Below are 144,179 nucleotides of genomic sequence, written 5' to 3'. Positions count from 1 at the left end.
ATACTTTATTGGCCAAAGCAAACAACATGGTCAGGCCTGATGTCAGTGAGTAGGGAAGTATCACCCTGTCACATGGAGAGACAATAAATCACTGGAGACAATAATAAAGTCCACCTCAGCTCTAAATTCTTATAGATACCTGTATTTTGTTTGTTCCTTATGTATCATCTTTATGAACTAGCTGGATTTTGTGGGACAAAATTATTAAATAGTTTTTTTTCCCCCTTAATGTCTTTTAAATATACCTGAATGTCATCTCCTTCCCCGACTATGGACATTATCTGAAGGAAGTCCGAAAGCTTTTCTTAAAACTTTAAGGTATTAGCACACAGGCTTGTCTTCATGAATTAAAAAGCTCAATTTGATCAAAGTAAGAACTTTAATCTCTCATTCAGCGTAAAGCTCCTTCTCTCTTCCGTGGCTTTTAACCAGACCCAGGTTTGGACACGTTTAATGAGAGGGTCTGCCTTTCACTACTCGTTTTGCCTCACCCCCTAGTCATTTAGCTTCACTGATGCCACATTGGTATAGGCCCTTTGTCTGACGGATGCAGAATTGCTGGCCATTTCTTTCAGGGGATGTTTATGTGAGTTGTTTGAAGACTCCTTTCTGGAGCTACCTGCTGTGCTGTTCCCTGATATGGGCAGGCATCTTCCTGCTGACCCTGCAACTGCTCCCATAGTGCCTGCTTCTGGCTTTCCATTCCAGGACCACCCTTTCTCCTAGAGCCATCTTGTCAGGCAGACAGACCTCTAGACCTCTAGAGTGGCTTTAAGGCCACTCATGCTGGCCTTCTACTGCAGTGTCCACTCTGCTTCATGGCAATACTCACATTTTTGCTCGACCAAATTCTGAAAGTGCTGACTATTCCCACTAATTCTGAAAGTGCTAGAATGAGAGCCTTCACCCTTCACTCTGTTATCAGGGACAGCTCTAGTTAGCCCTTGAATTTAGACTTTTCCAGGTGCAAGTCAGCCTCTGGGTCCTCTAAACATCTGAAGACACATGGCAAGCTCTCTGAGATGTTCTCCTACTGCTCCTTATCTCACCTAAGGCCGGGATGGAATGGGGAGTCTGCAATGCATAGTGTTCCAATAACTGTTTCCAAAAGTGATTCTTAACCTCCAACGGTCCTCATCTCATCAATAGGCTGGAGGTGGGAGATAGGCTTACAGTCACAAAGTGACTTTTACAACCTCTTTGCAGGTCCTAAAAGCTAGGTCAACACCTCCTTTTGTTTACTGTTTTGGGGCAAAAGCCAAAACCAAGACAAAAGGATATCGTATATATTTAGAATATATATTTTCCACCTGTCACATATTTTATACCTAACCTGATTAGCATCAGGCCTGAGTGAGAGATGGGAAAAGATGATATCTAGTTATTTTTATAAAATTTTGCCTCTTTCTTACATCTAAGATAGCTGCATGAAAGAAAGTCACTATTTTTTAGTTTATTTGTTTATTTTGGAAGAGAGAGAGAGGGAGAGAGAATACCAAGCAGGCTCAAGTCAGCACAGAGCCTGATGAGGGGCTCGATCTCACAAACCATGAGGTCACGACCTGAACTGAAATCAAGAGCTGGATGCCTAACCAACTGAGCCACCCAGGCACCCCACCATTATTATTATTGTTTTAAAAAGCACAGACTTGTGAAACCTCCAGCAAGGTGGAAAGTTCAGAATTATAATTAATGAAAATGATTATGATGTCAGAGGAAAGCTTACCTGTCCCATCCATCCCCGGAGACTATGATGAAAAGGGAAAAATCAGTACACTTAGAAAGATCTGGGAGTTTGGAACTCACAACCATTCCCCTGTTTAATTCAACTTAGTTTCATCTGTTATGACTCTTACAACTGAAAGAAAGCAGTGCAGAGACCTGACAGTAATGTTTCAAATCTTGGATACTAGCAAATGAAAAGCAGATTGAACACGTTAGGCTTGTGATTCATCCCACAATTGAAAGCCACTGCCCTTTAATTTAATCTTTTGAATGCAACTATAGTAGGTTTGCATCCTTGTATTCAGATAATAAGCCAACCCACCATGAATGCTGAAGGCTGTGTCTGGGACTGCTTGCCGGCACCAGATAACACTGAATGCTATGACATTATGCCTCCAACAGTGTTAATTATAAGGGCCTTAGAATAGAAACACAGAACAGAAAATCAAAGATGTTCTTACTTCACCACTAGTAAATAAATGGCAGACCGCATATGGCAGAGGCTCCCTTTGTTGGAGGTAAAACCACTGAGATATTGACCAGCTATTAAGGCCAGAATACTGTAATGAACTGTGTAGTTGATAATAGGAATTTTTTTCTGGACATTTTATTATGAAAATTTTCAGACACACCAAAAAGTTGATAAAATTGTAACCTCTCACATATTTACCACCTAGATTCTATAATTAACATTTTGTTATATTGGCCTTATTAGATAGATATCTACTGATGTATTCATTTTTCTGTCTGTCTATGCACCAATCCATCTCATTTTTTAAATCACTTCAAAATAAGTTGCAGACATCAGTACGCTTCACCTCTAAACACTTCAGCATGCCTATTATTATCTAGAATTGAATATTTGTTTATGGGTTATTTTGGTGGTAAAATTTACATATGGCAAAATACACAAATCTTAAGTGTCCCATTTGATAAGTTTTAACAAATGCATACACCGGGAACATCGAGTTTTAATCTCCAATTAAAATGGCTATATTTGGGGACTCCTGGGGGCTCCTGGGTGGCTCAGTTGGCTCAGTGTCTGACTCGATTTCAGTTCAGGTCATGATCTCATGTTTTGTGGGATCCATCCCCATCTCTCTCCCTCTCTCTCTGCCCCTCCCCCATTTGCACTCTTTGTCTCTCTCTCTCTCAAAATAAATAAATAAACATTTTTTAAAAATAGAATGGCTATATTTTTCTCTCTGGGCTGCATATTTCATCTTATCAAATTATTGAAGTTCAGGGTTTTTTTTTTTCAAAACCTTGAATTTCAAAGACCAAGAAGAATAAACCTCAGGCTACCACGACCTACTCATTATTCTCTCCATTTGTTAAACAAATATACTGGCAATAGCAGACTAGAAATTACAGTAAGAACAATGCCATTCCCAATGGCATCCAAAATACAAAAATGTCTACCTCAGAATAAGTTTATAAGAGAAGTGTGTGACATAAATACAGGACACTATAAATCTACTGAAAGATAGGAGCGCCTGGGTGGCTCAGTAGGTTAACCATATAACTTCGGCTCAGGTCATGACCTTACAGTTCATGGGTTCGAGCCCCCTCGCACCCCGTCGGGCTCTGTGCTGACAACTCAGAGCCTGGAGCCTGCTTCAGATTCTGTGTCTCTCCCTCTCTGCCCCACTCACACTCTCTCTCAAAAGTAAATAAACATTAAAAAAAATTAAATCTACTGAAAGATAAAAGGTTTGAATAATACAAAAAAAAATGCTATATTCCTGAGTGAAGGCATTAAACATTGTAACAATGTCAGTCCTCCCCAACTTAGTTCATAGGCTTAAGATCATTGAAATTGAGGGGCACCTGGGTGGCGCAGTCGGTTAAGCGTCCGACTTCAGCCAGGTCACTATCTTGCGGTCTGTGAGTTTGAGCCCCGCGTCGGGCTCTGGGCTGATGGCTCAGAGCCTGGAGCCTGTTTCTGATTCTGTGTCTCCCTCTCTCTCTGCCCCTCCCCCGTTCATGCTCTGTCTCTCTCTGTCCCAAAAATAAATAAACGTTGAAAAAAAAATTTTTTAAAAAAAAAGATCATTGAAATTGAGCTATCAGTGGACATTTCCATGTATAATATAATAAAATTATCATGAATTTTTATGACAGTAAAGTTTAAAATAGAAGAGTAAGAGGGAATCTAATTCTATTAAATAAATACATGTGCTATAATTACAGCAGAAGATGATGGTGCTTGGAATAAAAAGGTAATAATGGAAGTGGTGAGAAGTGGTCAGATTCTGGACATTTTATAGGTAGAGAAAACAGAGTTTGATGATGAATACACAGCATGAGAAAAAGAAATAACTCGGTGAAAGGGTTAAAATGTACAAACTTCCAGTTAGAAAGGGAGGAAGAAAGAGAGAAAGAAAGAGAGAGAAAGAGTAAAAGAGGAAGGAAGGAACTCAAGGGTGATGCCTGGTTTTTTATGTGTGTTATTCTTAGAAATGGGGAAGACATCTCAGTAAATATTAGAAGGGAGAAGGAGGGAATCGGAAGTTTGACTTTAAGTTTTCAGTGTTAAGCTTTAGATGCTCATTATACTTCCAAGAGGAAACATGAAGTAGGCAATTGGATATTTGGGTCTGAAGTTTGGAGGAGTGAAGAAGTCCATGTTTCAGGCTGGAGTTATAAATACAAGATAAGATCACCTATGGAGTAACCGTAAAGGAAGAAGAGAAGGGTCTGAGTACTAACAGCTTGGAAGACAAAGATGGGTATTGCCAGATTCCCCTTCAGGGAAAGACTTGCAACCCTACTCCTGGGAGAGCAGTCAGCAGGAAGCCTCAGCTGTTAGCTCCTTCAGGAGCTTCCTCAGCTGAGAGAGCCACCTCGTACTAGGTCCCAGCCTTTCTAAATTCATGAAAGCACAACCATTTTTGTCCAATTGCAGGACAACTCTGACCAGTAATATTTGTTCCAGGCATCCCACTGGGTAGATAGACCACAGCCTTTTGGGTCTGCATTGACCCATTTCTGCTTTCCCTTTCTTCCTTTCAGAGGTATTGAACCCTATAATATATCTCACACACTAATCTCAGTATCTGCTTTCAGAGAACTTAACCTATAACAGAAAAACAAGGAGAGACCAGATAACAGAGGCCTTTGAAGCTGGAGAATAACCAAGAGAAAAAGGGGTGAATTAGAGGCCAAAAGTTCAAATGGTTACTCCGTGTACCCTACATCAGAGATCTCTGGGTGTCCTTCAATATCTGTTCTTCTTTCTCTGTTTTACAACTCCCAGATTTCAGATGGCCAACCTGGCTGTCCAAAATAAAGACAAAATTTTGCAATTTCCCTTAAAGCTAGGTGTGATGATGTAATTAAGTTCTGGCCAAGATATGTCAGTGGCTGCTTCAGGGAAACTTTCTTATTAAAACAAAAACAAAAACAAAACAAACAGCTGGGCAAAATCTTTGCCCTTCTCTGTCCCTTCCTTCCTGTTGCTTGGAACCTGTCTGGGATGACTACAACTCAATCTGCACAGGGACAACAAGGGCCATACTTAGGAATGGTGAAACAGAGGTGGCAGTTGGTCTAATCAGATGATGGTAGAATCTCTACGCCAGCACTGGAATGCCTTCATCCAGACCTTTATAAGAGCAAAAATAATGATTTTTAAAATTTTTTAATTTTTTGGTCTCTGTCACTCTTGGGCTAATCTAATCCTAATATGTCTACCCTAATCCTTCTGTATCCCTTCATCCACCAGGTTGATCACTCCTTCTTTCTGGCCCTGCTTCTCTTTGTTCATACCCCTATCACAGCACTTTCCATAATGTTATTGTTACAATTTAGGTATTTTAGTAGGTGACCTGGTTTTATTGAAATCTATGAATGGATTGCAATTTGTCGATTTGGATCTTTATTCTCTTTTGTATTATTGTAATTTAAAATTTTCTTATCCTTCCAGTTAGATTCCCATAGACTTTGAACACACGGACTTTTTCTTTTTTTTTTTTCTTTTTTTTTTTTAATGCTTATTTATTTTTGAGACAGAGAGAGACAGAGCATGAACGGGGGAGGGTCAGAGAGAGGGAGACACAGAATCTGAAACAGGCTCCAGGCTCCGAGCTGTCAGCACAGAGCCCGACGTGGGGCTCGAACTCACGGGCCGCGAGATCATGACCTGAGCCGAAGTCAGCCGCTCAACCGACTGAGCCACCCAGGCACCCCCCACACGGACTTTTTCTTACCCATCTTTATAAAATTTCCGTTTGGCTCTTCTTTATATTTTCTATTTCTTTGCTCATAATTTCCATCTTTCTATTTACCCTTTTTCAGGAGTGTTTACCCTTACTTCTTAGAGCATTTTTATAATAGTTGCTTCAAATACTTTATCATATAATTTTAATTACATGTCATTTTGGTGCTGGCACCTAATGATTATCTTTTCCCACCTGGATTGAGACTTTACTGGTTCTTTTGATGCTGAGTAATTTTGGATTGTGTCTTGGACATTTTGGATATTATAGGGTCTTATTGAAATCTTATTGAAATCTTAGGGAGGACGGTGATATTTTCATTTTAGCAGCAAATTGACCTAGTTGGGTTCAGGCTATAAGTTTTGACTGCACTTCTGGGTGTGAGGCTAACTTCATATCAGACAAGGGAATACTGGAAGGGTAAAAATCAGAAAGTCACTGCCAGTTCAATGATACTTCAAATTCTCGACTTCTCTAATCCTTTTTCTACTACGTGCTTTTTCAGAGTACTAAAATAGCTGTTTCATGCATTTTTGTTTTATTATTATTCCAGAGAGCGAGTGAGAGAGAGAGCATGTGTGCACACCTGTTTGTAGAGTGGGAGGGAGAGGGGCAGGGAGTGGAACAGAGAGCGAGAATCTTAGGCAGGCTCCACACTCAGGGCAGAGCCCAACATGGGACTTGATCCCACAACCTTGGGATCATGACCTGAACAAATTTCAAGAGTTGGACACTTAGCCAACTGAGCCACCCAAGTATTCTGTTCCATGCATTCTATCTAGATCTTAGAGTTATATTCAGTGGGTGAAACAAAGTGAATTGTTATCTTACCTAGAACAGAACCTTACTAAGTCATTTTTGAAATTTATGTCCTCAATTTCTACAGAGGTTAAATAGAAGCTATCATAAGAATGGTTCTCATTTAAAAAAAACAAAGGGGGGTGGGTGCCTGGGTGGCTCAGTCAGTTAAGCATCTGACTTCGGCTGGGGTCATAATCTCACGGTTCAGAAGTTTGAGCCCTGTGTCAGGTTCTGTGCTGACAGCTCAGAGCCTGGAACCTCCCTCAGATTCTGTGTCTCCCTCTCTTTCTGCCCCTCCCCTGCTCGCGCTCTGTCTCTCTCTCTGTCTCTCTGTCTCTGTCTCTCTCTCAAAAATAAATTAAACAAAATAGAATGGTTTTAAACATTAAAAAAAATAGAATGGTTCTGACGAAGCTGCTTGGTGGCTCAGTCAGTTGGGCATCCGACTTTGGCTGGGGTCATGATCTCCAAGTTTGTGGGTTCAAGCCCTACATTGGCTTGCTGCTGTCAGGATGGAGGCTGCTTCAGATTCTCTGTCTCCCTCTCTCTTTGTTCCTCCCCAGTGGCACTCTCTCTCTCAAAAATAAATAAACATTAAAAAAAAAAAAAGATGGTTCTGAGAATTGTTCTGAGTTTCCAGTAAAGTCCTTAAGATACATCCTGATCCTTTACAGGGTTTAAAGCATTCTGTGCAATAAATAAATACTAAAAGAATTAATTAAGTGTTCTGTACAAAGTGGTTGGGAAATGTGGAAAAAGCATAAACCTTGGGATTAAGCAGCCCTAGATTTGAATCTATATCTCATAGAATGCAAAATGGGTTAATTTCATGCTCACGGAGATGATTAAACCATATGGTATATGTAAATATCCCACCATACATAAAATAAAAAATAAACATTAATTCCACTTCCTTTTAGAATTTAGTATCAGAAAAAGAGTGCTTGAAGAAATAATATGCTTCTTTTGGTCATGGTAAGAATTATGTAACTTGCATTTTCTTTTATTCTTTGGCTGACAGGGGACTCAGAGCTAAGTGTAATAAGCAATCAGTATGTTCATTTGTGGAATTAGTATATCCACCTTGGTAGAATGGCATGGTAACATGGCATTTTACTTTCCATTTTTTATTGAAATAGCCAAATTGTATAATGTGACTTTTATGGTAAAATATTTTAAGCTTTTTGGATGTAGATAGAACATAGCCAGAAAAAGCTAGTGTATACTGTTCCTTGCCTTTTAATTTACATGGTATTACTGTATGTTTTATATTCCTTAATTGAAAGTTTGCAGTTGTTTCCTTATAAAATAAATTGCTTTGAATTAAAATAGTTATTTTAGAGGCATGAGCACTTCATCACAGAAAAATCACATCTTATAACTGAAATTCATGTTTTACAATTTAAGCTATCATTTTTTTTGAGCTATCATTTTATTTTATTTTATTTTTTATTTTTTATAAAAAAAATTTTTTTTAACATTTATTTATTTTTGAGACAGAGAGAGACAGAGCATGAGCAGGGGAGGGTCAGAGAGAGAGGGAGACACAGAATCCGAAACAGGCTCCAGGCTCTGAGCTGTCAGCTCAGAGCACAATGCAGGGCTTGAACTCACGGACAGCGAGATCATGACCTGAGCCGAAGTCGGACGCCCAACCGACTGAGCCACCCAGGCGCCCTTTTTATTTAAAAAAAAAAAATTTTTTTTTACATTTATTTATTTTTGAGAGACAGAGAGACAGACCACAAGTGGGGGAGGGGCAGAGAGAGAGGGAGACACAGAATGTGAAGCAGGCTCCAGGCTCTGAGCCATCAGCACAGAGTCCGACGTGGGGCTTGAACCCACGAACTATGAGATCATGACCCTAGCTGAAGGTGGATGCTCAACCGACTGAGTCACCCAGGCACCCCTGAGCTATCATTTTAGATCTCAAAACTGGCTTTGTTCCTATATATGATCCCCCCCCCCCTTTTTTTGAGAGAGGGAGAGAGATCAGGAGGGAAGGAAGAGGGAAAGAGAGAATACCAAGCAGGCTCCATGCTCAGCACAGAGCCCAACACAGGGCTCAATCTCACAACCCTGGGATGAACATCTGAGCCAAAATCAAGAGCAGGACACTCAGGTGACTGAGCTACCCAAGCACCCCTGTATGTGACCCATTTTTAAAACATTTTATATAAGATACTGATAACACGTGAAGAATATTTTTCTAACAAAATAAGATGTTGTGATAAGATGCAGTTGTATAATCTTCCTTCAGTTGTGATTAGCATATTCATCACAGTTAACAGTATGTTAACTTTGCTAAACACTGTAGGAATTGGTTTGTAGTCTAAAGACATTCATAGTAAGCACATGTTGCATTAAATGATTCTTATTTAAAATAGGTTTGGTTAGATTTTGAAACAGTAAAGTGTCTCATGATTCTAATGAAAGCTTTCTCTTTTTGTGTTCAGATTTTTCTTAGAAGGAGCCATTTTTACACAGAATGCTTTCTGATATCAGGCCCGGTATCTCAAGCTTGATTTATGCCAGTATGTTTTTAAAAGTGTTGTATGATTATGTCGTGAGGCCAGATGTTTAAACAGTTTTGTTTTGTTTTGAATTCGCAGGCTCACCTTTCACAAGACAACACAATTTCCTAATTGTTGATTGAAAGCTATTTCTGAAGGCTTAGAGTTTCCCTAGTAATTCGGTTCATGGCAGTGCAGCAGTAAGCTTATGCACCCACGTTACTGAATTTGAGGCAAAACTTTGCTTATTAAAATGAGTTAGCCACTTAAACAAAACAAACAAACAAAACAAAACAGAAACAGACTCATAAATACAGAGAACAAACTGGTGGTTGCCGGAGGCATGGGGGATGGGTGAAAGAGGTGAACAGGATTAAGAGGCATAAAGGAAATAAGTGGATGGTTAGATGGATGGATGGTTGGATGGATGGATGGATGGATGGATGGATGGAAGGGTGGGTGGATAAATTAGCCAGCTTCAACCTACTCAGATCTCTTTTGAACTTTAATGTGCTTGTAATTTGCCACCTCAAGTGAAATAGGATCAAAACCTTCCCTGTGTCACAGGAAATTCTTGAAATTCGAATCTTCTTGAAATTAGAATCCTATGACAGCTCATTGACTTTTTGCAGAAGATGTCAGGGACATACTTGTTTTCTTTTTACATATTCTTACTCTTGTTTGACTGAAAAATACAAATACTTGTCAACTTAAAGCAAAATTGATGACTGTAGATGGGAATTGGAAAAGCTAGATTAAGAGCTTCTCAAATTAATATCACAATTTTAAGATGGAGAACCATGCAAAAGAAGCTGGGAAAGTTCACATAGTAGGGGATTTATTGGGTAAATAAACCTGTGAGTATTTTACATTGTTCAACAGAAGAATGGATTGAAGAATATTCACAACTAGTAGAAAGAAGGTGGTATAGAACCTACATCCCAATCCAGCCTCACCCCAGGTTTGCAGTTCCCCAAGCCCAACACATTGCCTACCAGAAGAGCCTTTTCCCAAGCTACTCCTCTCCCCTTATTTTCTTCAAGTTTCGGCTTAAACATTACTTCCTGACCTCTGGAACTAGGATGGACCTTGTTTGCTTTACGCACTTCAAGTTGGCTGCTAAAACAATAGTGGGAGGTAGGAAGGTTGGGTAGTTATTAACTTTATTTAGAAAGGAGAGAGATGAGGACACTGAGGCCCAGAGCAATTTGATGATTTACCTGTGATCACACATCTACTAGAGTGAGTGACACAACTTGATGAAACCTCTTCGGTGCTACTACAGCAATGGCTCTTCTCATTAGTAGTACTTCCTAAATTAGATCCTCAAAACTTCTAAAAACAAACAAATCTAGGGACATTATCATAGTTTGAATCACCACTTTACATTTGGGCTAGGAGCAAAGTAATGATATCATAACTGTATAACTGAAATAAAAGCCTTCCCAAAAGTAGGGATAGCAGGAAAGGATTTAAGAGTGAGTAACAGCTTAACATGTATTTAAAGGGATGACGCTTAATAAATAAATAAATAAATAAATAAATAAATAAATAAATGTAAACAGAAATAAAAAAATAAAGGCATGACATTTAATAGCACAGGAAACTGAGTTATGAATGTTGGAATGCAATTCTGGAGTTAGAACAAGGGAAAAATGCACTCCACACGGCACTGGTCAAAACGTAAGCAGGGAAGTATATCTTGCTTTTTGTTTTGCAACTTAAGGGGAAAGCAGAGAACTTTGGTGGGGCCAAGACATTTTACAAAGCTAACTAAATATTACTAGAAATGCCTGAAATTTAGAAATACGCAGAAGGGTAACAGGTGTTCTGGTGGTGCAGTGCTAGGCTTGACTTGTTATTTACAGGTCTATTTTATAACTCCGCAGGGCAGAGATTTATTTGTGGATATAATCAGCTCTTATTATTCCCAGTAGTGATATTCTATAAAGTCACCATGAACACTGACTGTATATATAGTTGATTCATTAACATTGAACTCTCGGCCAGTAGCACCATAACGCACATCTGAACAAAACTCACACACACGTAAGGCATATCACAGCTTTCTTGTGCTAGGAACACTAGACAGCACTTCAGCACTATGCCTGAGGGTCATTTTAAACAGAGGAATCAAAAAAATAAATAAATGGAGGAATCACCAACCAAAAAGCACAAACATGAACAAAAAAATACATGGCACTAAATAAACCACAAAAAGTACACTTGTTTACAATGTGAGAGCTGAAACAAGAAGGCAGAGTGTCACTTTGCTTGACCTCAGCTGGGAATGTGCACGTCAGACAACTCAAATTTTTTTCTGCTCTGTGCATGTCCTTGAATGACCATGAAAACAGGGTGAATATTGATTTAAAAAATCCAAATAAATTTTCATGAGTAGGCGAATTTGCAGATACAGAATCTACAAATAACAAGGAATGACTTTTTGTCTAGTAGAAAGGCAAATGATTTCTATCCAATGAAACAGAACCCCATAGGCTATGATATGTGGTCCTGCTAGAGGGTTAGACAATTTTATACTTAAGAAAGACATCAGTTAGATTGCCTATATAAATCTAGTTTATCAATTGCTCTTATCGGTTTTAATATCCTACTGGTTCCCTCACTAATTACCAAGTTAAATACAATTTTTGACCTGTGTTCGTTTTCTTATTTATCTGAGAGTCATGTTTGTTTGTTTTTTTTTTTTACCATTTGAAAATTGTACTATATCCATTTTCGGAAACTGAGACATAGAGAAAATATGCCCATAACTGCTAAATGAGGAGATTGAATGACAAAAGTTCTAAGGTCCTTTCTTTCAGGTCTAGATTCTGCAGTTTTAAAGGAATAAACAGCTTTGAGAAGAAACAGGTGAGGGATAATTCAGAAATATGTAAACTATATTCATTGCAGTAATATTTGTTAGATATTTTCACCTTAATTAACATTTTCTAACCCTTATCTTTATGAGTACACTATCAGAAAAGAAAAAAATTCTTTTGAAGTCAAAAATGGAAATCTAAATAAATCCACATCTAACTACAGAGGTAGCAGAGGGTAAGTTAAATCATTGTCTGGTCAAAGGTAACACTTTCTCAGGCTTAATAGTAGAGGTTGTGTTTAGTAGCATGAGAAATAATTGCCTGTTTGTCATAGGTTTTCTGCCAGTTGTGATTTGATTTGATTTGATTTGACTTGATTTGATTTGATTTGATTTATTTTTTGAAAGAGAGACAGAGACAAAACATGCGAGCAGGGGAGGGGGTGAGGGGGAGAGAGAGAGAGAGAGAGAGAGAGAGAGAGAATATCTCAAGCAGGCTCCACGCTTAGCACAGAGCCAGATACAAGGCTCAATCCCATGACCCTGGAATCATGACCTGAGCTGAAATCAAGAAGTGAGCACTCAGGGCGCCTGGGTGGTGCAGTCGGTTGAGCGTCCGACTTCAGCCAGGTCACGATCTCGCGGTCCGGGAGTTCGAGCCCCGCGTCAGGCTCTGGGCTGATGGCTCAGAGCCTGGAGCCTGTTTCCGATTCTGTGTCTCCCTCTCTCTCTGCCCCTCCCCCGTTCATGCTCTGTCTCTCTTTGTCCCAAAAATAAATAAACGTTGAAAAAAAATTAAAAAAAAGAAAAAAAGAAGTGAGCACTCAACCCTGAACCACCCAGGCGCCCTGCCATTTGTGATTTTAATAATAGTTTCATCATATACATCTACCATATAGTCCCCCACTGAATTAATGAAGGAAAGTGAACTTACGCTGATTGTTTCTTTCTTTTAGCTTTAATTGCCAGGCAGTTTAGAGTGAAATTTGAAGGTCAACTATAACAACTATATAGTTTCTCGAGACCTGTGCCTTTGTAAGCCTTTTTATATCCCTAATTTTATTGCTAATTTATACCACTTATAAATTGACTCACATAAATGTACTTACAATATAGTATATATTAATTCATCACAAAGTTACTACTATTTGTTTATAATTTTCCCTGACCTTTAGCTCTTATTTCTATTTTATTCTTTCATTTACATGTCTTTTGTTGTCAGCCATACAATTCTGGAATTAGAAGGGAAAACATCTTCATCTCCTTTGTGGAAGGGGGCAGAATGTGCACAGGAAAATAGAGAAATAAAGGAAATAAATATATAAAGAAAAATGTTAAATTGGCTTTTGGATAGAAAGAGAACAAGCCATTGTTTTCCTGCAGGCAGAACTATGTCTATGGTTCTTACATATGGGGGCATAATGGTTTTATTATCATAAACCGGGGTGGCCCCAGTAGATAACTGGCTCACTAGCCAATTATAGCTAGAAAAAGAGGTTCAGACCAATGACTTCTTGTACTTGACATGGTAAAGAATAGAAATCATAAAAATGCTCACCAGTTTTTAGGGGGAGGAAGATAAGATGCTTTGTTTCTCAGGACAACTTCATATGCTGAGGCCAGAAAAGTCAAACCTCCAATACGCTTTCTACCTGTCTGATGTTATCCACGCTATCTCCCTTGCCTCAAGAACAAGGGTCATAAAAAGCCTCAGAATAAGGCCAAAATTACTCAGAAATATAAAACAGTTAGAGAAATTAATGTCTTTGTAGAAAGAAGAACTGCAGCCTAAATGCCTCAGGCTCTTGGTGGAAGTGAGGATTATGAAGAGATGAAGTATGAGGAGAATTCTGTCTTTTATTTTATTTTATTTATTTTATTATTTTTTTAAGTGGGCTTCATGCCCACCGCAGAGCTCAACGTGGGGCTCAAACTCACAACCCTGAGATTAAGACCTAAGTTGAGATCAAGAGGCAGACGCTTAACCAACTGAGCCATCCAGGCAACCGTTAAAAGTAAATATTTTTGCCTTTCAAAATATACAATATACTTATTTTTAGAACATTTTGAAAAGCTTAGAAAAGTTCTCGGAAGAAAATGATTATTTGCCACACTACCAGTCAAGAGATAACCTATCGTAACATCTGACTCTCTGTCCTAGTCTTCTGATCTTTGCTCATGTATGCACATGTTCTCTGTCTGAGGATCTGTGGCATTACAGAAAGATCACTTAAAGAGAGAACCATAATTTTACTGTAAATGATAAGTAAATGTTTGATTGAAACTTGATCTTTTGAAGAAGGAACTTATGAAAGTAAGTTCACTTTATCTAATGTTGAACAAAACTCAGGTTGTGGTGGAAATGATGCATGAAGTCTGAGAATGAATTGAGTCTTGACTTTGTTTTGGAGCAATTGATGGGACAAAATATACATGATCCTTGCAGCATAATTTTAAAAGATGGTTCATCAATTTATTAATTAAAGCATTCTTTTAAAAATGCCTCTTGTGTTATGGTTCTCCTCTCGTTTCTTTAATTAACAAGTACAATCTTAAACTTTGTCAGATCTTTCTTATCAGAGGACGTTAGAGGGAGGGAGGTAATAATCTTTATTTCTCAGGACTTATTTTACAGCAACGGACCTCATAGGATCCTGTCATGTTTACCAGGATTTACAACTTCAGTTTGCAATCGGTTGGCATTGTATTTCCATTACTTCAGCAGATGTTTAGCATATCTGAAAATCAGGCAGAGATGACTACCCAAACCGAGGATGCCAGGGGCAAGGAAAAGCCGTCATGTTAACCATGTGGGATTTTGAGCAGTCATTTCATTAGTGAATATCTTCATGTAACATTAAATTTTGCTTCTTCACACAGTATCTTATCTGTGTGGATGCGGATAATAAACACAAACCCTTCTGTAGTTGAAGATCGAGTGGGTGGGGATATGCATGCTATGAGACAAGAGCTGTGCAGGAGACAGACTCTTTCTCAGGCTCCTCCTAGAGGAAGCTAAGTCCGTGGGAATGACTGGTTTATAATGGAGAGAAGGAAAAATAAAGAACAAGAGTGAAAGAGAGACAGCATATGAAAAAGTGCTCAGAGCTATGTACGTGAAAATCAGTACTGTGGTTATAATAGGGAGTCAGAATAGCTGAGTTCAGCAACCAGATGTATCCAATACCTTTAAGCAAGTACTTCCATTGGGGGCACTTACTATTCTTTTGTGAAATGACAGGTTGGGCTGCATAATCCTTAGGATTTCTTCTGTTGCTCAATTCTGCAATTCTATGACCCAAGAATATGCAATATTTCTAAGGGATGCTGGAGCACATCAGAACATTTGAGAACTGTATTAATCCTGATATTTCCTATTTAAGAAGAGATTGTAGCTGAGTTTTTTTTTTTTTTTTTCCTCTCTCTCTAATATGTACTCATACACTGGGCACTTAACTGTTTCTTCTGCTTTTAATTGAACTAATCAATTAACTCAGAGGATGCCTTTATGTGGATTAGGAAAATCCTCCTCCCTCACCATGGCAAAAATAACGGGAATTTTTTTGCAGCATAGACACTCCTTCCATTGGATAGCCAAAGCCAAATTATTCCTGTCCTGGGCTCTAGACCTGAAAAGTGGTAGCCCTATGGTCAATAATCTCACTTGATTTTCTCCCAAATAATTTTTTCAACATCTGTGGGAAGTGAACATAAAAATATTAAGATATCTGAATAGTTATGGGAGACAAACACAAGTATTAGGCAGGAAATTGGGTCAGCTGGGCACTTGGATATGTGTGTTGAAAGAAGAGGATTCCAGGGTGCCTGGGTGGCTCACTCAGTTAAGCGTCTGACTTCAGCTCAGGTCATGATCTCATGGTTCATGGGTTCGAGACCCATGTTGAGCTCTGTGCTGATTTTTTCAATCCTCAGTATTTTAAGTTATGCTGAAACCTTAACACCTTACAAACGACAGAGAAGTTTTTATCAATTAAGGTGCTCTTTTCTGCCCTGTGTCCTCCTGCCTTATATCAGCTAAGCTGAGCAGAGGAATTGCCGGTACCTGGTAAGGCAGACCCCCAGCACAGATGCACTCTTGAACCGAAACTGTATCTCACAGGTTACATTTACTCGTCCATACGATAGAAGAAAGTATACAACATAACAGGCTGAGATTTCTTTTCTTGCATCTGACTCAGGGTTAACCATGGGTAATTAGGGGAAAAAATATTACACTATTTTCAAAATAGAGAAATCAAAGGGACTGGAATTGCCTTTACAACGTACAACACTGCTGCTCAGCATGAATCTCAGACTGTTGGAATAAAGAAATTAAATCCATCAAATAATTCATGTTTAAAAGTTGCTTCAAGAAGAAATTGGGTGAAGGGCACAATGGATCTCTCTGTATTATCTTTGCAACTTCCTGTAAAGCTGTAATTATTCCAAAATAAATTTTTTTTAAGTTCCTTCAGTATGGGAAATGGACTTTTAACCTTGGAAAGAATTACTGTTAATTCTTGAATTTAGCAGAAGAATAAGGAAAGGGATGTCTGTAGTCAGACCTTTGTCACTTTTCACAAGTATTTGGTGTCCGTCATTGGAGGGTCCCTTCTTCCAAATCCGTGGCAGCAATTAAAAAAAGGGATAGAGGGGCACCTGGGTGGCTCAGTCTGTTGGGCGTCCAACTTCAGCTCAGGTCATGATCTCACAGTCCGTGGGTTCGAGCCCTGTGTCGAGCTCTGTGCTGACAGCTCAGAGCCTGGACCCTGCTTCAGCTTCTGTGTCTCCCTCTGTCTCTGCCCCTCCCCTGCTCGTGCTCTGTCTCTCTCTGTCTCAAAAATAAATAATTTAAAAAATTATTTTAAAAAAGGGATAGAATGTTCCATCAAAAACCCTTGCCAACTTTCCTCCCTTTTCCAACTCAAGACTTGAAGTCAGAAGCAGTAATCAAAGAGTAGCAACTACATATTTTGTTAATTTATGTTTTTCCTAATGATAGAAATAATACATGTTCATTACAAAAAGATGATAAATATTAAGAGTCATAAATTAATTAAAATCTCCCACAATTTAAAAATTAAAAATACTGTTGATACTTTTATATATTTCTTTACCTTTTTTCCTTTCCTACGTAAATAGTTTTTCATAAAATTTGGATCATACTTCATTTTTATTTGGAGAGTTTATCTTTACATTTAGCGTGCTATGAACTTCTCCCAAGTCAAAAATAAGATTATACTGGCTGCATATTATTCTGTTATGCGGCCACATCATAATCTAGCTCATCATTTCATTATTATGTGGAATATCTAAGTTATTTGTAAGTTTTCACTAATATAGCTAATGGCACATAAAAATTTTTCATTCCTGGGGCACCTGCATGGCACAGTCAGTTAAGCGTCTGACTTTTGATCTCAGCTCAGGTCATGATATCACAGGTTGTGAGTTCGAGCCCCATATCGGGCTCTGCACTGATGGCATGGAGCCTGTTTGGGATTCTGTCTCTCTTTCTGCCCCTCCCCAGCTTGTGCTCTCTCTCTCTCTCTCTCTCAAAATAAAAAAATAAACTTAAAAAAATTTTTTTTAATTTTCATTCATTAATCTTTCTGTGCATCTTTGATTATGTATTTTACATAAATTCTCGGAATGGGCATCATTGAGTCAAAGAGGTTTAGTGTTCTTAAACATATTGCCAGATTGCCCTGCAGAAAGGGTATACTAACAAACATCCACCTGAATTTGAAATTCTGCTAGCAATGGTCTCTCCATTTGACTTCCTCACAGTCTATTTCATCTATCCAACCGACAGCTCTTTCATGTGAGACTAATACAAGCTCACCCAAAGGCCAGTATAGTGACTAGGAAAGAACTTCCAGTTAATAGGCTGCCATTCCTCAGCCTCAGCATAGTGCAAGTGAAAAAGAAGCCATCACTTATAGAACCTTCTTGCAATCATATTACATTAGTATCTTTTTGCATTTTACAAGCCCATGTTAGTCTAAATTGTTAATGGACACTAAAGAATCTCAAATGACTCAGACTGAGGTGGAAAAAGAGGGAAAAATGATTTCCTAGTGTTAAGGATCTTAGAATCCTTGACATGAACAAAGGACTTTATTCATCAGTGCTTCTCAAACTTTAATGTACTTATAAAATACCAGGATCTTTTTTTAAACTGAGGTACAATGGACATACATTACATTAGTTTCAGGTGTACAACATAATGATTCAATATTTGTATATAAGTCTAGTTACCATCCATCACCATACATAGTTACATAATTGCTTTTCTTGTGATGAGAACTTTTAATATCTATTCTTTTAGCAACTTTCAAATATGCAACATGGTATTATTGACTACAATTGCCATGCTATACATTATACCTGCATGACTTATTTATTTTGTAACTGGAAGCTTGTAACTTTTAATCCGTTTCTCCAACCACCTACCCCTTTCTCTGCCAATTTGTTCTATCTATGAGGTTGGTTTATTTGTTTGTTTGTTTCTCTTTTAAGATTCTACATATAGGTGAGACTATGAAGTATCTGTCTGTCTCTGTCTGATTCATTTCACTTAGCATAGGGTCCTCAGGGTCCACTCATATTGTTGCAAATGGCAAAATCTCTTTCCTTGTTATGGCTGAATAACATTCCACTGTGTATATATACCACATCTTCTTTAACCATTCATCTACTGATAGACACTTAGGTTGTTTCCACATCTTGGCTATTGTAAATAATGCTGCAATAAACACAGAGGTGCATATATCTTCTCAAGTTATTGTTTTCATTTTCTTTCAACAAATACCCAGAAGTAGAATTGCTGGTAGTTTTATTTTTAATTTTTTGAGGAACCTCCATACTGTTTTCCATTGTGGCTGCATCAATTTACATTCCCACCAACAGTACACAAGTGGTTCCTTTTTTCCACATCCTCATCAACACTTACTATTTCTTGTCTTTTTGATAGTCATTCTAACAGATGTGAGATGATTTCTCATTGTGGTTTTGATTTACATTTCCCTGATGATTAGTGATGTTGAATACATTTTTTGAAAGTTTATTTATTTATTTTGAGAGTGAGAGTGAGAGGGAGCATGCACAGGGTGGGGGTAGAGAGAGAGAGGGAGAAAGAGAATCCCAAGCAGGCTCCACACTCAGCACGGAGCTCCATGAGGGGCTCAATCTCACAACCGTGAGATCATGACCTGATCTGCGATCAAAAGTCTGATGCTTCACCAACTCAGGCGCCCCAAGTACATTTTCATTTACCTGTTAGCCATCTATATATCTTCTCTGGAAAAACGTGTATTCATATCTGTTGCCCATTTTTCAATCAAGTAGTTTGGATGGTTTTTTGTATTAGGTTTTTGATTACTTTATGTATTTTGTATATTAACCCCTTATCAGATATATGATTTGTAAATATTTTCTCCTATCAGTAAGTTGCCTTTTCATTTTATTTATGGTTTCTTAATATCTTTTTGCTTATTTTCATAATATTTATTTAAGTAGTCTCTAATTGCCCCACCCAATGTGGGGCTTGACTCCAAGATCAAGAGTCCCATGCTCTTCTGACTGAGCCAATAAGGTGTCTCACTAGGTATCTCTTTAAAATGTAGATTCTACTCTGTAAGTTGCGGGTCAGGGTCTGTGATTCTGAATGTATAACAAACTCCACAGACCACTTTGAGTAACAATATTACTAATGTGCACATTAATTCTTTTCCCCTCCTGCAGAAGCAATGGCAAATTTATTTCAGGAAATTGTCCTCAAAAAATATGATAAATTTCTTCTGTTTTAGAAGGCAAAATAGCCAATCTCCCACCATATGCTGGGATGACACTGTTTCTTTTCAATATTTTATTTCTGAAAGACATAGTACAGGATGGACAGCTTTAGAGAGAAGTGAGCTTGACTTCTATTTGATTTCCAGGGGCTTTGTTGCTTTGAGTGACGAGAGATATTGCTCCCTGACTCAGTGAATATACTATCCACTAATAAAACTCCTTCAAGAAACTGAAGGAAAAAAAAAATCTCTTCTTCTGCTCTTTCTTTTCTCAGTTAAACTCCTTTAACTCATCATTTTTTGGCAATTCTTACACTTTCAGTACAAGCTTTCTGTCTCTTTTTATTCATTAGCCTCTGTTTACTCTGTTCCAACTTGATTACTTTTTTGCTACTTACAAGTGAGATTGGGTTAGGTAGAAAGAATCTTCTTTTTACTTATAATAACTCAATGCATGAGAAAGGGGAAGTGAATCAATTATTTTATATAGATTAAAAAAAATAATAAAAAAGCTCAGAAAGGTAGGTTACTTGTCCAAAGTCACACAGCCCATAAATGAGAGGCATTGTCTGAACTTAGAGTTTTCCAACCTCATAGCTCACGTTCTTTCAAGCATACCAGGCTTACTCTCAAATCAGAGAGATAAAACAATTCCACAGGTTATTATAATTTAACCCAAAGTGGGCAGTATGATGTAAGTACCCAAGAGTGGTATAAACAAGGTGCTGCAAAGATCAGAATCAAGGAAAGATTTTTTTTCAATTGGGAGGATCAGGCATGGCTTTGTGCATGGGTCTCTGTACGAGGTGAGGCGTTCTAGTTGGTGAGAAAGCACGAGAAAAATGGGAAATCCCAGGACCTATTCTCAGAAGTAGGAAGAGCCAAGTTTCAATGGAAAATACCATAGAGACAAAGCTGGAAAGGACAGGTTAGGGCCAGATAATGGAAGGTTACACATACCAGGTGAGGCAGGAGCATATAATTCAGTAAACAACCTGAAATTGTTGTAGATTCTTATCCAAGAAGTTACTTAAGCAGAGCTGAACTTTAGGAAAATAAATTTGACAATAGGATAGTAGATGGATTAGGGCAGTAAAAGTCAGAAAACTCTGTTTGGTTCCACAAAGGATACAAAGGTGGTTCAGACTTGGTTTATATAAGACTCTATATAAGACTCTTCTCACACAATCACTTTTTATACAATCAAACAAACAACTTCAAAAGGCACAGAATTTAATAACTGCCATTAGAATTTACAAAATGCTATGGTATCTGTAGGATGAGGAAGAAAAAGATGTGGAAAGTTATTATGTTTTCAGTTGGTCCAGGGTAGATTTTTAGGCAATCATTGTCAATGAGGAAAACAAAACAAAACAAATATGTCTGATTTCTTGGCAAACATTTCAATTGGGGACATTTAAAACGTCCTTGAAATGTATATTTCAGCTGATATGTGGACCTAACGAATTAGCACACCATTCCCAAACCAAGCAGTTTCTTCCAACTACTAATACTTAGAGTCATTTTAAAAAATTGTATATTGTTTAGATGTGCAGAAAGGCAAAGTTAAAGAGTTTGGTTTTTAACATAAAAGAGAAAAGAACAAATCTACAGTAAGTTTTATTTTTAGAGCTACTGCTTTATCAACTAAACCAAGATGAAACAGTTACTCATTAGATGACAAAGTTCTTTTTTTTTTTCTCCTTAAATTCATTTCTGAGTTAATACAAATCTGACTCATTGTCACCAAAGAAGAGGAACCTTCTTGCAGAGATTTGTGCAGCTGCCCCACTGGTCAGTCTCTACAGAAAATATACTTACCTTTGAGCAAGGCTAATCATGTAAATGCTAGTTAATTGAATTCTGGGTTTGATTGTAACGAAATCAGATTTTTAAAAAAAATTTGTTTAATGTTTATTTATTTCTGAGACAGAGCGAGACAGAACATAAGCGGGGGAGGGGCAGAGAGAGAGGGAGACACAGAATCAGAAGCAGACTCTGGGCTCCGAGCTGTCAGCACAGAGCCCGACACGGGGCTCGAACTCACAAACCATGAGATCATGACCTGAGCCCAAGTCGGTCGCTCAACCGACTGAGCCACCCAGGCGCCCCCGAAATCAGATTTTTTTTTTTAAATTAGTAAGTTGGGGGGCGCCTGGGTGGCTCAGTCGGTTGGGTGGCCGACTTCGGCTCAGGTCATAATCTCGTGGTCTGTGCATTCGAGCCCCGCGTCGGGCTCTGTGCTGACCTGCTCAGAGCCTGGAGCCTGTTTCGGATTCTGTGTTTCCCTCTCTCTCTGACCCTCCCCCGTTCATGCTCTGTCTCTCTCTGTCTCAAAAATAAATAAACGTTAAAAATTTTTTTTTTTTAAATTAGTAAGTTGGACTAGAATTTTCTTTGAAAAAAATGAGATTTAAAAAATGAGGCAATCAATCTTGTTACTTGAGGAGATGCCAATTCCAAAACACTGACTCATCTGCAGTGAGAAAGTCCATGAAATTCTCAAAAGTAATATGGAGCAGTACAAACATCAGTAATAAGCAGTAATGCCACTTTGCAGGAAAGGTAGGATCAATGTCCTTCTTATTCAAAGCTTTTAAGCTAGGAAATCTATCTGACGGTTGGGATAAGAGCTCAAGTTTATTTCAGTTGAAGCAAAACAGGAAGAGCAGTAAGTAGCTAATCCTGATAAGGGAGGGCCAAAAAGGAGTAGCAAAGAAGTTGATGTTCCCAAATTGAAAGAATTTGTGAAGTCTCTGGGACTTGGGTAAGTGTTGGGGCAAGTTGGATGAGGGTGGAGTGGTTAAATTCTCCACCTGCCAGGTTTTATTTATGAGCTACAACTGAAGGGAGAGAAAAACTTGAGGAATTCATTAGCCAGAAGTTTTGCTCTGATTTATTCAGAAGGAAATGGAATATTCAAAATGAAACCTAAGTGAAAGCAGTTGTGTTACTGCTTGGAGGGGAGGCTCCTAAAAGCAGGGACAGGAACACACCCAAGAATTAAGCCAGAAAGTTTTGGCCCCTATGTCAACGCCTGCCATTTATTAGATGTTTGATTGGATACAGGAGGGTCTCAGAGGCTAGGGTATTGCAGAAGGAGGGGCATGTTTAGAAGCTACATTTCCATAACATCTGCATAAACCTTTTGTTTTAGATTGTAAAGTTACCAGAGTAGCTTTAAGGGCTGTTGGAGATGGGGATAAGGGAGGGGTAAGAAGCATGGCCACCCTCTGGTGCTGCCTCAGGACCTTGGGGAAGATTCTACTCTCTGAGCCTCCTTTGCAAGAGGAGAATAACATTTCCTCATAAACTGGTTATGATAGTAAATAAGGTAAACAATGTGAAGTGCCAGCTCCTGAATACTCAGTAAATGTATATAAACCTAAAAGATATCAAAGAGGAAATACTGCATTATGTCTGTTCCAACGACAAATGTTTCTATTGGGAAAAGTCTTACCTCTGCCTTGTTCCTAGAGCACTTTAGACATTTATTTTCAATATTTTGTTCCAGTTGTTGCTATTCCCCACCCCCCACCCCCCCATAGGTAAAGAGGAGAAAAGCAATTTTGTTTAAACCATCAGTACCCTGCTAATATTCTGTCTCAAATCAAAGGGCTGGGCTTTCCCACAGAGCACTTAGAAACAGGTAATGATATCACACCCATTAGTGCACTCAGCACATGCTATGAGAACAGAAGCTGGCTTTTGCCCAGTAGCTTTCTCCCATGCTTGGTCCCTGAGGAGAGAGAATTGCTCCAGAAGCCCTTATTAGCAGCAGTCATTAGGATGACAAAATGTTAGAGCAGCCCCCTTGCCCTTCCCCACATTAAGAACTAAAATGAGGGGTGCCTGGGTGGCTCAGTCAGTTGAGCGTCCGACCAGCTCAGGTCATGATCTCACACTCTGTGAGTTTGAGCCCCACGTCGGACTCTGTGCTGACAGCTAAGAGCCTGGAACCCACTTTAGATTCTGTGTCTCTCCCCTCTCTCTGCCCCTCCCCTTCTCATGTTCTGTCTCTCTCTGTCTCAAAAATAAATAAAAACATTTGAAAAAATTTTTAAAGAACTAAAATGACATCAGAAAGAAAAGTAAGCTGTAAAGGTAGTTTAGTGTTCATATGTTACCTCAGAGTGAAGGGGAAGTGTAAAAACTATTCCAAGCCTTAGAACTTGTGCCTTACTTCCACCCCCCCCCCCCCCACTTGACCATCTCACCTGCCAGGAGAAGAGTGCAGCTTCTAGAAGCATTGATGTTGACTGAAGCATGTTGTTAGCCTGATTCTATTCATTCCCAAATAGCTATGGAGATATCTTTTCGTCTGATAACTCATTACTTACAAATGAATGAATGAATGATGCTCCCAGTGCCCTCCCCTTAGCACTCTCCTTCCTTCCTTCCTTCCTTCCTTCCTTCCTTCCTTCATTGCAAAACAATAATGGATTCCTACTATGCGCAGGTGCTGTGCTAAGACTGTGGATATAGTGATAAGATCTGAGTCCTCTAAGAATGAGATTTTTGGCATAAAATAGTCATGCAATTGCAAACCTCTAGATCATACAAAATAATATGTTATGTTCTAGACACAGTAATTATGGGCATAATTATACAAGAAGGAAGCTATGTAAATGTGACTTGAATACATCACACACTTGACCTGAACTGAATTTGCTATCATTAACAGTTTCACTTGATTTCCTTAGAATTTATAAGCGCTGGTGGAAACATGGTTTGGATATCCTGGTCTACTTAGAGAAGACGGGTAAGGAAGTTTGAACTCATAACTCCACTCCTTTTTTCTCTTAAATATTCCTTGGAGCAAGCAAGCAAGTTCAAAGTCATTCCCTTACTCTTAGAGATTTGTTCTAAAGTACAGGTTCATTAATGTTTGTTGTTACTGATACTAGGAATGATGTTTCTACCACTAACTAAAAATGTTTAGAGCAATAATTGATTTATGGAATTTCTTTTCAACTTTTTTTTAACCTCCTAAAGTCCAGGCAAAGTGACTTAGTATCAAACCAAAGCAATTGTTTCCAACAGAATATTATTAATGTTGTTAAATTATTCTTTCTCAGCTTCCAGTGTTAAAGGGAACTGACATATTGTTGACAGCTATCAGAACTCTTCATGCTTTAGCAGAAAGTCACTTGAAAAATTACCATATCATTAAACTCCTATCTCAAAAATGTTTCAAAAATCTCCCCGAGAACTTCTAAGACAGAGTATGGTTACTATATATTCATTCTTTGCCTTCCAGTGTTCAGACATTGGTTAAAGGCGGAATGGGTTTGGGGAAGGAAATGTCCTGAGGCAAATGCATGCAGCATCAGGAAGAGAGATTAACCCCCTCTCTACTTTGGTTTCTCTCCCCTTTCCAAGGGAGGGGCACCCAATAGAATCTTTTGGAAAGTTGTTGGTCTCTATGAGTAAAGGAGCCCCATTCCGTAGCCAGATACCTGTCCACTCCTGGCTTTGCTGACCTTCCCAGGCAGGAGGGTCCTCTAAGAGCCTGGGAAGAGTGTCTGAGACAGAGTGCATAGCATTGCATAGTGGTACCCCAGGCACAGAAGGGCAAGGACAGTCTCCTTCTATTTTTGGTTCTTGAAAGATACTGAAGGAAGGATGGAAGACTCAGTCTGGGGAATAGCAATGAGAAAGATAAAAAGGCAAAGAACCTACTCTCCGAAGAGCACAAGGACTGGATGGAGTGAAAAATAGAGTAGAGTAGTAAAAGATGGGCCTGGAGAGGTAGGTTGGAGCCAGATTAAGTAAGGCCTTGCATGCCAGGGCAAGGAAGGTATATTCCATTCAGTGAATAATTGGAACCATTGTACAGTCTTTGAGCCAAAAAGGGATCTAATCAGTGTTGTGTTTCAGGAACATTAATTTGACAGAAATGCATGGAATGGATCAGGACAGGAAAAGGCAGGAGATAGCATGCATATGTGACGCTGAAGAAGATACAAAACAAACCACTATCAGGAGATACCACTCCACACTTATTTGAATGGCAACATTTAAAAGGAATATAAACTGACAATATCAAGTGCTGGCAAGGACTCAAGAGCATCTGGAACTCCCATACATGGCTGGTGAGAATGAAAAATGAATGATCCACTCTGGAAAATGATTTTGCAGTCTAAGGTTAAGCATATACTAAGCATATAACCCAACAATCCCACTCACAGTTACCTAGAGAAATGAAAACATGTTAATATAAAAGCCTGCACATTAATGTTTATAGACACTATTCATAATTGCCCCAAACTGGAAAACATCCTGAATATCCTTGAGTAGGTGAATGGATAAACAAAGTGTTGTACCTTCATACCATGGAATACTATTCAGCAACGAGGAAGAACAACGCATTATAGTGAAATAAGTCAGTCTCAAAGTTTTCATACTGTATGATTCCATTTACATTATATAATGTATCTATATATTATATAATGTATGTGTGTGTGTGTGTGTGTGTGTGTGTGTGTGTGTGTATATATATATATATATATTTTTTTTTTTAAGTAGGTTTCACACGGAGCCCAATGCAGGGCTTGAATTCATGACCCTGAGGTCAAGACCTGACCTGAGATCAAGAGTAGGATGTTTAACTGACTGAGCCACTCAGGCACCCCTACATAATACTCCTGAAAAGACAAAACTGTAGGCATGGAGGACAGATCAAAGATTGCTGGGAGTTTGGGAGGGAGGTGAGCCACAAATAATAGTAATAACAACAACAACAATAATGGAAGTTTTTTGAGGGTGATGGAACTATTTTGCATACTGATTGTAGAGGTGGTTACATGAATCTGTACTTGTGTTTAAAATCATGGAGGGGCGCCTGGGTGGCTCAGTCAGTTAAGCGTCTGACTTCGGCCCAGGTCATGATCTCACAATTCGTGAGCTCGAGCCCCGCGTCGGGCTCTGTGCTGACAGTGTGGAGCCTGTAGCCGCTTCAGATTCTGTGTCTCCCTCTTTCTCTGCCTCTCCCCAGCTCATGGTTGCACTCTGTCTCTGCCAAAAATAGATAAACTTTAAAAAAATAAAATAAAATAAAATAAAATAAAATCATAGAACTGTATACCAAAAGAAAGAGGCCAATTTTATAGTGTGATAATTTTAAAAATTAAAATTAAAACAAGAAAGCAATGCTAAACAAATTAACAAGAAAAGCAAGGTATTTTCCCTTGTTTGAAATATCTATCAGGCAGAGTATATTAGCATAAATAAAGTCAATGCTAAATAGGAAGAAGGAATGGAAAAACAAGATTCTTAGACTGTGAGACTCATAGATTAATCCAGGGTTAGCAAATATGCTTGTTTGTGGCAGACTATATTTCCAAAAATGGCTGCAACAATATGTGTCAGCCTACGTGATTTTCTAGAACCTTGCTACTCCTCCATCAAGAGGTCTGTGTCCCTATCACTTCAATTTGAGATTGTGTACATCAAGAGAGTATTGAGAAAGCTGCAGTGTGTGCTTCCTGAAGCTAAGTCATAGAAATGCTATGCTCTTTCTCCTGTTCCCTTAGAACACTTGCTCTTAGAACCCAGCCAGTGTATTGTGAGGACTTCCCAGTATGCCATGGAAAAGCTTATGTGAGAAGAACGGAGGTCTTTGTCCACAGCACAGGCTCATCTTCCAACCAGTAGCCAGTACCAACTTGCCAGCCTTATGAGAGCCATCTTGAAAATAAAATCAAACTAGGTAAACGGTCTAGAGCAGAGAAGAGTGTGTCAGCCAAGTCCTAAGTTGGCTATTCATGAGCAAAGTAAATGATTGTTGTTGTTCTAATCCACTAAATTTTGGGGTGGATTTTTACATGGTAATAGATAGCTAATAGAATGTTATTAATCAACATCAACAGATGAGAATGCCTTCCTGGCATTCCTGGGATGGGATGAGGCTTAGAGGAAAAGAATGCATGACTGATCAGTGAGGTTATATACATGTTCATCTTACATTTGAATAAGAGAGTGAAGGCGGGTTGTGATCTGCTCAAGGTCACACAGATATTTTGTACCAGAGCCAAAACTCTGAATCAAGTCTTCTGACATGCAGTTTAGTGTTCTTTTCACACTGCCTGTCCCTTCCCAATAACAGATTCCAGAGATCTGAACCACAGGATCTGCTTCTCCTTGCCCCTCTCATGCGTGTGACAGACATCATTAATTAAGTACAGCGCTCTCCTAAGGTCACCGATGAGCATGCAGAGTGTGGACTCCAACTACCATTAAAGAATCCAAGCAGAAAGATGCAAGAACTGGGGCACCTGGGTGGCTCAGTCGGTTGAAGGTCCGACTTCAGCTCAGGTCATGATCTCGCGGTTTCTGAGTTGGAGCCTCACATCAGGCTCTCTGTTGTCAGCACAGAGCCCACTTTTGGGTTCTCTGTCCCCCTCTCGCTACCCCTCCCCCCCCTCTCAAAAGTAAATAAACTTAGCAAGAGCTATAACTGATTTATATCGGGAGTGTCAGAAGAATACAGCAAACTCAATCTCAAAATATAAACTGTAAAAAGATCTGAGATGGAAATGCACATGAGAGAAAGGGAAGTATTTAGACATAACCATTTGGGATCAAGGATGTGTGAAATAACACATAAACTTCTTATAGAATAGACTACAGAATAACTTCTCATATCCTTGAGGAAATCTATTGTGGATCCTGTTAGACAATTTTCATTTAATATTTTAAAACCCATTTGGTTGTTGTTGGAAGAAAACCTGTTACTTTAGTTCTATAAAGGATAGTGCATGAATAAAATTTGGCCTCATCTTGAATACCAAAGGATTGAAATGCATACAACCCATACAACAAAGCAGTACTGGAATATTTTACACTTTGATGGCTCTGTTCTTCATAATGCACTTGTCATTGAGAACAAACTAGGTTCAGAAAAAAAACAGATGATTTCTAAGGTATCATTTAAAAGTGTAGGTTGTAAAGCCAGGACACTGTGAATTTTAGGGTGGTTCGCTGAGAGCCAGATTCAGATTCATTCAACATAGGACCAAGAGCAGAGCTTCTCTGAACTTGATAACAGAAGAGCAAAACGCCCTGCAGAAGTAACTGAAATTCAACTCCCAGAAAAATAATGATCACTGTCTCCCTTTCTACGATTCTGAATAGGGCAGGGGGCTGGGGTTAGGTATGAAGATTATTTGAGTAAACCAAAGTGATCAAGTTCCTTCATTCATTTGTTCCCTGAGTACCAACTACATGTAAGGTATTCTATTAAACACTACTCAGAATACAAGGATGTTGGGTGCCTGGGTGGCTCAGTCGGTTAAGCATCAGACTTCGGCTCAGGTCATGATCTCACAGCTTGTGGGTTTGAGCCCCGTGTGGGGCTCTGTGCTGACAGCTCAGAGCCTGGAGCCTGCTTTGGATTCTGGGTCTCCCTTTCTCTCTGCCCCTCCCCTGCTTGTACTGTCTTTCTCTCAGGAAATGAATAAACATAAAAAAAAAATTTTTTTTTTTTTGAAAGAATACAAGGATGAAACGGGTTTTATCTTCAAAGGTTCTCTAGCCGGGACCCCATCATCCTCTTTTAATAGAGTAAAATTTGAGAACATGAGCCTAATACGTTAGAAATCTAAATATCACCCAGTGGCACCTAAACACAAGAGTACTGGGTTTAAGCATTACAAGCAGGATATATCACTGCGATTGTCTAAACAAATCAGCAGTCTTCAAAAGTATTAACATGACCTTCCCTCTTTTCTGTTCGTTCGTTCTTTCTTTTCTTTTTTTCTTCTTTCCCTTCTCTCTCTCTCTCCTCCTCCCCAACTCTCTCTTGCTTTCGACATGGATTACATTATCATTTGTAATATTACCAATTGCTAGGCCACTTAGATGCTTTAGTGTACTCTTAGGAAATTATTCCTGGTAATGAAATTCTTTTCATCAGTTCCACTTTCAGATTTGCAATACAGGCTTGTCCTTTAACAATTAAGTGTTCTTTTCAAAAAAATATGCAGCAGATGTGGCAAAACAGAAATGTAATATTCTTGGAAGTGGGCTAGTTTGGGTAACAATTCAACTTTCCTTTTTCGTACTTGGACTTTATTCTTCTAGTAATTTCTCTGTCCATATCAAATTTTCAAAAAGGTCAAAGTCATCATTTTGTGTAATTAATTCTCAAATCTTCAAACAAAGGTCAGTTAAATTCTTGTTATATCTTTTCAGGTTTTTGTAGTTAGGACTTATTGTACTTGTTGATTGTTGTAGTTGTAGTTGTTGATTTATGTTTCCCCTAATCTTTTCTGGAATAGAGTATCTCAATACTTTCCATCAGGTTTTCCTAAACACCAGCAACTTGTTTTTCAATGAATAAACTTAACTCAATGTCCTCTCAAGGTCTAGAATGTCTCTTAAGTTCCAGTGCACAAGAACAAGACAGAAAATATCTGAGGAAAGTGGACTTGGAAGTCAATCCAATCTGGGTTCCATGTAGGCTCTGCCCCTTCTCCTGGGACTCTAGGTAAATTCCTTAATCTCACTGAGCCTTAGTTTCCTTATCTGTAAAATGGGGATAAAGTGCACATTGCAAAGTCACTATGAGAACTAAGCACAATACAAGAAAGCAGAGAGACTGGTGTATAACAGAGCTCCTTAAATAATTTCCCTTTATTTTCTTCTAAAAATGACCACAATAAAGGTCAGGATTTAATCATTAAAGCAAACTGTGAGAGATGCAAACCATTCAGGTCTCCATCATTTTTTCTGACATTTTGATATGTAGAATATTTGACATTTCTCCTCTTCTAAGTGGAAAAAGCACCCCACGTAAGGGAAAATGAAAATCGGGGTGGGGGTGGGGAACACCAATAATTTCATAATCCCAGCACTTATGACAGTTTCCATTTTTGTCATGGTCTGGGTTTTATACCAAACGGCCACATTTTCTCCAGAGTTGCACTCGGCCTGTGCTTAGCATGGCATCATGTCTTTTAAGGTACTAAAAGATTTATTCCAGGTGATAGTGGGAAGCTGCCCTGGAGGAAGGAATGGAAGGCTGCGGAGGTGTTAAAGTTCTTTTACATTGTTCAAGCCTTTCTCCAGCACAGAAACTCCACAAAGAACTCCTCTGCAGTGTTCGTTACCCAGGGCGGTTTCTTTAAATTGTTTGACGTCAGAGAAGGAATGCTATAGCAACAGTCTGTCAAACTGGAATTAACTCAGAAGAAAGATGGGGGTGGGGAAAGGAAAACTGCTCCCGGGCGGTACTGACTTCAGAGGAAGCAAATTGGATAGTTGCATTCATTTTATGACATTTTAAACCTAAAACACCCGGAGAAATGTGGGGGGGGGGGGGGAGTCGGTTGAGATGCTTTGTGTGATGTTTTAACTCACGCCGAGATGAGCGACTTGCCAGGGTTATCTGAAAGGCCTACTTTCATCAGTGACGATGGTAACAATAACTTCCAAGTATTGATCATTTATTTGGAGGCAGGCTCTGTGCAAACGGTGCCTCATTTAGTATGTCAGCACCTTTATGAGGCAGGTATCACTATCCCTATTTTGCCAATGACCAAGCTGACTACCTGAGATGTACACGATCAACCGCCCAGCGACGGTAGAGCTGGGCTTGCAATGCAATTTTGTAGGACTCTGGACTCCAGTTGACTTTCTTACACGGAGAATTCCAGACTGTTAAACCTAACGGGGACTTGGGGTCTTCTAAGTCAGCGTCCCCCCGCCCCCCATCCTGCCAGGAGCAAAGTGAGGCTTCTATGGTGCCAGGAAGGAAACCGGCCACACCACTCGGGCGCAACTCAGAAGTGTGCTCCGGCGTCCAGGCGCCACAACGACAAGAAAACGAAACTGCCTGGGAATTAATGTTTTTCTTCTTCTTCTAGCAGGAAACGAGAGAGAAAATAGGAAGCAGAAGCTGCGCGCGGCACCCGCCGCCTTCGCCCCCCGTCCCCCGCCCGGGCGGCGCGCGCTCCTGGGTGTGCGCGTGGCCGCGGCGCGTCCCCAGCGGGCCCGCGCGCCTCGTGCCTCGCGCCTCGCGCCTCGAGCCACGTCTCCGCCCCGGCCCCGGCGCGCCGCGGAGTTGGCTGCTGGGCGGTGCGGACCTGGGTGTGGCCGGCGGATCTCGGCGGCGCTGGTCTCGGCGGTGCGCTGCGCTCTGCACGCCGGCTCCGCGCACGGGGGGCTGCTGAGCGCCCCGCGGACCCAGCAGCGGCCGGTCGACGCGGAGCCCAACTCCTTTCAGGTAGGCGGCGATCGCGCGAGCTGCAGTTCGTGGGTGCGCCCCACGCGGGGGCCCCGGGCTTCCCGCAGGGGGCGTGAGGCGCCGCGGGGCCCCCGTCCCAGCGGAACGCCGCCGGCCGGTGGCGCGGGGCTGGCCGGCTCGGGCGTCCCGGGCTGCCGGAGCCTGCCCGGGAGGGACGGGGCGGGCGCGCCTTGGTCGCGCTCTGCTGCCGCGCGGGGGCCAGCCCCTCGGCCGCCGCCTCGGGCACTTCCTGGGGGGCTCGTACCGCTCGCTCTGGGAAGCGAGGGAGCGGCCCATTAGTCCCTGGCCTCCAGACCCCCAGACCCCCCAGCTCCCTCCCCACGCCCTGAGGCCCCTCAGGGGGACTCAGAGCGCGAGCTCGTGGTTGCCCCGAAAATAGCGGTTATTCGGGACTGCCCAGAAGGGTTATTGGGTGGAGAGCTCTGGGAAAGCTCATAAAAGTTTTCCGCTTAGTGCTAAAAATGAGACTAGTGGTTTCGTGTTAAATTTATTTTGGAAATGATATGTCCATTATTGGGGAGGGGGTAGTGGATAGGAATTCTTGTAAATTCTGAACATGGTAAAATGTTTTTCTTTTCTCTCCACATTCTTTTTCTGCTTCAAAACATAAATGATTGCCTTCTACTTTGATATTTATTGCTATACGGTAAGGCAAGACTGAATTTCCAAAAGTTTAAAAACAGACTTGAATTTGTTTATAGAAGCGATGCTTTGTTATCTTGCCTCTCTCTCTCCCCCTTTTCTCCCACTCCTTCCCTTTCTCTTTTAGTAGAGGATGTGGATACATCTTTCTCTCTTTCGGCCACGGACTGAATAGCTCGGCGGCGTTTGGATAAAGCACCCTACTGGGAAGTTTTCTTAAGACATTCGAGATTTAATTGTTGGTCAGAACGCTTTATTATCATTCCTTCTTAGTGTTGCAAACTGAGATTGTGACCTTAGAGTACATTTTCCTAGAACACCGAGCACACACTGCTTATTTAAGATGAAAGGGAAGTCATTTCTAGACGTGGAGGAAAAGGACGGTTTGGATACATAAAATTGTATGCTTTGAGTGTCTTTTCCATTGTACATTTTAAGACTCTTTAGTGTGGGGCTTTTTGTTTATTACTGATCCTAGGCTCTGAAGGTTTATTGTGTATTTCAGTATTTGGCTAAAGATCATTTTAAGATTTTCCATGTTGCATTTTGGTTTGCAGATGAATTTGAAACTGAAATGGAAACTTTTAAAATACCGTTTTATTGAACGTGGTTAACCCTCTTGTGCATACACATTTATAAAATTATAAAATTGGTTAATGTGGCTTGCAATACATTCAGGTTCATCTCTTTGTGAGCCATAGGCATTATTTTGGTGGTTATTCTGAGTCATCGGTCTTTGTTAATCTGTAGAATTACTTTTATTATTTTTTCCAGCTTTACTGAGATATAATTGACATCTAACATGGTATAAGTTTAAGATATTCAGCGTGTTGACTTGATACTCATGTATTGCAAAATGGTGACCATAGTAAGGTTAGTTAACACATCCATCACCTTCCATAATTACCTATGTGTGTATGTGTGTGTGTTTAGCAACTTTCAAGTATAGAATACAGTGTTAACCATAGTAATCATGCGGTACCATGCATCCCCAGAACTTTCTTATAACTGGAAGTTTGTACCATTTGATCAACATCTCCCCAGAATTGTTTCTTTAAAGTCATTGGCGCTTTAGTATGTCAGCACATATTTTTACACTTTAAAAATAGATTCTGGGACATTTTGAAAATTGAGAATTGGAACAAAGTATCGGACATTTTTCTGCCCTTAGCAAGTACTGCCTGAGATGGTGTGATTTCTGATTTTTTTTCAGGCATGTTACTAAAGTGCACTGTGTCACTAGTTTCTTTACCTTGCTGACTGGTTTTGCCTGTATTTATTATAGGAACTATTTATTTGACATTTCTTCTGGTCCAGGGGGTGATGCTGTACATTTTTCTTTTTATGTCTTACATGAACTTGGCAAAGGGGACATTATTCAGTTCTAAAGGTAAGGAAACTGTGCCCCTGAGATGTTAAGTAACCGCTGATGGTCGATGTAGCTGTTAAGTAACTCATCTGGGATACAAGGCCAGACCTCTCTGAATCTGAAGTCCACGTTCTTTCCTCTGTGCCACATTGACTTAGTGCCAGGACATGAGGAATGACCCTCAATTACTCGTTAGCATATTTGTAAATTTTCCAAGACATGCCAGAGATACAGATTTGTTTTTCTAGCATTATCATTACTATCCGTCTGTGTTGTTATACAGATTCTCATGTCAACCATTCTCTTCTCACTTCTTTATTCCTGGTTAAATGTCTGGCTCAGGGTTCAAGACCTCCCTCTTGCGAGGGCAGATTTTCTCCTGTCGACATTAATAGGTGGTGAAAGCTTGATGATTCTTCCAAAATAATAACCCCCTATTAATGTGGGGTTTCTAGAGCTGTAGATACAACTATTTTGGAAGGTTATAAACAGTATGGCAATCTGTTTTGGACTATGGGAACCCTCTGAGATTCCTCAAATTAAGCCAGATGATATTTTGATAGATGTTTACCCCTGCAGTTATCCTGTCTCTACTACAATTTCAATTCAGTTTCTGCAGAATCATTTATATCATTATACAAACATTCTGTTATGTCTCTCATCTTAAAATTATTTTCTTGATCCAGTATTCTGCCCCACTTCTCTGGCTCCACTTTGAGAAGGCATAATTTTTTTTTTTTTTGAGAAAGCATAATTTTTTGATAGAACAAAAATAAATACAGGCAAGGATAACCAGAACGTAATTAGTCATCTACAGGGGGTGGGTAGGAACTGAGTAGAAGGCAGTGGAGGGAACAGCACTGTGGCAATTATATCTTTTTGTATAGTTTTGAGTTTTGGAAACTTGTTTATGTTTTATATGTTCAAAAATAAAATTAACAAGGTTGAAAGCAAAAACCTCCAAAATTGAATATAAACAGCAACAAATGAACCAGCTATATTTCAGTGAATAACATGAACTCTGTGAAGAAAAGAAAAATCCAAGTAAGTCTTTAACACAACACTTGGACTGTCTACCCTTAATCTAAAGATAGAAAGGACTGCAAAACAACAACAACAAAACCAACTTGAACCTGGTATAGCAAACTGGTTTTTTATGGTGGTAGGAAAAAAAGCAGTTCTTGAACTATTTTGTATGTGCTGTAGGAGTGAGCAAATGAGTAAATTCATTGATATTTTTTGAGGTAGGGTTTACACTGTGGGAGAAGGGAAATAAAGATATGGAGTGGAAGAAGACAGTGAAACACTCTCTGGTGTTGGGTTGGAATTAGAGTTATCATATATTTCCTAGCTCTGCCTGATGAACAGGTGTAGACAGAATGGCACCCTAGTAGCAGTGAGCACAAGTAGTGCCCATATCTAAGTGGCTGGTTCCAGGGCTGGGGCAGGGAAAGTAGAAGACGAGCCTAGAACACACAAAGTAAGGAGTTGTTCTCCAAAATGGTGGTGGCATATCAAAAGGACATAGGAAATAGCTTGAACGGCTAAATCTGGGAAAATTTGAGCCTCGAAATGAATAATGATAGTAATGGATTGTAACCTATGGAATAAAATAAGAACCCACAAGTTCGTAATAAATAAGGGAAAGGGGAAAGCACTCTCAAGTAGACTGCCAATAAAAATGTATAAGGAGCAAGAGAATTCATAAAGTGACTAGCTTGTAACCACCATGGTCACGTTGATTCAGGCAAATGTTACTAATGGAGAAAGTTTGATGGGGAAAGGATATTAATACAGTTTCTAGTGGTCTCTCTAGAGGTTAATGACCAAGGGGAAAAGCAGTAACTTCACAGTACAGAAGTCTGGCAGACACCATCTCAGTGAAGCGATCAGTGTTAATATCACCAGTAGTGGGATAAACAGATTCTTCCTGGTGTGCTTGGACTGGGGACATCAGTATTTTTCTAAAGTGCATAATCAAAATCTATGTAGAGGAAACAATTGAGGAACCTTAATTGAGGGCCATTCTACAGAGTAACTAGCTTGTGCTTTTCCAGTATGTTAATATCATAAAAAGACAAAGGCAAAGGAACTGTTGCAGATTAAAGGAAGTTTAAGAGACCTGACAGTAAAATCCAGTGCATAATCCTGGATTGGATCTTGGATTGGAAAATCCAGTTGATCTAAGACTATTATCAGGACATTGGCAAAATTTGAATATGTACCAAATATTAAATAATAGTATTGCATCACTGTTAAGTTTCCTGAATATGATAATTGTGCTGTGGTTATGTAAGACAGTGTCCTTGTTCTTAGAAGATACACAGTGAATTATTTAGGACTAAATGGCCAAAGTATCTTCAATTTACTCTCAAACGGATGAGCAGTAAGAATTATTATATATGAAGAAGGAACTTGATAAAGCAAACATGGCAAATATTAACAATTACTGAATCAAGGTGAAGAGTCTAAGAGTATTCACTATATTACTTTTTTCTTTTTCTTTTTTTTTAATTTTATTTTTTCTTTGTTAAAATTTACCTCCAAATTAGCATATAGTGCAACAATGATTTCAGGACTAGATTCCTCAGTGCCCCTTTACCCATTTAGCCCGTCCCCCCCCCCCACAACCCCTCCAGTAACTCTCAGTTTGTTCTCCATATTTATGAGTCTCTTCTGTTTTGTCCCCCTCCCTGTTTTTAAATTATTTTTGTTTCCCTTCCCTTAATGTTCGTCTGTTTTTTCTCTTTACTTTTTTCAACTTTATGTTTTAAATTTAAAAAAATGGAATGTTAAAAATAAAACTTCAAAAAATAATAAAGTTACTTTGTGTCCCAAAACAACAAAAACATTTTTGAAGGAGTCCATGTAAGCTGTATCTGCTCCTCAACTCCCCTCTTGTTCTGAATTCGTTCCAGAGAGACTTTATCCTTCCTGTGCTGAGAAGAGGCCATTCTTCTCAAGGTCACCAGCAATGTCAGTCCTTCCACATTAGATCTCTCGGCTGCATTTAACTCAGGTGATAGATAACTTCTTCCTATTGAAGCATTTTTCCCTTGGCTTCTGGGACACTGATTTTCATCCTGCTTCACTGGCTATGTAATCTCCTCAGTAACTGGTGTCATCATCTACCCAGCCACTTAGGCTAACAATCCTAAGAGTTCTCTTTAATTCTCCTGTTTCACTCATCCTACATCTATTCCTCCATTGGCAACTATGATGGGTTGTGACTTAAATATTATTTCAAATTTGGCTGTATTTTATTTCTACTGCCACTACCCTTGCCTCAAACCACCATCTTCCCTCTCCTGGACTACAGCAGTAGCCCCTAACTGGTCTTTCTGCTTCCAGTCTCAGTCAGCAGAACCAATTGCTGTTAGATAAAGTCTGAAGTTTTACTGTGGTCTGGAGGCCTACATGATTACATCCCCACCGGCCTAATCTCTTCTGCTTTGTGTACTCCCCTCTAGCCTATCATCTCTGCTGTTGATTCTGCATGCCAGGTTAGTTTCTGCCTCAGGACCTTTGCATTTACTGTATATTCTTCCTGGAATGCTGTTCTCCCATTTAAGGCATGGCTCATTTGATCATTTTATTCAGACTTTACAGATTAATTTATTTAAAAATAGCCTTCCTTGTCACTAACTTCTTGCAGTTTCTTTTCTCTTGCAAAGTACTTATCTGTACTTGAAATTGTTGTTTATTTATGTGCTTTATTATCTGTTTCCTAGACAGATATAGAATAAAGCTCCATGACAACAGGGCCTTTTGTTTGTTTTGTTGACTGCTAAATCCCTAGAGCCTGGAATGTGTCTGGCATGTGGTTAGAACTCAGGTATTTGTTGAATGAATGAATAAATGCATAGATTAATATTTGCCAACTTTTTTTAAATTTAATACTATTTCAAATGGAGAAGACTGTCTCAGAGAATCCTGTAATGTTAGTGCTGTTTGAAGTTTCTTGGTGATACTGCTTAGCTTCTCTGGAAGTTATCAAGTTGTCAATTTTGTTTCTCAGCTTCACCTTCCTTTTGTCTGCCCTCTGGTGGAGGTAACACAGATAACCAGCAGAGGAGAACAATAGGTTACTAGGAAGAAACAAAAAGTGAAGAACCTTGACTACAAACTGGATAATTAACTTCTAAATTACAAAGATGTAAAAAATTTTAATTTTTGATAAATCAATTCACCTATTAATATTGGAAAGATTGACAAGAAACGGCAATATTTAGATTTCAAGAGATATCTAGGATGAAGAAAAAAACCTATTTATCTCCAAAATGTTTTGATTACTTAACATAATTCCTGTTTAAATATACTTCGTTCTATTAAAATATTTTTAATATTTTTCCACTTTTAGTAATATTAATATTAATTTCAGTTCATCTTTTGACTTTTCTGTATGTCAGTAACATATACCAATGGAGAAGCCAGTATTCAAACCCCAACACTAGAGGGACTAGAAGCAGTCTAGACTAGAGGCAGCACTCTTAATATTTATGCTTCACCACAGCCTTCCTATTGTGCTGTGATGAACAATATATGTTCCTCAATACCATTTTTCCAGTATGCATTGTGGAGAGCCTTCTAGAATTGCTGAAAATTATATCTTATTTAATTTGTTTTGAAGTAGCAATCACATTAAATGATTTTAACACCCGTGTGCTACTGACTTGCTAAAATAATGTAAATTTAAAGTTTCTCTTAATGTCCATCTTTAATATTTAAGGCAATACACAGCTTAAATTACTGCCCCCTTCCCCATTTTGGCTTTGCAGGGTTGTTTCCTGGGCTGTATAGTTTTTACCAAGAAAACTTAATATATTAACTTAATATATTAAGGGCAAACACCCACTGAAATGCTTATCTTACAGTTGGAACCCCAGAAGGGAGCATTTGTTCAGGGGTGTCATTAGTACTGGCATCTTTGCAAGTATTTAGAGCTCTGATGTTCTCATCTTAAACAGCTACATAATATTTCATTGTATGGTTATGCCACATCTGCTTTGCTGTTTTATGTTTGTAATTTTTTTTTGCAATTTTTTGTTATATAAACAATTGGATAGTGACTGTCCTTAAACATTCATTCTTACTGTGTTTTTAGAAGTCTTACTGTTTCTTCTTCATCATCTAGTTTTTTAGCTATGGAGAAATTGATAGAATCTGTACCACATAGAATGAGAACACTACTTTGGAATAGACAAAGATGAAGACAGTGGTTCCTGTGCTCAAAGAGCTATTTGTCTCTTGGCTTGTGTATAAGAATTTCTGATACTTTTGTTATGGTAACATTTAGCAATGGCTTGACTCATTTTTTCCCCTTCAATTTTTATGAGTTCCCCACCTACACACCATTACCCTGGAATTGCTTAACGAATGAAAATTGGGCTTTAACTATTTGGTTATGTGAAATTAAAAATCCAGTAATGCAGTTTAAGCAGAATGAGACTTTGTTGTCTAACTAGCATAGATTATACATTGTATGTAGGATAGTTAACAAGGCTTATAGTGACCAGGTTTTTATAAGGAAGTAATTTAAACATTTTTTATTTGCTAGACTTCTGTAAATTAAATTATGTGCTTAATGGAAAAATGGTAGACATTGAAATTGAAATTCGTCAACAAGGGATCTTCATTATGTGCATTACTTATGAATTGGGTCTCTGGGGAAGCTGTTGTGGGGGAAGGAATAAAATTTTTGAGAAAATGTGGTAATGGAGTGCCTGACTGGCTCAGTTGGAAGAGCATGTGATTCTTGATGTTGGGGTTGTGAGTTCGAGCCCCTCATTGGATGTAGAGATTACTTAAATAAGTAAATATTAAAAAAAAAAAAATGTGGTCTTGTGTCCATGATATGAAAAGCAAAAACAGTTGATATTTAAAATTTTTAAACCTTAGATATTAATTTTTATGGTTATATGTTAACCTTTATGGGAACTAAAATTTATCAACAAGGGATTTCATTATTTCATTAATTAATGTGCCACTAGGGAAGCTTTTGGGGAAAAAATACTCAAAAACAGAGAAATACTCCTCTGTGACTTAGGATATAAAGAAGGGGAGACATGTTCATACGTAAATTTCACCCATGGTTTTGTGCTAACTTTCAGTGAGGAAACAATCCTTGTAAAGTTTTTAGAGATGATGGTGAGACATGTTGTGAAGGGATGATGAAACATCAGGAGTAATGCGTGTTTCCTTAATGCTGCTGAAGAGTGAGCTATATTGGTATATGTGATAGTGAGTGTTGCAGGATGAAAACATTAGTAGGAGAATCAGAGCAATAGAATAAAACTAAATGTGTCTAAATGTAAAAAAAAAAAAAAAAAGGGAAACACTGTTCAAGCCGCTTGGGAGAGATAAGATGTATTGATGGATTTTGAGAACATTAGTGGTCCTGGAGGGAGTTGAGGATGGAGTGGAATCACGAATAGCTAGTGTGGGTTATTAGCTGTTAGTATAAACCCAGGAAAGCAATCATATAATGTTTTTGTAAATAAAGTGTGATCCTGAAGTAGCATTCGTGGATATCTGTTCCTCTCAGACCAATACCACATAGGTGTATTTGCTTTTTAATTATTAAAAAAAAGTTTTACTTTGTGCCTAGGCATTATGGCTTTGTGTTAGAAAGAATGAAAACTGTACTGAAAGAAAGACATTGAGTGTTGTACTCTATTTCCACTTATTGGTAACTTTAAGATAATTTTACTTTTTAATTTTTTATCAAAAAAATTTTTTTTAATTAAGTTTATTTTATTTATTTATTTATTTATTTTTTAATTTTTTTTTTTTTCCAACGTTTATTTATTTTTGGGACAGAGAGAGACAGAGCATGAACGGGGGAGGGGCAGAGAGAGAGGGAGACACAGAATCAGAAACAGGCTCCAGGCTCTGAGCCATCAGCCCAGAGCCCGACGCGGGGCTGGAACTCACGGACCGCGAGATCGTGACCTGGCTGAAGTCGGACGCTTAACCGACTGCGCCACCCAGGCGCCCCTTAAGTTTATTTATTTTTGACAGACGAGTGTGAGCATGCACTGGGGAGGGGCGGAGAGAGAGGGAGACACAGAATCCAAAGCAGGCTCCAGGCTCCAAGCTGTCAGCACAGAGCCTGATGCAAGGCTCGAACTTATGAACCATGAGATCATGACCTGGGCTGAAGTCGAACGCTTAACCGACTGAGCCACCCAGGTGCCCCAGTTTAAAATTTTTTTTTAATGTTTACTTATATTTAAGAGAGAGAGGGGGGGACAGAGTGCAAATGGGGGAGGGGCAGAGAGAGGGAGACACAGAATCCGAAGCAGGCTCCAGGCTGAGCTGTCAGCACAGAGCCTAATGTGGGGCTTGAACCTGTGAAATGCAAGATGGTAACCTGAACTGAAGTTGGACACTCAACCCACTGAGCCACCCAGGTGCCCCTAATTTTGCTTTTTTAAAAAACATATTTTACTTTTACTGAAGCTGTGAACACATAGAATTATAGCTATCTTTCCATGAATATGTTAGTTGCACATCACATTTTGTCCTGTGAAGCCAAATTAGCAAATAAGCTAGATCATGATGCCTGTTGGGCACTTACATTTGTTGGATGAAATGCTGATCGCCGCAGTTGTCATATTTATTTTAAATCAATTTGATTTGCAAAGTCAGTCAAAGTTTTTTATTATTTTTAGAGGGAGAGAGAAAGAGCCTGCACGGGCCACTGTGCAGGGGAGGGGCAGAGGGGGAGAGAGAATCTCAAGCAGGTTCCATGCTTAGCACTGAGCCCAACATGGGGCTCTATCCCATGGCCCGGGGATCATGACCTGAGCTGAAATCAAGAGTCAGATGCTCAACAGACTGAGCCACCCAGGTGCCCCCACAGTTGTCATATTTTCATCCTTTAGTGGTAGGATTCATTTAAACATTTTTTAGATATAACCAAGAGTAATACATAACCAATTCTGGTAAATATAAGGGGTTTCTGGTCTAAGACTGTGTGATGTAGTGATACGGAGATGAACCATACATGGTCCTATAAAAAAAATCCAAGGGGTAATAATACTTGAGTGAAGTCATAAGAGAAAAGATAGTCTGAAAAAGTTATGATTTACATAATTTATTTTCCTAATGTTTGGTTCAGAATCTTAAAAATACTAAAACCAGAGGCGTCTCAACTTAGAAATGGTAGGACTTAGAGAAGTCCTTTTAGACTAAGTAAAAGGAAATTCCCTGCCATTTTACATAGCTGCCAGTGAATCTATAGAACTTGTTGCTTTAAGAGGTAGTACAGCTAAAAATATAAGCATACTAAAAACGGTTTCAGTTTAAGGGAACTTAGTGTGGTGAGTTCAGCCATATTCTCAGGAAACATTCAATTTTGGTGACATAACATCCTAAATATGTGCTGTTTCCACCCTTACATCCTAATATAATGATTATTACTTACCTTTCTCATGAGAAGATGAACTTTTCTGATTGTGGTGGGTCAGTGCCTGTACCTAATGTAAGTCGGTGTTAAATACATGTTTCTTGAGTAGAAGAATGAATCACATGAGTTGGATTGACAGTAGGTCGGGACAGTGTTCATTTCTTACATGTTTTAGAATTATAGCTAAAAATAATAGGAATAATGCAGGAAGAAAAACCTTTTGAAAGGTTTTCCCCAAATGTTGACTGGAAAAAAGCTAAACTTATTCACTTAAAGCTTCCATTTTCTTTCTGTATATGAATGTAAGATACACTAAAAGAATGGGAAAATATCCACTCTATATTTAAAACATACACTCTACATTAGGTTTTCATGTAATAGCTGATATTATTATAAGCTTTGTTACTACCTTTGTCTCAAAGACTCCTTCCCTTTTCCTTGATTTAAAGGATACTTTGTATAATTTGTAATTTAAAAATTAAACCCAAGGAATTTATGATTAAACACTCAGCTTTTATAAATGGCAAATAGTCTAAAACACTACAGGTGTCACACGTATTTAATTTATAACACAAATGTAAAAATGTATGGGAATGAAACAAAGTCTGTTTTTAATTCCATGAATTCCTATCCATTTTTTTTCCTTTCATTCATGACATTTTATTGGGTCATGGAATTTACTACTTCAGTTTAGATTTCTACCAAGATGACAAATCCTGTTCAATGACAGACCCCCTGATTCTTATCCAAAGTGTTCACCTCAGTGCATCTGTTTATGATACTTGGATGAAGAATTTGTTTTCTTGTTGATTGATTTATGACTAGGTGTGGCCTGATCTTGTTGTGACTTAAGAAAATTTAATCACAAGTTCTTTTTTTTTTTTTTTTTTTTAATTTTTTTTTTTCAACGTTTATTTATTTTTGGGACAGAGAGAGACAGAACATGAACGGGGGAGGGGCAGAGAGAGAGGGAGACACAGAATCGGAAACAGGCTCCAGGCTCTGAGCCGTCAGCCCAGAGCCTGACGCGGGGCTCGAACCCATGTACCGCGAGATCATGACCTGGCTGAAGTCGGACGCTTAACCGACTGCGCCACCCAGGCGCCCCAATCATAAGTTCTTAAAACAAACAAACAAAAAGCCATAAAAGCTTCGTTTGGCATTTGAGCATCTAAGGCCCTTTTTAAATTAATTCCAGAGGTACATGAAACACAGGGGGTCTTTTTCACATACTTTGTTACTTCAACGAAGATTAAAAACTTTTCGGGGCACCTACCCGCTTGGTCAGTTAAGCGTCCGACTTCGGCTCAGGTCGTGATCTCACGGTCCGTGGGTTCAAGCCCCGCGTCGGGCTCTGTGCTGACAGCTCAGAGCCTGGAGCCTGTTTCAGATTCTGTGTCTCCCTCTCTCTGTGACCCTCCCCCACTCATGCTCTGTCTCTCTCTGTCTCAAAAATAAATAAACGTTAAAAAAAATTTTAAAAAAATAAATAAAAAAAATAAAAACTTTTCAAGTATCTCTTTTTTCAGGTGTTATGGGTATTTCCTGATAGAAGATAGCTGGTTCCTAAGCCATCCTTCCAACTCTTGAGTTTATTTCATTCTTCTATTTCTTAAAGAGTAAAGCAAGACCAACTACAGGTGGATTGTTTTAAAGAAGGCAGTGGCTGCCAAAATAAAAAAAAATCAGGTTATTGCTAGATACATTATTTCCCTTGAGGAAAGGGAAGCTAACACCTGAAATACATCAAGGAATCGTTAACGATTTCTTTGTAAAGGCATGGTTAAGTTGTATTTGAAAAATAGGAAATTTATATGGGACCTTGTCTCTCTTTTTTCTCTCTTCCCATTCTTAAGCCATTCCTCAGGAAAAAAAAATCAAAAAATTTTCACCATTCAGATATGGGAAATAAGTCTGCTCTATTTAAAAACTGATAAGAGGGGCGCCTGGGTGGCGCAGTCGGTTAAGCGTCCGACTTCAGCCAGGTCACGATCTCGCGGTCTGGGAGTTCGAGCCCCTCGTCAGGCTCTGGGCTGATGGCTCGGAGCCTGGAGCCTGTTTCCGATTCTGTGTCTCCCTCTCTCTCTGCCCCTCCCCCGTTCATGCTCTGTCTCTCTCTGTCCCAAAAATAAATAAACGTTGAAAAAAAATTAAAAAAGAAAACTGATAAGAATGGGAATGATTTTTTTCTATAATTATGTATTCCAACAAATATATTTTTTTAAAGCATTTAGATGTTTTGTTTGACCAGGAAGATAGTATAAATGCCATTTAGCATTTTTAGGAACTTCTTAATGCATGAACAAACACATTCTTGAACTTTCACCCAATCAAATGGTTTTAGATTGATTTCCTAGGTAAACAAGAGTTTAAACTTGTGGCTCTCAAACTCTAGGAGGCACCAGAAACACCTGGAGTGCTTGTTGAGCACTGAACACCAAGCTCCACCCTCAGAGTGGGAAAGGGCCTAAAAATTTGTGTTTCTAGCAAGTTCCCCAGTGCTGCTGATGCTTCTGGTCCCCACACTTTGAGAACCACGGCTTGGGCTATTTAGTTAATTAGTGGTTATTAACCACGTTTCTTTCCTCACGCACCTGAAAGGTATATATAACATTAACAGCTTCAGTCTAAGAATCAAGGCATTAGGGTGGGGGTAGGCAGCATGCTGGGGTGTGCCAGGAATTGATGTCTTCACAAGGTGGGTGTAGTTTGAGAAAGGCCTTCATGTGAATGGATGTTTTCTCTCTTACCCTGTTTCCCACCTTGAAGCTTTTTTCTCTCCTCCGCACTCATTAGAGTGTCTTGGTGTATATAGTAGGGGATAGGGATAATGTTTTCTCCTGGCAGACAGAAGAATATAGTCTCTAGACTATAGAGACTATATAGAGAATAGAGTTTCCAGGGAGGGATCTTCAGTGCTTCTCAAGGAGTTACGGAGAGAACAAAGTGGTTATGTTGCAGCATAACTGAGATGCTGAGCCCATGACAGAAATTCTTTCTGGTAATAATTGTATTTTTCTCTTTTGTTTCAAGTATTTTGTATTATATCTGTTGATCCAGATAAAGATATGGGCCTGAGTAGTGTTTCTGGTTAGAGTGTCTTTGTATATTTCCCTTGCTGGGCAAATTAGCCCTTACTTAAATATCCAAGGGCATTTTGTGAATGTGTATATTTAATTCCCAAAACAATCCCATGGGGTATCTCCACTGTACCGAAGAGGAAATCAAGACTCAGAGCTGTTAAGCAATTTCTGGGATCACACAGTAAGTATAATGTGAGTGAGTCAGCAAGCTCTATTAGGTTGTATGAACTTGGGTAAGCGCCGTAACCTCTATAACATGTAGTTTCCTCATCTGTAGGATGGGGATGATATTAACCCCTACCTACTGAGGTCAATTTGAAGTGCTCAAATGAGTTACTATGAAGAGTTTTGAACAGTGCATGGCACATAGTGCTCAATAAATGCCATCTCTTGGTTGGCTAACTCCTACTAACTCCTCAGTTCTGGGGTTGTCCTAACTTTGTGCCAGGTAATCTTCCCCTTATATACTATAGGTCAGTAGTCTCTTATCCATAATTTGGAGATCCAAAATGCTTTGAAAACTGCAGTGTTTCTTTGTTTTGTTTTTTCATAAATTGTTTAGTGGCAAAATTTTATGTGATTTGGACTCATTTTGTGCCACAACATGGCCTGAACATGAAACTTGCTAGTCTGTTTTTCCCCCCTAGTTGTGAGTGTGCTTATTTTTTTTTTAATTTTTAAAAATGTTTTATTTATTTTTTGAGAGCGAGAGACAGAGCATGGGCGGGATGGGGCAGAGAGAGAGGGAGAGGGAGACACAGAATCTGAAGCAGGCTCCTGGCTCTGAGCTGTCAGTGCAGAGCCAGACATGGGGCTCAAACTCAAAAACCGTGAGATCATGACCTGAGCTGAAGTTGTACACTTAACCATCAGAGCCACCCAGGTGCCCCATGAATGTGTTTGTTTTGTTGCAGAAATACTCCTTGATTATATGAGGTGCTGCCTCAGAGTCCCATTGGTATGTTATGCAGTATATGGACACACCTTTTTAAAATCTGAAAACTTCCAAATCTGAAACACCTGGTGCTTCAGCTTAGGGTAATGGGTTACGGACCCATGTAAGCATGCGCATAAATGTCTTTTTCCTGCTTAACTGTGAACTGGGGAACTGTCCTACTCATGTGTACTCATTGTACATGATAGGCATTCAGTAAACGTTTGGTGAAAGAATGAGCTGTGGCACAACATACCGTTAGGTGAAGGGAAACAGACTGAAGAGTGGCATCTTATTTTCTGGAACATAGACAAAACAGACCACCTTCAGTTCTCAAGAGGTGGAATTCTTTACTTTGGGGGCACTTAATTGCGATGAGAAATTTGCTAGCAAAACAAAACAAAACAAAACCTTGATGCCCGTGCTACAGTTTCAGCAGCTCTAACGTTAGCTTTCACTTCAGTTTTTCTGTTGTATCCATCCATTTGCCCCATGCAGCTCCAGGTTTTTGGCTAACTTCTTGTAAAAGCCACATGGGAACATCTGTATTTGGAATACTTGGGGTGGATAGGCAAGTATGTTTTGTTGTTGTTTTTTGAGAGAGCGAGGGGCAGAGAGAGGGAGAGACAGAATCCCAAACGGGCTCCGCACTGTCAAGGCAGAGGTTGAAGCAGGGCTTGAACTCATGAACCACAAGATCATGACCTGAGCCAAATCAAGAGTGGTCTGCTTACCCAACTAAGCCACCCAGGTGCCCTGCAAGTGTGTTTTTAAATTCCATGTTAAGAATGATCATAAAAGCTTTGAATACCTTACCTAATTGATTATGGGTTTAGGGTTGGGTTTTGTTGTTGTAGTTGTTTTTTAGCTTTACAAAGTATAGGAATTATAAAGACTACAAAGAGAAAAGTAGAACATTAGAGAATTATAATAGCAGCCTTGAATTTTTCTGACGAATAGACATGGTAAGCAAAAGTAGTTTTATGCTTAAATTTAAGTACAATTTAAAATATTCTTTCATGCCTTATGAGCTTTCACGTTTAGTATGAAAAATATTAGTAGCTAAAAAATATTCATATTTCCTTGTCTCATAGAGATGAAGATGGTTGTTCACCAGTGTAGCAGTATAATTGTACAGGCTACATAATGCCTTGCTTTAGTAAAACTTCTGTGGACATTTTAAGAAGTGGAGAGGGAAGGTTGTTTGAATTATACAACTGTATTTTTTTTTTTCGATTCATTTAATAAATTGGCTTGGATACAGTGACTCATTAGTATTTTTTGAGTATGTGTAACTGGCACAGCTGAACTTTTAAAAAGATAACCAATATGCTGCTTTCTTAACATACAATGCTTTCACTATAGAATAATTTCAATTGTGTTAAATGAATCCGTTGTTCATGTTGAAAAGAACTTGGTCAAGAAGTTATGGTAACTGAAAGACACTGTGCTTATATTAAACTAATTTCGATTGAATTATTAGTTTAAAATTGCTTTAGTCTGCATTTTCAGTACTACTTCAGAGATTGTAATGAATAGCTCCAGTGTGACCTAGCGTAAAAAAATCCCCATTGGTGAAATTGAGAATTACATTCTACCCTTCTGATGTTTTTTGTTTGTGTGTTTTGTTCTTGGTGTGTGTGTGTGTGTGTGTGTGTGTGTGTGGTGTTGTTTGTTTTGTAAAGGAATGTAGTTGGCTCATAGATTATCTCATATTCCTCTATCTTTCCTTCCTCCCAGGAGGGAAATTTCTTGACCAGTTGGCTAAAGATAGACCCTGGGAAACCAAAGTATTGAAGATGGTGAATGGGGGTGGAAGGAGTCCACAAAAAGACAGAAAAAGAATAGTGAGTGAAGTATAAGGAGGATCTAGGAAGTTGGGGTGATGAAAGCCGTAGTAGTAAAGTGCATAAAAAGGGAGTGTCATCAGTCATATTCAGCAGAGAAGTCTAATGAGATGCCCTTTGAAAAGAGGCAGTGTGGTAGGGTAGTTGAGATCCTGGGTTTCATACTTGGATTCAGTTCCCAACTGTGCCTCTAATCTTAATAAGCAAGTTATTTAACCTGTCTGAGCCTCAGTTTATCTTTGGCTTAAAAAAAAAAAAAAAAATTAGGTAAGCTCTATGCCCCATATGGGGCTCAAACTCATGACCCTGATGAAGAGTCGCACACTTTTATGACTGAGCCAGCCACGTGCCCCTCTTTTTGTCTTTATGTCCTTCCACTTATACTATGGTTGCCATTGGACTTGGGGTATGGTAAAAGATAAACTGAGGCATATTAAATATTTTAAGACTGTTTTAAAGCAAAAATCGATTTAGTTTGGGCAGTGGTAGGGCAAGATTTTTATAGAGCTGGAAGCAAAACAAAACTATTTGAATAGTTGATTAGCTTCTGTGGTTTCCCTCTTTGGAAGGCCTAGTTGGCTGCGATTGGTTGTCCTTAGGTTTTGACTTCGTAACCTTGAGAAAATTACAGGCTTAGTTTTGGATTGCTTACATAGTATTCTACTGTATTAGAACCACCTCAGTCTAATAGCCTCCTTGTTTAATTAGTGCAAGAGTTCGATTAACTATAAAATATTTATTGTGGATCCATGTGTGACTTACTTTTATATATTTAAATTTGGTTGCTTATTGATAAACATAAATACCTGTAAAGCAAATACCCAAATCAGGAATTCAAAAATTAACAATCACTTGTAACTGCTGTACTTGGGTGCTTCTCCCTTGTACTGTTTTATCATTACCTTGAAAAACTTTTATTACATATGTATGCATTCCTAAACAATGTATTTCTTAGTTTTAGTTGTTTTTGAGTTTTATAAAAAGTATAATGCTGGCATGTGTCTTCTGGAACTTGCTTCCCCCTACCCACATGATATTGTTCAGATTAATCTATATTGTATACAACTGTAGTTCATTTGTTTTCATTGCAATAGAATTCAACATGAAAACACTATAATTATCCATTCTCCTGTTGGTTGGCATTCGTGTTTTAGTTTATTGCTATTACAGGTAGTACTGTATGAACCCAACTCTTGAGCAACATGAGCACATGTACTTGAGTTTCTTTTAGGGCTTCTATACCCAGAAATGGAATTAAATCTTTTTTTCTTTTTCCTTTAAGTAAACTCCATACCCAGTGTGGGGCTCGAACTCACCACTCCAGATCAGGAGTGGCATATTCTACCAACTGAGCTAGCCAGGTGCCCTCAGAAATGGAATGGTCAGATTGAAAGATAGACATCACCTTTGCTAGATATTGGCCAAATTGCTTCCCTAGAGTTTTCCCACCTGAATGGAGTTAGCATTTTCCCCCAACCTTGCCAATTCTGGGTTGAGATAAAATTTTATCAATCTGATAGATATGAAATAGTTTTTTATATGCATTGCCCTGATTACTGAGGTTGAATATCTTTTCATTTGTATATTGGCTTCCACAGTTTTTCCTATTGTGATTTGCTGATTCGTATCTTTGTACATTTTTCAATTGGATCATTGATCTTTTTTTCTTAGTTTGGAGAATTGCCTTTAAACTCTAGACGCTAATCCTTTATCTTAATTTTAGCTTCTAATTATCTTTTCCCTATCTGTGGCTTGGTTCCCCCTCCTCCGTAGAAGAGAAACTCTTCTCATCATGAATACACTGTCCTTACACAACAGAAGATGCTAACCCTTCTAGCTGACCTTTTCTCCTCTTCTTAGCCTTCTTATATGCATGGATCATTGTAAGAATTATTGTGTAAAGTTGTGTTGTGGGTAGTGGTGGTGTGCCACAGACCGTTGGGCTATTCAGTAAGCCTTGAGGTTGATTCTGCTTTCATATGTTAGAAGCTTTAAAAAACAGCATAGAGGCGCCTGGGTGGCTTAGTCGGTTACGCATCAGACTTTGGCTCACATCGTGATCTGACAGTTCAGTTCGTGAGTCTGAGCCCCACATCGGGCTCTGGCTCCGTGGTGACACTGCGGAGTCCGTCTGTCTCTCTCTCTCCACCTCTCCCCTACTCTATCTCCAAAAAGAAAATGTAGCATAATTGTTGTCTCTGCCTTCAGCTTTGGGGCTGTTCACTACATCTGAGTCCTCAGAAGTCCTACTCGGTTTTCTGTTAGGCACATGACCAGCGTAGATGAAAACCTTACTTTCTGTCTATAATCACTTCCATTTTTTGGTCATTAATTCATGTAAGGTCTGATCAGTGAAAGAGTATGTTTTGGTTTACTTCTCAGGTTGGATTCTTGATTATTTTAAACTTTAAGGAAGATTTGGAGTTAGTTTATGTGGCAGTTGGCCTGGCCATCCCAATGGAGAATTTCTTTAGTTGTGTGTGACTGTTTTATTTTACTGGTTTTCTTTCCTCTGCCATTACTTTTCATATCCCCTTCCCCCAACCCTCAGGTTGAATTCACAATTAAAAAAAAATATTTTGCCATTTCCTTGATTTCTTATTAACTGTGGCTGTAAAGTAACTGCAGGAGAGCCAGCAAGTGGTTGGATGACTCTGTTGTTATAGTCAAATATGTGCCCTTGAAGACTTACTTGGCTTTAGATCTATAGTTTGAGGGAGCTACTTACTAAATTGTACCTGATGCAACAGTATTGTTCTCAAGAATTCAGAACTTTTACAGCCGTAATCAATACACAGACCGACCACTTAGGTTGTCCTTTAGCCTTTCAAAACATAATGTAGTAGGATTTGGGGGTGTCTTATTGATTCATTTTTAACCCCAGTCAGCCTCTAGGCTTGTATGGAAGTAGTTTATAATCTAGTTTATGTTAGATCTTCTCTTTATTGGTATTCTCAGGAATCCAGCAATTGTCCTGTGAGAAGAAAAGATCAACAGAAAGCTTGTGTAATCAAAATAATCCTTTCTCCTTAGTGACAGAACTAATAAGTTGGCTTTAAAGAGTGAAAAATTATGGGGCACCTGGGTGGCTCAGTGGTTAGGCGTCCCACTTCGGCTCAGGTGGTGGGTTCAAGCCTGCATCGGGCTCAGTGCTGACAGCTCAGAGCCTGGAGCCTGCTTCCGATTCGGTCTCTCCCTTTCTCTCTGCCCCTCCCCCGCTCGCACTGTCTCTGTCTCTGTCTCTCAAAAATAAATAAAAATGTTAAAAAAATAAAAAGTGAAAAATTAGTTCCTCCTTTTAGCAGCAGATGTGGAAGAGGGGGGAAGGCAGCTTGAACATTTCTTTTTAGGCATCCAGAAAAAATTTATGGTCTTCTCTGTAGGGGAGGAAGAATAATTTTCCCTTTACCCTTCTGAGTTCTTGACCGAGACCCCCTGCGGTAAAAGATAAATGAGAAAAACAAGTTTGTGAACACGTATTTCTCTGGTAAAGAGGGAGATTCCCAGGGAAAAACTCCCTTAGATAGCCCAAGGCACCAGCTTAAATACCATCTTCAGCTAACGACCAAAGAAAGTGTACCAAGAGTACCGGTGGGAGTGGATGGGGAGGGGCCGAATCCTGGAGGTTATCAGGAAAAGCAAGGGTAAACAAGGGTAAGATTTGTTGTGCAGATTTAAGCTGGTGTGTTCTCCGTTGGTTAAGATTTTCTGGTGATAGAGTCCTCTTTTTCTTCCTAGTAGGAGAGGGAGACACCCTTACAAATGGAAATTTTCTTTATAAATGTACATTTCCATTTCAGAGGGGTGACTTCTCTTTTGTTTTCAGTTTCTCCTTAGTTTGCTGTTTCTGAGAATAATCCTATGCCACATCCTTAGGCCATATTTGGGGTGGCATATTCTGCTAGCTTTCATTTGGTACAAACATCACAAGGACTCTGATTTTGCCTCTTAGAAACCTTTCCAACACAGTCCCTTGCCTTATAAATGCCCCTGCCTTTTCCATGATGACTGCTTAATCTTACCTGAAGTTGGCTGGGCATGAGTGGTGAGGCTGGAGAATTTATATTTCCTGTGAAGAAATGGGGTTATGTATAGGCAGCTCTCTTTGAGAGTTCTTAATGAAGGACAGGAAGAGGAGTATGAGTGATAGTGAAATGTCAATCAAGGTGTTTGGTCTTTCTCTCCTCCCTCCCCCCCCCCCTTTTTTTTTTTAAGGGAGAGACTTGGGCATGTTTAACCCTGATAGAAAGGATGCAATTGAAAGTGGAAGGTTACCCACAGGTGGTGGTTTGCTAGGTAAAAGTGAGGAATTACAACCTTACAATAAGCTAAGCTGTTAACACCTAAATATACTGACTAATCTTAGCTTTTATTAAGTTCATTCTGATATAATATGAAGTCTGCAGTGTTACCTGGAAGTATTCCTGCCAGACACATTGAACTTGAGTATCATCTAGCATGTAGCTCTAACTTCCAGTCGATTGGCAGGATAGAAGATAGAGAAACAAGTTCAACAATAACATAAGGAAGTAAACAGAATGTGAGTCACTGTATAGGACAGTGGCTCATTCTCTCCAGTAAGTCAGTATTCTAGGGGAAAAAAAGAAAGCAGGTGGTGGATACTTTTAGATGGGAGAGACTTGAGACGTAGCCAAATGTACTACATAGTCCTTAGTTGGATCCTGTTTTGAATAAATCAGAGGTAAGATAGTGGTGGAATAATCGGGGAGATTTGAAAATGGACTAGGTATTAGCTCCTAATTAATTACTATTAATTTTGGTAGATTGATTAGTTATTATGGTTAAGTAGAAAAATGTCCTAATATTTTTGGAGATATATGCTGACGTATTTCAGAGTGAAACGTCTTGATGTTTGTAATAACTTCAGCAAAAATAAGGTAAAGTAAATACAACAACATTAGCAACTTGTAAATCACGTGGTGGGTATTATGGGTGTCCATTATAACTAATATCTTTACCTTTTTCTGTGTTTGAAAATCATCCTACAAGACTAAAAAAAGGAGGAAAAATGAGAGCATGAATATTCTAGAAGAGATCATCAGAAGTGTAACATTACTGAAAAGATGATAGATAGGATTTAAATCATAGGTGGAAGAATTGGACCAAATGACCGAAAAGTCACTTGCTCTGTCTTTTTTTTTTTTTTTTTTATAAAATTTTTTTTTTTTCAACGTTTATTTATTTTTGGGACAGAGAGAGACAGAGCATGAATGGGGGAGGGGCAGAGAGAGAGGGAGACACAGAATCGGAAACAGGCTCCAGGCTCTGAGCCATCAGCCCAGAGCCCGACGCGGGGCTCGAACTCCCGGACCGCGAGATCGTGACCTGGCTGAAGTCGGACGCTTAACCGACTGCGTCACCCAGGCGCCCCTCACTTGCTCTGTCTTAAGAGAGGGGAAAGAGAATGTGATGAGTCAGTTATGTTTGTGTGGTTTTATATATTTAGTAGTAGAAAATGGAAAGAGTTCATGTCTGATGGCTTCTGCTTTCTCTGTGATGTAGAAGGCAGTCATCTGCAAGAGGGGGTATGAAAGGTCAAAAGCTTAAAGAGTTCAAAGGAACTGAAATAGTTGATAGTAAGAGTGGAAGTGATAAAAAGCTGCATAGGCTGTTGGGTGGTTTTGAGGGCCCATTTGAGATGGGTAAAATGAATTTGTAGTGTCACTAATATGCCGTTTGACTTTTTCGATCAATGTTTGGTCACTTCAGTACTGGCTGAAAGAAAGTAGGTAGTTGGGTTTATGAAGGTTGTGATTTTTGTCTGTTGAGTATGACAGAATAAAAGGGTGGGGAAACAAGGGTGCTGGCAAGATTGTTGATCAAGTGCTGGATCTGGAACCTAATCCGTATAAGGAGGAAAATGCAGTTTGCAAGTAGCAGATGAATAAGCTCTGGGGGTCTAATGCACAGCCTAGTGACTACAGTCAACTGCACTGTGTCATATACTTCAAAGTTGCTAAGAGTCTCGATCTCACATGTTGTCTTTACAAAGAAAAGATGGTAATTGTGTGATAGGGTAGTTAACTCCTTGGTAATCATATTGCAATGTAGAAATCACATTCTTTAAAACTTCTACAGTAACTACATTATATTATATGTCAATATATCTCAAGAGGTACCACAAACTCACTGTGTTTCACACTGGACTCCTTATCTCTCTTATGAACTTCTCCTTCGAGGAGTCAAGGACTTGAAAGTGTCTGGGATTTTAAGTACTTGCAGGACGGTCAGTTAGCCTATTCCTGTTTCATGGATGCTAGCTGACCACAGAGACTCCTTGGTCAGAGACCAAGGACCACCTTACTCACAGCACAGCAAGTAGCATATCCTGGTGTTGGTTTGTGTTAATTTCCCCATGTCTTCAGTTTCTATGAGGTTAACACAGGTGGGGCTAGATGGATGCCACACATACAGTGGGGTTTGTGTCACAGCCCAGAAACACTGAGCTTGCAGAATTGACTGATTTTACAGTTAGGTGGAAGCAAGCCTGCTGTGTCTTGGGGTTGAGGAGACATTGTGTCATCCCTCAAGGTTGCTCGCCCCGAATACATCCCTGAGAAATGGCCCAATTGAAAGTGACTAGGGCCTTACATTTTGGCTCACCCAGGAGAAATGTGTAGGGATGTCCAGGGACCATGGCCTCTCCCAAAAGTAACCCATCCACAGAGTGGTGGTGATGAGGGAACTGCTTTTTGTCATTCCTGTTCATGGTACCTCCATCCTTTTGGACACCCAGGCTAGAAAATCTCATTCATTTGGTACATACCATAGTCTGTTCTGAGTAGCCCTTGCCACATGCTACTAGCCTTGTTACCTGAAACTGGATTTGCCTCTTGATGAATGTTGAGCCAAAACACACAACCAAAGAACAGGAAAAGGAAGGGTTTTACTTGTCATAAGTAAAGGAGAATACCTTTGTTTGTTTCTTCCCCAAAGCAGTGTCTCCCTGACTGACAAAATTGAGGACATTTTAAGCTGAGGGTGAGTACATATTCATGAAGGGGTTTAGGCAGTGGGAAATACAGCATGGAGTTGGGGCAAATGTCATCTTAAGGTAACTAGGTCCAGGTCAAAGTCACAAGGAATGGTAGTGCTGACCTCTGCCTCTGTCATTTCTCTGGCTCCAGTTGGACTGATATCTGAATGCTCAAAGGGGTGTAGATCTTGCAAAGTTAACTCTAGAATGTGGGTCGGGTCACCTGGCCTGATAGTGGCTGTTCTCACATTCTTTCCTGAGATGTGTGGGGGCCTCAAATGACTTTAAAAAAAATTTTTTTTTTCAACGTTTATTTATTTTTGGGACAGAGAGAGACAGAGCATGAACGGGGGAGGGGCAGAGAGAGAGGGAGACACAGAATCGGAAACAGGCTCCAGGCTCTGAGCCATCAGCCCAGAGCCCGACGCGGGGCTCGAACTCACGGACCGCGAGATCGTGACCTGGCTGAAGTCAGACGCTTAACCGACTGCGCCACCCAGGCGCCCCTCAAATGACTTTTTAAGAAAGCTATGTCTGTTGGTCTTTTTCTGGGGCCCCCTAACTCTTTGTGTTTACAGTTGGAGATAAGCTCTTCTGTAAAGGGTCATTTGTGTGTGGGTGGCTTTGGGTGGAAAGGCAGTAGTGAGTGGGTAAAAAGTGGCTTTGAATACCCTGTAACTAATGAGATCTGTTAGAGCTCCTTGGTACTCCTTTTGAGTACATTAGCAACTCAGTAAGCAAGATTTACACCAATTTTACTTGCTTAGGAGTTTCTGGAACTCAGGAAATGAAGAAGCATCAGAACCAGAGTTTTTAGGATTTGGGGGCCAGCGATATCTTTGGTATGATCCAGCATGGGCAGTTAAGGTTGTGAATTTAAAGAACTTGTGAATGCTACTTACCTTCAGTTAGGCAGAATGATATTCCAGATTGGCTGTAATCCAGTCAGTCTGGTAGTCTCTGAGGAACATACTAAATTATTAAACAGTAGGACTTTGTCATGAAATGGTTAAGACTTACAAAGAAAGTTACCCAAATTTGCTGAAAATTTAGATAATGGAGAAGTATATTACAAAAGTAAATTGGAAATGGAATATTAGAAGGATGTCAGCTCTTCTCAAATGTATTTACAGTTTAATGCCATTCCAGTCAATCCCAATAGATTACTTTGTTAGTTTGACAAAATAAACTTAAAATTAACCCTGAAAAATAAACAGATATACTACAGTTGAAGTGAATGAAGGGTAGACACCAGAAACAAATTTTCTCTTATGGGAATCAGAGTCTCTCTTATGGGAGTTTGGGGTTGGGATAGTCTTTTGGGGCTCTAATTTTGACCTGAGGAAACACAAACTGGGTCTTGCGCTTGGAGAAGCAGAAAAAAGTTATTTTGTAGAAAGAAGAAAAACAAAAATATGAAGAGAAAAACAGGACAGGTAGAGAAAGAATACTATCAGTTTTCAGCTTCTAGTTTTGTGCTGAGGTAGTAATATTCTTGCCTTGTGGTTCTGTGATTCATCCTAAATACTTAGCTTAATAAATAAAGGAAAATTTTTCTATTTCAAGTTAATTTACTGGAGGAGTGTCTTGCGTGCTAGGGATGTAGAGAAAAAAATAAAGCGAACAAGGTTCCTGCCTCAAAGGAGCTTTCATTCTACCACGAGGAAATGGACGACAAATAAGCAAATACATGCTGGGTGGCAGCGTTAAGTGATGTTATAGGATAAGGCACGTACATATGTGCTGTCAGTAAAGATCCCTCTGAGGGGGTAACGTTTGAACAAAAATCCAAGAGCAAGCAATGAAAATACCAGGAATAAGAGCATTTCAGACCCAGGAAAGAGCAAATATAAAGACACTGAGGCTGGGGCCCCTGGGTGGCTCAGTTGGTTAAGTGTCCGACGTTGGCTCAGATCCTGGTCTCATGGTTCATGAGTTGGAGCCCCACATCAGGCTCTTTCCTTACAGTGCAGAGCCTGCTTTGGATAGTCTGTCTCCCTCTCTCTCTGCCCTCCACCCCCCTACCTCAAAAACAAACTTAAACAAAAAGCAAAAAACACTGAGGCCAGATCCTAGTTAGTGTGTTCAAAGGACGTCAAGAAATCTTCAGAGTGGCTGGAGCAGAGTGAGGGGATGGTGTGATTGATAAGGTCAGAGAGATGTGTGTGAGAGGTTGTGTAGAGCTTTGTAGGTTAAGGTAGAGAGTTAGGTTTTCCTCAGAATGGGAATGGAAAACCATTGTAAGGCTTAAAGCAGAAGAGAGACTTGTGGGTTGTTTTTTTTTTTTTTAAGTTTATTTTGATTTTTTTAAAAAGTTTGTTTTGAGAGAGAATGGGGGAGGGGCAGAGAGAAGAGGATCCCAGGCAGGCTCTGCACTCTCAGAGCCTGATGTGGGGCTTGAACTCACAAACCATGAGATTATAACCTGAGCCGAAGTCGGATGCTTAACCTGCTGAGCCACCCAGGCACCCCGGGAGACTTGTGTTTTAAAGGATCACTTGGGGGGCACCTGGGTGGCTCAGTCAGTTAAGCGTCTGACTTCGGCTCAGGTCATGATCTCATGGTTCGTGAGTTCGAGCCTCTCATCTGGCTCTGTGGTGACAGCTCGGAACCTGGAGCGTGCTTTGGATTCTGTGTCTCCTATCTCTGCCCCTCCCCCACTTGTGCTCTGTCTCTGTCTCTCAAAAATAAATAAATGTAAAAAAAAAAAAAAAAGATCACTTGATTGCTGTATTTAGAATAGATTGGGAAGTGGTCATCCACAGTAGAAAGGAGACCAAGTTAGATGGTGGTGGCTTAGACTGAGGTAGTCAAGGTGGAGGTAATCAGAGTTGGTCAGATCCTAAATATTCTTTTCTGAAGGAAGAACTGGCATGCTTTGCTGATGGATTACATATAGGGTGTGAAAGAAACAGAAGTTAAGGATGGCTCCCAGGTTTTTGGCTGAAACAGTTGGAAGGACTGAACTTTCATTTACGGAGACAGGGAAGACCTGGGGGTAGAGTGGGGTTCAGCTTTGAAGTATGAACTTTGAGGTGCTGATTAGACATGTATGTGGGGATAACTATTGGTGCCCTCTGACATATTGTAAAGTACTTCTTACTGGTCTGTATTCTAGTACTAATGATCTGTAATTTAGTCTTTTTATTTTTATTTTTATAATTACCTTTTTTTTTTTTTTAAGTTATTTATTTTGGGAGAGAGTGTGCATGCTCTAGCAGGGGAGGGGCAGAGAGAAAGGGAGAGAGAATCCCAAGAGGCTCTGTGCTAACAGTTCTATCCCAGGAACCCCTGAGATCATGACCTGAGCTGAAATCAAGAGTCTGAGCTTAACCAACTGAGCCACCCAGGCACCCCTGAAAGTAGATTAATATGTAAATGGACAACTAAATCAGTCTCTGTCACTGTTTTTGTTTTGTTTTGACAGTTGCTTTCACTTCTTAATTTCTGAGGTAAACAAGTTAAAGGATGAGTGAACTGGAACAGTTGAGGCAGGAAGCTGAACAACTTCGGAATCAGATCCAGGTAAGAACAGTTTCTCGTTTTGAAATTTTAACACTTTTATTCAGTACCAGCAATGAATAAAATTTGTTCATTATTTCATCAGTCTACATATATTCAATCTATAAGGCTTGAAATGGTCAATTTGTTTTTATCCTACCTCTGAAGTATTCTGTAAAAATTATTCTTGAAAAATATCTCTGTGGACCTATGGCCTCTGTGTCCCTAAGAAGTTAATATTATATATGGAATTCCTGCTGAAAGGCAAACATCATTCTCTTCTTAGTTACATACCTGGAATTGTAGTTTAATTTTTTATGCAATACGATGAGGCAGGTATTATCACATTGCAATTGTAATACACTAGAAAAATAGGAAACTCTAAAACATTACAGAAAAACATTAAAAATTATTAGTGGCATAATAAAGACGTGTGTCTGTCATCTTTCACTCTTGGAAATCAACTCAAAACAGCAAAGATCTTAATAAAGTTCCATCTTAAAACAAAATTAAAAGACACTTAGGATTTCACACCAAGAGTCAAACGGAGTGATCCATCTGTGAGAAGCCTCCAGAGAAAGGGTTTCTGCAAAGTGGGGAGCACTCCTCAGCAACAACACCAGTAATCCTCTTGGGAACAGTGGAAACAGATGTTTCCTGGACAGAGGAGTATCAAGGAGCAGAGATAAACGATGGTGTGTCTATATTCCTTCATGTTTAGGAAGCCTCTTAGTGAGCAGGGTGGAGGAAAGAGACTGAGCTGTAGCCTGGCGCTGCCTACTTTTTGCAGGGAAAGCAAAGGCTGAAACAGATACAAATGAAGAACTTCAGCCCGAAGTGAGGAGAATCCCTAATAACTTGGAACACTGCTGACTGCTCCCCTCCACCCTGCTGCCCCTGCTCTGAACCTTTTGCGATGGCTGTTTCAGAAGAAGTCTTCTGGTTTGAAAGTGAAGAGTAAGAAGAAAGGAACAGGCACAGGATCTATAGAAGGATATTAACAAGAGAAGAGAGGAAAGGAGCAGGAAAAACAGGGGTGGCTGAAGAACATGCGCAAAGAAAACATTGTTTCTGATTGGATTGAAATTATAACCAAATGTTACTGCCAGGAATTCAAGGAAGTGAATTTGGATGTGAATAAGAACTCTGAGTTTGATAGTGTAGATGTTTGAATAAAGCTGTCCAAACAAAGAAGGGATGTATTTTGCCTGTGATGATGAACGAAGGCTTCATAGAATAATCTGTAAATTAGATGATGTTGCCAACACCAGAATGAATTCTCAGTGATCTCTTCTTGGTATCACTTGCTCCACATGCTGAACAGGACTGACTCCTTGGCTAAGCACATAGTCACATGACCAACTATGTCATTTAAAAAATTCTATTCTCTGTATATGAACTTGGCTTTTTAAAAATTTTTTTAGGGGCGCCTGGGTGGCGCAGTCGGTTGAGCGTCCGACTTCAGCCAGGTCACGATCTCGCGGTCCGTGAGTTCGAGCCCCGCATCAGGCTCTGGGCTGATGGCTCGGAGCCTGGAGCCTGTTTCCGATTCTGTGTCTCCCTCTCTCTCTGCCCCTCCCCATTCATGCTCTGTCTCTCTCTGTCCCAAAAATAAATAAACGTTGGAAAAAAAAAAAAAAATTTTTAAATTTTTATTAAATGTAAGGGAGATCATATGGTATTTGTTTTTTGTCTGACTTGTTTCACTTAGCATAATGCCGACAGGGTCTACTCATGTTGTTGGAAATGGCAAGATCTCTCTCGCTCTCGCTCGCGCTCGCTCGCGCTCGCTCTCGCTCTCTGTTTTAAGTAAGCTTCAGTCCCAGTGCAGAGCCCAACACAGGGCTTGAACTCCTGACCCTGAGACCAAGAGTCGGATGCTTCACTGATTGAGCGCCCCAGGCGCCCAAGATTTTTTTTTTTTATGGCGGAATACTATTCCTGTGCATATGTACATTTTCTTTATTTACTCTTTTATTGATGGACACTTAGGGTGTTTCCATGTCCTAGCTATGTAAATAGTGCTGCAACGAATATGGGTGTGCATATATCTTTTTGAGTTAGTATTTTTGTTCTGATAAATACCAGAAGTTGAATTGCTGGATCATATGGTAATTTTATTTTTAATTTTGTTGAGGAACCTCCCTATTGTTTTCCATAGTGGCTGCACCAATTCACATTCCCATCAGCTGTGCACAAGGGTTCCCTTTTTTCCATATCCTTGCCAACGCTTGTTATTTCTTGTCTTTTTGATACTTGCCATTCTAACAGGTGTGAGGCAATATTTCATGGGGGTTTTGATTTGCATTTCCATGATGATTAGTTATGTTGAGCACCTTTTTGTGTGTCTTTTGGCCATCTTGTAGGTCTTCTCTGGAAAAATGTCTATCCAGGTCAGCTGCCTTTTTTTTTTTTTTTAATCATTTATTGTCAAGTTGGCTAACATCCGTGTATAGTATACAGTGTGCTCTTGGCTTCCGGGAGTAGATTCCCATGATTCATCGCTTACATACAATACCCAGTGCTCGTACCAACAAGTGCCCTCCTCAATGTCCATAACCCATTTTCCCCTCTTCTCTGTTCATCCCCCATTACCTTCAGTTTGTTCTCTGTGTTTAAGAGTCTCTTATAGTTTGCCTCCCTCGCTGTTTGAAGCTATTTTTTCCCCTTCCCATTCCCCATGGTCTTCTGTTAAGTTTCTCAAATTCCACATATGAGTGAAAACATATAATATTTGTATTTCTCTTATTTTACTTAGCATAATACCCTCCAGTTCCATCCACGTTGTAGTGAATCTCTGCCCATTTTTTGATCAGATTGTGTTTTTTTGGTGTTGAGTTACATCAATTCTTTATATAGTTTGGACATTAACCCCTTATGGGACAGATCATTTGCAAATATCTTCTCTTATTTAGTAGGTTGCCTTACTGTTTTGTTGATGGTTTCTTTTACTGTGCAAAAGCTTTTTATTTTAGTGTAGTTACAATAGTTTATTTTGCTTTTGTTTCCCTTGCCTGAGGAGACCTATTCAAAAATATGTTGCTAAGGTTTTTTGTTGTTAGAGAGAGAGAGAGAGAGAGAGACAGACAGACAGACAGACAGACAGACACAGAGCACGAGGCGGGGAGGGGAAGAGACAGGGAGACACAGAATCTGAAGCAGGCCCTAGGCTCTGAGCTTTCAGCACACAGCCAAACATGGGGCTCAGACTCACCACAAGACCATGACCTGAGCCAAAGTTGAGTGCTTAACCAACTGAACCACCCAGGCACCCCTGGTTATTCTTTTTTTTTTTTTTTTAAGGTGTTTTATGTTTTATGGTTTCAGGTCTCATGTTTAGGTCTTTACTCCATTTTGAGTTTATTTTTGTTTGTGGTGTAAAGTGGTCCAGTTTCATTCTTTTGCATGTAAATGTCCAGTTTTCCTAACTCCATTTATTTAAGGACTGTCATCACCCCCCCCCCCCCCCCATTGCATCCTTTGTCATAGACTAATTGGCCATATAAACATACATATATTTCAGGGCTCTGTCCTGTTCTGTTGATCTGTGTGTCTATTGTTGTGTCAGTACCATACTGTTTTGATTACTGTGACTTAGTAGTATGGTTTGAAATCTGGAATTGTGATACCTCCAGCTTTGTTCTTTCTCAGATTGGCTATTCAGCTTTGGCTATTCAGGGTCTTTTGTGGTTCCATACGGATTTTAGGATAATTTGTTCTGGTTCTGTGAAAAATGCTATTAGTGTTTGCCTGGGGATTGCATTGAATCTGTAGATCGCTTTGGGTAGTATGGGCATTTTAACAGTATTCTTTCAATCCATGGGCATGGTATATTTTTCCATTTTTTTAAATTGGATTGTTTTGCTTTTGAGTTGTCCAAGTTCTTTGTTTTGGATCTTAACCCCTTATCAGATACAGGATTTACAAATATTCTCTCCCTTCCAGTAGGTTGCTTTTTCATTTTATTGATGGTTTCCTTTGCTGTGCAGAAGCTTTTTGGTTTGATATAGACCCACTTGTTTATTTTTGCTTTTGTTGTCATTGCTTTGGGTGTCCAATCCAAAAAATCATCACCAAGACAGATGTCAAGGAGCTTACCACCTATGTTTTCTTCTAGGGATTTTATGGTTTCAGGTATTCAAGTGTTTAACCCGTCTTGAATTTATTTTTGTGTATGGTGTAAGATAGTGGTACAGTTTCATTCTTCTGCTTGTGGCTCTCCAGTTTTTCCAACACTATTGAAGAGACCATCTTTCCCCTGTTGTCATAAATTGACCACATATGCATGGGTATATTCCTGGTTTCTCTGTTCTTTTGATTCATATGTTCATTTTTATGCCAATACCATACTGTTTGGTTACTGTGGCTTTGTAACGTAATTTGAAATCAGAGAGCATGATGCCTCCAGTTTTGTTCTTTTGTCTCAAATTTTCTTTGAAACCACAAAAGACCCTAAATAGCCATACAGATTTTAGGATTATTTGTATTTTTGTGGAAAATGTATTTTGTGGAATTTTGATAGGGATTACATTGCATCTATAGCTTGTTTTGAGTAGTATGGGCATTTTAACAATATTCCTTCAATCCACTAGAATAGAATGGCTTTCCATTGATTTGTGTCTTTAGTTTATTTCATTTTTTCTATTTTCAATACACAGGTCTTTCACCTCCTTGGTTAAATTTATCCCTAGGTATTTTATTCCTTTTGATGCAGTTGTAAGTGGGATTGTTCCCTTGATATCTTTCTGACAGTTAATTATATGTGTATAGGAACACAATAGATTCTTGTATGTTTTGTATGTCTTGCAGCTTTACTGAATTTATTTCTAATGGTTTATTAGTAAAGTCTTTAGGGTTTCCTATATATAATATCATATCATCTGCAGATAGTGACAGCTTTATTTCTTCCTTTCCAATTTGGATGCTTTTATTTCCTTTTTCTTGCCTAATTGCTCCGGCAAGGACTTCCAGTAACATTAAAGTGGGAAGTGTGGGCATCCTTGTCTTGTTCCTGATGTTAGAGGAAAAGCTTTCAGCTTTTCATTGTTGAGTATGATGTTATCAGCTTGTCCTTTATGACCTTTATTATGTTGAGGTACATTTCTTTTATACCCACCTTTGTTGAGGGTTTTTATCATAAATGGATGCTGCATTTTGTCAAATGCCTTTTCTTCATCTACTGAGATGATCATACAGTTTTTATCTTTCATTTTGTTAATGTACTATGTCACATTGATTTGTGGATGTTGAGCCATCCTTGCATCCCTGATATAAGTCCGACTTGATTATGGTGTGTGATTGCTTTAATGTATTGTTGAATTTGGTTTGCTAATATTTTATTGAGGTTTTACATCTGTGTTCATCAGAGGTAGTGACCTGTAATTTTCTTGTGGTGTCCTCGTCTGGAATGATTGGCCAGGCACACGGTCACATGTTGATCTCACTTAATCCTCATAGCAACCTGTGAGGTAGATGGTGTTGCTTTGTTTTACAGCTGAGGAAACTGATCCTCAGTGAGATTAAATAATTTGCCAAGGTAACATAACTGCTCGTCCAGATTTTTTGAAGTCCAGATTCAGGATTCAGTTCAGGTATATTTTGGTGCCAGAGCCTGTGCCCCAACACCACTGCTGCACTGCCTCCCAGCTCTGCAGTCTGTACCAACATCCTGCTCTACATCCTGTGTCGTAGCCATATATTTCTGGTGGCCAGTTTCTGAACGTGCATTGCTCTTTCCCAGTTTATCGCTCTTTTACAAGTTGTTTCCTTTGCCTAGAATTATGCTATCTTTGCTCCAGTTTTGCTCCTATGGCTCCAGTTCATTGAGTCCCCATCATCTGAAAAGACTCACCAGAGTCCTCCAGTTGGATTTATTCTCCCATTTATTGGAAGGCCTCATGGTGTGGTAGAAAGTGCGTGGGTTCACATTTTAATTATTCTGTGGCCTTGAGCAAGTTTAACTTCTTTGATGCTTGGTAGCTTTGCTGTAAAGCAAAGGTTGGTGGAGACGATTAAATGGAATGACCTGGAAAGAACTTACTAATAAATGGGAAGGCCTTACTCCTGTAGCACTTTGGACTTGTGTTATAGGGCTGATCACAGCTGGCCTTGTTTTATATAGCTCCTTGTGCACATTTGCCTCTGCTACTTGTACTTGGTTGGAGAATTCTGTGCCTTAATCCCCTTTATATCTCACCAGCCTCCCAAACACAATTGCATGGGTGCAGGTGCTCACTGAATCATCTCCTGTGATTTCAAGTAACCACATGTATGTAAAGTGACAAAATCATGACATGTTATATTTAAAGACCTTCCCTCTTGCTTTCCCCCTCACTTCTAGAAATATTAGCTAACAGTATATTTAAGTATGGTATAAACACATGACACAATAGAAATGTATGCAATTTTATGCAATATGATTTATTTTAAATTAAAAAACGATTAAAAAACAGAAAAACAGATTTTTCCTTTGTTACTTGGAGTGGGAAATATATCTCTTTTCTCTTGTACAAAGATGTCTTGTATTATGGTAGACAATATGAATTTCAGCCTTTATTTGGAATAATTTTATATTCAGTTTTATAATGGATAAGTGTTCATAAGAGTAAGTTCTCTGAATGTGAATAGAGTCTTTGCGTGATTGGCAAGTAACTGTTATTTGTAGTATGCTTATATTCCAACATTTTGATTTCTACTGATTTGCACTATTTAGTAATTTTAATGTGCAGTTTAATTGTGCTGTTAATATTACAAGCCCTGTAGGAGGGCCAGGATTTTTGTTTTGTCTGCTGCTGTAACTGTGGTGCCCAGAATAGTACCTGACACAATGTTCAATGGATTTTTTTTTTTTTACTGAATGACTGAATTAAGAAAGACAACCTAAGCAAGGATTTTCATAAAGCTTAAAATCAGAGAACCCTGTTTTTAGAATATAGTCTTGGACTCTACCATTTTTGGAACATGGCTCAGGCCATCACTATCCTTTCTGGAAATTCTTTTCATTGTCGGAAAATGGACTAAATTATTCCTTGCCAAATGAAGTTTCTCAGCCCACAATTTGACTACGAATGAGAGAATCAAATCGTGTTTGTGTAACTGCTTAAGAACATCCTTACATAGAGATATTCTAAGTATTATAAATAGGTTGAAAGGGCAACTAAAAGGATCCTGTGTTCCATCTGGTCTTTGCTGCAAGCAGAGGCAGGCATTTTCCCCTTGGCTGACTAGAACAAGTTGTCCATTTGGGGCATTTATTCAGCAAGTACCATGTGCTGCCTCTTTGCACAGGAGTCGACTAAGCTCAGTAGGGAAAAGCAGTTGAAAGAGGATACTACCCTAATTTTTGAGAGGAAAAAACAGTTTCAAGTCTAGTAGGAAGAATTGTGCTTCTTATTTTCCCATGTATATGAATCCTCTAAATTTGTTGGGAAACTCCTTTGAAAACATTTTGTTGCTTAGTAAATGTTATTTTGTCATATTGATTCCTGTTTCACCATCTTCTTTTTGATAATTTCCTTCAGATTTAAGGTCATTTTGAAATGCTATCATATAATGCTTAAGCATAAACATCTGCTTACATAGAAGGGCCTTGCTATTAATATAAAAATATAGATGTGACTCAGTATCAGCTGTTCCTTATTAACATAAATTATTTTCTTGATGTATCCTATCTTCATATTGGAGCTAAAATATTTTATTCCTAATTACAAGTATGCTGTATATAGATACTAAGCATTTTAAAGATGTGTTGTAGACATTAAAAAATACTTCTGAAATGACCTGGGTTATGCTATAAATATCCTTCCCATCACCTCAACTTCTAAATGCCAGAACAAACCAAAAGGGAACCCTGAACCTTTTTGCTGAAGCTTAGTAATAAATATAACTCAGGATACTATGGGCTTATTAAACCAACCTAGTTCATTTTTACTCATGGGGATACAATTTAAAATCTTTTAATCATAAACCAAAAGTATATTTGCGCAATGGAATAGAATTGAGAGTCCTTAAATGAACCCATTTATCTAGGGCCGATTGATTTTCAACGAGGATAACAAGGCCATTTGAGAGAAAGAATAGTCTTTCCAACAGATGGTGCTGGAACAACTGGGTATCCACATGCAGTAGAATGAATTTGGACTCCTACCTCAAACCATTTACAAAAATTAACTGAAAATGGTACCTAAATATAAACGCTAAAAGTATAAAATTCTTAGAACTAAGTATAGCTGTTAATCTTTGTGACCTTGGATTAGGCAATAGTTTAAATTTTAATGTTTTTGTTATTTATTTTGAGACAGCGAGCGTGCATGAGTGGAGGAGGGGCAGAGAGGGAGACACAGAATCTGAAGCAGGCTCCAGGCTTTGAGCTGTCAGCACAGAGCCTGATGCAGGGCTTGAACTCACAAACCGTGAGGTCATGACCTGAGCCAAAGTCAGACGTTTAACCAACTGAGCCACCCAGGTGCCCCTGGCAGCAGTTGAATATGACACTGAAAGCCTAAGCAACGGAAGAAATCGATAAATCAGACTTCATCAAAATGAAAAACTTGTATGTAAGGACAGTAATGAAGAAAATGAAAAGACAGTCTACAGAATGTGAGAATAATTTATAGTATAGAATACTATATTCTGTAGAATAGTTGCAAATCCTATATCTGATAAAGGTCTAGTACCCAGAATGTATATAAAGAACTCCTACAACTCAACAATAACATAATTGAAAAATGGGCAAAGGGGGGACGCCTGGGTGGCTCAGTCAGTTAAACGTCTGACTTCAGCTCAGGTCATGATCTCGCGGTTTGTGGGTTTGAGCCCCGTGTTGGGCTCTGTGCTGACAGCTCGGAGCCTAGAGCCTGCTTCATATTCTGTGTCTCCCTCTCTCTCTGCCCCTCCCCTGCTCACGCTCTGACTCTGTCTTTCAATAATAAATAAACATTAAAAAAATTAAAAAAAAAATGGGCAAAGGATTTGAATAGACATTTCTCCAAAGATCTACAAATGGCCAATGAGCATATGTGCAGATGCTCACCATTACTAATCATTAGGGAAATGCAAATAAAAACTATAGTAAGATACTACTACTTCACAACCATGAAAATGTCTATAATAATAAAGAGAACAGTATTGGTGAGGATGTGAAGAAATTGGAAAGCTCCTAATACATTCCTGGTTGGAATGTAAAATGGTACAGCTGCTGTGATAAAAACAATTTGACATTTGATTAAAAAATTAGAGTTAGCATATCACCTGCCATTCCTAGGTATATACCCAGAAGAATTGAAAACGTGTACACACAACTTGTATGTGAATGTCCACAGTATCGTTATTCATTAAAAACCAAAAAACGGAAACGTAAATGTCCATCAGTTAATGGATAAACAGTGGGATAAATCCATACAGTGGAATATTACTCAGCCATAAAAAGAAATGAAGTACTGATGCACCACAATATGGAGGTACTCTGAAAACCTACATTAAGTGAAAGAAGCCAGACAAAAGGTCATATTCTAGGATTCCATTTATACGAAATGTCCAGAATAGGCAGTCCATAGAGATAGAAAGTAAACTAGTGATTATCAAGGGATGAGGGAATTGGGAAGCACAGGGTTTTTTTGTTTGTTTTAATGATAAATGTTCTGGAATTGATGGTGGCAGTTGCACAACATTGTGAATGTACTGACCACTGAATTTTAAGTAAAGATTATGTGGTACAGTAAAAGGTATATTTGTAAGTCTACATTTTCAATGAAAAATAGCATTTTAAATCCTATTCAGAGATTTCTATGTTTAAATGTATTATAATCATCTTTCAGGATGCCAGGAAAGCATGTAATGATGCAACACTTATTCAGGTAAAGTTATTTTTTTTCTTCGTTTTAGTAATTCACATGAAATAGCTTAACACTGATACAAATGACATGTAGATGGTATTTATGAGTATTTAATTGAAAAAAATGAGATCTCTATTTAAAAACACTTTGTAATTTGTCAGATGCTGTATATATGCTATTTAAAGCTTACTCGTTAAAATAGAAGACTGTGGAAAAATAAATAGTATAAAAACATGTAGATTCATATGTATTTTTTAGGTTAGCTTCTGACTCGTTTTGATATGCCCTGATTAACTTTTTTTTTTTTACATAAACTCTTAGGAAGGTTTCATTAGCTTAACTAATACTGATAATTTTTATTAAGGAAATGTATGCTAAAGCTTGCTTTCCATAGACCGTTAAAATTATACATGTTTCATTTGATCATTTGATTTTTACTTGTTGCTTTTTTTTTTTTTACTAAAGTTGGGAGGTATGTCTATTCTTTTTAAAAGTTGATAGTCTGTAGTAGATATTCTCACTGGAAGGTGTGCCAATAGGATAATTTCAAATCATACTTTTTCTTCAATTTACTGATCCTATATCTATAATGACTCTGGAATTATTTAAACTACCTTCAGTTGCTATCAGTTTGTTTTATGTCTTATGCCTATTGTTTCTACCTTATTTTCTGAGCTATATCTAAGGTAGAGAATAACATTCTTGGTGCTTTCTAAAGATCACATCAAATATGGATTCCGTGGGTCGAATACAGATGCGAACGAGACGTACGCTGAGGGGTCACCTAGCTAAAATCTATGCGATGCATTGGGGATACGATTCAAGGTTTGTACCTGGCATCATCCAACTATTGGAATTATTTTCATTAAGATTCCTCATTTGCATTTTCTTTGTTTTAAAACAAGTAATGTTATGAGGTGTTTATAGAAAATGCTTCAAATATGAACATTTGGCTTTTACTAAAAATCATTCATTGCCACTTTAAATGTTTTGAAGCCTTTAATAGGGAAAATAAGTTTCCCTCTGAAAAATCTCCTTTATCAGATGATCCATGTAAAATGGTTAGGATTTCTTTTCTTTGCAGTGTATTATTATTACTGTTTTTCTTAATGTGCCAAAGGCAGCTTCATTGTATATTGATCTTAATTTCAGTTAATAGGCAATATTTGAATATTATTGCTATGTACAAGTTACTGTATATTGCTATAATTACTACCTAAAAATCACAAAAGATGGAATTACATAATATAAGTACACTCATACATCTTCTGTTTCCCTACCCCAGTATGCAAGTGCATGTGTATGTGTGCACACATACATGGCTGCTGTCTGGTTTGCATTGGATGGTTGGTCATAGGCTTACAGAGTAACTACAATTGCAGATCGGCCTGCTGCCATAGTGGTTGACTTGTTTCTTTGATTAATCTCGTTGGGAAAATCCCAACTAAAAAATTATTTCCTTAAGTTTACTTATTTTGAGAGCGCGTGCGTGAGCAGAGGAGGGGCAGAGGGAGAGGGAGAGAGTGAATCCCAAGCAGGCTCCATGCTGTTAGTGTGAGCCTGATGCAGGGCTGGATCTCACAAACCATGGGATCATGACCTGAGCTGAAATCAAGAGTTAGGCGCTTAGCTAACTGAGCCACCCAGGTGCCCCAAGAAATTATTTTTTAATAGAAGCTGCACATTTATGCTTTCCCAGGAGAAACTAAAAAGGTTGTGCCTACTTCAGGTGTCTTCCTGTTTCTTGGCATATCTCAGTGTAAATGGGATACTTGGGTACAGTATTATATTTATTATTATTTTTTTAATGTTTTTATTTTTGAGACAGAGACAGAACATGAGCAGGGGAGGGGCAGAGAGAGAGGGAGACACAGAATCCGAAGCAGGCTCCAGGATCTGAGCTGCCAGCACAGAGCCCGATGTGGGGCTCGAACCCACGGACTGTGAGATCATGACCCAAGCTGAAGTCAGACACCCAACTGACTGAGCCACCCAGGCGCCCCTGGGTACAGTATTATAGAAATGTGCCTCCTATGGGGTGACTGGATGACTCAGTTGGTTAAACAGTCGCCTCTCAATTCCAGCCCAGGTCGTGATCTCAGAGTCGTGAGATCAAGCCGCACATCAGGCTCTGGGCTCTGTGCTGAGTGTGGAGCCTGCTTAAGATTCTCTGTGTTGTGTCTCTGTCACTCTGTCACTCTCTCTACAAAAAAAAAAAAAAAAAAAAAGTGCCTCCTAGGAGGGGGAAAAATAAATAATGGACAGGTGGCATAAAGTTAGGCCGAATGTTTTACTGTTTATCTTAAAGAAGTTTAAGATAAAAAAAAAAGTCTGCCCATTGCTGCAGCGAACTTTTCACTCAAAATATAATCACTTGAAATAATTACTTGAATAAATTACTTTCCTCAGAATTTCTCAAGACTATTACTCTTCATAGAAAAACATCAAGGAACCTGTCTTTATCAGTTCATCACTTAATAGTTCTTCTCACCACCATGCTGATGATGCCAATTGATTTTTTTTTTTTTTAAGTTTATTTAGAGAGAAAAATGAGAATGAATCCCAAGCAGGTTCCCTGCTGTCAGTGCAGAGCCTGATGCAGGGCTCAATGTCACAAACCATGAGATCATGACCAGAGCTGAAATCAAGAGTTGGATGCTTAACCTTCTGAGCCACCCAGGTGCTCCAGATGCCAATTGATTTTTACAGAATCTATTTCTGGTTCTGTCTTGCATCCTAAAGTTAGATCTTCCCTTTCATAAAGGATTTGCTGCAGTTGCTACATAAAGTCCTGCTAATGTTATATACCTGTGGGGAAGGAGGGATCTGGGTGGGTTGGTGACAGGGATAGGAAGGTGACTTTTTGTCACTGGATTTTTTTTTTTTTTTGTATCTTTTAAATTTTATACCATAGTGAAAAATTTCCAAAGGAAAACAAGAAGTTCAATAACTAATAGTTACTTAGAGTTCTTATTTAGCCAGCAAACAAAGCCTTCTGCAGTTGAAGCCCAGTCTGCTTTTCTCACCTGTTATACCCATTTCTCACACACTCTCTGCAACTGGAAAATTCACAGTTCTTGAAACACTGTATTTTTCTACCTTTTGTCATTGAACATAGCCTCCTCACAGAATATAGACTTTTCTCTGCCTTTAGCTCTCAGAATTCCATTTTTCATCGTGCATTTTTAGCAAGACTACTTGATTAACTCAACCAGCACTTATTTGGCCCTCTTCTGTTTTTCTGTGGCGTTGATTATATACCACCCCTCTGACAATTTGCACTTAATTTATTGTGAACATGTGTAAGTATCTTCTCTGCTAGATGCTAGAGACCTCAAGGGCGGGTGGCATATCCTGCACCACACCTGTAATTCTGCGTTGCATTCACAGGCTCTTAGTTGAGATTTTTATATGAAGTGAAATATGGTTGTTAGGCTTATATCTACTCTGTTGTCTTTAAAGTCTGTAAATAATCAGTAAGCTAATATCTTCAGAATCTTGAATAGGAACTAGAATGTTGCAATAAAAAAGTTGAATCATTAAAAAAAAAAAGTTTAATCGTAACCAGAGACATTTTTAAAATGTTTAAATTTTACTCAATTGTATTTATTGAAAACTTTGGCATGCAGAATAAATTTGACATGATATTTTCTGGTATCAAGTTTTTAACTAGAAAAATTGTATTTTTCTTTTCTGAAGTGTTATACATTAATGCAGTGCATGACTAAACTTTTTTTCTTCTAAGTGTCAAATTATTTTTGTGTTTGTTCCTATAGGTTACTCGTCAGTGCTTCTCAAGATGGAAAATTAATTATTTGGGATAGCTATACAACAAATAAGGTAGGATTTCTTAAAAGAGTGATTAAATAACCTTTTATTTGGCTTGGTGTCCAACAGTTTTTTCCTTTATTTGTTACTTCAGACTTTAATTTCCTTCAAAGATAAATTTATTTTCTCTATTTTAATCTAGTTCCTCTCTTTGGGCTTAGTGTTTGTTTTTAATATTAAGCCCTTTTATGTTCCCAAGGACAACCGCAGGAATATTGTTCAGTGTGTTTTACTTGAGTCTCATATTTTGTATTTGAATATTAGAAAAGAATGTGCATCAGTTTTAAATATGTGATTTTTTAATTTTATTTAAGTTTTATTTATTTCAGTAATTTCTACACCCAATGTGGGGCTCGAATTCATGACCTCGAGATCAAAAGTTGGATGCTCTTAAAAAATAAATAAGTAGGGCTCAGTCAGTTGGGCGTCCTACTTCTGCTCAGGTCACGATCTCGCGGTCCACGAGTTCGAGCCCCGCGTCGGGCTCTGGGCTGATGGCTCGGAGCCTGGAGCCTGCTTCCGATTCTGTGTCTCCCTCTCTCTCTGCCCCTCCCCCGTTCATGCTGTGTCTCTGTCTCAAAAATAAATAAACGTTAAAAAAAAAAATTTAAAAAAAAAAGTTAATAATAGTTATATGCTCTTCTGACTTAGCCAGACAGGTGCCCCTGTAAATGATTTTTTTTTTTTTTTTTAATTCCCATTTCCTAATGTGGCATTGACCCTGAGATTTTTGTTTCTAGTTGTGGGTGTGCCAGAATGCTACTGTGAACCCTTTCTTTGGTACTCTAGGCATTGATTTTTGTTTCTGGAGTGCTCAGAAGATGCAGTAGATTAGAGGTGGATTACATCTTCTAGATTACAACTTCTTCCCATCTTTTGGCAGACCCCAGGGGGTCTTGCTGTTTTGTCCATTGGAAGGAATCCTTGATGAAAAAGTGTGGAGTGGTAGGGGAAAAGCTTCAGGAAAATTTACATCAAATACCTGTTAGATTCTATATATACTTATATCACTATTTTTACTAAAGTTTTAAAAGTACAGTTTTGTGAAGCAAACAGCTTCAGTCTGGTTGAGATTTTAAAGCTAGCAAGACAGATTTCTAACAGTTTTTCTATATTAATCAGCCCATCCAGCATGTCTTTCAACTATATTTTCCTAGAACAAAAATAGAGTTTTAAAGATATTTTAGATTTAAATAAGAACATAATAGTAATAATACAATGTGTTGATTCTCTGAACTATTTAGCCTTGCTATTCCCATATACACTAAATTTTGCCACCTACTTGGAAATAATTGGTATTGGGTAACAAGGCACCAGAATGGTGTAGGCAGATCAGTGCAAACTATTACCATTTTTTGAATTTGAGCACAGAGTATATATCCTATTATTAGAAGGACATACTGCCATCTTTTCATGGAAGAGCCATTTTAATTGCTTCTGAGACTTGTGTCGTTCAGTGCTATAGTGGAGGAAATTCCTCTTTTGAGTGTTATTGCCAAAACAAAGAATTTTATTCTTTAACATTTTGCATTTAAAGTTTTGAATGGGTAGATTGATATTGAAACATCCTGTGTCCTTGCTTCTTTTAAAATAATATTTTTTTAATGTTTATTTGTTAATTAATTTATTGAGAGAGAGACAGAGACAGAGAGAGAGAGTGTGTGTGTGTGCATGCGATTAGGGGAGGGTCAGAGAGAGAGAGAATCCCAAGCAGGCTCCGTGCTGTCAGTGCAGACCCCACCACAGGGCTCTAGCTCCTGAACCGTGAGATCATGACCTGAGCCGAAATCAAGAGTTGGACCCTTACTGACTGAGCCACCCAGGTACCCCAAGAGAATTTCTGATGAGAACACTTAAATCTGAATGAATTGAGGTTCATACAGAAAAAAATAGGTATTTTAGTATGTATTAGTATTTTTCATTGTTCACTTAAACCATTGCATTTTTAATTCAGTTTATTTTTATTTATTTATTTATTTTAGAGCAGGCGTTGAGTGGGGGAGGTACAAAGGGAGAGTGAGAGAGAATCTCAGGCTCCATGCTCAGCATGGAACCAGATGGAGGGCTTGATTCCATGATGCTGAGGTCATGGCCTGAGCCGAAATCAAGAGCCAGATGCTTAACCATGCTAAGCCACCCAGGTGCCCCTCAGCTTATTTTTAGATGCATTTAATTTTTAGTAATATTTGCTTCATTGTAAATAGGTTTGAAAAGTGGACTGTTTTTGTAATCTTGGTAACAGTTTTTGTGTGTTATATTTGTTGTACAGATGCACGCTATTCCTCTGAGGTCCTCCTGGGTGATGACCTGTGCCTATGCCCCCTCTGGTAATTATGTTGCATGTGGAGGACTGGACAACATCTGCTCTATATATAACTTAAAAACCAGAGAGGGAAACGTGAGAGTGAGCCGAGAGTTACCAGGTCATACAGGTGAGCTTCACTAAGTAGTGTCCTTTCCTTCCAAGTAGGAGGACTCCTAAAGAATGAACCAAACCGATCAAGGGGAATGAGTGACAGATTGTGCCTGGCTGCTGAAGGTTGAGTGTCAATCAAGTGAGAGTAGAAATTACTATGAATCAGGAACACACATACTTTATACTTATACAAATGATGACCATAACTTTAATAAAAACATAAAAAGAAAGCAAAATAACTTTGTTTTCTCTACAACCATCTAACAATGATGGGATTTTGGCATCTGTACTTAGTTATGTAACTGGAAGTATGTATTAGATACACAGTGTAAAACACTTAAAAATGTGATAATGCATTGCTTTATTTGCCAATATGTACACCTGAGTGTGTATACAGTAGTGTATAGCATTTGCTTGGTGGTGTTAATAAGGAATTTATTTCCACGCACCAGGTTTCTGCCTCTCTGAATCCTTGACCGTGTTTTTTTACAAAAATCTCTAATGTCATTTTTTTGCCTTTTCCATATTTGAAATACTGGTGAATTCTGAGCATTCACATGACCCACTCTTCCCCCCCCCCCCCCCCCCCATGAAGCCTTCCCTGAGGTGGGTCTAATTTCTCACAGTATTGTTGAAGGATTTCCCTATGTACTCAGCCCAGTCTGTCATAGATGATAGATACTTGTGTAAAGGAATCTCTCAGGTAATTCTAGTAGACAGAAGGGACTCTTGCCTTAATTATAATTCTCAGAGCATCCAATAAGATGCCATTGACATAGTAAATATCAGAGCTTTTGATACAATTTAGTTGCAGACAGTATAGAACTTGAAGTAACTAAAAGTAGAACTACAGATTATACTAACACTTGTTGCCCGTGTATTGATTTAAAAAAATCTATAGTATTACTATTTCACATGGTAATTGAGTTCATGAACCACAGCCAACCTAAAACGTGTTGCTTTCATGCTTGTAGGCTACTTGTCCTGCTGTCGATTTTTAGATGACAGCCAAATTGTCACAAGTTCAGGAGATACAACTTGGTAAGTGTGGCCCACAAGAATACTGATTTGGGGGTTGAGGGTGGTAGTAGGAACTAACATAAGAACAAGATATAATTGTCATTATTATAATTTATTTTTTATTATAGTGCTTTGTGGGATATTGAAACTGCCCAGCAGACCACCACATTCACTGGGCATTCTGGAGATGTGATGAGTCTTTCTCTGAGTCCTGACATGAGGACTTTTGTTTCTGGTGCTTGTGATGCCTCTTCAAAATTATGGGATATTCGAGATGGAATGTGTAGACAGTCTTTCACTGGACATGTGTCAGATATTAATGCTGTCAGTGTAAGTAAATAGAATTTCTAAGGAAAATTTATTGTGCATTTAAACTGTTGAAGTCTACAACATGATTTTAACAACAAAAACTCCAAATGGGTAACCACAAGTAGTTTAAGCTCAAATAAGTACCCAGTGCATATGAGAATGAACTAGTCATATGTAGTTACAATTATTCTATGTATGTCAGATGCCAAACTGTATAGATGTGACTAGGATTTCCAAAAGTACTATGATTGCAATTTTTAAAAAATTTTTCTTTTTTAAGACGAGAGAGCAAGCCAGGGAGGGGCAGAGAGGGAAACAGAATCTGAAGCAGGTTCTGCACTAACAGCGCAAAACCTGACGTGGGGCTGGAACTCACAAACCGTTGAGATCGTGACCTGAGCTGAAGTTGGATGTTTAAGTGACTGAGCCAAGCAGGTGCCCCTCAGGAGTAGAATTTAGTGATTCATTAGTTACATACAATACCCAGTGTGCATCATAACAAGCACCCTCCTTAATTCCCATCACCCATTTAGCTCATCCCCCAACCCACCTACCTTCCAGCTACCTCAGTTTGTTCTCTATAGTTAAGAGTCTCTTATGGTTTGCTTCCCTCTGTTTTTTTTTTTTTTTTGTTATTTCATTTTTCCTTTTCTTCCCCTCTGTTCATCTATTTTGTCTGTTTTTTTAAATGTTTATTTATTTTTGAGAGAGACAGAGTGTGAGCAGGGGAAGGGCAGAAAGAAAGGGAGACACAGAATCTGAAGCAGGCTCCAGGCTCTGAGCTGTCAGCACAGAGCCCAATGCAGGGCTTGAACTCGTGAACCACAGGATCATGACCTGAGCTGAAGTCAGATGCTTAACTGACTGAGCCACCCAGGTGCCTCCATCTATTTTGTTTCTTAAATTTGACATATGGGTGGAATCATCTGGTATTTGTCTTTCTCTGACTTATTTTGCTTAGCATAATACACTCTAGTTCCACTACGTCATTGCAAATGGTAAGATTTCATTATTTATTTATTTTTTAATGTTTATATATTTATTTAGAGCACATGTGCACAACTGGGGAAGGGGCAGAGAGAAAGAGGGAGGGAGGGAGGGAGAAAGAGCAAGAGCACAAACTGGGGCTGTATTTCCATGAACCATGAGATCATGACCTGAGCTGCAATAAAGAAATCGAGGGTCGGACACTTAACTGACCCAGCTACCCTGGCATCCCAAGCTTTCATTCTTTTTGATGGTTGAGTAATAACAACACTCCCATTTCCCCCCGCAGCCTTTGTGCAGTTGTTGTAATTTTACTTTTATATATTTTAAACTCCACAGTACATTGATAACTGCTTTTGCTTTGAGGAGCTGATACTCTTTAAGGGACATTTAAAAAATAAAGTCTTTGTTTACTTACATAGCTACCATTTTCTGTTTTCAGTCTTGTTTATAGATTCAGATTTTCATCTATTTTCCTTCTTCTTGAAGGGCTTCCTCTAACATTTCTTATAGTGTAAATCTGCTAAAGTCCTTTGGCTTCTGTATGTCTAAAATATTTTTGGGGTGCCTGGCTGGCTCAGTCAGAAGAGCGTGTGACCTGTGAACCCAGGGTTGTGAGTTCGAGTCCCGTGTTGGGTGTGCAGATTAACTTAAAATCGTTAAAACAGTTTTTTTTTTTTTTATTTTGCCATCATTTTTTAAAGGTATTTTCACTTTTTTTTTTCTTTTGATACCGTAAAGGTGTTATTCCATTGTTTTCCATGTTGGTAGTGATATGAAATGTGCTTTCATGCTTATATTTGGTCTCTACACAGTGTGTCCTTTGTTTTTCTCTGGCTGCTTTTAATATTTTCTCTTTTGGTTAAGCAACTTTATTATGATGTATCTTGTGTAATGTTCTTCACATTTCTTGTGTCTGGATCTGTGGGTTACAATTTTCGTCAAAATCGGAAAATTTTCAGCCATTATCATTCAAATATATTTTTCGTCTCCTCTCCCTTGGGGGCTCCAAATACATATATATTAAGACAGTTGAAGTGTTCCTACAGTTCGCTTCTGCTGTGTTACTTTTATTTTTCAGCCTTTTTTTTCGCTGTTTTTCACTCTGGATAGTTTCTGTTGCTAGGTCTTCCAGGTCGCTACTCTTCTGCTGTGTCTAATCTGCCATTAAGCCCATATGGTGTACGTTTTAATCTCAGACATTGCTTGCATCCTTCTCTGTTAATCCATGACATTTTTGGGTTTGTGTCAGCTGAATGATTTTTCTAATTGTGGGTCATAGCTTCTTTTTTGTAGGTCTGATTTTCTTTTTTAATTTTTTTTTAATGTTTACTTATTTTTGAGAGCGAGAGAGACAGAAAGTGAGGGGGGGGGCAGAGAGAGAGAAGGAGACATAGAATCTGAAGCAAGCTCCAGGCTCTGAGCTGTCGGCACAGAGCCCAATGTGGGGCTTGAACTTATGTGAGACCATGACTGATCTGAAGTTGGACACTTAACTGACTGAGTTACCCAGGCGCCCCTCCCCCCTTTTAAAATTTCTTTTTAGTGTTTATTTTTGAGAGAGACAGAGCATAAGTAGGGGAGGGCATGTCTGATTTTCATTAGATGCCAGCCAGACATTGTAAATTTTACCTTATTGGGTGCTGGATATTTTTTTATTTATATAAATATTGCTTTGTTTTAGGCTATAGTTATTTGGAAATAGTGTGATCCTTTCAGGCCTTACATTTCAGTTTTGTTAGGTGGGACCAGAGCAGCATTTTGTGTATGCTTAAGTTTGCCCCACCAGTGAGGGAAAACCTCTCTCTTCCCAGTGAATTATGAAGTTTTCCCTCTTGCTACAGTTGGACAAGCATCATTCCTGGCCCTGCATGGGCATCAGTTTCCTGTTATCTTTATGGGTGTCTCCCCTGCTTGAATAGTTTCCTCACACACCTGTGATCAGTTTTCAGCTGAGTACCTGAGAGGCCCCTCATCATCTCCTGACTTTTCTGTCTACCAAGCATTGTCCTCTCTGGTGCTCTGGCCTGTGAACTCTAGCTGCCTTGGACTCCCTGGATGCCTAGCTCCGTCTCCTCAACTCTGGGACATCAGCAGGCTTCATCTGGGTTCCCCTTCCTGGCACCATGACCTGTAAACTCTCCAGGCAGGAAGGGGGGGTCAGTTATGGAGTTTACCTCATTTGTGTCTTGTCTCTCAGGGACCACTCTTCTTTGTTGACTCATATCCAGTGTCTTTAGAACCATGTTTCATATATGTTGTCCATTTCAATTGCTTTTTTTCAGCATAGGGGTAAATGTGATCAGCATTACTCCATTTTGGCTGAAAGCAGAAGTATAGCCAAAAAATAATTTTTTAAGCATAAAGTGAGCTGAAGAAAGAAACCAATTTTGAGGGGCTTGCCAAGTACTTGAAAGTAATTTTAAAAGACCAACATAGAACCATCCTCTTGAATTTAAAATATCAAACCATAAGGACCAAAAAATCCTAGAAATATTCAAAATGAAAAAGTAGATTACCTAGATACCAAAAAAAAAAAAAAAATCAGGCTAGCCTCACACTTTTCCCTAATAGACAGTGCCTAAAGGCTTCTGAACAATATCCACTGAGTGTTGAGGGAGAAATATTGTGAACCAAGAATTTTAAGTATCAGAGGTCATATTTAATGTAGGGAGAAAAATTCCAGTAAATATGACATAGGATACGAGATTAAGACCAAATATGAATAACTCAGGGCAATACATGTGTATGGTTGCCACTATTAAAAGATACAGAGTAAGTCATACTCTGTGTTTACAAGAGCTACATCTAAAACAAAATGGCCCAGGATGGCTAACAGTAAAAATGAAAAAGTGGGCACACCTTAAACTAAAAGAAATGTTAGTAATATTACTATATTTCTATTAAACAAAATAAAATTGAAACAAAAGTTAAAGAAGTTTTATGTTAATAAGAGATGGTCTGTAGGGAAGCCATAACACTGAAATGCCCGTAAAGCCAAAACCATTAGAAATGAAGGGAGAAATGAACCCAAAACACCATTGTGTAAGAGAGTTTTGTATACAACTTTGAGGTATTGATATCCTAGGTAGTCAAGAAAAAAACCCTAAGGATTAAATAATACAGTTTAATAATGTTGACTGAATACACTTACTTCACTCTGCACCATACGGATAACCATTCACATAGTAGGCCATAAAAGAAAGAATAAACCTGAGGTTGAATAGCTCAGGACTTCGGAAAAAGGAAAAAGAACAGTTCACACCAGGAGGGTGAGAGGAAGGAGCTGGTAAAGAGAAAAGCAGAAATACAGATTGAAGTGAGAGCCTTTACCTGAACCAACAGGCTCTCCATGATCTACCCTCTGCCCCTTACCTGCAGTCCATCCAGCCCTGGAGCAGCTGCACCTGTCACATCTGCAAAGTTCTGAAAGACATTCTTTCCCTTCAGTTTAGTGTAGACTTACTCTGTGGCAGAACCTCACTGGAAGGACAAAGAGCTATTTGTATGTAGTCTCTACTTACCCCACTTAGTCTGACCGTGTTGCTCACTCAATACACACCGTTGTGTTTATTTATTACAGTGCACTACTTCAGGACCCAGTGGAATTTTATATACAGCATATTACTTTTCTAAAATCTGGAAAACTGTCCCAAGGGGTTTATATCAGCCTGTTAGGTAGGGCTTGTGGGCCTATGATCACCAATTACCCATGCTGCCTACCTCTTCCTGCAATCTGCCCAGTCCTCACTCTGCCTCAGTCACGCTGGCCTCCTTGCCCCCCACCCCCACACATCCCCCATGGGGGCTGTCACCTTCTAGCTTCCCCCCTCCCTCAGTCTTCCCAGCAGAAGCCCATTGTTCACCTCCTACGGGGCAAGGGGAGGTGTATTTACTAAGTACTTCTCAGTAAAACCTTCCCTGGACACTCTAAGCTTTTGCCCATGCTCCCTTTCCCTTTTCCTGCTTTATTTTTTTTCTCCTTAGTACCTATCTAACATGCTTGTTTTTTTACTTTTTGTGTTTATAGTATGCTTCACAAGAATATAAGCTCCACGGAGACAGATTTTTGTCCGTTTTGTTGACTTCTGTATATCACCTGACTAGCACTCAGAACAGTAGGTGCTCAATGAATATTTGAATGAACATTTAGAAAATTTCAAAAATAGAAAACTATTAGAAAATTTTAAAATTCAATAATTTAAGACTTTGCTCCCTAAATCTCTAGTAAACTTAAGAGGAAAAGGATAAAAATTGCAGATATACAAAATGAAGATACTATAGTAAAGGTTATATTACTCACAGATAAAAGATTTTGTTTTATTTAAAAAAATTTTTAAAGACTTTGAAAATCTTAAAATATATACTGTATAACTTATGGTCATTCTAAATAGTTTTCCAAAAACTGTCTCAATAAGTAAAAACTTGCATAGCTTGATAATTTTCTTCAACAAAAAAATAGCTTTAAAAAAACTTACAGACCCATGTATGTTTTAGGCAAATAATTCATACTTCATTTGAAGGAACAGAAAATTTGAGCACTATTAAATCTGTTCCTAAACACAGAAAAAGGGTCAAAGTTTTCCAGTTTATTGTGTCAAACTAGCATAACCCTTACACCAAAACACAAGACTGGGTACCCCTTAAAACTAGATAAAACCATCTTAGGAGAAATTATAGCAAATCAAATCCAAAAATGTGTCAAAGTAAGAAGAAAAATATTAAGTAAAAATTAGTTATAAGAATGATTTAATGGGGCGCCTGAGTGGCTCAGTCGGTTAAGCGTCCGACTTCGACTTCGGCTCAGGTCCTGATCTCACAGTCCGTGAGTTCGAACCCTGTGTCGGGCTCTGTGCTGACCTCTCAGCATGGAGTCTGCTTCAGATTCTGTGTCTCCCTCTCTCTCTGCCCCTCCCCTCCCCTGCTCATGCTCTGTCTCTCTGTGTCTCATTATTTTTGAGACATTAAAAAATTTTTTTTAAAAAAGAATGATTTATTATGGAAATTTTTGTTAATATATTTCCTAATATCAGTTTGTCAGTATTCTGGATACTGAAAGCTGGCTGATAAAAAGCAAACACCCATTATTTTTGTTTTTTTTTTAAGTTTATTTATTTATTTATTTTGAAAGAGAAAGTGGGGGAGAGGCAGGCAGAGAGAGAGGGAGAGAGAGAATCCCAGGCAGGTCTGCACTGTTAGTGCAGAGCCCAGTCAGTGCAGGGCTTGATTTCAGGAACCTTGAGACCATGACCTGAGCCAAGGCCAAAGTCTGATGCTTAACCGACTGAGCCACCCAAGGTGCCGCCAAACACCCATTCTTAAAAAACAAAGAATTCAGTACTAGAAAGCTCTTCTCTGCCATTTAAAAACAAACAACCCCCACCACAAAACCCACCTTAAATGAACTGCCAACATCACACACACTTTTGAGTGTATATTAAATCTGCCAGATGCATTTAAATCTATATATTTCCTGCCGTTCTAAAGGCTATCTTACCTAAGGGCTAATTTCCTGTAGCTCTGAGAGCAGTTAAAACTAGTTCATTGTATTGGTAGAGTGAGCATATATCATCCAAACTGGGAAATGTGAAATTTTCAGTGTGAAAAAGTGCAGTTATTAATTTTGCCAGGGAGAAGGGCATAAACAGAGACTATCCTGTGCAAAATGGGATGGCTGGTCATCCTGTCTCTTGAACATAGAATGTTGGCATGCTGTGGCCCCCAAACACGGAGCCAAAAGGGTCGTCTTGATTGGGTGTTCTCCACTAGGCGTCCTTTAGTGCAGGCCCTATAGCTTCGGTTTTGGTCTGTGGTAGAGAACAGGGTTGAATCCATACATGCTGATAAATGTATGCAAATGGCATTGCTGAACTTCCAGCAAAGGAACAACACAGAGGATCTTGCTAGCTGGTAGAATGGAAGGAAGTGGTCAAAACCATTAGCCTCTAGCAGTAAGGGTTTGGTGAAGTGTTTCACATTACTGTTAAAATACAAGTACTTGATTTCTGAGAACCTGTTAACCTGTTAGCACTCCCTTCCTCCACCATCATCTGGGAGTGTGAGGGTTTTTACATTCCATATTCATGGGGCACCTGACTGGCTCATTTGGAGCATGTGACACTTGATCTTGGGGTTGTGAGTTTGAGCCCCATGTTGGGTGTAGAAATTATGTAAAATCTTAAAAATAATAATAAGGGCCACCTGAGTAGCTCAGTCAGTTAAGCATCAGACTCTTGATTTCAGCTTAGATTGTGATCTCATGGTTTGTAAAATAGAGCCCTGTGTTGGGGTCCTCACTGACAGCAAAGAGCCTGCTTGTTCCTTCTCTCTCTCTGCCCCTCCACTGCTCACTCACTCACTCAAAAATAAACATTTAAAAAGTAAATAAAATTCCCTATTACTGAATGAGAAGACTGCATATTGTAAACCAATCATTTATTCCTCAAACTAATTTTTAGGCTTAATACAAATTTCAGTTTAAACCCAAGTGGATTTTTTTTGAGATGAGTCAGAGGAATATGAAGAAAAGAAATTTGATCAAATATCTGTGAAATTCAGGCGGGGGGAGAGAAAAAAGGAGAAAATAAAATGATTTGAATCAGAGTAATATGAGTATTTTGCCATACCAGATAGAAAAATTTATTAAGTTATGATTAAAAAAAAACATGTGGTAGAAGTACAAGAAAGACAGAACTAATGTTTTTGTGTATATAAGAGTTTAGTGAATTAAAGGTGTAACAACAAAATCAGTAAAATTATTTAGTCAATAGCTGGACAATTGCTTGACTTTTAAGAAAATTAAGTTAGATCCTTATACTGAATGCTGTATATCAAATTCCAGATGGATAAAAATTAAGATGTGAAAAATTATTTTTAAAAATTAGAAAAAAAAATTGAATATCAGGTAATAATCCTGAGAAAGGACTTTATTCATAAAAATAATGGAAATCTCGAAAGATGAACTTGACTACATAAAAATGAATATTGCTAAAAAAACATTGCTTTATATTTTAAAAAAACTATAAACAGTAAAATGTTTGCAAAAAACAAAATTTATATTCATCTAATTCCTTCAAGTACTAACAGCATAGTTAAAATAAACAAAGATCATGAAAAGTCAGTTCATGAAAGTAATACAGATGACCAACAGGTATATGAAAAAAGCCTTTGTAAAAAAACAAAACAAAACAAAACGTTGAGTAGTGCCGGTTTTGAGAAAAAGGGATTTACAAACTAATAATGCATAGCTTTCTAACTAGCTTAACTTTATGCCTAGCCTAGCTGGGATGATTTATGTTCTTTGCTCTAAAACGTTTCCTATTTATTTCTCCTAATGGGATTTTGGAATGTTGAAGAGTACACATACATAAATTCTACAAATAGTAATGTTCGATTTAAATCTTTTAATAAGCCATATGGAGGAGGAACAGAGCCAGCATTTACTGAATACTTGGTATGTGCTAAACCATGTACCTTGCATGTTAGTTCATTCAATCCTAACCAACACTCTGAAACTAAGGCCCAAAGTGTTTAAGAATTTTCAGGGCCCAAAAGCTTTTCACCTGGTAAGAAGCCAAGTTGGAATTCAAATCTAGGTCTGTTTTACCCAGAGTCTGTCATCCCACCATAGCACGTGGTTTTTGTGTACTTTTACAGAATAAATGTTCCTTTTCTTTCTAGTTTTTCCCAAATGGATATGCCTTTGCCACTGGCTCTGATGATGCCACTTGCCGGCTTTTTGACCTCCGTGCAGACCAAGAATTACTGCTGTATTCTCACGACAATATTATCTGTGGAATCACCTCTGTAGCTTTCTCAAAAAGTGGGCGCCTCCTGTTAGCTGGTTATGATGACTTCAATTGTAACGTGTGGGACACGCTAAAAGGAGATCGTGCAGGTTAGTAAAGAAGTCCACATTAGGTTTTGATTTTGTTAGGAAATGAGGTTCCTATCAGTTGTCGAGGCCTGGACTCTCCTTAGAGCTGTGGGGAATGATGACCTGGCAGTTCTCATTCATGGTCCTTGTCCTGTGAGTGCGTTTCCAGCCCATAAACCATATTTATATTCCTGTTTTCTGAAGAGTAACATCTAGTTCTGTAGTAGCTTCTTGTTTGGTGAGTTTTGCTCTAAAGAGAAATAGTGAATATAATTCAGCGTGGTGTTTTCCAAATTACAGTTTCTTCTAACCTAACAGGAAACTAACTGCTCTGAATCATCTTCCTTCTGAGCAGATCCTGTCTGGGACACAACCTAGATCTGCACTCTCTTCCCTTAGCCCCATGCTCTGAGTTCTCCCCTGCAGCTTCCAGAATATTAGTGAAAGTATCAAGTCCTCCTAGGGACTGTCATTAATAACAACTTACACAGAGTGGTATTGTGTATATTTTTAGAATCAAAATTATGCTATGGAACCAAATAAGTACATGGTTTGTTCCCAAAACAGCAGCCCTCTGGCCCTCAACCCACATTTTCTGTTCCCAAAGGTAGCTCCTAAGTATTCATTTCTATATCTTTAAATAACATGCCTGTATCGCTTTTATTTGATGTGTGTGTGCACGCACACACACATGTGCACCCTCCAGTGTGGATTATTTAGTATCCACATGAGGGAGCAGTGGGAGGAGTGATGTTAAGGCTGAACTCTCAACAGCGAATAGCTATAAGGCTATTTTCTTAAAATATTTATTTGTTGAGAGAGCAGGGGAGGGGTAGAGAGAGAATCCCAAACAGCCTCCACACTGTTGGTTGTGGAGCCCAATGCAGGGCTTGATCTACTGAACCATGAGATCATGACCTGAGCTGAAACCAAGAGTCTGACACTTAACTGACTGAGCCACCCAGGTGCCCCAAATGCTTAGAAGTTTGTTTTGTTTGTTTTAAAGCTAAAGTCTTTTTTTCTTTTAATTTTTTTTTTTAATGTTTATTTATTTTTAAGAGAGAGAGAGAGACAGTGTGAGCAGGTGGAGGGCAGAGAGAGAGGGAGACCCAGAATCCGAAGCAGGCTCCAGGCTCTGGGCTGTCAGCAGAGCCCAATGTGGGGCTCGAACTCACAAATGGTGAGATCATGACCTGAGCTGAAGTCGGACGCCTGAGTGAGCCACCCAGGTGGCCCTAAATGCTTAGAAGTTTAAAAACAACAATTCCATTGGGTCATGATTTTTTTTTTTTTTTTAAACTTCATGGCATGCTCTGTTGAGGGTTCAGCTTTAACATCGCTCCTCCCACCACAGCCACATCCTTCCCATCATTCAGTGTTTGTTTACCTGATTAGGACTTTTTAAACAGTACCTATTGCAGAGCAATATACACTTGGTGTATATTAGGTTACGTTAATTTTTTGGCTTATATTCTTAGCTTTGATATACTTATTAATCATCAAGCTTTTTGCTGGTTTTTAAAAAAAAAATTTTTTTTAATGTTTATTTACTTTTGAGAGAAAGAGGTGTGAGCAGGGGAGGGGCAGAGAGAGGGAGACACCAAATCCGAAGCAGGCTCCAGGCTCTGAGCTGGCATCACAGAGCCTGATGCGGGGCTCGAACTCCCAGACCACGAGATCATGTCCTGAGCTGAAGTTAGACGCTCAACCGACTGAGCCACCCAGCCGCCCCAACTTTTTGCTGGTTTTAATAGATCTTGGAGTAGATCCATTTTCTTCTTGTTAAGAGATCATCTCTCTCTTTTTCTATCAAATAAGTCTCTAGGTTTATGCCCTGGTACAAGATGATCAGTCATCTGACTCAGAGTAGAGACCTGCGATGTCCGATTCCTGAACACTTTCTCATGTAGTCTTAGTTTCTTTCCCCATCTTTGCCCCTTTCTGTTTCCAGAGATGGCTGGTTCCACTAGCATGTAACCCTTGTAGAGGTTCCGCGGTGTGAATTGATTTCTCGGCATACCACAGCATTTGCTTTGAACTCAGCATTTTGTTTGGGGTCCACTAACAGTACTAACAGTACTACCATGTAGCGTATAGTTTTGTTACCACTGCCGGCTCGGTCCTGTCCTTGTGGGTTTGTATTCTTACCTTTAAACTCCTATACAGTTGTTGAGACTTCCGAGGGAGTAGGGGCAATGTTAACATTCCCGTGAATAACTTTCTACATAACAACCTTTCCTAAGAGATGGCAGAAAAGTTCACAGTTTCACATTCTGCCTGTAGAAATTTGGAGATACTCTTGTCCAAAGCCAATTACTTTTTCAAGAGGTACTAGGCGTTTTGCCTGGGTTGAATCAGTTAGTATCCATAACAAAATTTAAAATCTGTTTCTTTTCCATGTTTTAGCCTATATTTGAGTTTGAGTGTTGCTTTGCTTACAGCTGCTTGGTTTCAAGTGGGCTCAACTGTATACTTTCACAGTAAAATTGAATGGTGACTTGTGAATTGCTAATTCATTTTTCTTTCCAACGTGACTTGGACTATTTAGTCACTGTTCGTTTTTTGTAATTTTAACCTGTAATTGTAAATTTGCCCATTGCTAAACATTGCCATACTGGAAGTACTACAGAGAATATTAGGAGTTAAGAAAGGATGAACTTCTGTTCCTGAAGTTGGGGGAAAATGATAATGCTTCATTGTATAGAGATCCTGCAGACTCAAACACAGTAAAGAAAAAATCTTGAATTTGATATATTCCAATTTTTCTTCTACATCTTCACATTTCTCATTTTCCTCCCAATTATTTGGGAATAGCCCATGTGGTGATGTGAATAGCAGATAAATTTAACTGTATTTATTCAAATGAATTTAACTTTAATAGACAAAACTAAAACTAGATGTGTTGGTTTCACAAAGTTATAACCAAATATTGCAGTGTTTGCTGTTTAACAACGAAAATATATAAACTGTGTTGGTATTTTTGGAAGTGGTAATGTCAGGCAATTTCATTCTTACATTTCCCACACCCCCTCCTTTTTTTTTTTTTTTTTTTTTTTTGAGGGGCGGGGGAGAGACTCTAAAGCAGTCTCCATGCCCAGCACAGATATCAAGGGTTTAACTGACTGAGCCACCCAGGCATCCTGTGTTCTTACATTCTTTCTGTTCTTGTGAAAGGCTACTTCACTGAACTTCCTTTGGAATTTTGTTTTTGTTGAAAATAGCGTAGAGCAATGGCAGCATCTGGAGTATCATGAACTTACTAGAAATGTAAAATATAATCTGTTTTAGATATAAGCATGATTATAAGATCACTTTACAGAAGTGATAAAAGCATGAGCCAACGTACATGTCAAAAATTCACATAACGGAAAGAATTGTATTTTGTACACATATGTAGCTTACCCCTGGGACCAAGTCTCCCCATTTAGGTTTTAAATACCCTCTTAGATCTTTATGCACATAGTTGTTTAATTCTGAAACTTGTCTGTTGCTAATTTTTTTTACTGAACTTTTTGTTTTTTCAGGTGTTCTTGCTGGTCACGATAACCGGGTCAGCTGTTTAGGTGTAACAGATGATGGCATGGCTGTGGCAACAGGCTCTTGGGACAGTTTTCTTAGAATCTGGAATTAATAGCATGTGCAGGTTTTTCTGTTCTCCGTTGCTATCTGGAGAAATCAGTGCTACAGCCTATAGCTGTGAGAAGAAAATTCTACCTTATATTTGCAGGTGAAGATTTTTCTATTGAGATAATTATATACAAAAAGAAGCTTTCAGTAAACTATAAAACAAAAAAGTGGAAAAAAAAAAAAGGCAAGGGTGCTTGCTGAGATCAAAAGGACCAGTGCATTAATTTGAGTTGAGCTAATTTAACTTTGATGAATTTTTGCTTGTACTCAGATTCTTTATTTTCTTTGTGTAGGACAGAATGTACACATTATAGCAGTCTATCATGTTTGTGTGTTTGCATTTTTTTTAAGAACTACATTTTTAACTTTCTATACATAAGAATATCACATTTTTGAGTTCTGTAATGGAGGAGGTAGGCACAGTGATAGATGGAAGTGATTCCAGATGTATGTGTGCTGTATTTGAAGAAAGTCTTCTTGAAGTCTGACCTTCCTTTTTGATGTAAAAGACATTTGGTTGCCTAATGTTTAAGTATACTAGCAGGCCTAGGTACTTCTGAGGGGAGACCCTTTTGAGTATCAGTAGTTTCTGGTGCATCCTTGGCCATCCTGTGAATTTAAAGAAGTGCTTGTTTTCAGTCCTTGGAGGGGGAGATAATCTGAAGGCCAGGGAATCAAGATTTCATTCTGAAATTTTAGACATACATAAGAGACTCCTATATATTTTTTTTTAAATTTTTTTTTTCAACATTTATTTATTTTTGGGACAGAGAGAGAGCATGAACGGGGGAGGGGCAGAGAGAGAGGGAGACACAGAATCGGAAACAGGCTCCAGGCTCTGAGCCATCAGCCCAGAGCCTGACGCGGGGCTCGAACTCACGGGCCGCGAGATCGTGACCTGGCTGAAGTCGGACGCTTAACCGACTGCGCCACCCAGGCGCCCCAGAAACACCTATATTAATAGCAGTAATTGCATAAAAATTATTGACATTTTAAAAATGTGGTTATGACCAAAACACTTTCAGTAGACCTCTAAATAGTTGGGCTTACTTATCTAGAATTTGATATTCTAGAACTGAGTTTGTAGGTACACTCATTATTTCAGATTGATGAACGATTGGACTGTCCTTGAATCTGAAGTTTTCCCCAGTGTACTCCATTGACCTACATGTAGATAGGAAATAATGTGATGACATTATATTGTTGAAAGAAGTGTAAAATCTAATCAGTCACTAGACTTGATTAGTTCTAATTGTGTAGTGTAACAAAGTGGCTTTATGAATTTATGTTCAGATAATACAAAATCTGAATTGATATAAATTTTCTGTGACTTAAATTTGAAAGAAATATTAAAGCTTTTTGCTCTTCTGTAGTACTTCTTCTTTTGGCACAAAATACTGGTTTCTAAGTGAGTTTTGCCTCAAAGAATGCTTAGATCCAAGTGACTCCACTTGAAAGCCAAAAGAAAAATTCTAAGAGCAGCTCTTTAAGGAATCAGAGGAAAATAGTAAGCAGTTCCTCTGTTCGTAAATGGTATAATGTGTCTGTTACTAGAAGGCCTGCCCACCCCTCCCTCACGTCAAATTTAAACAAAGATACTTTTCCCCTTGGATTTTCTTCTATAAAGGAAGCTAAATGACAATAGAAGATTGTTAGTCTTGCTTGATGGTGAAGTCATGGGTTATTCTGATATATAGAAGTGCATTGTTTTGTGATTTAGTGAACTGCATCTGTTACTGTTGAGACAGGTCTCAACTTTTCATCACCTGTAACCCTAACCTAAATACTCCCAAACTGTACTTGTGAATTTTCATTTTTATATTGTGAATGTGCTAGTAAGTGAATCAGCTATAATGTATCAGTTTTAAGAACAGCTGATAATAATAAAAAGGAAAATGGATACAGGAAGATTATGATACAGGACCAAAAAAATACATTGTAGATGGCAGGCATGAATGTATATTTATAAACACATAAGATTTCTATGAACCTTTTGCAGTTAATGTTTGTGAACTGTCATTTCATAAAGAGCAGTTCTTTGAGATAAGGCAAGAGAATTTGAAAGGAATGTACTCATTTCCCCAAAAGGTGAGGGTCTGCCATGTAGTTCAGCAATTCATTCCAAAAGCCTATTCAAGAAAGCATTTCTGCCATGTGCAAAGTAACATATATATATACATATATATATATATGTATGAGAAGTATCTCTTCTACTTTGAAATTTAATAACAAGATACTTTCGTCAGAGGCACAGCCTACTTCCATGGTCTTAAACATGTTGATAGAATGATTTAAAAAATCTTGGGTAGATTAATTTAAAAGCAGCTCCCATAATTAAATATGTACTAGGCAACTAAAAACCAACCACTGTTGTGGTTTCTACATAATGACCAAATGGTGACCTCATTAACTTTCTAGTTAATGACCACATTAACTTTCTAGTTAAACCTTTGCTCTCCAGTAATATAGGTTCCAGTTGCTAAACATATTTGTTTACTGAAGCTCAAGTTCAGCTGGTGGTCTATTTAAGTGCTGTGCGTAAGACTTCCTATAACCAGTTAAGAATAACATAGTATATAGAGGCACTGTATAAATTTTAGTTCAAGACTAAAATTATGTCCAAATACGGTTTTAAAGAATTCGATCAAGAATGTTGCATTTATTTGGTGCCTATTAATTTTCTTTTACCTTATAAGAAGCATTTAAACATAATATGCCTCAGCATTTTTATTTGTAGACTCCTCATGAATCACCTCATAAAGAGTGTTTTTTTCAGATCTGGCAAGAATTTTTTTTTTTTTTTTTTTTTTTTGAGAATCTTAGGTTCCATGCTCAGCACAGAGCCTGACACAGAGCTTGATCCCATGACCCTGGGATCATGACCTGAGCCTAAATCAAGAGGCAGATGCTCAACACACTGAGCCATCCAGGTGCCCCATTGCAAGAATATTTTAAGAGCACATTCTTTTCTAAAAAAAAAAAAAAGTTAGCATGATTGCCATGTGGTTCAGCAAATCATCCCAAAAGCTGATAGTAAGGGCCTCTCTACTTTGATGGACAGGCCTCATTTTTGGCAGCTGAATTAGAGGTTTAGACTGAATGTCCAAGGTCCCTCCCTAGCTCAGATTTTTATAGTTGTAATCCCATGGTTACATGCACCATATTGAGTTTTATCTTCAGAGGCAAAAATCTGGGTTTAATATTTTAATCTTAAGAGTCTAATAGACAATTCTTATTTTAATTTAGTAATTTAGACGCAGCTGAACCCATACTGCAATGATAGTAAACTAGTCTCCTAGACACAATGGATGTAGGTACTTCTGAATGTGTTGAGCCATTTTAAAGTTAACCTATTAAGAGAAATGGATCTTGACTTCTCCAGGTGACAATGAAACTTTAATTTCTAAAATATACTGTGCCAATATTATAACTGACTTTGTCCAACACTATTGAGGTCTTAGATTTAATAAGATTTTAACCTTTTTAAAAGTGAAAACATTCAGGGAAATTTATGCTCTGATTACTGTTGAATGTTTCACATATTGAACAGTTACGGCTTATCTGTTGACATTTAAACTTACGGAAACTGATTAAACAATCTTCTAAATTGGCCTATCATTTTAACAATATTTCTAGAATCTTTAGGGTGTAAGTATAAGGCTTAAAAATTTTTGCTTTTAAAGTAAGTACTATGTTCAGCTTCAAATTTCCCCTTTGCCATTGTGGAAAGCAAAATTTTAAACTGTCTTATCTCCTGTGAGAATTTAAAACATGCACAAGGATAGACCGTCTTTCTTGTGAGAAATTTAAAGTAAAAGGTGAACTGTTTCATATTTACTAGTGTTTCTCCCGTTGTTCATTTTGAATTGTCTTAAATTCAGTGGTGTATTTAAAAATATTGGTTACAATAGGTACTCATTAAGATGGTTTGTAGTTGAATGTCTAAGCTAGCGATGTATTTTTTAAAAGTTAGTCACAGATTGATGGTACACCTTGTATTTAGCCAATTTGCATGTTGATAAAATTTCCTGAGTCTTTTTTCCTTAAATCCAATTACTGATCCTATAAAATAGTTATAATGCAGCATCATGAAAAAACTGGTTATGTGTTTCAACTGGTTTTAAGTGTTCCCAACAAAATCTTACATCATGTAGTATTTATTTTTTACTTAATGGAATTTCAGTGATACTTGGTGGATATTTCAAGCCTTTTTGTCTTTTACACAATGGTGCTCTATTCTATTGTTTTCAAAGAAGCATTTGAACACTTGGATTTGTGTATTCTTATCCAAAGGCATCCACAAATAAGTGGGTTTTTAAAGCTGATTATTTTTTCCCCACTTACAATGGATTCTACAAACTCGTAGCGAATTGACTCTGAATGTCAGTAGAATGACTTGGGGAAAGGTGAACGTAGATTAAAGCTCTTATAAAAGCTTTAAACCAAACTATGGACTTGTACCATGATTTAATAGTATTCTTGGATCTTTTCTTGCACAGTGATTCATTCCTTTATTTGTACAGTAGCTCTGTGAAATATTGCTGTGAATTGATATTGTAATCAATAAAGTGCTTTTAACCAGACTGCATACAGCATGTTTTAATTTTAAAAATCACACTAAAACTTAAGTCTCAGAAGTAAACTCCAAGCCCAGTCATTTCATGCTCAGCCTTTTTTCCTTTATCTAAACATTGGCAATTATGAAATGAAAAATAGGCTGCTGGAAGCAAGGAATAAATGTACTTCACTTTACTGCCTTATGAATGCCAGCTTACTTATTAACCAGTTGATTGCTTATAGGATGTAGATGAAAGTATTCACTGTTGTCATTTCATCTCCACACCGTTGGAGGGAGTTGAGTACTTGACCCAAGATACCTATAGCCCTACTGCAAAACTTAAGATTAAAACTCACTAATGCCAGTAAAAATGTTACATTTATCAACTATCAGGCAAACAAGTTTTATTTTCACCTTGCATACTTATAAAAATGTAGTTCTATAAAAAGTTTAAGGTTATACAAAGTTTATAAATAATCTCGCAAACGTACATAGTAATCAAGTATGTGCAATAACTTTGAACTACAGCTGTGAAATACATAATTTCTGTATAATTCACGGGCTTAGTCATTGATGCACTTATCTCCAGGCGTAAAGGTTGAGTTTCATTATTTTAGTGTTCTGTTTCCAACATTCATGCATTTTCAAACTTGATCAGGTGGAAATGCATTCAAACTAGTGATGGAAAACTTACTATAAATTGACTATACCAGAACCACTATTCCAGTATTACCCCAACTTTAGTGTGCATCAGGATCACGTGGAGGGCTTGTTAAAACAGATGGCTGGTTTCCAAACCTAGTCCTGGATTTAACAGGTCTGGGGTGAGACCCTGCAATATGTATTTTTTAGTTCACAAGTGATACACAGATAATCCAGAGGTCAAACTTTGACAGGCACGGTACCATATTAATGAGGTGATACCAAACTACACTGTGTCAAAAGTTCAAGTACTTTTCATATAAAGATTAAGGTCTTGAACTTGTAACCTAAATTAGCAGTACCCAGAATCTTAGACATTAGTTTTTCATGTGGAATTTGTTACCTAATCCCATTTGTTGGCAGCCTGTACTATTTTTGGTTATAAAGCAACAAGCTATAAACTAGTATTTGGATTTGAATAGTGCATCCTAGTATCTGCTCTGCATAAAAACATTTTTGAAAGGCTTCTGTGGCCTAAAGAATATTATTTTCTCCTTAAGATATCCTGAAAAATAGTGCTGCACCTGTTATGAAAAGACTGAGTAGCATCCAGAAGCCTTAAAGGCACAAGAAAGGAAATAGTATTAAGAATAAAAGAGCCTAACAGGTTATCCCTCTACGGAAAAGGAGAAAGTATCCCTTGCCAAATGCAGCCATTATGCATCTAACAAGCATCTAGATGCTGCTGCTTTGGTGATCCTCAAGGCTACATTTTGTGTAGCAAAGCCCTAGAATGTCATTTTTTCACGTTTCCATATAAGTTTAAATTAGTTTTTACACAGAAACAGACAATACTTGAACTCACGAACATTTCATTAAGTTAAAAAGTACAGTAATATTAACAGTGCCCTGGCAAATTCATACAATTAAATAAAAGTAAAGCCACCCGGGGGGACAATCCAGGAGTATCCTCTGCAAGTACCTTCTGAAGAACAACGGCATTGGTACAGGAATATAACCACCCAAAAGTCAGAGCTCCCGTATCTTTGGCTATTTTTATCACTTCAAACTTTGCTCCTAAAACTGAGATAGAAAGGTTTCCTCGCTGTAATCATAGTTGAAACTGAAAATGTTTCTTTAGAAACAGATCAGGCAACTATTCAGACCCAGAAATTTTTATACTTTTATAAGAGACTATAATAACAAACCTTTATACTATTTTACATCCATTTTAATGGGAAAAAAGAGTAAAAACAGTGTATTTATTAGTGGTTTACATACCTGCCAGGATGGCAAAAGTGATTGTAACTTGCATAAACAATACACTCAAGAACATTCCACTCTCCTTGATAGAGCAATGCAGTTTATAAAAGAAAAAATGACTATTCCCATTAAAGTAGGCATCAAAAATTAGTTTTGAGAAAAGATGAAATGAGCATTCTCTAACTCCTGGATGCCAGGAAGCAGAGTTTTTTCAGAATCAAAAACAAAGAGAGCCCTAATTAAGAACAAGGCCCCACCCCTCAGGGGTCACATAGTTGGTTCTGTTGCTTTTAATTCATTTTAAACACAATTTAGCCTTTTCTTTACCCAAAATTAAAATTAAAAAGACCTCATATAATACTCTTCAGAAATGCAAACACCCTGAGATAGATCATTATCAGAATCTACACAAGGATTTGCTACTTAGGTACAGTTAGTATAATTCATATTTAAAGTCATTTCATAAAAAAACTGTCCCAATCTTCCAAGTTCCATTTTCTCCTATGATGATCACCAAAGCAATCTCTACTGTTAAGATTCTTCTTCATTGCTTGAATGTAGAAACTGCTTAGTAAAATTCTCCAGCTCATTTTCAAGTTGAACGGCTTTATTTCTAATTTAAAAAAATGAATAAAAATACCAATCTAATTATCATAAAGGCCAGTGAGAAAGAAATGCATTCCATCCAATCTTCAAAACAAAACAAAAAATCACTAGTCAGGTGCTACTACATGTATCTGAACTCCTATTAAAATATTATCAACCTTTTTAGAGTACGTATGTGTGCTACTATGGCTCTGCTGTAAACGCAGAATCCAATGTCCAGAACTTAAAAAGGTATACTGAAATAAAAACTAAAAACCTGACTAAGAAAGAATGAAAAGCATTAAGAGACCATGGAGTCCTATTACCTTACATGGGAGTTATATCCTAAGTCACAGAATCATAATTGTCCCTGAATTCCCTTTAAGTTAAACAATGTATAGAACGGGTTTTATGTATACATAAAGTAGGTGTCAGATGTCAAAGGACTGTGTATACCAAAAATCTTTTTAAATACTAGAATCATACTTGATGCAGCCAAATACCCTAATGAGATGAAAACAGGAACTAGAAGAACTTCTACTAGGAAGTAGAAGAACACAGATTTGCCTCCCATTCTCATACCATGCCAGGGCACACACACACATACTTGGGTGAGCTTTTCTCTCTTGGTCTTGTTGCTGGGGGCATATAGTCAAGGTCATATAAGTTAATGGACACATGAACTACACTGTATGCTTCTTCAGGCAATTGTCTTTTAATTAGGTAACTTAAATTCTATCTGAATTGCGGAGCCTAATTAGTAACAGTGGGGATTCTAAATATTACGGGATTTATTTAGAAAAAGGATTAGCACATAAAAATTATTCATGCTTAAGTCCTACAAAAATAAAAAAGCTACAGCAAGTGCCAATAGTATCATTTGTTTTACAAGATGAAACACTACTAAAAAAAAAAAACCTAAATAAAAAAAAACCAACTACTGGATATGGTTTTACTAAAGGCTGTATTTGGGATGATCTAACTTAAAAGAGCTGCAATGGGATAAATGAAATTTACTTGGGAGTGGGAGTGTGTGTGTGTGTGTGTGTGTGTGTGTGTGTGTGTGTGTGTATGAAAAGAGGCTGGGGTCTAAGTGATAGGCCGTCATCTTTTGCAGAGATTATGAAGCCAAGGTGCAATAACAATGTAACTGCTGATCAGATTAAGACACCATGGATAGACATGACCACAGGTGTTTATGTCCCAAAATTCAGCTCACAAGGACAGCCTCTATGATTTGGAGACATTGCAGGCTGCTCTTATATGGGCATTTTATGTAACACAAGCCCTGATAAGTAGCAGCAGGAATTAAATGATGCTTAATGATACTCATAGGTGAGCCAGCTAATTGGTAAAAGCTGAATGTCAGGACTACCAACAAGGAGCCACCTCATGGTGACACTTCTGGTCAGGTCCCCAAAAGCAAACTTTAGTTAGACCCCACAGAATCCATGATAAATCATATTAAACCAGAATTCCACATATTAGGATATCTTGTTTACTCTTGTTGCTTCAAATTTTAAGCACATCCACATCCCCCAATGAGAATGGAAGTTATGGGTCTTGGATATACAGGACTAAAAACTCACACTTTTTAATTTTAGAACATCTGTTATGAACGGGGATTAATATAGCTCAACATAAAGTTCTATCTAGATAAAGACCTAAAAAATTCCTTCTAATTCAGATTTGTTTTTTCTTGTTGAAATTAGCTTTCACTGAAAATGCAAAACATATGGAATTAAATATGGATGGAATATAATAATTAAGCCAATGCAGAAAGTTTTAATACAATTATATTTAGGTAATGAGACCAATAAACATTCATATTATCAAGAAAAATGTTCAAATACCTTAAGAACTTTGAATTGCTTTGTATTTTCTCCAGTTGATCTATTTCTTTGGATAATCTAGCAATTTCTTCTTCCAGATGTCTTTGTGTAATATCAACTTGTTGGCACAGGCGAGCAAAAGTGGTTGCCATTTCCCTTAAAAGAAAAAATGATGTTTTCAGCAGTCATGAATGTCTTTGAAAATGAATGAAGCTTTAATTTAAAGCTTATATAAAAAGATCACAAGTTTAAAATATACGTAAAGTGTAAGGTATCAAAGAACACTGTTAGGAATGGCATAAGGGAGGATATGGCACTAAGGCTTAATACCACTGTAGGCTTAATTTCATCTGGCCTCAAGACAAATGCTCAATAGGCAGTATGAACCTCTACTATATGGTTGTGAATATGAATAAGCTATAAAAAGGCAAAAGATGGGTATATTTCCTCAGAAACACAGTAAGACTTACGAGTCCTTTGCCTACAGAAATAAATTACTGAGAACAGGCAAGAAAACTTCATGAGCTTTTGTGACTTGCACAAAAAACACTATTTTTTTAATGTCTATTTTATTTTTTTTTTTTAAACATTTTTTTTTCAACATTTATTTTTGGGACAGAGAGAGACAGAGCATGAACGGGGGAGGGGCAGAGAGAGAGGGAGACACAGAATCGGAAACAGGCTCCAGGCTCTGAGCCATCAGCCCAGAGCCCGACGCGGGGCTTGAACTCCCGGACCGCGAGATCGTGACCTGGCTGAAGTTGGACGCTTAACCGACTGTGCCACCCAGGCACCCCCAAAACAAAAACTTTAAATCATAGCAACATTAACCATATTCCTACAACCAAATGGCTCAATTTGTGTGCTAATCTGTTAGCTTTGGCAAACATATTTTTGCAACAGGAAGGATGTCTAGTAGGCGTGTACCTCTGGAATATGATTAACTGACTTTTCTTTGCAACTATTCTCCTGTGCATATTCATCTTTCCTATGGCCTTTTTTCTCTCCATTCTCACCCCATTCTACCATAAATCAATATTAGACAAATTAAGCATCTTGCATTATTTCATATTGCATTAATGTTTAGCTCATATTAACTGAATAATTATTTGAGGCTGCTTCCATTAGAATGTAAAGTCTTCTAAGAAAGAGGATCAAGTTATCTCTAACTTTTTATTTCCCACAACCCCCTCTAGCAGAATTATTAGCACACGGTAGGCAATTAATGAAGACCAAATGAATGGAAAGCTTAACTTTATTTTTACATATGTGACCTGAGATGATTTCTTTTGGAGGTCTAGGTATCTTTATTAGAGAAAAGATCTTCCTTAATATAAATAAAATGAAAACTACTGTATAAAACAGGAGTTCAATAAATATTTGGTAATATTCAGTTATCTCAAATCTGTGCCCTGTTTCCATTCTCTACAGCTCTATGTTAGTACGGGCTTTGACCTTGTGTCTGAAAGTTTAATCTCCTTGCAATTCTTGTCTCCTTAATCTAAACCGTTCTATATGCCACACCACTGCAGTTATTTGTTCCAGAGCTAAACGTTAATGACATCTCTCCCCAGACTTCTAATTATCTAAGCTCCTGTCCTAGTGTTAGGTTTATATTCAAATGTACCCCTCTGATATACATATCTGTCACATCGAAATTTTCTCATGTTTCTGAACACACTTCTTTATCCCTTTCTTTGCTTTGGGGTGTTCTCTCTGCCTACATCTTTTTATTCTATTCTGGCTACCTTGTAGGAAACCCTTATTGACCCACTAGCTTTCCTGATTTAAGATTCTAAAGCCTCACATTATGAGGCTTACTTACCACTTTTCACTTATTATAATTATGTGCATGTTATTTCCTTCACTAAACTACAATCTTCAGCTCAGAGAACTTTTTAATTTAGGTCTCAGTAGCATCCAAAAATTGGCTATTTTGCATTGATTTAATTTGAGTTCTATATATTTTTACTAGATCAATGAAACAAATTTTAAGACACATAAAAGAAATTAGTGGACACCAGTATTATTATAATAAAATTCCCTTGAGTTCTAAAAGAGTTATGCCTTTAGGGGCGCCTGGGTGGCTCTGTCGGTTAAGCGTCCGACTTCGGCTCAGGTCATGATCTCATGGTCCATGAGTTCGAGCCCCTATCAGGCTCTGTGCTGACAGCTCAGAGCCTGGAGCCTGCTTTGGATTCTGAGTCTCCCTCTCTCTCTGCCCCTCCCCCGCTCTCACTCTGTCTCTCTCAAAAATAAAGATTAAAAAAAATCTTTTAAAAATAAAAATAAAAAAATAAAAGAGTTATGCCTTTAAACTTGTAAACCTGGGCTGTGACAGTAAAAATAAATTACACTTGTCATTACGCATTTTTGAACCTACTTGGTTGGTATCATTCGATTTTTTCACCTTGGTGGTGATTACAAAGTGTGTTCACATTGTGATAGTTCCTTGAGCAGTACTTTTGTGCATTTTTTACATGTATGTCATAGTTCAATAATTAAAAAAAAAAAAAGGAAACAAAGACACATCTTCCAACTTACTGTTGTACTTGATGGCTACAGTTTGCACTCGTGAAGCTGACAATCATCTGCAGTTTTTCAGTTGCATAGTTCACAAACTGCTGTTTAAAGGCTCTCTCCTTAGCACGCGTGGTCCAGGTCAGCCTTTCATAAAGATACAAAGCTCCATACATACTCAATGAAACAGATATGAGTTTCCAGCCTACAGTTTTCCAAATCTGTAAAGATAAATTCATAGGCTACTTTGAGAAAGAAAATCACCATTAGGGGCATTATATATTAAGGCATTTTAGCAAACTCATCAGCTCCCTAAAGACCTTTGACTCAAATCCATTTTTTAAACAAATATCAGACAAGAACTTTTATAATCCGCCAGACATTTATTTGGTAAATTGATCTAATGTCATCTCAAAAATGGATGTGAAATTTTTTTTTTTTTTTTAGGTCACAGATTTTAAAAAACCAAAACAAGTAAACTCATATTGTTCATGATGTGAAAAAATATTTTACATATATGTACCACTACTAATATTTAATCATCTTTAATACTTGAAGGCAGATCCCTTTGGTATTCAGAGAAGGCTAGATAAGGAACCTGGATCATTCTTATTACACCAATGTACAAATATCATTTCTTTATGTGCTGTAATGTGAAAATAAGCACTGTTTAAAGGACTAGTTAGTTGGTGGTATTTTTCTCCCTAAAGAAGTATTTGGTAAAAATTTATACTGTGGAAATCATTTTGCAATATCCGCTTTTATGAAATCATTATGTTGTATGCCTAGAACCAATACAATATTATAGATCAACTATAGTTAAATTTTAAAATATATAGTTTTAAAAACTAAAGATTAGACCTGTGAAACTCCTCTTTATTCACTAATTTAACCAACAACTTTTCGTGTCATTTTATAGATCCTGGAAATAAAAGTAAATATACCTTTCTTTTCATCATCTAACAAAAAGCTCTGCACAAATTCCAATTTTAATTATACTAAAAAGGACTTCTTACCACCCCTCCAACAACGATGATGCCCATAGAAGTTCTAGATGTGAGAGAAGCTAATCCCGTTATTAAGGTAACCATGAGTTCTTCCTGTGATGCATTGTCTGGCGTTGCTGGATTAGTCGGAGCAGTGGGAGTAGAAGCTAAAGATCTGGGGAGCTGGTAAGGTTGGGGAAAAAGGATTATTATAATTAAACCACTACAAATGGTACAGTTACATTTATAAAGTTCTATTGTATTTCTTTTATAATTACAGTAGTAAATCTATAAAAAGAATGACTCCAATGAGTTCCCAATACATTAAGAAAATAAAAATGGCCTGAAAATTATTTTCTGTGACCAATATTGAACCAATGATATCACGACAAATAATGAATTTTCACACTATATTTCACACTATAGTAGGCCCTCAACCCTCAAGAGGAATTAAAACCTTATTTAAAAATTCTCACACCAAAAACACATCCTCAAAAAAAATTGGGCTTAAAAATTAAAATCTTCTACACTTCAAAATACACCATAAGAAAATGGCTTAAAAGCCAAGTCACAGACTAAAAAAAACTTATTTGGATATCATCTGACAAAGGACTTCTATCTAGAGAATATATACAGAACTCCTGCAAGTTACTAAGAAGCCAAATAACCCAATTTAAAAATGGGCAAATGATCTGAATAGACATTTCACAAAATAAGATATACAAATGGCTAATATAAGCACATGAAAAGATGTTCAAACTCTTTAGTCATTAGGGAAATACAAATCAATGGTACATGAGATACCATTTCACACCCACTGAATAAAAAAGATGGACAATAACAAGTCTTGATGAGAATGTTGAGAAACAGCTGGTAACAGAAAATAGCGTAGCTGATTTGGAAAACAGTTTGGCAGTTCCTCAGAAAGTTAAACATGGAGTTACCGATTGGCCCAGCAATTTCATTCCTAGGTATATACTCAAGAGAAATGAAAACAGATGTCCACATAAAAACAGTACATGAGGGGCACATGGGTGGCTCAGTCGGTTAAGCATCCAACTTCAGCTCAGGTCATGATCTCACAGTTTGTGGGCTTGAGCCCCACATCGGGCTCTGTGCTGACAGCTCGGAGCCTGGAGCCTGCTTCAGATTCTGTGTCTCCCTCCCTCTCTGCCTCTCTCCCACTCATGATCTCTCAAAAATAAATAAATGCTAAAAAAAAAAATAGTACATGAGTGTTCAAGAGCATCATTATTCACAGTAGCTAACAAGTACAAACAACTCAAGTGTCCATCAACTGATGGATGAATAAAATGTGTGGTATCTGTAATGGAATATTATTCAGCCATTAAAAATGGAATATTTATATATGCTACAACATTCATGTACCATGATGATGAATCTTGAAAATACTATGCTAAGTGAAAGATGCCAGTCCCAAAATGCCACATTTTTAATGACTCCATTTATAGGAAATGTCCAGAAAGGGCAAAATATGATAGTTACAAAGCTAACTAGCAATAGGGCTGAAGGTAGGAATGATTGATGGACTACAAATGGGCACAACGGTACCATTTGAAGGTGACAGGTTCTACGACTACATTGTGGTGATGGTTTTACAACTCCATAAATTTTCTGAAAAATTATCAAATTGACAGATTCAAAACTTTTTAAAAAAATGTTTGTATTAATCTAATTTATTTGAAGTCAAAACTTCAATTTTATTTGAAAACAAAAACTTCTGAGAAAATAAAAACCCATTTCAAAAACAAATGTGGAACAACCTACAACAATACTGGATGAAAATGCTGGGATTACCTCTCCCTTTGCATAGTCTGCCTAATTCAGAAATGGCTCTATTTGACAGACATTAAATCATAAATATGCAAATTAGACACAGGAAGTTCTATTAGGGAAAATCACATAAGCAAAATAAAAAGGAGAATCTCAACTCATAGAATCAAACATACATAACTGTGTAGTAGAGCAATAATCAAATAAAAAGCTTGCTCAAAAAAAAAGAGAAAAAAAAGGATACCTGGAAGATGGGCTCTGATAATCCTAGCAGCACCCTCTGAGCATTCGTCGGGCCCAGGAAACGATGGACAAGGGAAGACCAGCCCAGGGAAAAACGAAATACAATATCCTCTTGAAAATCTGAACATAACTTATGGCAATTTAGGTCATAGCTGAGATCAAATTTCTTGCAAGGAATCAGTGTATGTAGTTTATTTTGTATACCAGCTGGAAGTAATGGCTTCAAATTTTCTAGACAAAACAAAATTGTATTTAAGAAATGACAGTAAATAATGTTTTATGTTGTATAAAAAACCTAAAGGAAAATAAACCCTTTACCAATGAAATAAAAAAATACACGTAAACTTGTAGATACAAATATTACCAATAATTTCTTGCTGGGATTGAAGCATTGAAGCATTGACTTCGCTTGTGCACCGATCGGCTAAATTTCTTCCCATGCCATCTTCTATGTGCTTATTTAACTCCTGTTAACATGATAAATGTGCCCATTATTTTTTCTCTAGAACATACATAGATTTTACAAAAACTTTAAAAATGTAGTAAATGCTAAATCTTATTCTTAGAGGATACCTTTTCTGCGTGTTCTGTATACATAGTAATGTAATTATCACAAGAGTACACAGGAGGTGTAACACTTTAATCATAAGCTGGTTGCCATGAAGATGCTATACCACTAAATATAAATGTACAATAAGGTGAGGAAACTGTATCTAAATAACTTTAAATACAATTTAACTTACATTTTTATATACTTTCAATACACTTGGAGTAGGATGAAACTCTGAACAAAATTCATCAACCAACACAGACAGTCGGCAAATTTCATCTGTCATTGCACATGACACCTGAAAATATGAAGTTAAAAAAATTAAACAAGATTACCAATTACTCCAAAAACTAAATTGAATACCCCACCCACTGAGCCAGCCAGGTGTCCCCTTCCCAGAAATTTTAATCATAAATTCACCAACCCACCTTGTTTGCCACCTCCTCTGTAACCTCCCTGATTTTTTTCTTAACATCCAGTGTTAAAAGGTTCATCTGGTTTCGGATAAAGTCCAGTCTATCAATTTGATCTTCCCTCTCTTCCATTGAATAAACCCTATTATAGTATGAAGAGTAATTAATTCTTAGGATATATTAAAGTCCCAAAGCAATTAAGTGAGGGTACTCACTTATGCACTGAACAATCTGTTAGCATGATACAAGAAAAATAATCCTGTATTTTCAACATCTAAAAGGATTCAAATAATATTTCATCTTAAAATATTTATAGAAGACTGGATATAAACTACTTTGTCTCTCTGCCCATGAAGTATCTGAATCCCACAAAGAATCCACCCCCCCCCCCCAACTAAGAATTAGGAAGGATTCTCCAAACACAGATAGGAACAGTCAAAATAAAACAAAACTCAGTACTGACTTCATTTAATAAACAAGGGTTACCAAATGACATCCTGAAAGCCAAACCCAGCCAGCTGCTAGTTTTTGTTAAGGTTTTCTTAGGATATAGCTATGACCATTCATACATGGCTACCTTTGCTCTAAAACTGAAAAACTGAGTAGCTGCAAAAGAAACAGATGACCCACAAAGCTTAAAATATCTACTATCTGGCTTTTATAGAGATTCGTCAACTACCAGATGGTATAGGAAAACAAAGACCTGAGACACTTTTAAAATTATCTTTAGCTAAGAGTTCCCAAGACACGATGATACAAAACATCCTCAAATCACATCTTCTTTGTGGCATGTTTAGTTCAATGTCCTGTATTTTTAAAATTAGTAATATTAAGGTCAATTGGTGGACCAAATACTCACTTTGGCTACTATAATAAAGCAATTGAGCTGAAAGGGGTGTAAACGGCAACACAATCCCATACAGAAACAGTGGGCAGGGCCTGAGATCAGCCTGAGTTCTCAGTCTTGTGTTTTATGTGCTGGAAAATCTCTAATTCTATACATAATGCATTCCACTAAAAGTGTCAACATTAGGCAATAGATTTAGGTATAAGTGTTTGTCTTCCCAGTAAGATCAAATGCTTTTAAAAATTCCCAATTTAATGTCATCTTTAACTTAATCTTTGATGCTTTATAACTTTCCTTTCTTTGGCTGAAACCCACTGATGGTATAATTAAGGCTGAACACTGTTAACTATCATCATATCTAATAACATCATCTTTGTTTCAAGTGTACCAACTTTGTGAGAACTACCCTTTTCTTCAATAATGTTGGCAATTTCATGCATTCATTTTTGTCTTTATAAGATAATAAATGGAATAACAGCACAGTACAATACGACATATAGGGTAGTGCTTACCAAACTGACTCTGGCCGGCAGGTAATATCACCTTGTTTGTTTACCAGTTAATGAAAAAAACCACAACTGGCATCAAAGAGGCATTTCAAGGTATCAGTGTATGAATATATGAAAAATTGGTCATAGGTTGAATGTTAACAAAAAAGAGGGTCACCTCTTTTTTGGACTTCTTCAAAAACTTCCTCTTGAAGAAATGGTTCTTCCACTGCTTTAAAGATATTGTAAACTATGAAATATGTTATGATTTTACTCATGAGAATACTGAGATCCAAGGAATGTAAATGATGTATGCAAGGTTGTAGAATAAATATAATTTCAAATATTCATTTTAAAACATGCAAGTAAATTGATGACTTTAGTATGAAAGTACTTAAAATATAACAATTTAAAACCTTAGTCTAAGGAATTCATATCGATACAAAATGGCTTTTATTTTGCAATAAAGTGAATTCCTACCTTTTCTCTGCTGCTGCCACGTTTACTGAATCCATTATGATTTTCACAGTATCTAGTATCTGTTTAGCTCTGATAGTGTGCTGTTCAAACTTTGTTCTCACTGCTGACTGCGAGATACACTCCTGCGAGGGGCCCAAGCCATAACACATTACTGTAATTCCATCCCAACATTTTCAGGAATTTAAACACAAAAACTTGCTGTATGTAACATTAACCAAAACATAAATAAAGGCAGAAAGTAAATGCATGATAAACACAAGTTAAAATAACAAAGGCTAAAAAAACTACAAGGAATCAAAAGTAAAAAGGGCCATTAACAGCAAGTTCGTATCTTTGTGTAATTTTACACAGTAATGTGCAATGGTTTTTTTGACTATTTTTAAAAATAAATAAATAAGCAGGGTATTGTTTTCAATGTTTAAAGCTTCTCTGTTAAAATTACTAATTTTATCTGATTACCTTTAATCTACTTCTATCTTGATTTTTCTCATGCTTACAACAGATAACCTAATAAAGTTCTTAACTGAGTTATGAATTAGAATTCTACATTTTAAGAAATGAGTTGAATGACATGTTTCAAATAAGGTTATTTATTATAAAGGAATTCTACCAATTAAAACTTGAACAACTTGAAAGATATTCTTTAGCAACAAACAACCTAAATAATATTTTAAATTATTTAAAAAAAAAACGGGGCGCCTGGGCGGCTCAGTGGTTACATGTCTGACTTCGGCTCAGGTCATGATCTCACGGTTTGAGAGTTTGAACTCTGTGTCAGGGTCTGTGCTGACAGCTCAGAGCCTGAGCCTGCTTCAGGTTCTGTGTCTCCCTCTCTCTCTGTCCCTCCCGCTCACTCTCTCTCTCTCTCTCTCAAAAATAAATAATAAGCATTTAAAAAATTTTAAAAGAAAAAGGAAAATATTTACAGCTATTTCAGAGACAATCCCTGTTAATGCCCTTGGTCTACAGTTTGTGTACACAGGTCCCAATGATGCCCTATCTCATTTGTTTCACCTTCAAGCTAATTGTAGCTAATAAATCATTTACTGTACAAATCTGTTTCATGACCAGTGTTTTTTTAAAACAGAATACGTTAGAATGCATCACATATAGTAATGGATACATTTATACTGTAAAATTGTTTCAATTTTGTTTCAATTTCAATGTGCATGCTACTTGTTATTTAAAATATTTACTGTGATTCATCATTAAATGTTAGCAAAATTATCATATTAAAATTGTCCTTTCATTTTTACCTCATAGAAAGTCAAATTCTGTACTGAAATAACATTTAAAAACAACTACGAGAGTTTACAGAGAAAGGCTATCTGGTCTTTGAACCATCAAGAAATGCTTGTCTGGGTCACAGCAGCAATAACTGACATAGATGTTTTGTAGGCAGCCACGTTTATTTTCTGTGAGGAATTTTTCAAAATCTTGTATATATCTCCGTAATTTCCATGAATTCATCTTCTTGAACCTCTTTTTATATGTAACCAGTAGTAAAACTGTAGTAATTACTATCTTCTGTCAAAATAGCTTTCAAACTTTAAAAGGTATTCACTTAATACTCTAGTATTTGTCATCTTGGAATCATTAGTATGTTAAACATTCACTCAATATATTATTTATAACCTATGGTTAGCCTTCACATCTCTGAAGTGATTATCTGTTTCACTAAGACAGAGAACATTTTTAAAATTTCTTTTGCCAGTTTAGGTGTCCTTTTCAGTACTTTGAGATATGAAAAATAAAAGAGATTTACTTCTTTAGCCAAAGGATACATGAGGGTAATTCATTTAGTTAACTGTTTATAAAGCCTTAACTCAAAGCCCATTACTTTCCTTCACCGCATAGCCTAAGTTTTGTTCATGGGTAAGCTTATTTACACATCACTCAACATCACTAATCCTGAATAGATTAGTTGAAGGAAGTTGGGGAGGGGGGGATTTCCCCCTCCCCCCACCCCTGCACCTAGAAAACCCACCAATAACTACACAATATTAAGTGTTTAAAAGTATAAACTGCTTATTTTTAACTGAATCAAAGCTTTTTCTTTAAATAACTGTATCTCATAAATTGACAAACTGCCACAAAAATTTTGATAAAAGCATAAAAATATTTTTAAAAGAAAAAAAGGTTAAAAGAAATTCTATGTTCCTCGATGAAGCAGATCTAGATATCAGCAATGAAGACTCAAAATTTGTAGATGACAGCACAGTATTAGAGCTAGACCAGAAAGAAAATATTTCCAAAAGTTATTAGGCAATATAAAAGTCATTCCTTGATTTGAAAACATATAATCATGAATAAATATAAAGAAAAAAGCAGGAAATCTTCCAATTAAGAAGTATCCTACACTGATGCTCCTCCTGATCAGAAAAATACCAAGCCAACCTGCAAAAGAAATATTCTATTCTGAAGTGTGGGAAATGCTAATTTAAATACAGGGTTTTTCAGTGTATTATTTCTCAGAACCCTTGCTACATTAATATGCTTATGAATCCCCATAGGGAACATATACAGTAAGCAGCAGTTTCCAGACTTACTTTATCAGGAACACTAATTTTCCAAGGAGAAGGTTAAAATACTACACCAAACCAATTTAAATTCTATCTTGTCAGAGTATCCTGTAGATTATCTTAAAACTTATTAAAGATCTGGAACCAAAACAATAATCCTAATATCAGTTAAGATAGTTTTCTAACTTTCTAATAACATCTTAAGAAGCCAGCTGGTAGTCAATTATAATTACACATTTGTAAATATTAATATTTGTCATTAGGACATACAAATTTGTCAAATCCCTGTAACAGACTGCAAATGTTCATAATAATATGCTATTCATCACTCCCAACTTATTATTTTGAAATACTTTTAACTAAGAGGACTACACAAGAAAAAACACTAATAACACACTATGCCTTTCAAGTAAACATTCCAAGTGTTAACAATCAGCCCCATTTGTTTACCTTTCCCCTCTCTCCATATAGATATATGTCTATACATAGAAATACACATGTATTTTTATACGTATTGTTTCTACTCAACAATTTGACTGTTCTTTGCAGACATCACAGCTTTACTACTAAATATATTAACATATGTCCCAAAGAATTGGGTCATTTTCCTATACAACCACAAAATAATTACTGTGTTCAGAACATTATCATTGGGTCAATACTATCAACCTAGCACACGGTCAATTTTCAAATCTTACCAGTTGTCCCAGAAATGTCCTTTACAATAAATTCATTAACATTTTATAAAAGAGTTATTTTATACATACCTCTTTTCTATCTTATAACCAAACTATTAAGAATGGCCAAATATTTGAACAAAGAAATTCAGATGTCTAAATCATCTTTAGAATATACACTTGCTCAAATACAGGTTTAAAACAATAAGAAAACATACTGACAGAATTAACATTGATTTCCTTGATTGATTTTAAGTGGTTTAATTTTCAGGCCTTATTTTACTTGATACTCTAAATAAATGTTCCTAAGGTTTTTTGATACTTTGGAAACAAGGGAATCTCAAAAAGTCTGTGGCAAGAATCAGATTGCTAAAAATGATTAACTTGGTACAATTTTTCTTTCCACAAAAATAATTTTCTAAAGATTTCCAAAAAAAAAAGTGAATTCAAAAACAAAGAGAAAATGTATATAAAAGCCATATTCTGTGACCACAATGCATAGAAACTAAGATATCACCATAAATTAGACGAAAAGAATCAAAACATCTGATTCTTTTTTTTAATTAAAAATTTTTTTTTCTTTTTTTTTTAAATTTTTTTAATGTTTATTTATTTTTGAGACAGAGAGAGACAGAGCATGAACGGGGGAGGGTCAGAGAGAGGGAGACACAGAATCTGAAACAGGCTCCAGGCTCTGAGCTGTCAGCACAGAGCCTGACGCGGGGCTCGAACTCACGGACCATGAGATCGTGACCTGAGTCGAAGTCGGACGCTTAACCGACTGAGCCACCCAGGTGCCCCTCAAAACATCTGATTCTTTTTTTTTTTTTTAATATTTTTTTTTCAACGTTTATTTATTTTTGGGACAGAGAGAGACAGAGCATGAACGGGGGAGGGGCAGAGAGAGAGGGAGACACAGAATCGGAAACAGGCTCCAGGCTCTGAGCCATCAGACCAGAGCCCGACGCGGGGCTCGAACTCACGGACCGCGAGATCGTGACCTGGCTGAAGTCGGACGCTTAACCAACTGCGCCACCCAGGCACCCCAAAACATCTGATTCTTAACAACTCCTGTAATGAATAGGAAATACCAACAAGTATAACTAAAAAAAATCACTAAACAATGAAAACTGGATACTGAAATCCATGGAATACACCCAATGTTACGTCACAAATTCACAGCCCTAAATTCTTTCCTAAAGAACAAAAAGCAAAAAACAATTCCACTTAAAAAAAAAAAAAAAAAGTATAAAAAAAGCAGAAGGAAACTATGGTTAAAGATTAATATAGAACTTAAATAAAAACCAAAAAATGCTGTTTATGAATGGAAAAATTAACCAAGGGCTGGGGCTAGGTTGTTGGAGGATAAAGCAGAGCAGTTAAATCACTGACAAATTAAAGTTAAAATATATACTCATTGGGGCGCCTGGGTGGCTCAGTCTATTAAATGCCTGACTTCTGCTCAGGTCGCAATGTCACAGTTCATGGGTTCGAGCCCATGGCGGCTCTGTGCTGACAGCTCAGAGCCTGGAAACTGCTTTGCATTCTGTCTCTCTCTCTCTCTGCCCCTTCCCTGCTTGTGCTCTCTCTCAAAAATAAACAAATAAATAAATATTTGAAAAAATATATATACATGTGTATGTATCAAAGAATATAAAAGTTTTAAAAATGAACAATTTTATACTACGAAGTTATAAATTCTCAGAAATACACCGATTTATAGAAGTCATAAATTACCAAAATTGATTTAAGAAGTAACAAACGTTAGCTCTGGGAAAAAAGCTGAAAAGAATTGTCAATGTAATCACCAAAAAATGCTTTGGCCACCAAAACAATTTTTTGTCCATCTGATTATTTCTTTAGGTAAGTTCAAATAATTTCTAGCTGATTCTCATATTAAATCTATCATACTTTTAACTGAACAAAAATTTCAAAGTCTAAAGTCTGATGTTCTCTACTTTATGTAAAAGCTCGTGCATAGTTTTTTCATACATAATTTTTATATTCCCAGTGAACCATTGTAACAAACTGCCAAGTTTCTTCTAAAAACATTAAAAAGAAAAATTCCTAGGTCTGTCTGGTTATTCCAATCCCTTGAGGAGCTTTGAATATTTACGGATTCCTAGGTCCATCCTAGCCCCACTGGATCGGTCTCTGGGATAATTCAGTAGTCTGCAGTTCTCTAAGGCACCTAATGTGATTCTCATGATCAGCCAAGGTTTAGGAACTAGTGCTCTACAGCACAGCTTTTATTCTTCTCATTCCCACCTCTTCAAGGAGATATTCTGTCTGGGTAGCAGGAATCAATATGAAAAACATTACAAATGCATAACAGAACAGTATGATTTGAAAGGAGAAATAAATGACATACACACAGAAGAAAGAAAAGGTCAGTAAGACAAAAGAGATAGAACAACAGATCCTCTTCCCAATATTTTCCCCATGGATGAAATAACTGATCTAAAGAGTAAGGAGAGCACTGAATCTCTTGTGAAAGTGAAAGGGAAAGAATATAAACAATGGTCTGAGTGATTGGGACTTCATGTAATCTATAGCTTAGCTTGGGAGGACATATGCTGATAACCCAGGAGCCTCTGATAACTACTGGTGGGCTTTCCTTCTTAAATATTTTGTCTTCATCTACTTAATAGTCTGTCTCCAACTCACCAAATTAAAGATGGGGGATAGTGAGCAAATAAATGTTTAGTTAAAAAAATTCTGCCGAACACGTTCAACATTCACATCCTTACTATTAAAGCTGTTATTACTTATAAGGAAGAATAACTGCAGATGCAAGTTTTTTCAGTTCTGAAGTCTTTGTGTTCATTCATGGGTGAGAAGGGGATATGCAATCTAAGCAGAGCTGGATCAAATAGGGCTAAATAAAAGTTTAGAAGATTAACACCTAAATAAGAGTTTAGAAGATAAACATCTAAAGAACTTTTCAGTCAAATGTAGGATGAGTTTTAATGTCTTTGAATAAAACACCAAAATATTAAGACAGTATCCTTCCTCCCCAATGCTGCAAACGCATTAGTTATGTGCCCCAGGTGTTCCTACCACAGGATTCCTAAGGTACAAGACCTGTATCTTAATGTGACATTAACTACATTCTCTGTCTATAAACTGTATGGTACAGAAGAAAAAAGATGATCTTCACTTTGCTCTATTATCCACCCCAACAGCAATTACATTTATTTAATCTTGCCTCAAATTATTGAATAAAGAGAATTTCACTCATTGCACAACACATACAATATTAGAAAATAGTTTCTCATTTAAATACAAATATATAAGAAAAATAAGAAATTACAATCTTTAGTTTTAAATTCTTACGGATCATCCATTTTGCAGGGACTTCCTTTCTTCAAACTTGTTTCACTTGCTGTGGCAGAAACTATACTAAATAACAGCAAAGGTTATTTGACAAAGATAAACACTAAACACAGAAGGTTATGATCATTCTCCAACCAATGCTAGGGTTTTGTATTAGTCAATACATTTGCAAAATTCCTACCTCAAAAATTTGTTCAAAATTCTGAAACTCCTGTAATCTTGCCTGGAATCCTTCAGCAAGTGCCCCACCTATAATATTTATGTAAAGAGTTTAAAACCTAGTATACAGCAACATTAAGATTTCTAGCATGCTGTTTCAATAACTATACTTGTATTTCGAAAGACAATCCATAATAATACATACCACCTTCTGGCATCCCCTGTGCTTTGTGCTTTCTAGCAGTAAGAACTTCCTTTGCAGAAACAAAGAAGATACGATTCTGTGCCTCCAAAGGATCCACAACTTTAAGCTCCTCCACCAAGAAATGCAGGCATCTTTCCATGTGCTGTCTACGTACCTAGAGAAAACAAGGTACTAAAATAATTCGAGTAATTAAACAACAATATAGCTGACAGCTACAGGCCTATAATACTAAACTCCGTTCATAGTGATATTATAGTAATAGTTTCCATATACTTAACAAATCCAAAAATTCTAATAAATGAAGTTTTAAACTTGCTGACAGATTTTTTCTCTTAAAGATCCTTCCTTGACCATTTAAAATTCTGATGGACCACCAAATATGCAGCCATTACAAAACATATTATAGACAAATATTAACACTTACTGCCACAGGAAAGAGTTCTTATTGTATTAATGATGTATATGACTATACTACAAAAAATGATACGTGTATACATATGTGAAAATTAATAGGTGGCATGCAGGCACAGGTGGCATTTTATTTCTTCCTTATGCTCATTTTCCAAATGTTCTACAATGAAGCTATTAAAGTTTGATATCAGAATATAAGTACAATTAATTTGCTACAATGAAGACATTTTTATTGTGAAATCAGAACACAAATGGTCTCTTTTTCTTAAAAAAAATGAGAAATTTGGGGAGAATGCATCAGATAGGGATTAGAGCTGCAATGTTAGGATTAAGATTAGCACTTGGGTAATTAAAATTAGGACTACGAGGGGCATCTGGCTGGCTCAGTCAGTAGAGCATGCAACACTTGCTCTCAGAGTCATGAATTCAAGCCCCATGGAGGCATAGAGATTACTTAAATAAAACTTTAAAAAAATTAAAAATAAAAAAAAATAGGGCTAAGGGTTAGAAACTAATTAGGGTTTAGTACTAGCCTTTAGCATTGTGGCTACGATAAGAAATCTCTATCTTAAGACTTAATAAAAACTAAGCTAAGGGGCACCTGTGTGGCTCAGTTGGTTTAGTGTCCAACTTCAGCTGAGGTCATGATAGCATAGTTGGTGAGTTCCGAGTCCCATGTTGGGCTCTGTGCTGACAGCTCAGAGCTTGGAGCCTGCTTCAGATTCTGTGTCTCCCTCTCTCTGCCCCTCCCTTGCTCACACTCTGTGTGTGTCTCTCTCAAAAATAAATAAACATTTAAAAAAAATAAGCTAAATAGGAATGGAAAAGAACCTGGGGATATTTCCTAATTCTCTGATTAAATGAAACCCCAATTTGAAAAGAGTATAATCATACAACAGTTAATAAAAGCAGGATATATGGGGCACCTGGATGGCTCAGTCGGTTAAGCACCCGACTTTGGGCTCACAGCATGATCTCACGGTTCGTGAGTTTGAGCCCCGCATCAGGCTCTGTGCTGACAGTGTAGAGCCTGCTTCAGATTCTGTGTCTCCCCTCTCTCTCTATGCCTCCCCTCACCACTCAGCATCCACCCCCCCAAAACACACACTCTCTAAAAATTAAACAAACATGAAACAAAAATAAATAAATAAGGATATAAAGCTTCATATTAAACAAAATTCCAATTCTGGGGGTGGGGGAAAAGAATGAAAGCAAATAATCTAACACGTGAACAGTGATGGGACAGTGTAAATTTTAATTTTTTATGCATTTTCTATTTTTATAAATAAACATAAACTACGATTAAAATCAGAAAAAGAAATATCAAGTAAATTAAATATTTTTTATAGATCACAGACCAAATACCAGATACACTATTGTTTTTAAAAAGGAGTTTCTAGGGGTGCCCGGGTGGCTCAGTGGGTTGAGCATCTGACTTCAGCTCAGGTCATGATCTCACAGCTTGTGGGTTTGAGCCCCGCATCGGGCTCTGTGCTGACAGCTCAGAGCCTGGAGCCCGCTTCAGATTCTGTGGCTCCTCCATCCCTCCCCACTCATGTTTTTTTTTTCTCTCTCTCTCTAAAATAAACATTATAATTTTTTTTTAAAAAGAAAAAAAGCAGTTTCTAAAATCACCACCATGACTAAAATTTAAAACAAAAACAAAAATACCAAGTGTTGGCAAGAATATAAATCACCTGGAACTCTCAAACTGCTTGGGAGTATAAGCTGGTACAAGCACTTTACAAAACTCGGGCTGTGTTTACTGAAACAGCATATTTACATGCAATCCACCGATTCTACTCCTAGATATATACTCACAGATTACTGATCTCTGCAGTAATGACATTTTGAATCAGATAAATCTTTGGTTGGGAGGGGCTGATCTGTGTTACGGGACTTTTAACAGCACCCCTAGCCTCCAGTAGGAGATGCCGGAGATGCCAGTAGCATAGTCCCTGAGCTGTGACAACCAAAAATGTCTTCAGGGGAGCCTGGGTGGCTCAGTCGGTTAAGCGTCCGACTTCAGCTCAGGTCATGACCTCATGGCATGTAAGTCTGAGTCCCACGTCAGGCTCTGTGCCTGTGACAGCTCAGAGCCTGGAACCTGCTTCAGATTCAGTATCTCCCTCTCTCTGCCTCTCCTCTGCTTGTGCTCTCTCTCTCCTTCAAAAGTAAACATTAAAAAAAAAAGTCTTCAGACATGGGCCAAATATTCCCTGGGGATCAAATATGCCCAATCCTTCACACTGAGAACCACTGGTATATATCCAACAGAAATATAAACCTGTGTGCACCAAGAAGACATATATAAGAATGTGCACAGAAGCATTATTCATAACAGCTACATTCAGGAAATTTACCCAAATGGCCATCACTAGCAGAATGAATAAATTTCAAACGTAGTTATTTATAGGCTGAAATATACAGTAATGAAATGCACTTTATGCACAAAGGTATGGACACATATCACAAATGTAACGTTGAGCAGAAGAAAACTGGACACAAAAGTAGATACTATATATGATTCCATTACATAAAGCTGAATAACCAAAAAATTAATCAAGGGCATTAGAAGTCATGGTTAAGTGCTCATCCCTGCTGGAGGATGGAGGGGGTGCATTCTGAAGTGCTGCGAATGTTCTGCTTCTTGAGTTGGACACTTATGATCTGTATACTTTTCTGGTATGTTATACTTTAATAAAAAATTGTAACAAAGTTTCAAGATCTAAAATGATTACATGGTACTTCTATAACAGACTTTTCCTTCAAAGGAAAAATATTATTCTTAATATTCTGGTTTCTATCACGTATCCACTTCAGGGTTTCTATAATTACAGTCTTTTCTCAAGTAAGAGAACAGCTGCTTATGATGCTTTATTATATAAGGTATACTGTTTTCTCAGATAACAGTGTACATTACTATATTTCAAAACTTAAAAAAAATAACTTACATCTTCCATATATTCTGGCTCTGATGCAGAGGCATCCCAACGATTATTCAAAATGAAAATGTTAGGTTTGGAAAGTCGCTCATTTACCTTGTGAAAAAACTGCTTTTCCTATAAAACATCAAATACCAGTGTTATGTTCACTTTTAACAGCTATTTTATATTTACATTTATAACTGAAGCTCTAATCTAAAAGTTTGAACCATTTAGACAACAGTGATTAATGCCCACTGATAAAGGATCCCAAAGCACTCTGAACATTAAGATTCTCAAAGGTGAGAATATTGTAAGAAGGCAAAAGTGAAGATTTTCTGCCCTTGCCATGAGTCTTTTCTGAAATTCAATTTAACAGATATTTATCTGTCTCTACTATTTGCCGAATACAATAGGTACCGCTGGATATAAACATTATATATTTTCAAAAAGCTACCTCAAATCTCTTTTAATGTTTAGACTAAGTAAATTAATAACAATTTAAGACCTGTGTACATCATAATAAACAACAGAGAAAGGTATGTGCCATAAATGCTGCAAATACATGCTATGCTTACACAAAGAAGAAACACCCTATCTAGCTAGAATTAGAAAAAGCTCCATTAAGAAAGTGGTGATAAAGATAAAGAGCTTAAAAGTACTGACAATGGCTTTCTGAAAGATGAGAAGCTGGGAGCAGGAGAACTGTGTGCAAAGAAGAGCATAAACAAAGACGGAGAAGTCAGAATGTACATCAAAGTTTGTTTACCCAAATAATGGAGTTACTCTAACAAAGATTTTAAACATAGATCTGTTTTTTTAATCATCAGACTATAAACTGTCTGTGCTGTCAGAGTAGCCTGGTCTATGTGATAACAGATTATTGGAGGGCACACAACTAACAGTGACAAAACAGAGGTCTGGCTGGTAACACCTAGGTTATAAATGATCTTTGCCCATTTATATACTTTCCAGGAATAACAATTTTAAGAAAATCATACTATAGGTTTGGATATTAGATACCTATAAACTCGAGTTTATTTGGGATGAGTCTGGCTCTAGACATCCTCAAAAATCTGTGAAGTCTGACAGCACTTTAGAATGCATATAGGTAAGCTGGAACCTAGTGTGTACATGGGTAAAGCTGGAAAAGGCTGACAAAACTAAAAATATGAAAAGCCTTGTCTGCCAGACATGAGGGTTGGGGGGCAGTGGTGAGGTGGGAGTGTTAAACATTATTCAAAAGGCTTAAGTCATCATCCTAACAATTCTGGTGCCCATTCCTTCCGAAACTGGCAAATAACCACAATCAATGTCAACAACATACATGTATCACACCTTGAATATAAAGATTTACTAGCAACTAGAGCCATCATGCCCTAGATTCCCAATGATACTCTGGGAACACTCAAGACCACAATCAGCTCTTCAGTCCCATGGAAACACAAACTCCTTTGCTCTCCCTTGATACTAGAGCTTCTTTCGAATCCAGGATCTGGATTTCCCTTACTTTTCAGAATTAACAGACACCATTTCATTTCCTACCATTCAAACATAATAATGATTAAATCCTACCGTGTTCATTAGTGTTGATTCAGAGTTTGCAACCAAAACGAAGACATCAGCATCTAAGCAAAATTTATCAATCCAGCTATCCAGCTCTGTAGTGACATCTGTACCCGGACTAATGGAAATAAGATAAACTTGTATTATATAACAATATTTTTTAAAAAGAAAATGTGATTATAGAAAGAATTCTTTTAACTTTTATAAATTGTTTGAAGTCTAAAAACTATTTCTACCAGTTTTCAGCACAAAGCCTAAGAGATTTACTTTATCATGTATAAGAGAGCATTTGTGGCAAGCTCAGTCTCTGTTTTATAAACTTCTATATTTATTCTGCTGACAAGGAACTCTCAGAGCCTAGCCAATTAACAACAAGTGCTAAAAAATTTTACTTACTAAAGACAACCTTGTAATTTTTGATAAAGCAAGTAACATGGTCACTATTACAATCTTTCAAATCTTTATGCTCTGAAAGGATGAAAAATAAGTACTGAAAAAAAACAGGTAAATAGGTAACAAAAATGAAGGTGCAAGCACCCATGTCCAGTACAGCTCAGTAAATACTTCAGTGCTCGTGAGCATAAAGAATAAAACACCCTCTGCTAGGCATAAGTTTAATATATAATTGATACCATAAAAATTATAACGCAACTGTCCATACACTGGTTTGATGTATCCCTGTAACAAGGTGGCAAGATGACAGGCGGGGGTCATGGATACAGTCTGGTCATGAAATAAAGCAAAATTAAAAGCTCATCACCAGAACCAATATGGTTTCCAGAGAATGCTAAAATTTTAACTGAAGAAAACAAAAGAGCATACCAAAACTTTAAAAAAATCATTTAACTACCTTTTTTGGTAGGACATTGCTTAGATATACATTATCATTTTACTAAACACCAATGTAGCAAAAACACATAGTAAATGAAGACTAATCAGCAGAGTTGAAAAAAAATTCCCAAAGTACTTAATTCTTGAACCATGAAAAGTTATGTGAACTGTCCAGGAAAGTTATTTTGGGAAACTTGGTCTCAAGAATGAATTTATTACTAGTTAAAAACTTTACCTATCAGAGTTATCTTTATCTCTCTAGTTATTTAGAATTAGACAGTCTGCAAGGTCCAGCTATTTATCCAAACTAGTCAATATAGAGGGGGAAAACAAAGTGGCTATCCTTGAAATTTCTTGTAATAGAATTAGACTGGGAAACTGGCACTTTATGTAACCAATAAAAAACAAAACCAACACCTTATGTGTTCTTTAACAATCTAGCAAATGAGCAGCAATTGAGCACTTAAATTTTTATGTGTTACATGCTAAAACAAGCAGTATTATTCTATTAAATGAATCTTTAAAGGAAAAAACCAATTCATATGTATGTAATTTTACCTGTCCACTAAAACCAGGTCATCTCTCAAGAGGGCACATTTTGCCTTTGGCCAAAATACATGCACAAGACAGCCAGCTTTCAAGTCTTTATCCATATGAAGGGCATGGGCCAGCTGATTAACTGTCTAAAGTAGAAGGGAAAGAAAATACAAAACTGTGCTTATAATAAAATTCAATAAAAAACACTATGATTTGGGGGGTTCACTTTTGCAAAACATGTATAAAAAGCAGAAGTTTAAGTAACTTGAAATAAAACCATCTCAGCAATCTCGAGAAAATGAGTTTTAGAATTACCAAGTAGAAAAAAAATGGTACCCTTGAAACAGTTTACTCATATCATTCTGCACAAATAATCAGAGCTGGTAACATTCTAAATGTCCAACAAATGATCTCTGGCAATGGAATCCTATGCAACTCTTGAAGCTGATATTATATATATGAAAACAAATTCACAATATATTAAGAGAAGTCAAAATAGCACATATGAAACCATTTTGTTTACAAAATACTAAGAAACACACATTTAACTCTATACCAAAGGCAAGGACTTCCACTGGTTTTGGGAAGCATGTGAGTTTTGGAAATACCATTAGTATTTTCTGTCTCTTCTAAAATGTATTGCCTTTTTTTTTTAATTGTTTTTTTTAATGTTAACTTATTCTTGAGAGAGACAGAGACAGAGTGTGAGTGGAGGAGGAGCAGAGGGACACAGAATCTGAAGCAGGCTCCAGGCTCTGAGGTCAGCACAGAGCCCTGTGGGGCTTGAACTCACAAGCCATGAGTGACCTGAGCTGAAGTCGGATGCTTAATCAACTGAGCCACCCAGGCGCCCCTAAAATGTACTGCTTAATAAGGGGTGAAAATAGAAGAAACATCATTATTAACAAAAGTTTAAAAACACCAGAGTAATAATAAGACCAAAGTGAGGCACCTGGGTGGGTCAATCAGTTAAGCATCTGGCTCTCGGGTTTTGGCTTAGGTTATGATCTCACGGTTTGTGGGTTCGAGCCTCACACTGGGCTCTGCGCTGATAGCGTGGAGCCTGCTTCAGATTTTCTCTCCCTCTCTCTCTTTACCCGTCCCTGGCTCTCTCTCAAAATAAACTTAAAAAGAAAAAACACCCAAAGCAATATGAGAAGTTCAATACACATTCTTTTAATAAAGTATTTTTCTCACCAGGCAGTCACTTACTCACATAAGCATGTTTAACATCAATGACTATACCTTCTCTTTCCATTTAAACTCACTAAAATATTTCTATTTCTCAAGATAACTTCTGAAATATACTAATTTGTTAATGTGTTACTTTAGTATCTTTCATGTGTACACGTTAAATACACAATAAATACAAAGAGCTTAATATAAAATTAATATTCAAGGGGCGACTGGGTGGCTCAGCCAGTTGAGCACCCAACTCCTGATTTCCGCTCAGGTCATGATCTCATGGTTTGTGGGATCGAGCCCTGTGTCAGGCTCTGCACTGACAGCGAGGAACCTGCTTGGGATTTTCCCTCCCCCTCTCCCTCTACCCCTCCTACACTTCCATGGTCTCATTCTCTCTCTCAAATAAATAAACATTAAAAAAAATTTTTTTGTTTTCCATTAAAAACACCAGGGCACCTGGGTGGCTCAGTCAGTTAAGCATCTGACTTCAGCTCAGATCATGATCTCATGGTCCATGGGTTTGAGCCTCAAGTCAAGCTCTGTGTTGACAGCTCAGAGTCTGGAGCCTGCTTCTAATTCTGTGTCTCCCTCTCTCTCTCTCTCTGCTCTCCCCTGCCCATGCGCACTCTCTCTAAAATAAACATTAAAAAAAATTTTAAGTAAAATTAATATTCAAGGAAAGGGCACCAGCACACATATCTTTACAATTAATCTGTGCTTTGTATCCAATTTTAAAGGGAAACATCTATTTTCAAATGGGCACAATAGTCCTGATCAGGGTTGAAGTGAATCTTCACAGTGACAATGTTAGCTAGGTTTTAGTTTTGTTTGCTTTCATCAACTTTTTGATAGAATTATAAATGTGTACCAATGTCTTGATGCCTGGTCTATAAAATTAAGATAATAAAAAGCACCTATCTGATATAGTTGTGGTATGACTGGAGTTACTGCAGGTATTTAGAATAGTGTTTGGTACTTAGCAAGTGTGCAATAAAGCATTAGCTGTAATTAGTGCATTTCTTTTACTTTTTTTTAATGCTTATTTATTTTTGAGAGAGAGAGAGAGAGAGAGAGGAAATCTGAAGTAGGCTCCAGGCTCTGGGCCGTCAGCAGAGAGCCTGACGCAGGACTTGAACCCACAAGCTGTAAGATCATGACCTGAGCTGAAGTCCGACACAGGTGCGTGCCCCAGGCATTTCTTTTACTAAGGAAAACTATTACAGCATGAAACTCAAAGTCTATACTTTAACACAGGCCACTGCTTGAGGTGAACAAATTTAAATTTTGGAGTAGGGGAGAGGAGGAAAAGAGTATGAAGGATTGGAAGTAGAGAGCACAGACCAAGAAATAGGAGGTAACTACTTTAAGGATCTAAAGCCACAGGTAGTTTGAATTTTGATTTGGTAAAAACTTGATCACAAAATAAATGATTCCTTCATTTATATGGGTTAAAAGTTTGAAAATATTTTCAGAGGGGTGCCTGGGTGGCTCAGTCAGTTAAGCATCTGACTTTGGCTCAGGTCATGATCTCACAGCTTTTGAGTTCAAGCCCCACATCAGGTTCTGTGCTGATAGTATGGAGCCTGCTTCAGACTCTCTGTCTCTCTCTCTCTCAAAAATAAATAAAAAATAAAACATTAAAAAAAATTTTCACAAACATCACCTCCTTTATTCCTTCTAACTAATCTGAAGAGTATTACACAGATGAAGTTACCTAAAGCTAGCTCAAACAACTCACAGAACAAGAACTAGACCGATGAATTCAACTCAGTTTTGCAAAAATTAAAACAGCATGGATCTTTAAACACTGAACTTTTGCGCTTGTGGAAGAGATCTTAAGACACAAGTGGATGGGGCACCTGGGTGGCTCAGTCAGTTAAGTGGCCGACTTCCGCTCAGGTCATGATCTCGCGGTCTGTGAGTTTGAGCCCCGCGTCAGGCTCTGTGCTGACAGCTCAGAGCCTGGAGCCTGTTTCAGATTCTGTGTCTCCCTCTCTCTGACCCTCCCCTGTTCATGCTCTGTCTCTCCCTGTCTCAAAAATAAATAAACGTTAAAAAAAAAAAAAGAAAGTGATCATAGTGAGAAACACTTTTTTCTTTCGGCTGAAGGAACTTAGTGGCACTGAACTCCTTAAGAAATTTGTTAAAAAAGGGGCACCTGAGTGGCTCAGTAGGTTAAACATGTTTTTTTAATTTATTTAAAAAAAATTTTTTTTAATGTTTTATTTATTTTTGAGACAGAGACAGACAGCATGAGCAGGGGAGGGGCAGAGAGAGAGGGAGGCACAGAATCCGAAGCAGGCTCCAGAGCTGCTTTAGTACAGAGCCTGACGTGGGGCTTGAACTCACAAACAGCAAGATCATGACCTGAGCCAAAGTCGGACGCTCAACCGACTGAGCCACCCAGGCGTCCCTTTTTTTTTTTAATGTTTATTTATTTTGAGAGAGAGTAGGCGAGGGGAGGGGCAGAGAGAGATGGAGAGAGAGAATCCCAAGCAGGCTTAACATTAAGAGGATGGAGCCTGATGTGGGCATGATCCCAGAGACTGAGATCATGACCTGAGCCAAAATCAAGAGTCGGATCTTTAACTGACTGAGCCACTCAGGCACCCCATGCATCCAACTCTTGATCTCAGCTCAGGTCTTGAGATCAGGGTCGTGAGTTCAAGCCCTATGTTGGGCTCCATGTAAGGCATGGAGTCTACTTAAGAAATTTATGAAAAGTAGGGAATTGTCACTGACCCTTATCTGATAAAACTATTACATTTATTCACGAATGTGCTTATTAATACTCCAAAGATAAAACAGTTTCTAAAGACACAGACATGCATCAAACACATGCCAAGGCCCAATTTTTTAAACAAAGTTTTCTTTTAAAAGATGAGAGTAGATGAGATTAAACAGCAACAATACACTTCAATAATGTTATTTTCAGAACATTATTTTTAAAATGTAATAAACTTTTAACTCTAGTTTACTTTAAGGACATATTTTATTTTTCTAATAATTTAGCTCTGAAGCAAAGGAATTTTAGAGAATTCAAAATATTAGTGATGGCTTTAAAAGCTATGAATTAAAACATCAGTAGTTCTTCCATCTCTAGCAATGCAGACATCCTACAAAAAAATTTTTAAAAAGAACAAGTTAAGGGCATTATTTCAGGTACATTATGTTGCTAACAGTCAAAATATTATACCTTCACGCTCTTTTTTTCATCTGATCCTTCTGTCATAAGATAGGCTTTATCTCCATCAGTTCCTTCAACACTCAGGAAGCAATTGGTTGTATGGCCAATCCCACTAGGGAGGACTTTATCCCACAACATTGCATTGATAACAGAGCTCTTCCCACTGCTCGTCCTGAAGAATGAATATATAAAATCATGAAGACAAAATAGAACAGTAAAAACTTCAGAGAATAAATGAGAAGAAATACTTTAGACGCAGCAGTCAGGAAAGGTTTCTGAGGTTATAACATTTAGGAAAGGTTTGAAAACTGAGAAAGAGCCAGACATAGATAAAACAAGGCAAAGGGAATTCTAGGTACAGGAAATCCCAAGTGCTAAAAAAAAGCCCCAAGATGGATTTAAAAGGCCTATAAGTTAGTTTAGTGAGTAAATAAATGCTTCTGTTGATACATAGCACATGATATTGGAGCAAACAAGTATGGGCCTAGTCATTTGTTTTTGTATCCCTAGTGCCTCATACAGTGCATGGCACAAAGGAAGTTAACAAATGATTCCTAAATGAACATATAAGCTGTGGCAGAGATCACACCGTCATTCTCAACAGTTATGTTAACAAATAACTCTTCCTACTCTCCCCCTCTCTGGGAATCGTGGGGCTGAGAATTCTTTCAGAAGACATACCTGGTAATAAGAGAACTTTTAAAAAGTCAAAAATTATGCATATCATTAACCCGTATTTCTATGCTTAGGACTTGGCTAAGAATCCAATTCTTAGAGATGAGCATCCTTAAAAAATAAAAATATGACCTCCATAAAGCCTTTTATACCAAGAACTAAAATGAACAAATTCTTTTAGATGCTAATAGCTTTAGCATTTAACACAAGGAGAAACTCTTACAGGGAGAAGGGGGAGAACCATCCCTTGCTGAAACATCAGAAACAAAGTTGTGGATAGGACTTAGAAAACCTGATTTCTGGAAACTACCCTTGAGAGAAATAATAAAGGATTACCTGCCAAAAAATGCCACTTTCATATGCCTCCGAGACAGCACCTCACCAATGATGGAAAGCTTGTTTTTATAACCCTGTATTTCTATCAGATCATCCTCAGTAGCTATTTGATCAAGTTCTGGATTCTTGTATGTTGCTACAAAATTGAAATGGTGTTAGAAAAAGTGGTAAAGATGAACATTAAGTGAATTATACAAAGGAATAGCTAAGATATGCATATATTTTGGCTTTGCTCTGTATTAATGTGGCCATTTAAAAAGTAAAAATGCCATACTATCTGAATATTTGGCAAAAGGTGAATACTTTATTGCAACAGGTCATAAGAATCCTGCCCAAAAAAGCTTCAAAATTATTAAAAATTATAGGGGCCCAGTCCAAAGGGTATTTATTATTCACCTAAGTCTCAAAAATACAAGATACTCATCTGAGACAGGGACACCTGGGCGGCTCAATCGGTTAAGCATCTGATTTTAGTTCAGGTCATGATCTCATGGTTCATGGGGTCGAGCCTCCTTGGGGTTCTCTCATTCCCCTTCCCTCTCTGCCCCTCACCCACTTACACGCACGCTGTCACTCAAAATGACTAAACTAAAAAAACAAAAACAAAAATACCCATCTAAGACAAAAATGTTTTTCTGAACAGAGAAATTAGAACCTAATTATCTACCTATTATTGTTCCATCCTGACTAAAGGGAAAAGAGGGATCCACATACTAAGAAATAGCGAGGTTTGTGAATGGCCACCCCTATAAAATAAAGATATGGTTCAAGTGGGTCTCCAAGCTAGGTAAGACATCGCTACCTTAAAACTTCTTGTCTTCTCAGAGGAATGGAGCAAAACAGCTCATTTAACATAAAAAGAGAATTACCAACTATATCCTACTCCAGTCAGGCTAGAGGTAACTGCTCATCCCAGACATAACCTCTTGTCCTCCAAGGATGGGGGTGGGTGGAAAAACTTGGGTTTGAAAAGCAGAAGCCTTTTAGTTTTGTTTATATTTCAGGAACATACACTTTTACATTTACATATATATTTTAAGTGGTTACTACAGTATCCATTACAGACAGTTTTCTATTTTTTATCTTTTTTTATTGAAGTATAGTTGACTTACAATGTTGTATTAACTTCACCCCAGTGAACTGACAACTTACATTTTCATTATCTCATTTTAAAGGTAAAAACATGGAGATTCGTTTGGCTGTCTGGTACTAATGAGACACACACACACTGACACAGCTTGCCCAGTGCTCATGTAATTAAACTCCAGCTTTTACAAATCTCATCATCCTTTTCAAGCACATTAGTAAAATATATGCAGTTAGGTGAATAAAGATGAGACTGGCTTAAGTATCATTACATTCACCTTGTTTTTCATGTTATTCTTTCTCTTCTATGTTCTTCCTAATTTATCTTTTTGTCTCTTTTTTGCAAGAGATTTTCTGTGAGATTGTAAAAGCAGTAAAATTGAACTCGGACTATAAAGCTGTCGTTCACTAGTTCCTAGTATTATGCTCAATCTGTAATGGGTTCAATACATAGAAGATATTGCATTTAATTTCACTTCCCATCAACTTTGTTTTGCTGACCTACCAACTTTTTAAAAACAATTTAAAAGTCACTGTGCCAGCTCAAATTCTTTCAAAACTGGAAACATCCCTGTCTCATTCAACAAAACTTGAATTGTGTCAGGTTTGGTGATAAGGACGCAATAATAAGGCATGATCCCTATCCTCAAGCTAAAAATCTGGTGAGGGAGGGTTAGGAGGGACAAGGACAAAGTTTGATTTTACCAACCCACCAAATGTTTCCTCCCAGTCACTGGAGAAGTTTATAAAATCCCTCTCTTTTCATTGTACCGTTGATGGTCATGTAATCTTAGGAACCGGAAAATATTTCAACAGTTCTCTCCAAAGCAGTATTCCCTAACAAGACATTCCTCACCAACCTTGAACAGTGACACTCAAAGAAGATTTCTTCTGCCCTTTCCCCACCGAATTCCTGCCTCATTTGAGAAGATAAGATAGTTCTGAGATCTAGGCTGACAGCTGACTTGGGGAAAAGAGAGGAATAATAGCTTAAATGTGGGCTGCCTGACTTTTAAGTCTGGGCATTTACTAGCTAGGTGCTCTTGGGCAAGTTGCTTAAATTTTCTGTGTCTTGGTTTCTTCATCTTTAAAACAATTATAATTAAAATCTGTTCCAGTGTTGATATTTAATGCATTATTGATATAATAAAGTGCTTAGAATAGTACCTCACATGCAAGCACTTATTTCTTAAGTTGTTATTAATAACATTTAATCTTCCTCTTATGGAGGGCAAAAATGGGTTTTGTTATGGCATCTCTCCTAGATTATAACACAATGCCTTATATATGCGTTCTGTAACTAAGGGTGAAAAGGATAAAACACCTAATTTTCTTAAAAAAAATTTTTTTTGTTTTTAATGTTTATTTTTGAGAGAGAGAGAGACAGAGCATGAGCGGGGGAGGGGCAGAGAGAGAGGGAGACACAGAATCCAAAGCAGGCTCCAGGTTCTGAGCTGTCAGCACAGAGTCCAACGCAGGGCTTGAACCGACAAACAATGAGATCATGACATGAGCCGAAATGGAGCGCTTAACCAACTGAGCCACCCAAGTGCCCCACCTTCATATTTTTCATATATTCTCAACAGTAGTATTTAAAAAACTTAGAGAAACTAACCTTCAACAAAATGGGATCCTTCAGTAACAAACTCCAGTAATTGGTCAAAGATTGCAGTAATTGCCTTCTTAGCCAGCACAAAGTGCTTCAGTGGAGAAGCAGTTTCCGCCATTATGTTACTGGGGAAAGAAAATAAAAGTTAGAAAGGACAAATTAAACTATACGATAAAGACATGCAAGTGAATGACACCTTCCTGCCACATTAATTCCCCAGTAAAATAAACTGCCAAAATACTTTGAGATAATTTTATTTTGGGGAGAAGTGTTTTAAACTTGTGATACTCCACCAAAATAAGTTAACTCTATTGGACAAAACCTTGGTTGCCAATTTCTACTTTATTTCCCTTTGGTGAAGATGAAACTAATTGTGGCTAAATTGTGACTACTCCCGACTCTTAGGCACATCAAGGCACAGGGTTAGCAAGAAGGAGCAAGTTCACAAACAACAAGTTTCTCAACCTGAAGCTCTAGAGGGTGGAGGTGGATACAGAATGAAGAAATAAAATTCCAAGATAATGTAATACTGCCACTTAAAAAAAAAAAAAAAACAAAACTCTCATCACAACAAATAAACGCGACCATTAACGTTTCCAGCTAAAGTACCAAGAACTTCAAGGAATTTAAGTTCAAAATTTTTTTTCTGGCAACTTCTCACGAAAAAGACTAAACAAAAACGATTACACGCCAGTCTTTTCCTGCTGTGTATGCGTGTGGAATGAAACGGAGTGGCCATGAAAAAAGAGCTGAGCCTTCCAGAGGGTCAGGAAATGACTGAGTGAAGGAGCTGCGTGGGAAAACCGGGGTGAGGGCAACGAGCCGGTTCAGTCGGGTGTGAACACCTACCTTGGGGAAAGGCCTTCCACACCGGGCGCTGGAGCCCCGCTCACAGAGCTAAGGGCCGGACCTCACCGCTGTCCCGCGTGCGCCAGCCCCGGACCGGGTTCCCCAGCCCCCGGGCTTCAGGCCCGAGCCTCGCGGGCTCCGCCGGCCCGACACGGCCGATGGCCCCGTTGGCAGACCTGCCGGCTAGCTGCTTTCACGCAGAACCGCGGCGGCGCCTCGTCACACAGCGCCCGCGCGACTCTCCGCCCCCTGTCCCTGGCCTCACGAAGGTTACCCAAAGCGAAGTGAAGCGGCCGGCGGCCGAGGCAGGAAGCACTCACACTGTCCCGGCTCCGGCTTGTCACCCGCCAACCGCAGACCAGCCTCAGCCCCTAGGCCTCCTCAGCCTCCCTAGAGGGGTTGGGAGGCGGAGAAGAGGTAGGAGGGGTGCCAGCCCTTAGGCCTCCTCAGCCTCCGTAGAGGGGCTGGGAGGCGGAGAAGGGGTAGGAGGGGTGCCAAAAGGGCGGTCACTTCCGGTCTCTTGTCCTCCCCTATTTTGTTTGGTTCCGTGGCCGGAAGTGCATCTACGCTGAGCGCCATTTTTGTTAAGGGCAGAAGGCAGGGCTTGTTGAGGTTAAGGAATGCTACCGGAATTGTTTTCCATTTCCCCCGTATTTCTGCCTTCCGTCTCTTCTCCCTTCAAAGTCTTCAAAGCTCTGTCTAGTTTAGGCGTGGGTGGCTTCTAGCGTAGCGAGGGAGAGCTAAAAGGAGTTGGGGTGAAGTGGGATGACGTGGGGTTAGGACTGCCAGATGAGGGATTCCTGCTTGCTGTACTAGCCGCAATAAAGGAAAACCTTTTCACCACTTCACTACTCTCTTCTGTTGTGTAATTGCTTTCTGGGCTGGGAGTACAGCTGTGTTGTGTGTGTGTGTGTGTGTGTGTGTGTGTTCAATTACTTTCGAGGTGAGACTTAGGAAACTGATGTATTGGTGACTAGTGCTTCTCAAACTTTATACTTAAGAATCACCTGGGGATCTTGTTAAACTGCACATTCTGATTCTTTGGGTCAGAGATGAGGCCTGAGAACATGCATTTCTAACATCCTTGGATGCTGCTGGTCTGTACATAGCTGAACAGATGTCCTGGAGATTTCTTTCCAGAATTAGTGAGATGCAGTTTTGCAAGTGAAGCCACTTCACCTTTCTGAACCTCAGGCACTTCACCTGTAAAACTGGAGTACTAATTAATAATACTTACCTTATAGGTTGTTGTGAAAATTAAATGGGTCGATAGCATGTAAAGTCCTTATAATATTGCTGAGAATATAGTTAGAAATATTGATCTTCTATTGGAACAGATGAATATCAAAAAATGAAATAAATTACATCATTTCAGACGTGCTTAGTATTCTGAAAAAGAAAAAAAACAATAGGATAGACTAGATGAAGAAAAATGAGAAAAACAGCCACATAGGTTGATCTTTTCTGAGAAGGTAATATTTCCTTGATTTTTCCCAGGAAGCCAATCCTTGGAATATCTGGAGGAAGAGTGCCCAAAATAGTGGGGACAGGAAGTCCAAAGGCCCATAGAAAGGAGAGTGGTATGCTGGGTGAAAGGAAAAAAAGGCCAGTATATCTGAGATGCAGAGAGGGAGAGAAAATGTGGGAAGTTTAGAGATGCAGGAGGTTTAAAATCATATAGGTCAAGGTCTGAAGTTTGGATTTTATTGTAAGTGCAGTGGCTAGCTGTTTTAAACGTGGGGACTGATATGATCTGATTTTCCTTTTAAAAGGTCACTTTGGTTGCTCTGTGGGTGGTGGACTCTACCAAGATTCCACAGACAATGTTTATTAAAGGGCCCAGTCCACTGGCTGGAATTAGAGACCTCTCATTTAAAAAATGGATTTTAGGGACGCCTGGGTGGCTCAGTCATTTGAGTGTCCGACTCTTGATTTTGGCTCAGGTCATAATCCCAGGGTTGTGGGATCAAGCCCGGCATCGGCTCTGTGCTGAGCTTGGAGCCTGCTTGAGATTCTCTCTCCCCCCTCCCCTGCTCCCACTTTATCTCTCTCTAAAATACAAATTAAAAAAATTATTAAAACAAACTAAAAATGGCTTTTAATAATAATATACTAAAGCCCTAGGCATAATTGCAAAATAAACTAGAATCATTTGACTTCAGTATTTTATGATTTTTAATCGCTTATCTCTTCTCACCTCTCCATAAACAAATACACACAAATACAGTAAGCTAATCATTCTGCTAAGAATCCTTATATTGTCCTCTATCAAAATTTGTTTTCCAATAAAGTTCTATTTCTACAATAGATAAAGATCTGCTTATGTAAAAAACTTCACATTATGATGTAAATGACCAAGGGCAGTCGTATACTTTTCTGGCAGGAGGGTTACAGTGTGTATCAGTCAGGGTTCACAGGGCAAGAAACTTATCACAAAGCATTAGCTTCTGTGATTGTGACGGCTGGCTAGGTAAATCCAAAATATGTAGGGCAAGCCATCAATAAGGGTAGAATGGAAATTCTTGGGCAGGAGATGATACTGCAGCCCACAGGCACCATTCCTTTCTAGAAAAACCTCTTTTCTCCTCTTAAAGACTTTTAGCTGGTTGGATCAAGCCTACCCAGATTATCCCCAAATAATCTTCTTCATATAAGATCAAAGACTTGTAGATGTAATCACTAATATTTTCCCAGAAACATCTAGATTAGTGTTTGAATAACTGGGTACCATCGTCTATTCAAGTTGACACGTAAAACTGTCTATCACAATGTTATTGTCTATTTGGGAAATTATTCAAAATTTATAATGTGAAGGCCTTTTGACGTAGCAATCCCAGGAAAGTAAACATGTGGACAGACACTTAGCTATAAATATATAACTGGGGCGCCTGGCTGGCTCAGTAGTAGGGGCATTCAACTCGATCTTGGGGTTGTGTTTGAGCTCCACATTAGGTGTAGAGATTGTTTAAATTTTTTTTTTTTACATTTTATTTATTTTTGATAGACAGAGCACAAGTAGGGGAGGGGCAGAGAGAGACAGAGACACAGAATCTGAAGCAAGCTCCAGGCTCTGAGCTGTCAGCACAGAGCCTGATGCAGAGCTGGAACTCACAAACCGCGAGATCATGACCTGAGCCAAAGTTGGATGCCTAACTGACTCAGCCACCCAGGCGGTCCCCCCTCCCTTTTTTTTTTTTTTTTAATTTTTAACGTTTTTATTCATTTTTGAGAGACAGAGTGCAAACAGGGGAGGGGCTGAGACATAGGGAGACACAGAATCCTAAGCAGGGTTAGCTGGCAGCACAGAGCCTGATGCGGAGCTTGAACTCACAAACCGCGAGATCATGACCTGAGTGGAAGTCAGATGCTCAACCGACTGAACCATGCAGGCGCCCTGGCGTAGAGATTGTTTAAATAAAAAAACAAAACAAAACAAAACAAAAAAACCTTGAAATGTATAACCAAATATTATAAATATATTTAAAAGTACAAAGAGATATAGAGTAAAATATTATTTAAAACCATGAAAAATTGTGAACAATTTAAGTGTTCCCCCAGAGGAGAGGGCTTAGATAAATTATGGTATGTGGACAGGATGGAATATGATATAGTCATTAAAGATTGTTTTAGAAAAATATTTACACAGACTTATTCACCAGTATATAAAAATATTTTCATAAATTATGTGTAATACATATATTTTACTTCTGGATGACGATATTACATGTGATTTTTTTTCCTTTGTACTTCTCGGTTTTCACATTTTCTATATTGAGCATGTATTTCTACAATGAGAAAATATAATACATCGTTTATTTTTAAAATTTTTATATGTTTAATTATTTATTTTGAGAGAGAGAGAGAGAGAGAGGGAGGGAGAGAGTCCTAATGCTGACAGCACAGAGCTTGACATGGGCTCAAACTTACAAACCTACTGTGAGTCATGACCTGACCTAAAATCAAGAGTCAGAGGCTAACCCACTGAGCCACCCAGGCACCCCACATAGTTTATATTTTTAAATTCTTCATAAAACATATACATGTCTATTACCAATACTGGCTCGTAAGTACTATAATTTACAATGGTGTCAAGGCATTAACCAGAGGGATGAAATTTTAAGGATGAATTTCAAGCATCAACCAGCATGTGGAGGGTGAAAGCCTTTACCACTTTTAAGATCTATTCATATGTTCATTCAACAAATACCTATTTAAGGAGAAATCTTTTAATGGTAAAGTGTGCAACTTGAAATCTGAAGACCGTAGTTCAAGTCTAGACTATGCCACTTAATAGCTATGTGAAATCCTTAACTACTAAAATCATTTTTGAGCATAGGGAATCTCAAAGGGAACTTTCACTATATTTATATTGTTTGAATTTTTAAAATCATCATAGTAAAAATCATGATTAGTTCTGTAAACAATAATTACATGCTTAATGTAATTATTGTATTATATATATTTAAAAATTTTTTAGTGTTTATTCATTTTTGAGAGAGAGAGAGAAGGGCACAGAGAGAGACACAGAATATGAAGAAGGCTGCAGGCTCTGAGCTGTCAGCACAGAGTGGGATATGGGGCTCGAACCCATGAACTGTGAGATCATGACCTGAGCCGAAGTCAGATGCTTAACCAACTGGGCCACCCAGGTTCCCCTAATTATTGTATTTTAAAATAAAAATCACATTGTTATAAATTATATTATAATAAATATATTAATATAATAAGTAATAAATAATTTAATTCATTGCTTTTCTTTTAATGGAGCAGACTTTGTAAGCAAAGACCAACAGAGTAAACATAAAGAAGACAAAAACTGGGGTGCCTGGTGGCTCAGTCTATTAAGTGTCCAACTCTTGATATCCACTCAGGTTGTGATCTTGGGGTCTTAAGATCAAGCCCCATTTGGGCTCCACGGTGAACATGGAACCTGCTTGGGATTCTCTCTCTCTCTGCCCCTCCCCTGCTCGTTTTCTCTCTCTCTCCAAAAGTAAATAAATAGTTTTTTAAAAAGAAGAAAAAATATATAAAGGCTAAAACAGATACAGATTAACAAAAACTAAAATGTAATTGTTCAAAAACCTTACAAATTTGACATTCCACTGCCAATCTGTTCAAGAATGTAAAAAATGGGTGCCTGGGTGTCTCAGTCAGTTGAATGTTTGACTCAGGGTTTTGGCTCAGGTCATGATCCCAGGGTTGTGGGATCAAACTTGCAATTGGACTCTGCACTGAGGATGGAGCCTGCTTAAGATTCTCAGATTCTCTCTCTCTCTCTCTCCCTCTCCCTCCGTCCTTCGGTCTGCCCCTCCCCTACTTGTGAGCACACTTTCGAGAATGTCGAAAACAAGAGAAGACATAAAGCAAGGGGGAAATAACTCCAGATATATACTATAAATACCAATAAATTTGAAAACTTAAATGAAGTGTAAAATTTCTTGGAAGCCATCAAATACCAAAATTGTCCCAAGGAAAAAAAAGAAAAATTGACTAAGTTAATAAGCATTCAAAAAACTGAAATGGCAATTTCCAGTGTGTGTGTGTTTTTAAAAGCCAGGCCTAGATCATTTTAGAGGTGACTTTTTACCAAATCTTTTAAAAAGAGATTAATCTTATCTCAAACTTTTTTTTTTTTTTTTTTTTTTTTTTTTTTTTTTCCTGAGAACAGAAGAGAAGAAACAGCCAACTCACTTAGAAGAGTAGAATAACCTTGAGGTGTAGCTGGGTGGCTCAGCTGGTTAAGTGTCCGGTTCTTGATTTCTGCTCAGGTCATGATGTTGTGCTTTGTGGAATTGAGCCCTGGGTAGGGCTCTGCACTGTCAGCAAGGAGCCTGCTTGGGATTCTCTCCCTCCCTCTCTCTCTCTCTGCCCCTCCCTGGCTTGCCTGTGTGTTCTCTCTCTCTCTCTCTCTCAAAATAAATAAATAAACTTAAAAAAAAAGAAAGGATAACCTTGATACCACACTGGATAGGCGATATAAGTAAGGAAAATTACACTTAAGCAAGTTCCCTGACAGGAACTGGTTCCCTTTGGGATTTTGGCTGGGGGATGGGCGAGGAAGATGGCGCTGGCGAGCGCCTTTGTTCCCCAGCAAGCTGAGCTCTGTCGTCCGTCCAGGACTCAGCAACTCTCCCTCCCGTTGTCCTCCAGCTTTCCCAGAAAAATTACACTTAAGAACACAGAGGCAAACATTCTCTATGAAATGTTAGCTAACTGAATCCAACATTAGATTAAAAGCTTTTAGGGTGCCTAGATGGCTCAGTGGGTTCAGCTTCTGACTCTTGATTTCTGCTCAGGTCGTGGTCTCTCAGTTTGTGGGATCGAGGCCCGCATCGGGCTCTATGCTGACAGTGTGAAGCCTGCTTGGGATTCTCTCTCCCTCTCTCTCTGTCCCTCCCCCACGCATGCTCTCAGTCTCTCTCAAAATAAACAAAATAAAACAAAGTTTTTGTCTAAATAGGATTTTCCTAGGAATACATAGATAATTCAACATCTGAAAATCAACCAATGTAATTTATATTAGCAGAGTAAGGGAGAAACCTCACATATTTATCTTAATAGGTACAGAAAAAGTCATTGCTTAAGTTTAACACCTACTTACAATAAAAGTTCTTAGAAAACTAAGGAACCTGATAAAACTACCTACCAAAACCTATAGTAGATATACTTTAAATATACTTACTGGGGAAACTTTAGGAGTCTTACATCTAAGACTAGAAACAAACAAAAAGAATGCCTGCTATTGCTACTTCTCCTCATTAATAATGGTGCTCATTAGTAATAATAGTGGAAGTTACTACCAAATTCTGTGATAAGAAAAAAAGAGCTATTAGGGACATTTAATTCCTTAAATTTATGTCATTTATAGCAGATTATATGATTATTTACAAATTAAGCAAAGATAGCTACTAGAACTAAGAAGGCAAAAACCTGAACAAGGTATGTGTATACAAAATCAATGGTTAAAAAACCAGAAGCCTTCCTATATACCTGTAATAACCAGTTAGAAAATAAACATGTCAAAGCAACCCAAACTGTAAAGAATCCAGGCCTTGACTTTACAAAAACTACAAATGACCTTTATGAAAAAATTGAAAAGAATGTTAAAAAGAGACATAAGAGGAGAAATACACAATTTTTACAAAAGGAAAGATTTTAACATTGTAAAGATGTTAATTCCCTCCAAAATGATTTATAATTTTCATGTAATTACAACAAGACTTTAGATGGAATTAGAACTAATCCTAAATTTACATGGAAGAAGAAAAAAGTCCACCAATAACTAAAAAGTTCTCAAAAAGAATAGTAGAGGAGGGGCACTTGGCTGGCTCAGTCAGAAGAGCATGCAACTCTTGATGTCGGGGTTGTGAGTTCAAGCCCCACGTTGAGTTTAGAGATTATTAAAAAAAAAAAAAAGAGTAGAGGACATAAGTTCACACTACCTGATGTTAAGACATATTGCATGGCACAAAAACAGACACATAGACCAATGGAATAGAATAGAAACCCCAGAACTAGACCCACAAACGTATGGCCAACTCATCTTTGACAAAGCAGGAAAGAATATCCAATGGAAAAAAGACAGCCTCTTTAACAAATGGTGCTGGGAGAACTGGACAGCAACATGCAGAAGATTGAAACTAGACCACTTTCTCACACCATTCACAAAAATAAACTCAAAATGGATAAAGGACCTAAATGTGAGACAGGAAACCATCAAAACCTTAGAGGAGAAAGCAGGAAAAGACCTCTCTGACCTCAGCCGTAGCAATCTCTTACTCGACACATCCCCAAAGGCAAGGGAATTAAAAGCAAAAGTGAATTACTGGGACCTTATGAAGATAAACAGCTTCTGCACAGCAAAGGAAACAACCAACAAAACTAAAAGGCAACCAACGGAATGGGAAAAGATATTCTCAAATGACATATCGGACAAAGGGCTAGTATCCAAAATCTATAAAGAGCTCACCAAACTCCACACCCGAAAAACAAATAACCCAGTGAAGAAATGGGCAGAAAACATGAATAGACACTTCTCTAAAGAAGACATCCGGATGGCCAACAGGCACATGAAAAGATGTTCAGCGTCGCTCCTTATCAGGGAAATACAAATCAAAACCACACTCAGGTATCACCTCACGCCAGTCAGAGTGGCCAAAATGAACAAATCAGGAGACTATAGATGCTGGAGAGGATGTGGAGAAACGGGAACCCTCTTGCACTGTTGGTGGGAATGCAAATTGGTGCAGCCGCTCTGGAAAGCAGTGTGGAGGTTCCTCAGAAAATTAAAAATAGACCTACCCTATGACCCAGCAGTAGCACTGCTAGGAATTTATCCAAGGGATATAGGAGTACTGATGCATAGGGCCACTTGTACCCCAATGTTCATAGCAGCACTCTCAACAATAGCCAAATTATGGAAAGAGCCTAAATGTCCATCAACTGATGAATGGATAAAGAAATTGTGGTTTATATACATAATGGAATATTACGTGGCAATGAGAAAAAATGAAATATGGCCTTTGGTAGCAACGTGGATGGAACTGGAGAGTGTGATGCTAAGTGAAATAAGCCATACAGAGAAAGACAGATACCATATGGTTTCACTCTTATGTGGATCCTGAGAAACTTAACAGGAACCCATGAGGGAGGGGAATGAAAAAAAAAAAAAAAAAGAGGTTAGAGTGGGAGAGAGCCAAAGCATAAGAGACTGTTAAAAACTGAGAACAAACTGAGGGTTGATGGGGGGTGGGAGGGAGGAGAGGGTGGGTGATGGGTATTGAGGAGGGCACCTTTAGGGATGAGCACTGGGTGTTGTATGGAAACCAATTTGTCAATAAATTTCATAAAAAAAAAAAAGACATATTGCAAAGCCCTAATATTTTAAGCATCCTGTATCTGTTAAAGCCTGTGATACTGTTGCTAGAACAGAGGAATATAATAAGTACAAAGATTCATATACCAGTCATGCCCATGAGGAGTTGATATATGATAAAATTGATATCATGATCACTGGGGGAAGATGCATTATTTAACAAATAGTATTAGGGAAATTGTCACATTTGAATGAAAAAACAAACAACCTGAATCATACCAACACACAAAGAAACTCAGATGTAGACATGAAGGGTATATCCAGAAAATTATTAGGGGAAAATGTAGGAAAAATAATTTTATGACACTGGGGTTAGAGAAGATTCTGTAAACAAAATGCAGAAAGCATAACTTGTAAAGGGAAAATGTAATGGATCTATCTACATTAAAGATTTCTGTTCAACAAAAGACATTAGTAACATAATAATCTGGGAATTTTTTTTGCAGTGTATATAGAAAACAAAGGACTGATATTTACAATTTATAAAGAACTTTTGAAAATCGACCAGGAGAGGCAGTCCACAAAATAAGAAACCAAAATGTCTCATAAGCATACGGACATTTCCAATCTTGTTAGCAATCAGATAATGCAAACTCAAATAAAAATAATGTACTACTTTATGCCCCTACGATCTGCAGAAAATTAAAAAGTGGTATGATACTAATTTTTGGTGAGGATGTAGGGAAATGTGGTCTGCTGATGGGAATATAAACTCTAGCTACTCTGGATAATATTTTGGAAGTATTTCAATCACAGGTATACTATGTGTATGTATATAACTCAACCCACCCACACACCCCCAAAGAAAACCAAAACAAACCCAAAAAACTTCAACACATAAAAGAATGTTATGACAGTCTCATGCATTAAAAAAATACTTAGAAGTGCAAAAGTCACTCAGTTTGGTATTTAACTGAATTGACTTCAGAAAGGTGACAGAGAAGCGTTTTCTACCTTATGTGGTAAATCTCTTTGAGGACAAGAACCGTAGTTTATTTATTCTTATATTCCTGAACTTGATAGTAAATATCCTATAGCTATTTGTCAAACTGAAGAGTAGTGAAATAGACGTTTTTAAGGAGCTGCAGAGTCCATGAACTGTTTGAGAAAAATTTAGTAACATTACATCCACTGTCCGTGGTTACAGTCACACAATTATAGTTAGCAAACAGGGATCAAATATCAAAGTCATATGCTTTGGTCCAGTACTCTCTAATATGTCATTTTCTCTCTTTAGGTGTCTGGTATAACATTTTGTGAAAAAAATGGGCACATTAAAAAATTTTTTAAAAAATATTTATTAATTTTTTGGGACAGAGGAGAGAGACAGAAAGAGAGAGAAAGACAGAGAGAGAGAGAGAGAATGAGTTAGGGAGGGTCAGAAAGAGGGAGGCACGGAATCTGAGCCAGGCTCCAGGCTCTGAGCTGTCAGCACAGAGCCCAACATGGGGCTTGAACTCATGAACTATGAGATCATGACCTGAGCTGAAGTTGGAGGCTTAACCAACTGAGCCACCCAAGTGCCCCCCAAATAGGGCACATTTTATTTTTCTAAAGAAAATTTTTTGAAGTGTAGTGGGGAATTAGAAGTTTTGTTTATTCTAGCTTAAAAAACATTTGACTAATGGTATTAGAGAACCATTTTTCTAAGCTATAAACAAGAAGCTTAGATCAGGATTTTGTATTCTCAAATTTTAGTCTTTCATGTATCACCTACACTCCTTTTTCCATGCCCATGTATCATTATTATTTACTTCATATTTTTCTTCAAATCAATTTGTTTTTTTCTTAAAAAATCAGTTTTGTCCTAAGTAAAAATATTAATAATCAGATTTGATGTGATAGTTAACATATAATTTACAACCATGAAAATAAAACTTATACCACATACAATTATGTTTATATGTTGTGCACTTTGAGTTTGGATTAGATGACCTCTGAGGTCCCTCCCAGATAGACTAACATTCTTTCATTCTAGGTTAGTTCCTCTACCTGAGCATTTTAATTATTCAGTAAACAAAACTGATCAGTGCCATAAGGAACTTAACTATAATCTTGTAACCATAAAGAAGTATTTATTAAGATCTGTGCCATGATATTCTGCTTCATAAAATCCAAGATAGATATGCTGAAATTTATAAATTCAGTACAGCCAAACAGCTGTTAGATTGGAACATATAAAATATTTATAGTGTATAGAAAAAAGTGATGTGGTATATGGTATGAAGGAAGTAACTTATTTTAAGTTAGGGGAATAGAAGAATTAAAGAAAACAAATTTACTCTCACCTTGTTCATTGGGAAAACTTTACTCTTTTAGACCTTCTGGAGACTCAAATGGAGATGTGTAAGAGTTGCAAAGATGAGGGTAATTAACCACAGATTTTGTCTGAGGAATATGTTTCAGAAACAGGAATAAGGCCATAAAAAGAAGAGGCAACCCTAATAAAACGAACAGGGTAGACAGCAGAAGAGAATTTAATGTTCTCAAACTTCAGCCAATCAAAATTCAGAACAGAATGGTGAATGGCTTTTAAATAGAGAATTAAAGAAGAAAAAATTACCCACCAGAAATTACATTTGATGGGTATGATTCCAATTCTTGGTCTCAGGTTACTCTGAAAAAGAAGGGCAACAAAAGTGTCAATTGTTTCAACTATAATGTTTTTTGGTAGTGGACACTATCTGGGTAAGATTAAAAACTAGAAAACTTTTGAGTTTTCATTCAAAACCTACTTTTTATTAAAAATTTCAGGGCATAAGTCATTCAGCTCAATATTTTTAGCAAGAGAAAGCCTATCCAAGTTATATTCATTTGCTTTTTTAAAACCAAAAATAAGTAACAATTTTAAAGGTTTTGGTAACAAAAATTCTTTAAAAAAACTGTGTAAATAGTGGTGCCTGGGTGGCTCAGTCGGTTAATCATCTCACTCTTGATCTCAGCTTAGATCTTGATCTCTTGAGTTCAAGCCCCGTGTTGGAGCACGGAGCCTACTTAAAAAACAAAAACTGTCTAAATAATCATCCTTCTTTAACTGTGGGAATAATACTAGTAGATAATATAATAGTCCTATGTAGCAAAGTGAGAAAATTTCTTCTTTTTAGAAGAAATTACTCTTCACAAATGTGATTTATTTTGGGTTTGAGTAGTTACCTGTTTAACACTAAGATTATTAAGGAGAATGAACTTAAGGAAGTGTGGTAACTGATGCTTTAAAATGCAAAGTCTTTATCCAGGAAAATTATTTTTCCATCACTTGTATGGAAGTAGGCTTCAAACAACTGTTACTCTTAAAATTTTTAGTTTTTAAATTTACAAATTGAACATATCACTTCATATAAACGTGAATTACATATCATAACTTTTAGTGTTTTGTTTTTTTTTTTTTTTGAGAGAGCACAAGTGAGCAAGGGGCCAAGGGGAGCAGAGAGAGAGAGAGAGAGAGAGAGAATCCCACAGGGGAAAAAGAGGGAAAAAGAGAGAGAGAGAGAGAGAGAGAGAGAGAGGCGGAACTTACCCGAAACGGGGCTCATGCTCATCCCATGTGTGTCTCAAACTCATGAACCCGGACATCATGACTTGAGTTGAAGTCAGATGCTTAATGACTGAGCCATCCAGGCACCTGACAACTTTAAGCTTTGTGAATTTATATTATACAATACAAATGTACACATTCTTCTTAGATTTGAATGTTGTCTTAAAAGATTAATTTATGGAAAGTTAAACCAATATAAGGAGTATATGTAAATCCATAACCGAAGTACCATGTCTAAAAATTCTTGTAAATACTCTATCTTTGGTCATCAGAACTGAAAGTTACAGGTAAAGAAATATATATCCCCAAATTTTATTTTATTTTATTTTATTTTATTTTATTTTATTTTATTTTATTTTAAAAAAAAATTTTTTTTCAACGTTTTTATTTATTTTTGGGACAGAGAGAGACAGAGCATGAACGGGGGAGGGGCAGAGAGAGAGGGAGACACAGAATTGGAAACAGGCTCCAGGCTCCGAGCCATCAGCCCAGAGCCTGACGCGGGGCTCGAACTCACGGACCGCGAGATCGTGACCTGGCTGAAGTCGGACTGCGCCACCCAGGCGCCCCTCCCCAAATTTTATTTTAATTTATAGGAATGAGACTACTAATTGTAGGGTAAACCTGACCAACCAAATTTGCTTCTCCGCTGGGATTAACATTTGGCCTTAACTACTTGTTTTCACCTAAATTCTTAACGAGTATTGATATTTGGTAAGCCAATCTACTTTCCGAATGTGGCCATTTGATTTTTTATTTATTTTTAAGGCTTTTTTTTTTTTTTTTTTTTTTTTGAGAGAGAGAGAGAGAATGAACATGAGTGGGGGAGAAACAGAGAGAGGAGGGGGGAAGGGGAGACAGAGAATATCCCAAGCAGGCTCCATGCTCAGCCCAACACGAGGCTTGAACTCACAAACTCATGACCTGAGCCGAAATCAAGAGTTGGACGCTTAACTGACTGATCCACTCAGGCACCCCATGGCCATTTGATTTTTATTAGCTTTTTCAAATTATAGCTTGTAGTGCTTTTAGACATAAAAATTCTACTAAAAAACTAATCATAGTAGTTTGGGAAATATATTAAACTTCTTGCAAAAGGTAGTTATACTGACAAAAACAAGCAAAGTAAGGTTAATGGTAAAGTGCCAGGAATTAAGTAATACAGTGCTTTGCAAATCAGATTTAAAAATTAGGGACAGTGTTAGTCTATTGGGAAAAAAAAAAAAAAACAACCAAAAAATAAAAACTTGTATATATTACATCTGCCAACAACTCAGCAATCACCTAACAGGCTATAGGCCCTGTGAAATGGAGAAACTGGTTAATACGTGATGACACGTATTCAGGAAACCGAAGACAGGTGATTTTAAACGGTAAAACTGGCAAATTTGCAGGCAGAAAGAGAAGCTTTTGAGTAGTGCACAATCACTTCCAAATTTTGGAGTACAGGGGAAATTTGGAATTTCATAAGTAATAACTAATAGTAACGTGAAGACAAAAAAAAAGCAAGAAAAAAAATGGCCCAACACTACTGCCAAGAATTCTTGATGCCAAGAATTCTATTGTAGTGCTAATAAACATCATTATCAGTTATGTATTCTTAGACTTGAAATGTGGTTCAAGTCACAAAAGAGATCAGCGGAGTTGTTTCTGAGGAGAAAAAAACCAGAGTAACGAGAAAAATTTCTTTTTAAGTAGGGTTGTTTTTACAAAGAAGTTTTTTAAGCTAGAAATATAGACCAGCTATCCAAGCAATTTGTGGTGTCATCAACTTATCTGAAAGCTGAGTCAAAGTAAAAAGTTTTTATTGGACAAACTGTCAGTGAGATGTGGCCTTAAGCTGCAGATTCATCAAAAAGTACAAAATTATATATGGTTCTGAAACTTGGATTAATATTTCCTGAGGTTTCCTTACAATCACTTTGATTACTAATGTGATCAAATGTAAAGCAGTAAAATACAGAACTGAGGAAAAAAACAAACAAACAAGGCATTACTTATTTAAAGTTTGTTTCCTGAAAAGAAAATTCCTGAAGCTGGATGTATATCAAAAAAGCATAAAAACAGAATTACCAAGAAGGTAGCCGAGTGGCTAGGTCAAGTAGTCATGGAAAACACACCAAGGACAAACCTTAGATCTTAATGTAACATGGTGTAATGGAAACAACACTAGACTAGAAGCCAAATAACTTGGATTCCACTCCTGTCTGCTACAACTGATGTTGTGACCTTGGCCTATTTCTACAATAGAAAACTGGAGGGTTTACACCAAATGGTTTCTAAGATTCCCTGCCTGTTTAAACCACTATGATTTTAAGTCTTCTAAGAAACATTTCTATCAGGTAACCCTACCTGGAATGTTCCAATCAGATGAGTTTCTAGGAATATAACTATACAATATATGACAATTGTAGAGATAAAAATGGTTTTTAAAAAACTTGTTGCTGCCATCATTCTCAAAATAGGCTACATTTCCATGGTTCTTGTAGTGGGAGAACCATATGTTGTAAATTGGTCTTTTCAACTGTATCAATATTCCTGAACAAGAATATTGTTAGCAGCAGTGTTTATTAGAGTCCAATGATAGACAAAATTCTATTTTTGTGATACTGCTATTTAAGAAGCTGCTATTGAATTGTAGTTGTTATGTCTCTTCCTCCCATCCTCCAATTCATATGTTGAAGTCCTGAGCCCCAGTACCTCAAAATATGAGCTTATTTGGGGATAAGGTCTTTACTAGGTTAAAATAAGATCATTAGCGTTAGCACTAATCCAGTTATGACTGGTGACCTTATAAAAGGGGAAATTTGGGAGACAGACTTGTACACAAAGAGAACAGCACGTGAATAAAGACCACCATCTACAAGCCAAGAAGAAAGGACAGGAACACCTTATCTCTCAGATCTTCCTAATTCTATGTTAACACTACAGTGTTAATATACCCACTATAGTGGGTTTTCTCAGTTAATAAATGATTTGACATCGGAAGTTTGGGCTGACTTTGCTGTTGCATAACTTAAAATAAATTGTGAACAGGTTGTGAGTTATAAAATGTTACTTTTTATTGTCAATGCCCTTACCAGTTCCTCCTCACTCCTATCTTAAATTATTTAACTCATGGATAGGGGTTGAAACAGAATAAAATAAAGACTGCCAACAAAACTGGATCTTCGCTTCCTATTGTAACATTTGCCTCCTAGTGTTATTAAAAGAATTACACAGATGGAGAGTCTACTGACAGCCTTGAGGATAATTCCTGATGGGGCATGCAAGAGGGAGAGTCTGGGTTCTTATTAATGGGAGTATCAGTGGACTTAATTGTATGTTACGTTGCATTTTAATGACTTTATATATAAAAAACTGAGCTTGTCTTGAGTTTAAAAAAGTTAATAGCACTCATGGTTACAGAAGGAAAACTGTGGTCTAGTTTCTTTAGTGTATCTCTTTCTCATCAATTCATGAAATCAGAGCTTATGTAAGAAACAAGACGACACCAATAGTGGTTAAAACTATGAACTACCTGCATTGAAAATACCACATTTAGGATACCATTATAAATGTAATGAAAAATGTAGCAATGCTAAGAAAATGGGACAATTAAAAAAAATCTTACTTGTTAAAGACGATTCTCATAAGTTGCTTAAAATCATCTATTTTAACATCTCCAAAAG

General features: G+C 37.8%; 3 protein-coding genes across 6 annotated transcripts in view; 1 reads left to right on the top strand and 2 right to left on the bottom strand.

Moving 5' to 3' along the window:
* The first annotated feature begins 31,857 nt into the window (after nucleotides 1-31,857).
* On the top strand, nucleotides 31,858-101,253 carry GNB4 (G protein subunit beta 4). Of its 2 annotated transcripts, XR_007155543.1 has the most exons (11): nucleotides 31,858-32,102; nucleotides 58,833-58,930; nucleotides 68,722-68,760; nucleotides 69,458-69,564; nucleotides 72,516-72,579; nucleotides 74,837-74,999; nucleotides 75,958-76,024; nucleotides 76,132-76,333; nucleotides 84,980-85,196; nucleotides 88,700-88,902; nucleotides 101,122-101,253. XR_007155543.1 is itself a non-coding variant. In XM_047874488.1 (10 exons), exons 2-10 carry the CDS (start codon nucleotides 58,874-58,876, stop codon nucleotides 88,804-88,806), a joined length of 1,023 nt encoding a protein of 340 aa, XP_047730444.1. In that variant the 5' UTR covers nucleotides 31,858-32,102; nucleotides 58,833-58,873; the 3' UTR covers nucleotides 88,807-89,110. The 2 variants fall into 2 exon arrangements, 1 of the variants encoding a protein (XP_047730444.1); XM_047874488.1 differs by lacking the exon at nucleotides 101,122-101,253 and having other exon boundaries at nucleotides 88,700-89,110.
* On the bottom strand, nucleotides 94,858-128,580 carry MFN1 (mitofusin 1). 2 transcript variants are annotated; one of them, XM_047874487.1, is made up of 18 exons: nucleotides 128,099-128,580; nucleotides 127,256-127,374; nucleotides 124,555-124,690; nucleotides 123,553-123,715; nucleotides 119,193-119,317; nucleotides 117,813-117,921; nucleotides 116,268-116,375; nucleotides 112,903-113,056; nucleotides 112,720-112,787; nucleotides 106,004-106,125; nucleotides 104,204-104,330; nucleotides 103,969-104,073; nucleotides 103,590-103,692; nucleotides 103,227-103,456; nucleotides 101,219-101,371; nucleotides 100,227-100,423; nucleotides 97,704-97,838; nucleotides 94,858-95,878 (listed from the first exon to the last, which is right to left on the bottom strand). In XM_047874487.1, exons 2-18 carry the CDS (start codon nucleotides 127,365-127,367, stop codon nucleotides 95,797-95,799), a joined length of 2,229 nt encoding a protein of 742 aa, XP_047730443.1. In that variant the 5' UTR covers nucleotides 127,368-127,374; nucleotides 128,099-128,580; the 3' UTR covers nucleotides 94,858-95,796. The 2 variants fall into 2 exon arrangements, with proteins under 2 accessions (XP_047730443.1, XP_047730442.1); XM_047874486.1 differs by having other exon boundaries at nucleotides 128,419-128,580.
* A 14,968-nt stretch (nucleotides 128,581-143,548) lies between these two features.
* The window catches only part of ZNF639 (zinc finger protein 639), a 9,761-nt gene continuing 9,130 nt past the window's right edge, over nucleotides 143,549-144,179 (bottom strand). For both annotated transcript variants that reach the window (XM_047875967.1, XM_047875966.1), the window contains exon 6: nucleotides 143,549-144,179. This exon is cut by the window's right edge and continues 1,201 nt beyond it. The gene's annotated coding sequence lies outside the window, so the exon portion shown is untranslated.

The sequence above is a fragment of the Prionailurus viverrinus genome, chromosome C2, assembly GCF_022837055.1.
Source record: "Prionailurus viverrinus isolate Anna chromosome C2, UM_Priviv_1.0, whole genome shotgun sequence".
Taxonomy (NCBI): Eukaryota; Metazoa; Chordata; class Mammalia; order Carnivora; family Felidae; genus Prionailurus; species Prionailurus viverrinus.
Note: the sequence above shows the minus strand (reverse complement) of the source record. Positions and strands in the feature narration are given on the sequence as shown.

Coding starts and splice junctions, on each gene's coding strand:
- MFN1 (XM_047874487.1), bottom strand. CDS start 127,367: ATGGCGGAAACTGCTTCTCCACTGAAGCACTTTGTGCTGGCTAAGAAG. Junction 113,057..116,267: donor AGCCAGAATATATGGAAGAT/GTAAGTTATTTT, acceptor TGTTTTCTCTAG/GTACGTAGACAGCACATGGA. Junction 101,372..103,226: donor TATCAGAGCCCATCTTCCAG/GTATCCTTTTTT, acceptor CAACCTTACCAG/CTCCCCAGATCTTTAGCTTC.
- GNB4 (XM_047874488.1), top strand. CDS start 58,874: ATGAGTGAACTGGAACAGTTGAGGCAGGAAGCTGAACAACTTCGGAAT. Junction 75,000..75,957: donor AGAGTTACCAGGTCATACAG/GTGAGCTTCACT, acceptor TCATGCTTGTAG/GCTACTTGTCCTGCTGTCGA. Junction 76,025..76,131: donor AGTTCAGGAGATACAACTTG/GTAAGTGTGGCC, acceptor TTTTTATTATAG/TGCTTTGTGGGATATTGAAA.